This window comes from Hemiscyllium ocellatum, chromosome 12 (genome assembly GCF_020745735.1).
Source record: "Hemiscyllium ocellatum isolate sHemOce1 chromosome 12, sHemOce1.pat.X.cur, whole genome shotgun sequence".
In the NCBI taxonomy this organism is placed as follows: domain Eukaryota; kingdom Metazoa; phylum Chordata; class Chondrichthyes; order Orectolobiformes; family Hemiscylliidae; genus Hemiscyllium; species Hemiscyllium ocellatum.
This window is the reverse complement of record NC_083412.1, coordinates 70,020,537-70,164,715: the sequence shown is the minus strand read 5'-3', so window position 1 is coordinate 70,164,715 and position 144,179 is coordinate 70,020,537. Positions and strand designations below refer to the sequence as shown.

The 144,179-nt window shown below is 43.0% G+C and overlaps 1 protein-coding gene across 1 annotated transcript; it reads left to right on the top strand.

Moving 5' to 3' along the window:
• The first annotated feature begins 57,100 nt into the window (after positions 1-57,100).
• Positions 57,101-116,080, top strand: LOC132820611 (NXPE family member 3-like). Its single transcript, XM_060832815.1, has 5 exons — positions 57,101-57,813; positions 82,031-82,104; positions 92,833-93,042; positions 115,212-115,377; positions 115,693-116,080. Exons 1-5 carry the CDS (start codon positions 57,101-57,103, stop codon positions 116,078-116,080), a joined length of 1,551 nt encoding a protein of 516 aa, XP_060688798.1.
• Positions 116,081-144,179: the final 28,099 nt, after the last annotated feature.

The following is a 144,179-nucleotide window of genomic DNA, read 5'->3' as shown; positions in this document are numbered from 1 at the left end:
GGAGGGATTCAAATACCTGGATAATTAGGGCTCATTCTGGGGTTAGTGGGACCTCTACAAACAGGAATTGAATTGAATTGAATTTATTGTCACGTGTACCGAGGCATGGTCTGCATCTGAACTAGAGGGGTACCAAAATCCTGGGGGGGGGGACATTTGCTAATGCTCTTTGGGTGGGTTTAAACTTATTCAGCAGGGCGGTGGGAACCTGAATTGTAGCTCCAGTACACAGAAGGTTGAGACTAGTGAGGTCAGGAATATGGTTTCAAGTTTGCAAGAGTGCACTGGCAGCAGGAAGGTGGTTTGAAATGTGTCTACTTCAATGCCAGGAGCATTCAGAATAAGGTGGGTGAACTTGCAGCATGGGTCGGTACTTGAGATTTCAATGTTGTGGCCACTTCAGAGACTTGGGGAGAGCAGGCACAGGAATGGCTATTGCATGTTCCAGGATTTAGATGTTTCAGTAAGAACAGAGAAAATGGTTAAAGAGGGAGAGGTGTGGCATTGTTAGTCAGGGACAGTATTACAGTGACAGAAAGGTTGTTTGAGGACTCGTCTACTGAGGTAGCATGGGCTGAGGTTAGAAACAGGAAAGGAGAGATCACCCTGTTGGGAGTTTTCTATGGGCCTCCAAAAAGTTCCAGAGATGTCAAGGAAAGGTTAGCAAAGATGAATCTGGATAGGAGTGAGAGTAACAGCATAGTTGTTATAAGGGACTTTAACTTTCCAAACATTGCCTGGAAATACTATTTAGTAGTATTTTAGGTGGGTCAGTTTTTGGCCAATGTGTGTGGGAGGGTTTCCTGATACAATGTGTAGACAGGCCAACAAAGGATGAGGCCACATTAGATTTGGTACTGAACCCGACCTCGTGTTAGATTTGGAGGTAGGTGAGCACTTTGGTGATTATCACAGTTTGGTTATGATTACTTTAACGATGGAATGAGATAGGTATATACCACAGAGCAAGAGTTATAACTGGGGAAAAGCAATTTATGAAGCAATTAGGCAACATTTAGGATGCACAGGATAGGGAAGGAAACTGCAGGAGATGGGCACAATTGAAACATGGAGCTTATTCAAGCACCAGCTACTGTGTGTGCTTGATAAATATGTACCTATCAGGAGGGTGGAAATGGTTGAAGGAGCCGTGGTTTACTAAGAAAGTTGAATCTCTTGTCAAGAGGATGAAGAAGTCTTATGCTAGGATGAGATGTGATGGCTCAGTTAGGGAGCTTGAGAGTTACAAGTTAGCCAGGAAAGACCTAAAGAGAGAGCTAAGAAGAGCCAGGAGGGGACATGAGAAGTCATCGGCACATAGGATCAAGGAAATCCCTAAGGTTTTCTATAGGTATATCAGGAATAAAAGAATGACTAGATTAAGATTAGGGCCAGTCAATGATAGTTGTGGGAATTTGTGCACGGAGTCTGAGGAGATAGGAGAAGTGCTAATGAGAAAAGTGAGAAAATAGATAAGGAGCAGATGCGGCAGAGACGAAGGAATTGGGAATATGGGATGGAGTTTTTACAGGGGGCAGGGTGGGAGGAGGTGTAGTCTAGGTAGCTGTGGGAGTCGGTCGGTTTATAGTAAATGTCCGTGTTGATTTGGTTGCCTGAGATAGAAATGGAGAGGTCTAGGAAGGGGAGGGAGGAGTCTGAGATGGTCCAGGTAAATTTGAGGTCGGGGTGGAAGGTGTTGGTGAAGTGGATGAACTGTTCAACCGCCTCTTGGGAGCATGAGGCAGCACCGATACAGTCATCGATGTAGCAGAGGAAATGGTGGGAGGTGGCAACCCCCCACTACACTACCCTACACTGGCACCACCCCCCACCTTTTCCTCCGCTACATCGATGACTGTATCGGCGCTGTCTCGTGCTCCCATGAGGAGGTTGAACAGTTCATCCACTTTACCAACACCTTCCACCCTGACCTCAAATTTACCTGGACTGTCTCAGATTCCTCCCTCCCCTTCCTAGATCTCTCCATTTCTATCTCGGGCGACCAAATCAACACGGACATTTACTATAAACCGACCGACTCCCACAGCTACCTAACCTACACCTCCTCCCACCCTGCCCCCTGTAAAAACGCCATCCCATATTCCCAATTCCTTTGTCTCTGCCACATCTGCTCCTAGGAGGACCAGCTCCAAACAACCCAGATGGCCTCTTTCTTCAAAGACTGCAATTTCCCCCCAGACGTGATCGATGATGCTCTCCACCGCATCTCCTCCACTTCCCGCTCTGTCGCCCTTGAGCTCCGCCCCTCCAATTGCCACCAGGACAGAACCCCACTGGTGCTCACCTACCATCCCACCAACCTCCATATACATCGTATCATCCAACGTCATTTCCGCCACCTCCATGTCGGGTTAGTCCATGTCCCGCTCTGCTACTCGTGTTAGCCCATGTCCCAGAGTGGGACTCGTGTTAGCCCATGTCCCGGTGTGGGACTTGTGTTAGCCCATGTCCCGGAGTGGGACTCGGGTTAGCCCTTGTCCCGGTGTGGGTCTTGGGTTAGCCCATGTCCCGCTGGGGGACTCGGGTTAGCCCATATCCTGGTGTTGGACTCGGGTTAGCCCTTGTCCTGGTGTTGGTCTCGGGTTAGCCCATGTCCCGGTGTGGGACTCGGGTTAGCCCACGTCCCGGTGTGGGACTCGGGTTAGCCCATGTCCCGGTGTGGGACTCGGGTTAGCCCATGTCCCGGTGTGGGACTCGGGTTAGCCCATGTCCCACTGTGGGACTCGGGTTAGCCCATGTCCCACTGTGGGACTCGGGTTAGCCCATGTCCCGGTGTTGGTCTCGGGTTAGCCCATGTCCCGGTGTGGGACCCGGGTTAGCCCATATCCTGGTGTTGGTCTCGGGCTAGCCCATGTCCCGGTGTGGGACTCGGGTTAGCCCATGTCCCGGTGTGGGACTCGGGTTAGCCCATGTCCCGCTGTTGGTCTCGGGTTAGTCCATGTCCCACTGTGGGACCCGGGTTAGTCCATTTCCCGGTGTTGGACTCGGGTTAGCCCACGTCCCGGTGTAGGACTCGGGTTAGCCCATGTCCCGGTGTGGGACTTCGGTTAGCCCATGTCCCGGTGTGGGACTCGGGTTAGCCCATGTCCCGGTGTTGGTCTCAGGTTAGTCCATGTCCTGGTGTGGGACTCGGATGAGCCCATGTCCCGGTGTTGGTCTAGGGTTAGTCCATGTCCCGTTGTGGGACTCGGGTTAGTCCATGTCCCGGTGTTGGACTCGGGTTAGTCCATGTCCCGGTGTGGGACTCGGGTTAGCCCATGTCCCGGTGTTGGACTCGGGTTAGCCCACGTCCCGGTGTTGGACTCGGGTTAGTCCATGTCCCGGTGTGGGACTCGGGTTAGTCCATGTCCCGCTCTGTGACTCGGATGAGCCCATGTCCTGCTCTGGGACTCGGATGAGCCCATATCCCGGTGTGGGACTCGGGTTAGCCCATGTCCCGGTGTGGGACTCGGGTTAGCCCATGTCCCGCTCTGGGACTCGCTTTAGCCCATGTCCTGGTGTTGGACTTGGGTTAGCCCATTTCCCGGTGTGGGACTCGGGTTAGTCCATGTCCCGCTCTGGGACTCGGGTTAGCCCATGTCCCAGTGTTGGACTCGGGTTAGCCCATGTCCTGGTGTTGGACTCGGGTTAGCCCATGTCCTGGTGTTGGACTTGGATTAGCCCATTTCTCGGTGTGGGACTCGGGTTAGTCCATGTCCCGTTAGGGGACTTGGGTTACCCCACGTCCCACTCTGAGACTCGGGTTAGCCCATGTGCCGCTCTGGGACTCGGGTTAGTCCATGTCCCGCTCTGGGACTCGGGTTAGCCCATGTCCCGGTGTTGGACTCGGGTTAGCCCATGTCCCGGTGTTGGACTCGGGTTAGCCCATGTCCCGGTGTGGGACTCGGGTTAGTCCATGTCCCGCTCTGGGACTCGGGTTAGCCCATGTCCCGGTGTTGGACTCGGGTTAGCCCATTTCTCGGTGTGGGACTCGGGTTAGTCCATGTCCCGTTAGGGGACTTGGGTTACCCCACGTCCCACTCTGAGACTCGGGTTAGCCCATGTGCCGCTCTGGGACTCGGGATTCCCAATGTACCATTCCAGAACATTTGAGAGAGTGAATGAAATGTAGAAAAGTAACTAAATGAACAGTCGGAGCAGAGGGACTCTGGTTGGAGCGCCATACTTTACCGTTATCTTGACATCGGAGGAAGGACATTTTGTTTAACTCAGGCAGGATCTGGCCTAAGTACATTGGGAACAGCTACTTCTGGATAAATCTACAAAAGAACAGCAGAGGGAGGGGTATGGTGGATTTGGTGATTATTTGAAATGGAAGCAGAGAGTGCAGGCCCAACATGTTCCCATTTGGGTGAAATGTAGCAGCTACATGCCCAGAGGATGTTTGGGAATATTCAGGTCTGGATAAGAAGACAAAAGAGAATTTTTATAAAGGGAAAGAGAGTGCCTCATGAAAAATAGAAAATGCAGGGGGCGCTTAAATAAGGAACAAGGAAAACAGAAACAGGGGCGAAACGGATGTTGTCATTGATTTTTTTCAAAAAATGTGATATTTCCAATGCTCTTGATTGCAAAGATGATAATTAATGATATCGCCAAAGTTGATATAGACTTACAGAGTCATACATACGTATAGAATGGAAACAGACAGTTTAATCCAACCAGTTTGTGCTGAACATATCCCAAATTAAACTAGTCCCCCTTTCCTGCTCCTGGCCCATATCCCTCCAAGCCGTTTCTATTCATGTACTTAACTCAGTGTCTTTCAAAAGTTTTAACTGTGGTTTAACCCATCACTTCCTCAGGAAGTTCATTCCACACTCAAACCACCCTCTGTGCAAAAAACAATTGTGCCTCATGTCTTTATAATCCAATAGCAAACTAGACCAACTTTCTAATGGACATCAATATTACAATTGGCTTGTACTTTTGATGAAAATGTGTTGCTGGAAATGCGCAGCAGGTCAGGCAGCATCCAAGGAGCAGGAGTATCGATGTTTTCTGAAGAAGGGCTCGTGCCCGAAACGTCGATTCTCCTGTTCCTTGGATGCTGCCTGACCTGCTGCGCTTTTCCAGGAAAACATTTTCAGCTCTGATCTCCAGCATCTGTAGTTCTCACTTTCTCCTTGTACTTTTGATGGACATGTGATAAATGGTATATACGGAAGTGTTTAAATGTAATAGAACTTTCTCATTTGAGCTGTTTTCCTGTCTGCATATTGCACAATAAATGCCTATACATGTGCGGACCAACACCATCCTGTCTCTTGAAACACGATGACATTTGGTAATATGAGCAGGTCACCTACTGGTAACCTTGAAGCTGGATTATCAGATGACCCACAGGGGTGGGTCATAGAATGCCTACAGTTCAGACAGAGGCTATTTAGCCTATTGAGTCTGCACCAACCCTCTGAAATGTATCCACCCGCAAACCTGTTCCCATAATCCCACATTTGCCGTGGCTAATGGTCTGGGACTTGGGATTCATCTCATACTGCTCTGGGACACCACTTTGGGACTCAGGATCCCCCACGCGCTGCTCCAGGACTTGGAATTACTATTGCATCACTCCGGGATTCAGGATTCCCCATGACCCGCTCCGAGATTGCTGACAGACAAAACAAACAGTAGAAGAGTAACTAAAACAACAGGCTGAGCAGAGGGGCTCTGGTTGGAACGTCGTATTTTGCCGTCATCTTGAGATTGGAGAAAGACAGATTTTGTTTAAATAAGGCAGGATCTGGCCTAAGTACACTAGGAACAGCTACTTCTGGATAAGTCTACAAAAGAACAGCAGCAGGGATAGGGGTGGGGATTAATCAAAATGGAAGCAAAGAGTTCAGGCATAACATGCACCCATTGAGGTGAAATGTAGCTGTGACAAGCCCAGAGGATGTTTAGGAACATTGCAGGACTGGATAAGAAGGCCAGGAGAAATTTTAACAAAGGGAGAAGTTCAACAGAGGCCCTCATGAAATATAGTAAATGCAGGGGGGCACTTAATAAAGGAATTAGGAGAACAGAAACGGGTGAAATGGATGTTGTCATTGAATTTTTCGAGAAATGTGTGATATCCAATACACTTGATTGCAAAGATGATAATTATTTGTGCTATATAGCCAAAGTTAACATAAAAGTTATAGAGTCAGACACACGTACAGCACAGAAATAGACAGTTTGATCCAACCAGTAGATGCTGAATATATCCCAAACTAAACTAATCTCCCCTGCCTGCTCCTGGCCCATGTTCCTCCAAACCTTTCCTGTTCATGTACTTAACTCAGTGTCTTTGAAATGTTGTAACTGTGGTTTCGCCCACCACTTCCTCAGGAAGTTCATTCCAGATGCAAACCACCCTCTGTGCCTCATGTCTTTATAATCTGCCCCTTCTCACTTTAAAAAACTCCCCCTGGTCTTGAAATCCCTGATTGCTGATGACGATGATGTTGGTCATTGACATGATGGTGCTGTAAGCTTAATTCAGAAATGTTCAGGCAACAATATGAGCAACACAGGGCTTTATGAGCCTTCCAATGGAACGCATTTTTTCCAATAGCAAACTAAATTAGCTTTCTAATGGACATCAATATTACAATTGGCTTGTACTTTTGATGGTCATGTGATAAATAGTATACACTGAAGTACATAAATGTAACAGAACTTTCTCATTTGAGCCGTATTCCTGTCTGCATATTGCTCAATAAAGACCTTTACATGTGTGGATCAACAACCATCCCATCTCTTAACACACAATGACATTTGGTAATGTGAGCAGTTTACCCACTAATGACCTTGAAGCTGGATTATCAGATGCCCAACAGGGGTGTGTCATAGAATGCCGACAATGCAGATAGAGGCTATTTGGCCCATTGAGTCTGCACTAACCCTCTGAAATGCATCCACTCCGCAAACCTGCTCCCATAATCCCACATTTGCCATGGCTAATGATCTGGGACCCAGGAGTCCCCTCATACTGCTCTGGGACTCAGGTTACCCCATGTCCTGCTCTGGCACTCAGGATGCCGTACACGCTGTTCTGAGATTTGGGATTCCCCACATGCCGTTCCGGGATAGCTGAGAGAGAGAATGTAACGTAGAAAAGCACCAAAAAGAACAGGCTGAGCAGATGGGCTCTGGTTGGAGCGTCATACTTTACCGTTATCTTGACATTGGAGGAAGGAAGTTTTTTTAACTCAGGCAGAATCTGGCCTAAGTACACTGGGAACAGCTCCTTCTGGATAAGTCTATAAAGAACAGCAGCAGGGAGGGGAATGGTGGGCTTGGTGGTTATTTGAAATGGAAGCAGAGAGTGCAGCCCAACATGTTCCCGTTTGGGTGAAATGTAGCAGCTCCAAGCCAAGAGGATGTTTGGAAATATTCAGGTCTGGATAAGAAGACAAAGAGACATTCTTACAAAGGGACAAGTTCAACAGAGGCCCTCATGAAATGTAGAAAATGCGGGGGGGGGGGGGGGGGGGGGAGCAATTAAAAAAGGAGTTAGGTGAACAGAAACAGGGGCGAAATGGAGGTTGTCATCAATTTTTTCAAGAAATGTGTGATAACCAATGCACTTGATTGCAAAGATGATAATTATTTGTGCAATGATATAGCCAAAGTTGACATAAGAGTTATAGAGTTATACAAATGTACAGCACAGAAATAGATAGTTTGATCCAACCTGTCCGTGCTGAACATATCCCAAACTAAACTAGCCCCCTCCGATTGGATTAGATTCCCTACAGTGTGGAGACAGGCTCTTCGGCCCAACCAGTCCAGACCGACCCTCTGAAGAATAATCCACACAGACGCATTTCCCTCTGCCTAATGCACCTAACGCTATGGGCAATTTAGCATGGCCAATTCACCCGACATGCACATCTTCAGACTGTGGGAGGAAACCAGTGCACCCAGAGGAAACCCACGCAGACACGGGGAGAATGTGCAAACTCCACACAGTTGCCTAAGGCTGGAATCGAACATGAGACCCTGGTGCAATGAGACAGCAGTGCTAACCACTGAGCCACTGTGCCTCCTGGTCTATATCTCTCTCTAAACCTTTCTTCTTTACGTACTTAATTTAGTGTCTTTTAAATGTTGTAACTGTGCTTGCAACCACCACTTCCTCAGGAAGTTCATTCCACATGTAAACCACTCGCTGTGTAAAACAATTGTGCCTCATGTCTTTTTAAAATCTCTCCCTTCTCACCTTAAAAGTATATTCCCTTGTTCTGACATTCCTGACTGCTGATGATGACAGTGATTCGCAAGATGATGATATAAGGTAATTCAGAAATGTACAGGCAACAACATGAGCAATGCAAGGCTTCATGAACTTCCAATAGAGTGCATTTTTTCCAATGGCAAACTAGACTAGGCTTCTAATGAAACATCAATACTACAATTAACTTGTATTTTTGATGGTCATGTGATACATGGTATATACTGAAGTGTATAAAAATGTAACAAAACTTTCTCATTTGAGCCGTATTCCTGTATGCATATTGCACAATAAAGGCCGTTACCTGTGTGGACCACCAACCATCTCATCTCTTAACACATGATGACAATTGATAATGTGAGCAGGTTGCCTGCTAATGACCTTGAAGCTGGACAATCAGATGTCCCACAGGGGTGGGTCTTAAAATGCCTATAGTGCAGATAGCGGCTATTTGGTACATTGAGTCCGTACCAACTCTCGAAAAAGTATCACCCTCCAACCCTGTCCCCATAATCCCACATTTGCCATGGCTAGCTTAACTAATCTGCACACCTCTAGACTCTTTGGAAAATTTAGCATGGTCAATCCACCTAGCTTGCATATCTTTAGACTGTGGAAGGAGCCCCACCTAGACAAGTGAGGAATGTGCAAACTCAGTATAGACAGTCACCCAAGGCTGGGATTTAACCCAGGACCCTGGTGCTGCGAGGTAGCAGTGCTAACCACTGTGAGACAATGTCACCCTTTTATTTGCCTTTCTTTACCACCTTTAGGTAGGATGTTAATTTGTTATCTGGATGAATAGTCGACTGGGATTGAATTTGGAGATGCTAGAGTAGAACTGTTGATGTCTGCTTTGTTCCACAAATCCAGACAACACAAGTTTTCTGTACAACAGCAGTAGCTTTATTATCAGACAGCTGGCGAGAGATGTAAAGCGTCTCTAAAGTAGCCATGTGTCCGCTTGTGGTGACACTTCTCCACGAATCTCTGTCCTGCACACAGAGACAGTATATTTCATAGGAATTAAACAAAGAAGTTTATCAGTCACATGGATGATTGTCATCACATAGTTTAAAGTAGGTAATTATGAATTTACAAAACCCGAAGAATGTCGATGTCCTGTGATAACGTGTGAATGGATTACAGAAACTGATTATCATATTCTTCACGATTATGTGTTGATGGGAAGAGATTAAGGCAGAAGGGTTTTGCCTGCTGTAAGTGGGGGATTCACATACCTATGCTAATATGGAGGGGAAGCAAAACATTGGGAGCGGGAGGCAGTTTAACAGGGTTGTGGCCAAGGCTATAAGTCTTGTCTGGAAAGGGCAAATCCCTCTATCTGGGGCTACAGGGGAAATCCACATGCATGGCTCCACTAGACTCTATTTCTGAGATACAGTCAGCATCTCCCCTACTGAGATGGTCTGTGTGTACTGTAAGAGTCCAGGCTTTTAGTTAATAATGCAGTAAGTCCTTTGGCAGTGGATTGTTTAACCCTTGCATCCCCAATGTGTCCTGAAAGAGAAACACAGCATGGAACTGACCCCTCTGTGGCATTTTAACTTAATCATTCCCTCCTTTTAATCATTTGATGATCAACCAGGTCCCCTCAGAGCCTATTGTGAAAACATTTGGACAATAGTGGCCATAAGCACCGGAGCACCAGAATGCAGGAGATCACAATTAGTATTGTAATCCCGATATGTGCTAGCACGCCTTCCAATTCTCCAAGAATGCACCCCCTCCTCCCCCCCAAAGTGACCACCCTCCCATGCCCTCGCTGAACCCCTTGTCGATAGTTAGGAGAGTCTGGATTTCCTGTGTGATGTGTTTAGTATGTATGCACGTCAGTGATGCTCATGAACCCATCAAGGAAGTAGGTGCAGCACTCTGCCCCAACAATGGCACAGGTACCACCCTCCTTAGCTAGTAGGAAGTCCCGTGCCAAATGATTCTGGAGGAACACAGTCCTAACTGCAAGTAGTTCTGTGTTAATTTCAGTTCGGCACTAGCCGTATCATTGGTGATCCTTTCCCATACAGTCCTGAGCTGGCTAATTTCTTGGGAATGTAAGTAGATTCCTGTTGGGGGGGAGAACATTCCCACCCAGATAAGGAACTTGGGAGGGACCTTCTGGATCTTGGCAATGAGGATAGGTTGCCCAGAACTCGAATGCGAGGTACAACATACCCCATGCAGCACAACCCTTCCCAAACTGAGGGAACCCTAGAGTAAACATTCAAACCACAAATGAGGTGTGTGCTGTCTAAACTGTCAGGGTGGAAACAGTGCCCCCCCCCCTCACAGCCTGGAAGCAGGATTATTCCAGAGGTGGCTTGAAGTTCTGTTGGAGACAGTGGTCCAATCAAATATAAAGTAGCCATATTCTGTTAAGTTCTGAATAGGTTTGACTCAGGGCTGGTGGAGGAGCATTCACTCATTCCCACATAAATGCCTTTGGTGGGCTTCCCTTCCCACCTGAAACAAATGGTGCACTCGATGGTGATGTTGAGAACTACAAGGGAGGGGGGCATATGTGACTCATTATAATTAGGGTGAAGATTAGAGTGGTGCTGGAAATGCACAGCAGGTCAGGCAGCATCCGAGGAGCAGGAAAATCGACGTTTCGGGCAGGAACCCTTCATCAGTAATTAGGGTGATACCAACCCCTGAAGGAGGTCAGGTTATACCCTGCTGACTGCCACTCTTGTACATCATCGGTGTTAGCAAGGTCACCAGAAAGGCTTCGGCGCAGTAGCCATTCGGCCAGTTCACGCCAGCGAAAAGGTACGGGCCCCAAAGCGATTCCTCCCACCGAGGCATGTGGGCACATACCCAGCAGTGGGTATCTCTCCCCATTACACGGGTTGTCTGATAGGCTCGGTGCAAAAAGGTATCATGCTGAAGGCTGTCAATTTGGGATTTATCCTTTCTCAAGGCCCCCTCTCACTATGGTCACAAGTATGGAAAACATCTTTGTCCATAGTTGGTGTCTGTTCCACGCTAATTCTTTTACAGTCAGTTCTGTGAATCCACCGGGGATGACTTTGTACATTCACAGCTATGGGAGAGGGTAGTACCACCTGGAATGGTCCTTTCCATCTTGGTCCCAGCTTTTTTTGTTCCCAGCCCTTTATCAGGATGAAGTCCCCTGGCTCGGCAGTGGGGTAGTCCCCTTCAGGCAGATTGTCACAGCCTGGCATACCTGTGAATGCAAACTTTGGAGAGATTTGGTCAGCCCCTGTAGGTACACCCCCACCTCCTCTCCCAGGGTCTTTATATCCAGTCTCTCAGGGAGGGAGAGAGTGTGTCGGATTATCCCAGGTCCTCATGGACTTCCTGTAAACCACCTCAACAGGAGACAGACTGGTTTTAGGACTTGAAGGGGTAATCCTCATGTGGAATAGGGCCAAGGGGAGGACCTTCAACCAACTTAGGCCTGTTTCCTGTTGTAGCTTTGTCAGCATTTTTTAGGGTACTACTTGCTCATTCCACCACTCCAGCTGCTTTTGTGTGGTGAGTGCAGTGGAATTGTTGTTTTATTGCTAGTTCCCTACAGATCCCCGATTAATTATAGCCACAAACTGTGACTCATTGATTGAGCTTATTGTCTCTGGGAGTCCTTGACAGGGAATTATTTCACTCAACAATATTTCTACCACTGTTGTAGCCTTATTGCCCCTTGTCAGGATTGCCTCAATCCAAGGGCTGAAGACAAACTATTACCAAAGAATACTTATAACATTGTATCCTGGGTAATTCTACGAAATCTAGTTGTAGACAATTGAAAGGCCCACCAGGCGAGGGATTGTCCCTGAACTGCAGGGCATCCCTTTTCCAGCATTTGTCTTTTTGTGGAGCATGCTTTGGCTCATTTCTCAGCCATTGTTTTGGGAACCGGGTGCCACCAGATTTGTAGCAAAGTGCTGACTATTCTTTCCTTGCCTAGGTGTGTGCAGTTATGTACATAATCCACCAAGATTGGTAAAAACAAAGAAGGAACACAGACCTGTCCCACAGTTTGGTATGAACGTCAAGGGTGACGGTGACCCACAGTCTGTGATCCACTGCAGGGGCATCCCTCCCGTAAGTGATGTATCTCACCCAGGTCTGGTATACCCATCCTCATACATTTTGTAACGAGATGTTGCTGTGAGCCCAATGGAACCAGGAAAGCCGGGTGTAAGGTTGCCTGGTTGGTGGTGGCATCTACTTGCGCATTACCCTTGGAGATTCTATCAGCGGCAACAGTGTGAGCTGAACATTTGATCACCACTAGGCTGGATGGTAACTGTGAGGCCTGCAAAAGATTATGTACAAAAACAGTGTTACTAAAGGGTTGCCCATAGAGGTTAAAAATCCCCTGTGCTCCCATAAGGCGCCATAGTCATGAGCAACGCTGAAATCATAGTGAGAGTCATATAAATATTGTCCTCTTTGAATCTGTCCCTTAAATCATCATAAGTGTGGACTGGTCCCTTTCTGTCACTCTCGCTCATTTGTTCCTGCTACTTCGTGACATTTTATGGTGACAAGATCATGCAACAAAGGTCAAACAGATCCCGGGATGTTGCTCTGCCCATTTGAATTATGCGCCGGACGTATTGGGCAGGTTTATCTTTAGCGATCTGGAGTCTGATTCAACGACTTGCACTTTAAATAAACCAATTACCTTGAAATTGTAATATCCCACATAATGATTTCAAAAGCCAGTTTAAGCTAAAACCACAGAATCTATAGCACCAGTTTAACCGCTAAAAAGGTTGGGGGAGGGGAGCAAGAGAATCAACGTACACATTCATATTAGGATTGTGTTTGGAATGTTACCTCAATATGAAAGGGTACTTTAAAATCTCCAAGGGACAGAAAAAAGTTGCAGTAGTCAAAGTGAAGATTCAATGATCATTAAAGTTTCAACTGTATAAGGGGTCCTACTTGCAAAACCTGGCTTAGCATTCAGCGAGGGCATAGAACTTACAGATTTATGATAACCAGTAACACTCCCATGTATGGGTGGAAAGCAAAGACCAGTGGAAACACTGTACACAGATCAAGGAGTGTAAAGAAAAATAAGAACTCAGAGGCTGAGGGGTGACCTTATAAAGGTTTATAAAATCATGAGGGGCATGGATAGGGTAAATAGACAAGGTCTTTTCCCTGGGGTGGGGGAGTCCAGAACTTAGATTTAGGGTGAGTGGGGAAAAGTTTAAAAGGGTCTTCAGGGGCAACTTTTTCATGCAGAGGGTGGTGCGTGTATGGAATGAACTGCCAGAGGAAGTGGTGGAGGTTGGTACGATTACAACATTTAAAAAGCATCTGGGGTTGTGTATAGTGTAGGAAGAAGGGCTTAGAGGGATATGGGCCAAGTGCTAGCAAAAGGGACTAGACTAGGTTAGGATATCTGGTCAGCATGATGACTTGGACCAAAGGGTCTGTTTCTGTGCTGTACATCTTTATGAATCTATGACTCTATGACTGGTGTCTGCTATGTTCTCTCTTCACAGAATCAGGAAATAGCAGTATTAGTAATACATTTGGAATTTGTGATTGCACAGGAACCAAGTGGCTTGCCAGGGGACCCAACTAGGCCTGTTCTATAGGAACTTAAACAAAGCTTGCAATCATGACTGTGGAGAATAACTGTCACGGTTAACAAACTCAAATGGCTAAGGAGTAGCTCAGAGCAGTTGGGAATCGGGAATTGCAGTGTCTGAGTGTTTCAAAGTGCAGCAATGAAGGTTTCTTTTATACTTAAGCTGATATGTTTAAATCTAACGACAGTATCCTCCCCTGCACATTCGATTTTATAATCTTAATTACAGCTACACTTGTGTCAGATTAAATATTACTCAAGCTGCCAACCTGTCTAACCACTGAGTGTTGTCATGTTTTGGACAATCTGTTTAATATTTGTAACCTGACTGAGAGAATTCACTAAACTCCACTGAGTGCACATGTACACATGGCCCAATTGTGCACCGCTAGAGTCACTGATTCAATTGTAACCATTAATTTTAAAACATATATTTGTCGAAGGGCTAATCTGTATTTACTAATGAATTGAAATCGTCAATAAAGCAAGCTTGTTGACCTCTAAATGAGATTGAGCAAAGCATTGTTCAAAAGGAATTTACATTTGATGTGAATTTAAATGTTACAGCAAAACACTTAAAATTACAAGGATCATAGAGGATAGCAATAAAGGACTGACCCAAACATATGGCTTGCTGCTTGGGAATAGAGAATGTCTGCCCACATCCCTTAGGGATAGGGATGAAAATGATATATGGTTTTATTACCATCTTAAATTATATCCTTGAGATTTCCAGTGCTGCCACAAAGTGATGATATAATGTGTTGGAGAGGAATACTGCTTGAATTCCAGCGAACCTCAGTATCAGTACGATATCATCCATTGCTCAGTGAGCAATTCAAGTCTCTGCTTTCAACCCAGATCCCAGAGATGCTTGGACATTTGGTGATGACTAACATCTTCCCTCACTGTTCCTCCCTCCCTTCCCTGCAACCCTCTCCCCCTTTCCCCTCTCCCCCAATACAACCATAGGAAGTGGATGAACATAACTGATGATCTGAGGACTTGCTAAGATACTTACTTCCCAAGGAGAAACAAATCCTGAAACTGCTGGGAATGTCTATGGAAACTGAAGGGACAGGCCTGAAGCAATATCAGTGAATCCAATTAGGAATTGAACAACCTGTAGAGAATGTGAGGCTGAACTAGATATTTTAAGGCAGTGGCTGATGATTTGGTACTAGGGTATGAAGCTGGATGCTCATCTCTGGATTAGAATTTCTTCCCACGTACTGGTGGCGGTGCCACTGGAAAACACTATTGACTGTGAAGTTGCTGCTGGCATTGATGGTAGGACTTTTTGGGAGGTATGAGCTATAGCTATGCAAATTAACTGGACCTCACAAATGTAATCTACTGACTCACCAACAGAATCCAGGATGCGGAACAAGAACCACCAATGATTATGACTTCCTTGGGCACAACCAGTGGCTGAAAGTGGAGGGGGTGGGGATGAGGGTGTGGGGGTGCGCAAGTTGTGAATGCCCATGGGTATAGAAATTAATTCGACAGCTAGAAATGTATATGTATGTACATCGCAGTTTGAGAGGTTGGCGTAGGACAATGGTTCCCAATCTTTTCAGTATCGAGGCACACTTCAACAAGTCAAGCAATGCATCCCATGGCACACAGACAGGAATTCCTTTCTCCTGCCCATGCCCAGTGATGAGTGTTAGCAGATACTTTCTTCAATAAGACACTGAGGCTCCAGAAGAGATCATGCAAGAGGCCTTGGTGCTCAGATAAAGCAGCATTGCTTCCTGAAAGTTTCACAGCACACTTCTCACTTTGTTGCTGCACACCTATTGAAAACCCACTGGTGTTGGATGACAACTGATTCAGGCTTTAAGGTTTAAAACAAAATTATTGAATGTAAGCTTACTTCAGATTGGCTCAGACATAGAGGAGACATGAACCATTTAGTTCTACAAGGAGACAATTATCACAGTGTTTGTGAAAATTCCAACTTAAAAATTATAGAGAATGATAATTACTGTAAATAGGAGCCTGTTTGCAGTTTCAAAGGGCATGGTCACTGGACATGGGCAAAACAGGAAGTTGATTAGCCTACAATGGAAAGCATTTATCCCAATCTGGGACAGAGTTAGTTCTTTTAATCAAACATTGATGCTGTACCTGCCTTGTACAGCCTATGGTCATGTGACAAAGTGAATTAAAATATTAAAGAACTGTTGCTTGATGAACAGCCTCTTTCTTGAGCTGTGTCCCCCATAAAGTAAACTAAAGTCTTTACCTTGTCTGAATTCCCAAAATGTGTCAAATGATTGTTGAAGCATTACAGCAAAGCCACTTAAGGAGCAGATTGGTATGTGTGATTTGGTTATGAAAATGAGGAGGATGGTGATTTTTACAGATATTAAAACATGTTCAGTCCATACTCTGATGCCAATTAGTATTCACTGCTGTGAAAAGAAGTGAAATTGAATAAATATGCAAACATGGCTTTGTTTTTAGTCAACTGATCCAACTCTCTCTCTCTGTATCCCTGACTCTCTCCCTCTCTGATCCTCACCCTTCTCTCAGGGGAACAGCCCCTAGCATATCCCAACGATCTAACATTTTTACATGTATGGAATGAGGAAGTGATGGAGGCTGGTACAATTACAACATTTAAAGGGCATCTGGTGGGGAAATGAACAACCAGGGTTTAGAGGGATATGGGCTGAAAATGTGTTGCTGGTTAAAGCACAGCAGGTTAGGCAGCATCCAAGGAACAGGAAATTCGACGTTTCGGGCCAGAGCCCTTCATCAGGAATGAGGAGAGGGTGCCAGGCAGGCTAAGATAAAAGGTAGGGAGGAGGGACTTGGGGGAGGGGCGATGGAGATGTGATAGTGGAAGGAGGTCAAGGTGAGGGTGATAGGCCAGAGTGGGGTGGGGGCGGAGAGGTCAGGAAGAGGATTGCAGGTTAGGAGGGCGGTGCTGAGTTCAAGGGAATCGACTGAGACAAGGTGGGGGGAGGGGAAATGAGGAAACTGGAGAAATCCGAGTTCATCCCTTGTGGCTGGAGGGTTCCCAGACGGAAGATGAGGCGCTCTTCCTCCAACCGTCGTGTTGTTATGTTCTGGCGATGGAGGAGTCCAAGGACCTGCATGTCTTCAGTGGAGTGGGAGGGAGAGTTAAAGTGTTGAGCCATGGGGTGGTTGGGTTGGTTGGTTCGGGCGTTCCAGAGGTGTTCCCTGAAGCGTTCTGCAAGCAGGCGGCCTGTCTCCCCAATATAGAGGAGGCCACATCGGGTGCAGCGGATGCAATAGATGATGTGAGTGGAGGTGCAGGTGAATTTGTGGCGGATATGGAAGGATCCCTTGGGGCCTTGGAGAGAAGTAAGGGAGGAGGTGTGGGCGCAAGTTTTGCATTTCCTGCGGTTGCAGGGGAAGGTGCCGGGAGTGGAGGTTGGGTTGGTGAGGGGTGTGGACCTGACGAGGGGTCACGAAGGGAGTGGTCTTTGCGGAACACTGATAGGGGAGGGGAGGGAAATATATCCCTGGTGGTGGGGTCCGTTTGGAGTTGGCGGAAATGACGGCGGATGATGCGCTGTATACGGAGGTTGGTGGGGTGGTAGGTGAGAACCAGTGGGGTTCTGTCTTGGTGACGGTTGGAGGGGCGGGGTTCAAGGGCGGAGGAGCGGGAAGTAGAGGAGATGCGGTGGAGGGCATCGTCGATCATGTCTGGGGGGAATCTGCGGTCCTTGAAGAAGGAGGCCATCTGGGCTGTACGGTATTGGAACTGGTCCTCCTGGGAGCAGATGCGGCGGAGGCGAAGGAATTGGGAATATGGGATGGAGTTTTTACAGGGGGCAGGGTGGGAGGAGGTGTAGTCCAGGTAGCTGTGGGAGTCAGTCGGTTTATAATAGATGTCTGTGTTGAGTCGGTCGCCCGAGATAGAAATGGAAAGGTCTAGGAAGGGGAGGGAGGAGTCTGAGACAGTCCAGGTGAATTTGAGGTTGGGATGGAAGGTGTTGGTAAAGTTGATGAACTGTTCAACCTCCTCGTGGGAGCACGAGGCAGCGCCGATACAGTCATCGACGTAGCGGAGGAAAAGGTGGGGGGTGGTGCCTGTGTAGTTACGGAAGATGGACTGTTCCACATATCCTACAAAAAGACAGGCATAGCTGGGGCCCATGCGGGTGCCCATGGCTCATCTATTGCATCCGCTGCACCCGATGTGGCCTTCTCTATATTGGGGAGACAGGCCGCCTGCTTGCAGAACACTTCAGGGAATACCTCTGGGACGCCCGAACCAACCAACCCAACCACCCCGTGGCTCAACACTTTAACTCTCCCTCCCACTCCACTGAAGACATGCAGGTCCTTGGACTCCTCCATCGCCAGTACATAACAACACGATGGTTGGAGGAAGAGCGCCTCATCTTCCGCCTGGGAACCCTCCAGCCACAAGGGATGAACTCGGATTTCTCCAGTTTCCCCATTTCCCCTCCCCCCACCTTGTCTCAGTCGATTCCCTTGAACTCAGCACCGCCCTCCTAACCTGCAATCCTCTTCCTGACCTCTCCGCCCCCACCTCACTCCGGCCTATGACCCTCACCTTGACCTCCTTCCACCTATCACATCTCCATCGCCCCTCCCCCAAGTCCCTCCTCCCTACCTTTTATCTTAGCCTGCCTGGCACCCTCTCCTCATTCCTGATGAAGGGCTCTGGCCCGAAACGTCGAATTTCCTGTTCCTTGGATGCTGCCTGACCTGCTGCGCTTTAACCAGCAACACATTTTCAGCTCTGATCTCCAGCATCTGCAGACCTCACTTTTTACTTTAGAGGGATATGGGCCAAACATTGGCAAATGGGACTAGACTAGGTTCGGGTATCTGGTCAGTATGGATGAGTTGGACTGAAGGGTCTGTTTCTGTCCTGTACATCTCTGTGACTCTGTAACTTGATAAATTTTGTGTGCAAGCTTAATGTCTGTTTCCGTGGATGTTAGTACTTATTATTAAATAACAATTTAATAATAAAAATACATTTTTTGCTACTTTTGTGGGTAGAATCAGCTGAAACAGTCTTCAATGGGCTAACTTGGCGATGGTAAGTGGATGACGGTGGATTTCAACTTTCTGATTAAGAATTTAGTCTTTGAAACTCAACATTTTTTATTTCAAAAAGATGCTTTATTCATAAAGTCATCTGTAAGTATATTTAAATGTTCTAAATCAGGTCTGTACAGTCTTTGCAGAGACCAAAAAAAGCAAACAAGACATTGGAATTTCTCAGATCTCCCCACAGTTGGAAGAAACAAAGACATTTTTATTTATGCTGGAAACTGCTTCTGTTCATGTGGAGGCACCACGAGGATCTGACAACTAAACTGACCCTTGTTATACCTTGGTGAAAAAACCCTAAACGATGGATTTTCCTCAATGCATCTTGGTAACACTTGCCCCAGGCTTTAGTTTGTCCCTCAGCAGTATGTTGTTTATTTTTTAATTTCAAAAATATACTTTGTTCATAAAAATGTCTTTGTACACATACATAGTCACTAAAGCAGTTCGCTTCTGTACAGTAGCATGTGAAGAAACAAACAAGCATAGGAGTTTGACTCTATCCAACAAACAAACCAAACGCATTTCTTCCATGTATAAGACAATGTTTACATACATTTGAGGCATTGGGAGGGTCTAATAACTGAACAGACCACCATTTAACTTCGGTAGAATATAGCCACTTTTACATAAGTATTCTGTAACTCATTCTGAATTCTTAAAACATGGACACTGGACCCAATGTTACTACGATTCAGATGAGGTGAGTATTCAAAATTTGCATATCTTTAATGTACTGATCAACATTTATCCCTCAATCAACATCCCTTCAGCAGATTATCTAGTTATCATTATCTCATAAAATCAGACAAGGAACTATGGATGCTGGAAATCTGAAACAAAAACAAAAGGGTAGAATAGGGCAAAGTCAGCGGGGTTTCATCATGGAGAGGTCATGTCTGACAACTCTGCTGGAATTCTTTAAGGAAGTAACAGGAAGGTTAGAGCAATGGATGCTATCTACCTGGACTTCAAGAAGGCCTTCGAAAAGGTGCCGCACAGGAGGCTACTGTGTAAGATAAGGGTCCACGGTGTTAACGGCAAGATGCTTGCATAGATAGAAGCTTGGCTGTCTGGCAGCAAGCAGAGAGTGGGGATAAAATGGTCCTTCTCAGGATGGCAGCTGGTAACAAATGGTGTTCTGCAAGGGTCATTGTTGGGACCACAACTTTTCACTTTATACATGAAGGAACTGAGGGCATTCTGGGTATGTTTGCAGATGATACAAAGATAGATACAGGAACAGGTAGCATGAGGATGTTAGGTGGGGAGCTGCAGAAGGATTTGGACAGGTTAGGAGAGTGGATACAGAAGTAGCAGATGGAGTACAATGTGAGAAAGTGTGAGGTCATACACTTTGGTAGTAAGAATAGAGGCATGGATTTTTTTCTAAATGGAGAGAAAATTCAGAAGTCTGAAATGTAAAGCGACTTAAGAGTTCTAGTGCAGGATTCTGTCAAGGTCAACTTGCTGGTTGAGTCAATTGTTAAGAAGGCAAATGCAATGATGGCATTTATTTCAAGAGAACTTGAATATAAAAGCAGAGATGTACTTCTGAGGCTCTATAAGGTTCTGGTCAGCTCCATTTGGAGTATCATGTGCAGTTTTGGGCCCCATATCTCAGGAAGGATGAACTGGCCCTGGAATGTGTTCAGAGGAGGTTCACAAGAAGGGTTCCAGGAATGAAAAGCTAACCTATTAGGAAGATTTGAGAACTCTGGATCTATACTTCATGGAGTTTGGAAGGACGAGGGGGGGGGATCTAGTTGAAATTTACAGAATACTGAATGGCTTGGTCAGAGTGGATGTTAGGAAGATGTTTCCATTGGTAGGAGAGACTAGGACCCGAGGGCACAGCCTTAGAGTAAAGGGAAGACCTTTTAGAATGGAGATAAGGAGAAACTTCTTCAGTCAGAGAGTGGTGAATCTATGGAATTCACTGCCACAGAAGGCTGTGGAGGCCAGGTCATTGTGTGTATTTAAGACTGGGATATATAGGTTCTTGCTTGTCAAGGAGATCAAGAGTTACGGGAAGAAGGCAGGAGAATGTGGTTGAGAAACTTGTCAACCATGATTGAATGGCAGAGCAAACTCAATGGGCTGATTGGCCTAACTTCTGCTCCTGTGTCTTATGACCTTATGGATAACTGGACTCAAAATGTTGACTCTGTTTTCTCATCACAGATACTGCCAGACTTGCTGAGTTTCTCCAGTAATTTTTGTTTTTGTATCATCATCACATATCTGTTTGTGAAGCTTGCTGTGTGTGGAACAGTTGCCATATTTCCTACATTACAGCAGTGACTACACTGGTTGTAGAATGGGTGAGATATTGCGAGATAGAGAAAGACATTATATAAATGCAGGTCTTTATTTTATTGCAGCTAGGAAAACTACAACATTTTGGGCGAACATATTGAATGCAAGAAAATGGAAGCAAAAAGCTAGAAGTAGTGAAATGAGGAAAACCCAAGTGTGTTATACAATTAGTGTACAGAGGTTCCACCATTACTAGTTGGCAACATTTATATTGACAGCATATTCTAAGATACGTTTCCATCTGTACAGTAAGTAATAGGGTGTAGGTTTGCTCGGAGAGCTGTGGGTTTGATATCCAGACATTTCGTTACCTGACTAGGTAACATCATCAATGGTGACCTTCAAGTGAAGCGAAGCTGTTGTCTCCTGCTTTCTATTTATATCTTCCTCCTGGATGGGGTTCCTGGGGTTTGTGGCAATGTCATTTCCAGTTCATTTTCTGAGGGGTTGACAGATGGCATCTAGATCTGTGTGTTTGTTTATGGTGTTGTGGTTGTAGTGCCAGGCCTCTAGGAATTCTCTGGCATATCTTTGCTTAGCCTGTCCCAGGATAGATGTGTTGTCCCAGTCGAAGTGGTGGTTTTTTTTCTCATTCGTGTGTAGGGCTACGAGGGAGAGAGGGTTGTGTCTTTTTGTGGCTAGCTGGTGTTCAGTAAGTAATGCAAATGTATGGAATGATAATTTTCTCCATCTGTCCCTGCTCAGATATTTATGTGCAAGTAAGAAAGCCCCCCTCCTTTTTTGACTATTACTATTTATATGCCGAAATAAGATGAATGTTGTTTTGGCCATGATTGTGTCCTTTTCTGGACGGTGCTCAATTGATGTTCCTACAGAGTTCAAACAACTTGAAATTAAAGGAGTTTTATCCTATTATTCTATTAATCCTGTTGCAATAAAAAAGAAAATGTAACATTGTGTTGAATGAGTAACTTATTTTTAACAGAAGCAGAACTTGCTGGAAAAACTCAGCAGGTCTGGCAGCATCTGTGAAAAAAAACTTTAACATTTCAGCTCCAGTGACCCTTCCTCAGAACTGATGACATCTGGGAGAATGTCGTTATATGCAGAAGATAGGATATGGAAAGGGGTCAGGAGTAAATAATAAGTAGCGATAGAGGCCAAAGAGAGAGAAGAAGAGTTGGACAGACAAAGGATTTGATAATAATCTGGTTAGGAGAGTAGATAACTGTTAATGGAGACTGATAGTGACTAACAATATTCTGGATCAGTGGTGCTGGAAGAGCACAGCAGTTCAGGCAGCATCCAACGAGCAGCGAAATCGACGTTTCAGGCAAAAGCCCTTCATCAGGAATAAAGACAGTGAGCTGGAAGCATGGAGAGATAAGCTAGAGCAGGGTGGGGTGGGGAGAGAGTAGTATAGAGTACAATGAGTGAGAGGGGGAGGAGATGAAGGTGATAGGTCAGGGAGGAGAGGATGGAGTGGATAGGTGGAAAAGAAGATAAGCCGGTTGGACAAGTCCGGACAAATCATGGGGACAGTGCTGAACTGGAAGTTTGAAACTAGGATGAGGTGGGGGAAGGGGAAATGAGGAAGCTGTTGAAGTCCACATTGATGCCCTGGGGTTGAAGTGTTCCGAGGCGGAAGATGAGGCATTCTTCCTCCAGGCATCTGGTGGTGAGGGAGCGGCGGTGAAGGAGGCCCAGGACCTCCATGTCCTCGGCAGAGTGGGAGGTGGAGTTGAAATGTTGGGCCACGGGGCGGAGTGGTTGATTGGTGCGGGTATCTCGGAGATGTTCCCTAAAGCGCTCTGCTTGGAGGCGCCCAGTCTCCCCAATGTAGATGAGACCGCATCGGGAGCAACGGATGCAATAAATGATATTAGTGGATGTGTAGGTAAAACTTTGATAGATGTTGAAGGCTCCTTTAGGGCCTTGGATAGAGGTGAGGGAGGAGGTATGGGCACAGGTTTTACAGTTCCTGAGGGGCAGGGGAAAGTGCCAGGATGGGAGGGTGGGTCGTCCATCCACCCTGACCTATCACCTTCATCTCCTCCCCCACTCACCCATTGTACTCTATGCTACTCTCTTCCCACCCCACCCTGCTCTAGCTTATCTCTCCAAGTTTCCAGCTCACTGCTTTTATTCCTGATGAAGGGCTTTTGCCCGAAACGTCGATTTCGCTGCTCATTGGATGCTGCCTGAACTGCTGTGCTCTTCCAGCACCACTGATCCAGAATCTGGTTTCCAGCATTTGCAGTCATTGTTTTTACCTAGTGGCTAACAATAGGTGGCATGTAATGACAGAAAAGGCAAGGTGTGCGGAGTAAGGACATGAGAAAGTTCAAACCTTAATCTGCAATCCCTTTATACATCCATCTCCCATCAGGATGGTCTCAGGACTCTCCTTTTCTTCCTGGGGCAAAGACCTGAACTATCCCCACCCATCATCGAGCTCGCCCCACCCTGAACAGCTTCTCTTTTAACTCCTCTCATATTCTTCAGGCCAGAGGGGTGGCCATGGGTATGCACATGGGCCCAAGTTGTACCTGTTTCTTCTTGGGGTAAGTGGAACATTCCTTGTTCCAGTCCTATTTCAGACCCCACCCACAACTTTTTCTCTGATATATTGATGATATCAGCAGTGCTGCTTCCCTCTCTCACCCAGAATTGGAAAAGTTAATTAATTTTGCTTCCAAGTTCCACCCTGGCCTCACCTTCACCTTGTCTATTTCTGACTCCCCCCCTCCCTTCCTTGAAATCTCTGCTTCCATTTCTGGGTATAGACTGGCCGCTATTATCCACTGTAAACCCACTGACTCCCACAGCTACATCCTCACAGTCGAGAGTGTAATATTAGAAAAGCACAGCCAGTCAGGTAGCATCTGAGAAGCAGGAAAATCAATGTTTCGGGCATAAGCCCTTCATCGATTCTCCTGCTCCTTGGATACTGCCTGACCTGCTGCGTGTTTCCACCTCCACACTCTTGACTCTGATCTCCAGAATCTGCAGTCCTCACTTTCTTCTATACATCCCCACACCCTGCTTCCAAAAAAAGACTCCATTCCATTCTCCCAGTTCCTCTGTCTCTGTTGCATATGCTCCAATGAGGCAAACTTTGTCAAGGGAGCCTCCAAAATGTCCACTTTCTTCCTCAACCGAGGATTCTCCAGCACTGTTGCTGACAAGGCCCTCTACTGAGTCTGACCAATCTGCACTTCCACCCTCACCCTCTCTTTCCTTCTGCAACAACGGTTGGGTTGCCCTTGTCCCTACCTACCAGCCCACCAGCATCCAGAAGATCATCAGCTGCCAGTTCTACCATCTTCAGCGAGATGCCACCATCAGACACATATTCCCCTCCTCTCTCTTGTCTGCCTTCTGTGGGACCATTCCTTCTTGGACACTCTGGTCCACTTTTCCTTCAATCCCGACACACCCCACAGTCCCACGGCACCTTTTCATGCAACCGCCGAAGGTGTAACATGATGGCAGTCAGGTACAGGTTGGTTTATTAATATAGTTATTGTTACTAAGATTATGAGGGAGACCTGGATGCTAGGTCAGCCTCCTTCAATATCCACAGCTGCTCCCTCTCCCTGGTTCAAGCAATATCATCATAATGGGTAGTGCTTAATGCATGTATTAGTATTAACCCTTTCAGAGTCTTATACCTCACACAGCAATAAGATTAGAGGCCTCACAAATTCAAGGTATAAAGCTGCTTATTCTGCCTTCTCAGCTATTCTGCAGCACAACATTCCTTACATAAACCAGGCTTTCTTCTCTTTGTTCAGAAGGGATTACAAAATGCCAGGAAGAAGCAAGGAACCAGATATGGTCCTTTGGTCATCTCCATCTTGACAGCCTCAGAGGAGGAGGCGAGGAACAGAATTTGGTCATTGGTGACAGACAGATGGGAATTTTGCAGGTACCTGCTGACAGAATGTAATATTACATGTTCACACGGCATACATTCGCCCCCTTCCTCAGACAGAACACCGCATGCCGTCTTTTGTGTGATAGCTGAGTTTACTGCTTTACACCACTGCATGGTCTAAAACCCGAGACATTGGAGCACACAGAGCGAGGAAGCCAGCAGCCTGCCTCAAATCTCTTGGATACCTCAAGGTTAGCATCAATTAACTTGTTGGAAAAAGGAATTGTCAGCTTGTGCACATAATGTTAAAGTTAAAGTTGGAATCCTGGGTTGAAAACAGTAGTCAATGAACATTTACTGCATTGAAATTGCAGAAATGGCAAAGATTCCTGCACGCTGAAGAATGTTCTCAGTTTAAAGGTTAAAATTGGTGGCATCCTGTCTGACTTCTGGTCACTGCACTTTCTGCTGTTTTAACATGGCATCTGTAATGAAAACCATACACACTGGCGGTTAACTTTTGTTCTGGGAAGAATACAGCACAGAAGGACATGCAGCCCATCCCATTGGGTTCTCTCTCCTTTATAGTAGGGTTACTCTGTGTGGAAGAAGTCAGTTAGATAACAAACAGTTAAAAGGAAACAGGACAACAGATTAGCTTTGAGTGCTGCCAGCCCACACTATAAAAAGGAACAGGACAGAAAGATTTCATCTTACTGCAAAGCCAGGAATCCCCAAATCTACGGTTTAACTCTTCACAAATCACTCCCGAGACACTGAACGAGATACTCAGTTCAGAAGAAGATTTATACCACACTCGAAACAATGGCTCTGACCGCAGCAGTGAATCCCTGAAAAGGCACTCCTGAGATTGCAGATGGGGTGAAACAATCTGAGGATTATTGGGATTTTGTACGCAAAGTAGGAGTGGCCACATTTCCCCAGGGTCAGATGAGCAAACCTGTAGTGATACTGAGACATAGTGGGGCTGGGCAAACAGTACTGCTGAGAAGGGGCATGGGCTTCCCAACGGAGAGTGTATGTTGTTGGTCAGAGCATCCACGGCAATCATTTGAGTGACTCACTGACATACTCATTGCATTGGAGCTCCTTACACATTATGGCTCTGAGTCTTCTAACAAATGGAATGTAGCATGTACAAGTCTGGGAGCTGTCTTATTCAATGTGATGGGATCAGATCGTCTGGCTATTATGCTCTTAGAGCTCTTAGAGCAATGAGATGCTGTCATTCAGAAAGAAATTCTCACAGTGATGTGTATTTTGCGAAATCCTCTGATCACATCTTACCTTGGCCACTTAAAGTTGAAATTGTCTGCAAGCTTTTAGTGACTTAATTGAACGCAAAGGAACTTGCAAAGTTATCAACCATATTTCAGGGATATTAAATAAAAAAGAACCCCAGAAAGACAAGCAGAAAAGCTCAGCAGATCTGGTAGCATCTGTGGAGAGAAATCAGAGTTAACATTTCGCGTTGCGAGACCCTTCCTCACAACTGTTCTGAGAAAGTGTCACTCGACCCAAATGTTAACTCTGATTTCTCTCCACAGATGATGCCAGACCTGCTGAGCTTTTCCAGCAATTTCTGTTTTTGTTCCAGCAATATTAATTTGTGTTGATGCAATATGACACTGTACAGAATATGTGAACGGTTAATGGCAGTCTATAGATGACATTCTGTCAAGGATTCCATTCAACTGTCCACAGAAGGAAGACAGAAAAGCTGCTTTTGTTCCTTTAACCATGTGATATTTACCAACAATAGTGAAGAATTTACCAGAATTTCTTGAGACTCAATTAATTTGATTTTTGATCCTTATTTGATTTATTATTGTTGCATGTACTGAGATACGGTGAAAAGTACTGTTTTGTGTGCTAACCAGACAGATCATACCTTTCATATGTACATCAGGGAAATAGAACATAATGCAGAATATAGTGTTAGAGCTACAGAGAAGGTGCAGAGAAAGATCAACTCTAATGTATGAGAAGTCTGTCCATAAATCTGATAACAGTGGGAAATAAACTGTTCATGAATCTGTTGGTGTGTGTTTTCAAACTTTTGTTTCCTCTGTCCGATGGAAAAGGAAGGGCGAGATATACTCAAGGACTCTGATTATGTTGGCTGCTTTCCCGAGGCAGTGGGAAGTGTAGGCAGAGGCAATAGAAGAAAGCTTGATTTTATGATGGACTGGGCTGCATTCCCAACTCTCTGTAATTTCTTGTGATGAAGAACCTATTTGCTGTTCTGTTTTTGTGGCTGGAATATGTCCCCAGTAAAATCGATCTGTGACAATTCATTCAACAACATTAATAAGTTGGTAATAGGACCAACAGGAAACTGTGGATGAATCAGGACATACAGAACCTGCTAAAAACCTGAAAAAAGGGTGAGGCCTTCAGATCAGGAGATCCATTCAAAGAAAAGGAATCCAAGTATGACCTTCGCAGAGCCATGATGACAGCCAAGGATCAATACAGATCCAAACAAGAAACAGACACCCAGTGACTATGACAAGGACTGAATGACATCACAGGTTCTAAAAAGTAACAGTGCAAGATAGCAGACGATGACATATCCCTCCCAGATCGTCTCAACACTTTCTATGCTTGCTTTGAGCAGTATTCCAACAAGTCCTGACTAACCTATCCCAACAATCACTGCGTCAGAGGTCAGATCAGTTTTCCTTCGTGTGAATCCAAGTGAAGCGATGGGACCAGATGGAGTACCAGGCCGTGCACTCAAGTGCATGCGCAGATCAACTGGCAGAGGTCTTTTTGGACATCTTCAACCTTTCCCTGCAGCAGGCCACTGTCCCTGCATGTTTCAAGAGGGCCAGCATCATCCCTGTACCTAAGAAGACTCATGCAGCATGTCCCAATAACTAACGCCCAGTGGTCTTAACCTCGGTGGTCATGAAGTGCTTTGATAGGCCGATCATGGCATTAATCAATTCCACTTCCCCACCACTCTTGACCCATTCCAATTTGCCTATCGGACCAACAGATCCATGTCAGATGCCATATCACTTGCTCTTCACGCCTCCCTACAACATTTTGACACCAAGAACAGCTACGTATGAATCCTACTCATTGACTACAGTTCAACCTTCAAAACTACTATCCCCTCGTGACAGATTACTAAACTTAGTGATCTCAGACTAAACCCCACTCTCTGCAACTGGATCCTCGTTCTCCTGACCCACAGGCCACGATCAGTGAAGATTGGGGACAATATTTCATCATCACTAATACTCAACACTGGAGCCCTGCAGGGGTGCGTACTCAGCCCTCTATTGTACTCACTGTATACCCATGACTGCATCACAAAATACCAGACTATTGCCATTTACAGGTTCGTTGGTCCAAATTCAGATGGTGACGAAACAGCCTACAGACAGGAGGTGGAAGACCTGGAAAAATAGTGTACTGAGAACAACCTAGCTCTCAATGCCAACAAAACCAAGGAACTCATTATTGACTTTTGGGAGATGTTACTCATTCCCCCCTACATATTAACAGCATAGAGGTGAAACGAATGGAGAGTGTCAAGTTCCTGGGAATGGTCATTCACAACAAGCTTTCTTGAAATCTTCATGTGGACGCACTGGTTACAGAGGCCCAACAACGTCTCTTTTTCCTCAGGCAGTTGAGGAAATTTGGCATGATGGCAAATACCCTTGCCAATTTTTATAGGTGTATCATCGAGAGCATTGTGTCTGGATGTATCACTACCTGGTATAGCAACTGCACTATTCAAGATCGGAGACGGTTACAGAGAGTGGTGAACTTGGCCTGAACAATCACAAAGGCCAACCTCCCATGTATAAAATCCACCAACCAGGCCCGCTGCCAAGGAAAGGCCACCAGCATTCTGAAAGATCTATCCCACACTGGCAATGTTTCTCTACCATTGGGGAGAAGTACAGAAGCCTGAGCACATGCACCAGCCGGTTTCATAACAGTTTCTACTCTACTGTTGTTAAAATATTAAATGCACTCACAAACTTTTGACATTTGCCTGTACCTGTGTTTTTGTTTTTGCCACTGTTTACTTATTATTTACTATCTATGCTACTTAACTCTGTGATCTACCTGCATTGCTCACAAGACAAAGCTTTTCACTGTGCCTCGGTACACGTGATAATAAATTAATTTCAAATCCATAATATTTATGACCTTTTGGTTTTTGAGTGGTTCATTGTCCCTTGAGTTCTCTGCCTAGACATCCTCCAGAAGATTCTTTATGGTTAGCAGGAACTATCTAAGCGTCGGTTCAGAAAACAGCAAGCTGTATTGATGAGCAGGTATCTCATGTTCCCTTAATGACACAGTGTCTAAATGCATCACTGGTGTCACTGACAGACAGGACCTGAGGAAACCACCTGTGCACTTCCAGCTAGCCCATAGGAATGCCTTGGCATTGACCAATTTAAGGGGACATCTTGACTTATCCTGCTTGGCTAATATTCCTGATGAATTGAGATATATTGCAGCACCCCAAAGGCTATAAGACCTATTTGAAGAGAATATTTTCCATGGATAGAATTCTGGGATTAGTATTTGCTGGTAACGAACCACAATTTACCAACAAGTGTTTCTAACCGTTTGCAACCTCATATGGATTTGTCCATATTACAAATAAGTGAGGCATCCTCAAGCTGAGAAAAGCCAGGGCAGGGCAACATAACATAAAAGATCACCTGAGAAGGAATGAAGATTTTTATTTGGCCTTAACTAACTTTTGCTCTATCCCATTACAGAATGCCTTTTATCCATGACAGGTTTTGAAGGGTCACAATCATAACCAACTACCTTCACTTGCACATACACAACCACCAAATGTCATAGTTCAGGATATGATGCAGCGTGACAAAGAGAAAAGTGTTGTAGGATAGACTAAGTCCACTCCTTCAGCTGGAGACACAGAGCTCATGACCTGCTCACATTGAAAAGGGGGGACCCGGGTCTGGTTCAGGGACCAGCAGTGAGAGGCCACCAATAGACTTCAACAAGAGAGAAATTACAAACTGCTATTTCCGGAGAAACCGAAATGCCTTGATGTTACTAAAGGAAAAGGAGCTGACAGGTGGATGGATTGGATAGTCTGATTCTCAAGGGATAACAGTGATAATGCAGCCACTAATACAGAACCAAGGGATGAGAACACATGGAAAAGAAATTTTTAAGTATATAGACTCTCTACAATCTCCAAGGAACTCAATACATGTTTGAAGAAACAAAAACAGAAGTTCCTGGAAAAGCTGCGAAGCGAAATCAAAGTTAACATTTCGAGTCCGGTGACCCTTTCTCAGAACAGGTAGAAGTGAGCTGTGTGGGACTGGGGACCTTTCAACTTGGAGGCAGTGGAAGGTGATCACCAGATGAAATGAGATCAGTGACTAGAATAGATGTAATGGTCTGAGGTGCCAAGGTGGGGCCACAGTCCAGGGAAAGACAGAAGGAGTTATCAGAGAACTGGCACTCAGCCTCTGTAATGAAGAGGTCAGTATGCCAGACTACAACAGCATCCTTGTCAGCAGGCTTAATAAGAAAATCAGGGTTGGACCTGAGCATTTAGAGTACAACCTGTTGTAAGGAGATAGATTGGATTGGATGGAGGGGTGGTGGGGTTGGGCACAGAGAAATTGAAGTGACCAGTCTCACATTGACAGTTCTCAATGAGCAAATTGAGTGCAGACAAAAGGCCAGAGGGAAGGGTCCAGGTGGAGGAAGGTGTTGGAGCTGGGTGATGGGGTCTGTGGGATGAGGAGGAGACCAAAGTAATGGGCACAGAGGCAAAAGTGACAAAAGAAGAGTTCAATGTCATGTCGTGCCCGAAATTCATTAAGGTGGGGATGCGGAGGGATAAAACTGAGACCTTTTGTGGGTACAGAACATTTAGCATTGGAGAGCAGAAGTTAGGAGGAATGGTAAATTCACAACAGGAGGTGGGGTTGGGGAAGAGGATGGAGTCAGTGGGAAGTGGAGGAGAGGAAGGTTCCAGAGGGCCACGGGTATCTGTGAGTTATTGCATCTTGTGGGCCTTGATGCCTGAAAGGAAAAGAAAATGTTTCTTGTTAGCATGGCGAATAAGCTGAAGGTTGAAGTGGAACTGCGGAGTTTTCATAATACAGTGATTTGGTATTCAAACTAATCTTGAACAGCTGAAATGGGATGGTGCTCTACGTAAATTAAGAACCTTTTCCTGGGGAATATCATGCTGTATATCATGTCACCTTATTATATGTGGTTGGTCTTTTCTTGTAATTAAAGCTGTACTATCTCTTAAAAAACATATAAATATTCTGTAATTTTTTAATGTAATTATGCAATTTCACCACGAAACACAGAAGCTTTATCCAATGGTGATATTGGAGAGAGAGATTGAGATTGTGAATATGACACTGCACGGCTCTGACTATGGATCTCAGAATACGGCAAGAGCAGGTGTCTGTGCAACGTTAAACATATCAGAGATACATACCTGACGTGTGAAGTAAGTGGAATATTAATATAAATTCCAATATCATTTCTTTTAAACTTAGATTTTTGAAACAGTGAAGTGTATTTTCCTGTGTGTCTGGAGGGATTAATAATTAACTTGTAAGCTTTTCTGTATTCGACTTGGCACAGAAGTAGCTTCCAGGATTAAAAAGGGCTTTTGTTCACAATAGGAGAGTTTTATGACAGGTCAAGGCAAATCATTGTGCAGTAAGTTCTTCGTTTGAAACTTAGAGACATTGTTCTTTTTGTGTTTAAGGAACTGAAAAGTTGGTTAAAAGAAACATTTAAAAAAAAACTTCTGTTCCGCAGATGACTTGGGTCAAGTTGGATGTGTAAAGCAGTGCCCCTGAGAAAGGGAGAAGTCATAAATTAGATCACCTTCAAGCAACGAGCTTCCAGAACTGTTTGGATAAAACCCTGAAGAGGTTTTTTGAAACTGAGAATGTTTAAAGCAAGATTTATAAAAGTTCCAGGAAGAGGTTCTCAGATTTTCCAGACTGAGAGCTGAAACCACAGTTAAACTAAGTTTATCAAGGCTTTACAGAAAGCAATTCTTCCTCTGATGTTAGTACAGTATAAGAGGTCCTTCTGGATACTGTGCGAGGGAGGGCTTGGTTATATTTTATCATTTGTTTCAAAACATTAAGTTTCTGCTATATATATAGATTGATTTATTCTTTTTAGGCTGTGTTATTCTGTATTATTGCAGCATTGTGTCCTTATATTTGAGTGAAGGACCATCTCGTTAAAACCAAACAAAACAAAGTATGACTTATAAAGCCAAATTTCCGTCTGGGATCTGAGTCTTTCAGTAATAACATCAAGTGGGATGGTAACAATTTGGGGCAATTCCTGGGATTTTTAAGAAGACTGGATTTAAGAAGGATCTGTGCCTTCCTTTTGAATGTCATGGTTACAGAGTGATGCTGTGATTAAAGTGAAAATTTACGAGCCTTCAAGAGGGGCCTCTTGGTTTGAGATCGGTCAAAAAAGTCAACAGTCTGTACAAAAGCTAGAGTCATTAGTTTATTGAATTAAGGCACCTTGGAGCAATTCCGTCCAACAACACAGAGGTTCAAGCTTCTGTGTTTCGTGGTGAAACTGCATAATTACATTAAAAAATTACGCAATATTTATATGTTTTTTTAAGAGATAGTACAGCTTTAATTACAAGAAAAGAACCAATCACATATAATAAGGTGACATGATATACAGCAGGTTAATCCAATGATATTCCCCAGGAAAAGGTTCTTAATCTACATGGAGCACCATCCCATTTGAGCAATTCAAGGTTAGTTCGAATACCAAATCACTGTCTAATGATTCATATTATGAAAACGCCATTGCTTTCTCTTATCTCTAAATACAATCAACTTAGCAAAGCATCAGTTCAAGTTCACAGAGTCAAATCATCACTTGCAGCCATTTTGTTGTGTTATTTTAAATTGAAAAGCCATTTTGTGGTTAATAAAAATCTACATATACTTGTTGCTTCTGACAACAGCCTAATTTCAAATTTTAAATCCTCATTCCCACTTTGGTCATTCTATGACCACACCATAAAGGCATGGATCATATTAATCCAATTTGATGGCAGTAAAAGACTGCAATACTTTCTCTTCCTCCAAAGGGGAACCAGGTGCAGACAATTCTCATTATGATTTAAATGGAGAGGAAGCATTTTCTGGGTGGAACCAATGTTGTCAATAGAAACTAATATTTTAGCAATAATACACTTAACAATAGCAATACCAACAAAAAGACCAACTAAAACAATATTAGCATGCATAGCCATATTGATTAGCCAGTTGTACCAGAGCCAAAACCCCAATCTCCCCTTCCTGCATCTTCATTCATTTGGTTGACCAAAGTGTGGATGTTATCTATATGTCTAGTAATGTTTTTGAAAAGATTAGTGACCCCCATGATGGACTTTCCTTTGACTATGGTGTAAACTCCACATTCCTTCGCAAGTATGTAATCGAGAGCATTGCGGTTTTGTTGGGTAAATAGGTGGAAGTCTGAAAGCATGTTCCCTTCTATTAGGACAGCATTTGGCTCATTTCACAAATCATGAGTCCACAATGAGATAATTATGGTTTTGATAACTAATAACTCCTGAAGACCCTCCTACAGAAAGAACACTAAAAGCTGCATATGCCAATGAGTGAGTTTTACTGTTTGATAGAGCCTTTGGATTCTTCCATTCTGCACAAAAGTCAGGAGAAACTGAACGTTTAACAGGGAATTCGAGCCTTGTTGCCAGGTAACTGGACAGGGAACAGTAGTCGGAAATAGTGTTCCTACAGCTACAGCACGAGGAGGACTTGCTCTATTCAGAACAAGGTAGTTAGATGCCTTATTATAATTGTAAAAATAAATCCAGGTTTGGTATGGATAATGGAGGTACCTTCCCAATAAGAAGCAGGCCTTTCTTTTTGACTTCCTGGAGTACTTGGGTAATCCATCATTACATGGTTTGGTCCCAAATGTAAAGGCTGAAAATCATTTAGTTGAATGAGGTGGGTCTCTTGATAAGAGATGTAGTCAACATCCCAGAATGGTTCTACCCATCCAATAATTGGGAAAATATTAGTACCATTAGGGGTTTCATAATGAAGGTGAGTGTTTTTACCCACTTCACAAAGGGTTTGAGTACCAGTGGTAATAGAGACACATTCCTCCTTAAGGCATACGCATGAGATGCGAAGTCCTTCAGGGAAGCGATAATGGTTTATACATTTTATCATAGTATAAGATATAATTTTAGATACTTTTACATAAGTGCACGCCCATCAGTGCACCCCCATCCCTTACCATTGTAGCAATTTGGATAGGATAGTGCAGATGTACTGGAGGAAGTCCATAATCCTGTAAATACTTTAGAACTATTCTATACCCCCATGTTAGGACTTGGAAGGATAAAAGGGGTCAGGGAGTCTCTTACTGAAGTAAGGGCGTAACAAACTACTTCATCCTCTCTCAATATTTTATTATGGGTTTCTAGAAACAATTTGCTAGTGAAGGATAGCATCCCTGCTTTGTCTCTTCTACTACGTGATCTATCTGAAAGGTGGCAAGGCTTTGCAGGGATGCCCATAGTACAACTGAAATCAAACTGGCACACAACATCTTTACAGGGTTCTGTAAATGAACTGTTCAATCTTTTTCATTCAGTTGACCACTGCATAGTCATTCTTGGTAACATTCGGCACTCAAGGACATCTTCCTGGCATAGTTGGTACAGTCTTTGTTTGCTCAGGATCGCACAGGTTAACTGTCCCTTCTTGTGCACCAATGCTGGCAATGGCAAGTCCACACAGCAGGTCAAGTTCGATCTTTATCATCTCCACCCTTGCAAGATTGGAGGCTGGGGACTGTCCATTGTAATAAAGAATAATTCATTTCCTCCTTGTATATAAGTATATACAATATACAAATAATTAATTAAAATAGGCAGCAGCAAAGAAGTAACACAAACTAATCTAGGAAGGGTCACCCATATTCTGGTTTATCGCGGGAGTACCCTATTGAGGCCATAATTTGTGCTCTTCAGCGGCGGCTTCCCCTGTGATTTCTGCATCTTACCCAGGTCTGGCATACCCGTCCTTATACAGTGTCCAACCGGGTTTTGCTGGGGACCCAATGGGACCAGATGTTTGGGGTGTAAGGCTGCCTGCTTGGCAGCTACATCCATTTGCTCACTATTTTAGAAATAGTATCAGTTTCCTCAGCATGAGCAATGAACAACATCTTGATAATTGCCAGATTGATTAGACAAAACAGCATTACTATAACGCTGCCCACTTGGGGGATAAAAATCTTCGTGTTCCCACAAAGCTCCAAAATCATGGGTCATATTAAAAGCACAATGAAGAGTTAGTGTATATTAATAGATTTTCCTTTTGATAGGATGAAAGAATGTCATTCCCAACGTCAGTTCCAAGATAAGATTAAAGACACATTACTCCCCATAAACCACATTTCAACAGTTAATGCAAGGGCTGGGCATTTGTCCCTGGGGGTTTTGATGTCTTGCTGTCAGTCTCAAGGGTGAAATGCTGGGTCCTGCATGTCCCCATTTTCAGGATCCCCTCGGGAAAAGGTTGTCCAGCAGTGGTCGACGGATGGGCACATGAGGCAGGTTCTGCCCCCAGTGGCTATCCTGGTTCCAATCAACCCTATCAGCACTGGCATATGGCATTTAGGATCACGAGGGCGACGGATATAAGTTGTTTTACCTGTAACTTGCATCATGGGTTCAGTCCAGTCCTGTCCATCCCAATAGAAAACCACTGCTCACCTCATTTGCGACTGGAAATAACTGGACTGGATCCTGTCAGTGACTCCAGGAGGAAAACATTGCAACAACATAGGGTTAAACAAAGATAATCGAGCTTCTTGATATTGTTTAATTGTATGCGACTTCTGCCAGACATATAGGCACATATTTCAGTCTTGTCACAAAAGCCATTCATATTCAGGTTACTCCCAGAATTTCACTGTATTTACATTTGCATCACCCTTGGACATATTGAGCAACTTGGACCGGTTTGGTCTTGCAGTTAGGGGCATGCTTCATTAATATAACTCTAATTCCCAGGATGGGACCCGATTTAGGATAGTGAATTTTTGACTAAATCCCCAACTCTCATGATGCTGTCTATTTATCCTATCCATGTCCCTCATGATTTTATAAACCTCTATAAGGTCATCCTTCAGCCTCCAACATTTCAGGAAAAACAACCCCAGCCTATTCAACCACTCCCTGTTGCTCAAATCCTCCAACCCTGGCAACATCCTTGTAAATCTTTTCTGAACCCTTTCATGTTTCACAACATCCTTCCGATAAGAAGGAGGCCAGAAATTTTGTCAGTAATAGGGAAATTATTGGAGAAGATTCTTAAGGACAGGATTTATTCATATTTGAACATTGTACCCTGAAGGTTGCTGCACAGGCGGATAGAGTGGTCAAGAAGGCATATAGTATGCTTGCCTTCATCGGGCATGGATGGAGTATAAGAGCTGACAGGTCATGTTAACATTGTACAAGACATTGGTTAGGCCATATTTAGAATACTGTGTACAGTTCTGGTCGCCATATTACCAAAAGGATGTGGACACTTTGGAGAGGGTGCAGGGAAAGGTTACGAGGATGTTGCCTGGTATGGAAAGTGCTAGCTATGAAGAAAGGTTTAAGTAGGTTAGGTTTATTTTCATTAGAACAAAGAAGATTGAGGGGGGACCTGATTGCGGTTTACAAAATCACGAAGGGTATAGACAGGGTGGATAGAGACAAGCATTTTCCCAGGGTGAAGGATTCAATATCGAGAGGTCACACTTTCAAGATGAGAGGTGGAAAGTTTAAGGGGGATACACGAGGCAAGTACTTCACACAGACGGTGGTAGGTGTCTGGAAAGTGTTGCCAGAAGAGTTGGGAGGGGCATGTATGGTAGATTCATTTAAGATGCGTCTGGATAAATGCATGAGTAGGTGGGGAGCAGAGGGATCCAGATGCTTAGGAATTGACTGACAGTTTTAGACAGTACATTTGGATCGGCTCAGGCTTGGAGGGCCGATGGGCCTGTTCCTGGGCTGTAAATTTTCTTAGTTCTTTGTTCTTTGTTTATGGACTCATTAGCAATAGACAGTGTGGCTTTGTGAGGGAGAGGCTGTGTCTCACAAACTTAATTGAGTAATTTGAGGAAGTGACAAATATAATTATAACTCAAGGGAGCAGTCACCTCATTGGGGGTTTTCTACAGACCCCCTAATAGCAGGAGGGAGATCGAAGAACTCATAGGCCAGCAGATTTTGGAAAAATGCAGGTGCAGCAATGTTGTTGTTATGGGTGACTTCAACTTTTCCAATATTGACTGGAACCTCCTTAGTATAGATGGCTTGGATGGAGAAGTTTTTGTCATGTGTGTTCCAGAGGGTTTCCTTACCCAGTATGTAGACAGGCCAACGAGGGGAGAGGCCATTTTGGATTGGTGTTTGGCAATGAGCCAACACAGGTGTCAAATCTCACGGTGGGAGAACACTTTGGTGACAATGACTATAACTGTCTCACATTTACCATATCCTTGGAAAGGGAAAGGGGCAGTTACCTAGGGAAGATATTTAATTGGGGAAAAGGAAACTATGATGCTATCAGACAGGAATTGGGAAGTGCAGATTGGGAGCAATTGTTCCACAGAAAGGGCACAGCAGACATGTGGAGACTGTTTAAGGAGCAGTTGTTGCGAGTGATGCACAAATTTATTCCTCTGAGACGGGTAAGAAGGGGTAAGATTAAGGAGCCTTGGATGACGAGAACAGAGGAGCTTCATGTCAAAAAGAGGAAGGCAGCTCACATAAGGTGGAGGAAGCAAGGATCTAGCACAGCTTTACAGGATTAGCAGGCTTACTAGAAAGGAGTTCAGAAATGGACTGAGGAGAGCCAGGAGGGGGCACGAAAAAGGCATGGCAAATAGGATTAGGGGGAACCCAAAGGCATTTTACTCCTATGTAATGAATAAGAGAATGATCAGAGAGAAGGTGGGGCTGATCAGGAATAGTGTAGGGAATTTGTGCGTGAAGACTGAGCAGATAGAGGAAGGCCTAAATGAATTTTTTGCTTTGGTTTTCACTAAGGAAAGGGACCGTGTTGTGAATGAGAATGTTGAGGAGCTGGGATACAGGCTTGACCAGATTAAGATTGATGAAGTAGATGTGCTGGAAATTTTGGCAAACATTAAGATTGATAAGTCCCCAGGGCCAGACCAGATTTATCCTAGGCTGCTCCAGGAAGCGAGGAAGGAAGTTGCTAAGCTGCTGGCAAAGCTCTTTGCCTCCTCACTCTCCACAGGAGTTGTACCGGAGGAATGGAGGACGATGAATGTTGTTTCTCTTTTCAAGAAGGGTAATAAGGAAATCTGTGGCAATTACTGACCAGTCAGTCTTACATTTGTGGTCAGCAAGGTTTTGGAAAGAATTCTAAGGGATAAGATTTATGACTATTTGGAAAAGCATAAAGTGATTAACATAGACATAGGCATAGAAATGTACAGCACAGAACAGGCACTTAGCCCCACAATGTTGTGCCGAGACTTAATCCTAATGTAAAGTATAGTAACTTAACCTGTGCACCCCTCAGCTCACTGCTATCCATGTGCATGTCCAGCAGTCACTTAAATGTCCCCAATGACTCTGCTTCCACCACCTCAACTGACAATGCATTCCATACATTCACAACTCTCTGCGTAAAGAACCTACCTCTGATGTCTCCTTTATTATTTCCTCCTAATATCTTCAAACTATGACTTCTCGTACCAATTAATCCTGCCCTGGGGAAAAGTCTCTGGCTGTTGACTCTAGCTATTCCTCTCATTATTTTGTAAATCTCGATCAGGTCTCCTCTCTTCCTCCTTCTCTCCAGAGAGAAAAGTCCGAGCTTATTCAACCTTTCTTTATACAGCAAGCCCTTCAATCCAGGCAGCATCCTGGTAAACCTTCTTTGCACCCTCTCCAAAGCCTCTGTATCTTTCCTATAGTAGGGTGACCAGAAATGGGTGGCACAGTGGTTAGCACTGCTGCCTCACAGTGCCTGAGACCCGCGTTCAATTCCCACCTCAGGCAACTGACTGTGTGGAGTTTGCATATTCTTCCCGTGTCTGCGTGGGTTTCCTCTGCGTGCTCCGGTTTCCTCCCACAGTCCAAAAATGTGCAGGTTAGATGAATTGGCCATGCTAAATTGCCCCTAGTGTTAGGGGTAAGATGGAAGGTATTCTGCCTGGAGGTGAGTCGTGTCCTGCAGGGCTCTGTTCTTTGGCCTCTGCTCTTTTTATTTTTATAAATGACTTGAATGAGGAGGTTGAGGGGTGGGTTAGTAAATTTGCAAATTACCCAAAGGTTGGAGGTGCCGTTGATAGTATCGAGGGCTATTGCAGGCGGCAGTGAGACATAGACAAGATGCAGAGCTGGGCTGAGAAATGGCAGATGGAGTTCAACCTGGGTAAATGCAAAATGATGCATTTTGGAAGTTCAAACTGGAATGCTGAATGTAGGATTAAGGACAGGATTCTTGGCAGTATGGAGGATCGGGGGATCTTGCTGTTCAAGTGCATAGATCCCTCAAAGTTGCCACCCAAGTGGATAGGGTTTTTACGAAAGCATATGGTGTTTTAGCTTTCATTAACAGGAGGATCGAGTTTAGGAGCCACGAGGGTTTTCTGTAGCTCTACAAGTCCCTGATGAGACCACACTTGGAATATTGTGTCCAGTTCTGGTCACCACACTATAAGAAGCATGTGAAGGCTTTGGAGAGGGTACAGAAGCAGTTTAGCAGAATGTTGCTTGGTTTGGAGGGTATTAACTATGAGGAGAGATTGGAGAAATTTAGCTTGTTTTCATTTGAAGTTGGAAGCTGAGATTGACCTGATAGAAGTTTACAAAATTATAAGAGACACAGATAGAATGGATAGTTGGAGTTTTTTTCCCAGGGTAGAAATATCAATTAATAGGCAACGTAGGTTTAAGGTAAAAGGGGATAAGTTTAATGGAGATGTGAGAGGCAAATCTTTTACACAGAATATGGTAAGCAACTGGAATGCACGGCCAGAGGAGAGGTGAAGGCAGATGCAATAACAATGTTTAAGAGACACTTGATAGTAACATGAATAGGCAGGGATTAGAGGGATACACAATGCATAGAGGCAGGGGATTTTTAGTTTAGAAAGAGTCATGTGTTGGTGCAGGCTTGGTGGGCCAAAGGGCCAGTTCCTGTGCTGTACTATTCATTTTTTTGTTTAAGTGGGAGACTGATTGCAGGAATAGCAGATGGTGGGAATGCTTAAGGAATCTTTAGAAAAGGAAGCATCAGGAAAAGAAGCAGATACTAAAACTGTAGCAGTAGTACGAAAGAAAAATCTCAGAATATATTAAGATGGGAGAGAAAGTTCAGGACAGACATGTTCTGATGTGATAATAAGAAAATGTAAGATTGGGGGATGTCTGAATAATTTATCTCAGAATGGGGGTAAGTGGGATGTGGGGTGGGGATGGTGGGTTGAAGAGGGCTTATAGAGAATTTCCTTATGTTTCGAATTAAAGAGGTAAACTAATAAAGATATTGTGAGATACTGGAGCAAGTTCGTCATTGATGCTGGCTGAAGACAATCTTTGTCTTCTATATTTATCACATGGAATTTGAAGTCGACCATTTGAGGTTCCAGAGATGCCTCTCTTAATCTCTCCTTTGCGTTGTGTACATACATTCTGAGGTTTGCTAATGTTCACAGATCAAGAGTGTGCACTATGTTATATTAACAGCCCAGGTATAATCTTATTACAATATTTTCCAAAATGATTCGTACCTTCTTACTTTGCATCATCCTCTACATCAATGTGATGGCCTAGTTAGTGTGGGATTCTGAGGACATGGGACTAGCAAGAGGCAGATCGAACTATAGAAGGTACACAAGCCACAGCAAAGACTTTTTTTATTAAAATGTTTTCCAAAACTACACAGTATAGGTTTGAGGTGTGGGGGAAAAGATTTAAAAAAGGACCTGAGAGGTAGCTTTTTCATGCAGAGGGTGATGCGTGTATGGAATGAGCTGTTAGAGGAAGTGGTGGAGGCTGGTACAATTAAAACTCTTAAAAGGCACCTGCGTGGGTACATGAATAGGAAGAGTTTGGAGGGATATGGGCCAAATGCTGGCAAAGGACCTAGGCTGTATTGAAATGTCTGGTCGGCATGAGTTAGACCGGGAAGGTCTGTTTCTGTGCTTTATGACTCTATGACTCTATTTCCTCTGTGCATTTCCTTGTTCATTTTAGCCACTCCATCTACCGGTGTTGCTCTACATGACAACCACGAGTGTACTATAAATAAAACTCCAATTTCAGACCAATACCAAGTTAAAGTTTTCAGGAAGGTGTGGCATGATTTGAAGTACAAAGTTTTTTGGCTCATAAAATCCACCTTATTATTTCCTTGTTTCTCAAAAAGGTATTGTGAGCAGTTAACCTGATAAAATTTGTGCGTTAATTTCAACTTTTTTAAGCAGACATGGCGGAAGGAAATAACTATTAGAAGCAGTTACAGAAACTACAATAACTCGTCAAAAATTGAAAGTCCCACACAAATGATCTGGCGGCACGGTGGCACAGTGGTTAGCACTGCTGCCTCACAGCGCCAGAGACCCGGGTTCAATTCCCGACTCAGGCGACTGACTGTGTGGAGTTTGCACGTTCTCCCCGTGTCTGCGTAGGTTTCCTCCGGGTGCTCCGGTTTCCTCCCACTGTCACAAAGATGTGTGGGTCAGGTGAATTGGCCATGCTAAATTGCCCCTAGTGTTAGGTAAGGGGTAAATGTAGGTGTACGGGTGGGTTGCGCTTCGGTGGATCGGTGTGGACTTGTTGGGCCGAAGGGCCTGTTTCCACACTGTAAGTAATCTAATCTAATCTACTTACATTGACAGGTTGACGGATCTAGCCCTAGAGGACTAAAAGGTAGGACAGTTGATGAGCAGTGGTAAATGTTTAAGGCAAATGTTGGATGCTAATGTCAGGGAATGTGGGGATGGTGCCCGGTTTCCAACATGAAGGTCATTCAGAACAAATGAGGAGCTGAATCCATCAGCCTTCCATGTCAAGTTTTCCTGAAACACAGCTTTTTGGCGAGATTGCTAAGGTAGGAGTCTGAATACTGATAATGTGAGTTATGGTGTTAACAAGACATTTCGTTCACTGTCACCTCGTCAAAATTCACCTTCTCTCATTCCCTCAGTACGAGCACTTTGGGTGGACTTACAACACATGCTCTGAAGTAATTCAGGAGAGCAACTCACCATCACCTTCTCAGGGGCAATTAAGAATGGGCAATAAATTCTGCTCTTGACGGGATGCTCAGAGTCAAAGAATGAATATAAACAATATACCCATTTTGATTATCTAAGCCTTTAACAAACTTATCTGAAATAATACAAGTGTTTTTAACATTTACTGCTGAGATCGACAAGGCTTTGAGGGAGTCAGTTCCAGATTTCCATTCCTCTCTGTGTGTATTACTGTCCATTGATATCAACACAGAATGGTCTAGCTCTAATATTAAGGTTATGTCCCCAGTTGGACACCACATCAGAGCAAACAGTTTCCCTCTAACTACTTACCAACTCCTTTAATCATCCAAGACACTGTAGTTACTTTATCCTTTCATTTTCTGTTATCAACAGCAGTCCTCAAACTTTTGTATCTTATGTATCACCATTTTGTCTAAAGTCCTTGTTTCCACCACAATAAAAGCAAAACCCCAATTTTACCAAGAAGTGTATTTTTACGTGTTTATGCATTTTATTATTACATTAACCACTAACAGAAATTTTTAAGAACATTGGAAATTAAAATGATTTTGCTGAGAATATGTTTTGTTGATGATTTGTTAATAAAATTCAATGAGATAATAATTAATAGGACCCATTGTGTTACTGCTCAACATCCAGACCATAACTGTACAACTTTTATACTGTAACAACTTTACATAATCATGTGACACACACACTGTGAATGTTGCTGTTCTGTATGAAGCATTGATGTCAAATCTTATCTGAACAAGAAGGAAAGATGCATTATGGGTATCTAATGATCAGGGCCCAAAGAAAAAAATCTAGAACATCACTGAGCGTATGTGTGTGTTTGAGAAAGAGAGGAGAGTGAGACAGAATGTGTGTTTGTGAGAGGTAGAGTGAGAGAGAATGTGAGTGTGGAAGAGGGCGAGTGAGAAAGAGTGTACGTGTGTGTTTGAGAGAGTATGTGAGAGGGAGAGTGAGAGAGTGTGTGTGTATGAGAGAGAGAAAGAGAGCATGTTTGTGAGAGAGTGTGTGAGATAGATAGTGAGAGTGTGAGAGAGAGATTGTGAGAGCACGTGTATGAGAAAGAGAGTGTGTGAGAGGGAGAATGAGGGTGTGTGTGAGTGAGAGAGAGAAAGTGTATGTGTGGGAGAGAGTATGTGTGAGAGAGACACGGTGAGAGAGCATGTGTGTATGTGAGAGAGAGAGGGAGAGTGTGTGTCTGAGAAGGAGAGTGAGAGAGAATGTGTGTGAGAGAGGGTGAGTTTGTGTGAATGAGAGGAAGTGGTGGAGGCTGGTACAATTACAGCATTTAAAAGGCATCTGGATGGATATATGAATAGGAATCGTTTAGAGGCATATGGATCAAATGCTGGCAAATGGCACAAGATCAGTTCAGGATATCTGGTTGGCATGGATGGGTTGGATCGAAGAGTCTGTTTCTGTGCTATATGACTGTATAAAGAATTGGAACCTGACCTCTTCAAACCTGCCTTGCCCTCGACTAGAAACACCTCCATCACCCCCTCATTGATCAGGCGACAGTGCTCCAACTTCCCTGCTCCTGTGCCTCAGAATCTCTCCTCTTTAACCCTGACTATCACATCCATTTAATTGCTCCATTTGCTACCCTCCAATCAGTGTTTATTAGCCCTGTGAGTTTGTGTTTCTCAGTGAGTATAGGTTAATAATTTGCAGAGAGCTGAAGAAAGATTGGCTGCTCTCCAATTATTTGGCTTAAACCTGCCTCCTTTCTGATGTCTTATTTCAAACCTCCAGTTTTATTTTCCAGGGCATTAAATGAAATCATATTCACTCAAGATTCTCAGTGAAAACTACTATGTCCCATTCATTTTGTGATATTCAATTTATTTAATTCTTTTGTTGCAGATTTCCCTATGCAGAACAGGCTGATTGTATATTAATGCACTGTGACCTTCCAGTATGGATGAACAAGTCATGAAAAAAAACGTTTGCTGCGGTTCCATTTGTCGTTGCTGTTTTTAGATTGCTGCTGGTGGTGATGATGGCTGTGATGACTGGGATGGTTGTGACACTGATTCTGATTTCATCTCATATAAAGGTATGTGGAATGGTGTCACGAGCTACTTTTGAGTAAACTAATCATTTTTGCCAAGGTTCAAAACAGGATTGTTTAAAAATGGGATGGTTTGTCTCCCATGGATCACATGCTTCAGTTGCCAATATGATTGTTTATTTGTTTTCTCTTTAATATAGAGTCGAGGAAATTTCCCATGTTGGGTCACATATTCTTGCTGCATTGTGAGAATGTACCAGATCTTTGGCCACACTCTCTTTGGCCACTTGCTTGTCGGTGCTCCAAATTCATTTGTTATTATATCCCTCCTCTGCTTCTCAGTACTTGCTACAGGGAGATATAACAGCTTCAGTGGCTCATGGTCAATTGGACTCTGAACAGAATTGGCGTCCCCCTACTGAGTGAGAAATTATCAATAATGTCCCTGGTGATCTTTCATGCTACAATTAATAAGCAAGTGATCAAATCCTTTTCATTCATTCATGGGACACGCTTGTTGATGAGAAAGCCAATGTTATTTTTTAAAAGTTATTCATTTGTGGGATTGAGTGTCACTGGCTGGCCAGCATTTATTGCCTGTCCCTACTTGCCCTTGAGAAGGTGGTGGTGAGTTGCCTTCTTAAATTGCTGCAGTCCACCTGCTGTGGGTTGACCCACAATACCGTAAAGGAGGGAATTCCAGGATTTTGACCCAGTGAGATTAAAGGAACGGTGATATATTTCCAAGCCAGGCTGGTTGGAGGGGAACTTGAAGCTAGTAGAATTCCCATATCTCTGCTGCCCTTAACCTTTTAGTTGGAAGTGATCGTGGGTTTGGAAGGTGTAGTCTGAGGATCTATGGTGAATTCTACCATTGCAACTTGTAAATAGTACACACTGCTGCTACTGAGCATCGGTGGTGGAGGGAGTTGATGCTTGTGGATGCAGTATCAATCGAGCGGGCTGCTTTGTCCTGGATGGTATCAAGCTTCTTGAGTGTTATTGGATCTGCACTCATCCAGGCAAGTGGGTAGTATTCCATCACAATCTTATTCCATCACACTTCTATCCAACACACTATTTTCCATCCATAATTACCCTCGAAAAAGCAGTGATAATCTACTTGCTTCAGTTAGCTGCTGCAGTCCATTTGGTGTAGATGTACCTTAGGTAGCATGTCTGTTGGAACATCTCAGTGCATTCAGGATAGTGTGTGACATTCTGGAGAACCTGGAGAGAGTAGTGTTCCTATGCAACCGGTTTAATTCAAGGTGGTTGCGGTTGGGTGTTTGGAGGGAAGAGCTGAATAGGTCTTGGTGAATTGGTGCAGTACACCGTGCAGATGTACACATAGCAGTCAGATGTGCCAGAGTTGGAGGGAGTGATTATTGAAGATGCTGGATGGGTTACTGGTTGAATGGGCTGCTTTGTTCTGGAGAACTGCTCTGAGATTTGCCTTTCCTCAGACACCATCTACCTGTAACAAAGCTTTCTGGTGATATCTTCACTTGCTCTGGTGTGCCCTGTACATGGCCCATTTTCACACGGTCACACACTTCAACATCACTGTATGGTGGGATCCATGCAATCGGATCTTCCTGTTGTGGGGTCTCTGATCGTTTTACCATTTGGTATCCTGCTATACTCATAAGCAAATGGCGTAGGCAGGTACACAGGCAGGGCCCTATACACAACCACTGAGTATGACCAGTCCTACAACTAGTAGAACGTGTAGGATCCAATATCCCCATCCTCCCCAAAGGAAGGTGAGCCACTGAAACCAGGAGTCATCTGCTGGGGGAGGCGGTCGTGTTGCAGCCTTCATATGATTGATTACACTAGTGATATTCTGGGACTCATCAGGAATATTAAAACAGCATGAGGTACCTAACATTTTGCAGATGCCCCTCTCTCAGCTGTCAGTATGTCTAGTACTAATCGATTTTGTGTCACTGCTTCCCTGACTGCCGTTAACTCAGTATTAATGAGTGGTAGACCTTCCTCCATCTCATTTGCTAACAGTAATACATTATATGCGAGGCCATTAATCTTGTTTATTGCCACTGTTGTCCCTGCTCCCAAGAGAATAGACCACCCAACGTTCGCTCCTGGTATAGTCCAGGGGTCTGCGAGTATGTACCGCCGTGGGATGTCCCTTTGGGTTCGCACTTTACTGGCTTTTTAGACGAACACTGTCGTGCCAGTGGACAGTACCAAGGGGCAGTAGCACCCCTTCCATCCCTGAGGGAGATGGTGGTACCCTCTCTCTCCATAGGCCCATATTATATCTGCCATTATGGTCTGATTATTGATAAAGGAACAGGTAATGTTGATGATCGTACCATTTGCATTGGTTGCTGAGCAGGAGTCATTGTTCAAGTACAGCGTTGTAGTTCACTGGGAGATCCCGAAATGGAGTCTCCCCTGATTTGTGCGAATACATGTTTCTCCCCTGCCTTCCACTATATGGAAGGCTGTGGTCAGCAGCATGTCAGCCTTGGGACTGCATTTAGCCTTGAGTTCGGGTAGTAGCGCAAGATTTGACCTAATTGCTCCCCCTATCAGGGTCAGGGTAGTTGCCGCCTGCGGAAGCAGGCAGTTAATATTTCTTGCCAGGCTCTCTGTGATTTGTTCAGCAGTCCACTGCTGGACTGTGTGCAAACACATTCAACAAGGGTAGCCAACGTCTAATCTCCGGTGTTGTATTAGGGCCAAAGCACATGCTGTGTTCCCTTCACATCTAGCGATGGCCCTTCGCACCTCCCAACCTACTGGTGTCGCATTATGCCATTTATCTCACAAAGGGCCAATTCCACTACCGAGTTAGACTCGCTCCCAAGCCCTGGCTGAGTCCTTCCGGGTTCAGATGTGACATTAATGCCCTCTGCCCTGCTTGGGGTTAGGTCTATGATCTAGTTTGGTTGGTTGCCATTCCCTGGTGCTACCAGCTCCTGTAGGACCTTCTGCACAGCATCTCGGGCAGGTGGGGGTGGGGGACGGTGGGGGGGGGGGTGGGGGGGGGTCGGGGGGGGGGGGGGGCGGATGGTGGGGTGGGAGGGCAGCAGTGGGGCGACTGTACCACTATATTCATGTGCCTATAGATGTCAGAGAAGGGTCTATCTATTCCACACCACCAGGTTCCCTCATCACTCTTCTGAGTTTTGGATATTATTACCTGTGCCCTGGCACCTCCTTCCTTTATAATAGAATACCTATTTCCTGTGTCAGGTGTTCCTGTAGCAGTAGTGGCTACTACTAAGTGCCGGTCACTGGGACTATAGGAATCCCTGCATAAATATTTATCGTCCCATTTATAGTTGTCCTGGTTACTAAATGACCATGGGTCGCATGTAAAGGTCCCCTTAGCACCCTCAGTTAAGATTACCATCTGCGGCTGTATCCCAGATGCTAACCTGCCCTTACGAATAGTCCTGCCAGGGTTCTTACTAACAGTGTGAGCTGGTGCAGCCCCATATTTATATGAGGCATCTAGCAACCTTACAATCCCTATGTATGTAAGTCCAATCTGGTTTTTGGAGTTTCAATACTTGCACTTATTTGGTTCCAGTGTCGTCCGATGTCTCCTCAGGTCCAGCTACATGTTTGCAATGGCTGGCGTGTATCCACGTGGCTCTTTCGGCGATCTTAACAGCTTTCTGTGTTAGTAAAAAATGAGGTCTGCAGATGCTGGAGATCACAGCTGCAAATGTGTTGCTGGTCAAAGCACAGCAGGTTAGGCAGCATCTCAGGAATAGAGAATTCGACGTTTCGAGCATAAGCCCTTAGGAGCACTTGAAATGGCCCCAGCCACCTTTTCGCCTTCCAGTTTTTCCTCCTGAAGTCTTTCACCACTATCCAGTCTCCAGGTTCTAGATCGTGTAGCTTCCCTTCTGCTGATTGGGGTAGTGCTGCCTTCACTTGATTCTATATTTGAGATAAAAGTGTAGAGAGTTTTATACAGTAGCACAACATCTCATCCTCACACTAACCTGTTATCTGTCTTAGGTAAAAACAATGACTGCAGATGCTGGAAACCAGATTCTGGATCAGTGGTGCTGGAAGAGCACAGCAGTTCAGGCAGCATCCAATGAGCAGCGAAATCGACGTTTCGGGCAAAAGTCCTTCATCAGGAATAAAGGCAGAGACACTGTTATCTGTCTTACCTTAGGTCTTGGGCCAATTCCTGTGTTGGGCGGCCTATCAAACAAAATCTCAAATGGGCTAAGATTGGTCCTTCCTCTCCTCCTAGATCTCATATACATCAGCACAATCGGGAGTGCCTTTGTCCATGCCAACCCCTAGTTCCTCACAATATTTTGTCAATTTATTTTTTAGGGTAGCATTCTTTCTTTCCACTGTCCCACTGCTCACTGGGTGATCGGTGTTATCTCATGTTTTTTCCCAAATAATCATTGATCTGATGTAGGGCATTATTGACAAATGGTGTCCCATTGTCGCTACTGAGCCTTTCAGGGATGCCCCATCTCAGAATTATTTCATTTAACAGAGCCTTGGCTACTGCACTAACATCCTGTTTAGACTTGGGGAACACTTCCACCCATATGGGAAACATATCAACTATTGCTAGACAATACCTTTTCCCATCGCTAGGTGTTAGTTCAATAAAAATCCAACTGTAAATGTTCAAAAGATCTTTGAGGTTGGAGGTGTGCTGCCTGACTCATCTGTATTCCCCTCCCCACATTATTAGTGGCACAGATAACATATCGTTCACAATATCTCTGGGCGTAATGAGTGAATCCCTTAGTGTACCAGTGTGCCGAAATACTGTCATACATTCCCCCTTTTGACACATGGTCCTTACCGTGTGTCAGTTTGGCATAGAATGGGAATAACAATCGTGGTAGACAGGGTTTACCATTGGGGCCACACCACACCCCTTCCCTCCCACTGCACCCTGCCCTTGTCCACTCATACTTCTCTGACGCGGCCTGTGACTGTAACTCCCATACATCTGCTGTTGGGGTACAAATTTTTGTCATACACAAATTTTGTCAAACTGATCACTCGGCAGCTGCTGGGCTGCCTTCCTTGCTGCTGAGTCTGCCTTCACATTGCCTTGAGAAACGGAATCGTTATTTTTTTGTGTGGGCTTCACATTTACACACAGCAATTGATTTAGGCAATTGGACCGTTTCCAGGAGATCGAAATCAGGCCACGATATATGATGGGCTTTCCGGTGGAGGTTGAGAAGCCCCTGTGTTTCCACAGGGTTCCAAAATCATGTACAACCCTGAATGCATATCTGCTGTTGATGTAAATATTCACTGTCTTTCCCTCAGCCAATGTACAGGCCTCAGTCAAGGCAATCAGCTCCACTGCTTGCGCTGACAGACGAGAAGGGAGCGATTCCGCTTTGACTACCTTATGGGTAGTTACTACAGCATACCCAGCACAATTCTGGCCTGTCTCTTTGCACCTGAATGCTGACCCATCCACAAAAAACTCCATATCTGGATTTTGAAGAGGTGAATCCTGCAAGTCTAGTCTAGGGCTGCAAATTTCATTAGTTACAGCGACACAATCATGTGGGTCTCCGTCTCCTTCTGTGGGGAGAAGGCTAGCAGGGTTAAGGATGTTACATCGCTTTATTGTAATGTTAAGCATTTCCAATAACACAGTATTGTATCTGAGCCAATGTGCTGCTGACATGTGTGCTGTCTTTTGGTCGGAAAGAGGTAAGGATACTGCATGTGGGACCAGTCGGGTTAATTCACCATAGCCGACTATATCCCTGGATGCTACAACAGCTTTGTCAGCTGCGGCCCTGGCTCGCAGGCATTTAGGCAAGCCTGCTGCTACGGGGTCTAGTTTAGCCAAAAAATAAGCTGCCGGTCTCAGTTTTCCCCTATGATCCTGCAACAGCACAGATGTCATGCATCCATGCTTCCCATCTACCGTTTGTACAAAAGGCTTGTTTGCGTTCGGAATCCACAGTGTAGGTCTAGTTTGGAGCACCTCTTTCAATTCAACAATGGCTCTCTCAGTCTCTGAGGTCCATTGCAATGGACTCTGGTTCTGCAATCCCTTTGCCATGGGTTATGTCACTTAGGGGGCGCTTCAAAGGTTGCGTAATGTGGGATAAACATTCCACAGTAGGAGCACATGCCCAAAAAGGATAGTAATTGTTCCTTCATGTGAGGCTTTGGAATTTGCTGGATTGCTTGAACTCTGTCTTGACCAAGGCCTTCCCTTGTTCAGATATCAAGTGACCTAAGAACTTCGGATAAAAGCAAATTACTGTGGATGCTGGAATCTGAAACCAAAAGAGAAAATGCTGGAAAATCTCAGCAGATCTGGCAGCATCTGTAAGGAGAGAAAAGAGCTGACGTTTCGAGTCTAACTGACCCTTTGTCAAAGCTAAAAGCTTTTAGCTTTGACAAAGGGACAGTTAGACTCAAAACATCAGCTCTTTTCTCTCCTTACAGATGCTGCTAGACCTGCTGAGATTTTCCTGCATTTTTTCTTTTGGTGACCTAAAAACTTCACCTGTTGTTGCACAAATTGTAGCTTTGTGAGACTAGCTTTGTGCCTTATCCTTGCTAGATGGCAGAGTAGCGCAAGGGTATCTCTCTCACATTGTTCCTCTGTCAGAGCTGCTATTTAGCAATCATCTACATACTGCAGAAGCGCTGACCCCAGGGTTAAAACAAGAGTCTCTAGACTTCTGCGTAGAGCCTCATTATATATGGTGGGGGACTCACAGTAACCTTGACAAAGTCGCGTGAAGGTATATGATTTCCCTTGGAATGAAAAAGCGAACCAGAATTGACTATCTGGGTGTACTGTTACACTAAAGAAGGCATTTGCTAAATCCACAACAGAGAACCATTTCCTGTCTGGTCGAATTTGAGTTAATATAGTATAGGGGTTAGGAACATTTGGGTCGTGCGGGACAACAGCATCACTGACTGCCTGCAGTTCTTGAACAAACTTCCATTCCTCCGGTTCACCGGGAATGTTTGCTTTATTGACCAGAAAAATGGGGGTTATCACCCCAGCCTTTAGGACGGATTCAAAGACTGCAGTAATTCCTTCTATAGCCTTGGGTTTTAATGGTTATTGTGCTCTGCAAGGACGATACTCAGACTTCGGGGTTATTCTTATGGGTTCACAGCCCCGTATGAGCCCCACATCATGTTTGCCTTTTACCCATAACTCAGTAGGGACGGTTTTTAATTTTGGGTCTGAGACTTCTGCCTTAGGGAAACACCAGACTACCCTCCTAGGCTCTTCAGGGCTAGCGGGGGATTACTTGGAATGCCCTATCAGCCTGAGTTAGCCAATTTAGCTTCTTCCTATATGTCCGCATAGCTGCATTGAACCAGATACCCACATCGTCCCTGAAGACCCAATCTTTCATTTCCTTTAGTACCCATGGTCCCAAATCCTGCCACCTGTCGCTGGACGCCTTCGCCAGTGACACGTGAGGAAAAGAGCCTTCCACATCAAAAAGTTAGGGTCTACTTGCCATTACAGATACTTTCGATAAGTTCACATTGACTGCACACCTGTGATCATTCCAATAAAATTTGCACAATAACAACTGAACTAGTTTAACCAATCTCCTGAAACAATCCTTTTTATATGATTTGTTAGGACCATCACAATGTATGTGTGCTGTGCAGTGCAGCATATCCCCAGCAAGAAATTGGTGTTAATAGGGTTAACATGGTTACTTGTTTCCAGGGCGAGTGAATCGCTCACTGAACTTAGGGCTCTCTGGCTTAATCGCCACTCATAGACATACATCAGGGGTCGTGAGTCGTATTTCATAGCCTGCACTGGGAAATCTTCTTTTTGTGTTACTTGCAAGCCCATCGGGGTACTGAGCAAATCCAACCCCAGTCTCCCTGTGAGATCCCGAGCCATCAAATTTAGAGGATCGAATTCCGATAACAGAAATGAGAATTGGAATGTTTCCCCATTACTGGTTTTGCACAATAGGGGTGCAGTAAATCTCTCTCGTATCACGACTCCTGATGCACCCTTGAGTTCAGGAACCTTCCACTCATCTTTATTTGTGTCGACTCTCTGAACTGGCTTGATTTAAGGACTGAATATGTTGCCCCTGTATCTACCAAAAAGGTAACTGGCGTACATTTCACATGTAACATAGAGGTAGGCATTGTCTTTTACACATTGTCTTTGTACTGAACATACAGTCCATGCTTCACAATCTCAGCACTCAATATGGAGGTGAGACGTGTTTCAGTGCCGTAAGGTTAGCAGAAGAGATTAGCATAAGCAAGTCTTCGTTGCCAAGCATAAAGGAAAGAGGCTTACCTGTACCTTGTGGGCTGCCCACTTTCACCTCAACCTTCCCCTGGCAGTCACCCTGCTGTCAGTCACCCTGCTGTCCAGCCTCCAGGGCTGACTGAGGCTGTCTGTGCGGGCACTGCGGGCACCTCCATCCAACGGCTGGATGACCATTTGCATCATGGTAAGCTGAGCTTTATGAGCTTGTTGTTCCATCTTTAGTTTCCCCTTATCCTTCTCTTGGGCCAGCAATTTTTCAGCATGTATCGCATGTTGTTCTATCAAATTCAGCTTTCCAGTGTCTCAGGTAATACATGTGTCCTTTACCTTCTTCGCTATTTCGTCTTTCATTCCATTGATGAAGCTGTTCGTCAGGTGTGCTTCATACGCCGTGATCTCTGCCCCCGTTATGTCGTCAGGTGGTGTCAGTCCACTATGGGCGTTAGGGACTTCAATGAGGCATGTAAGGTACAGGGACACTGTCTCACCTTCTCCTTGTTTACACATTGCAATTTTGGTCATGTCCATTCACACTGGGAATGCCTCCCTACAGGCGGGTGCTAGCTCTGCAACAAAATCATAAAAGTTGCCGTTCTGCTTCGCTTGCGGGTTGGCTGCTCTGGTATGGACATTTGCAGCTGGCCAGTTATACATGATTCTGGTGACGTTGGCACCCAGTTTTCGTCCCAGGAGATGTCTCGGCTCATGTGATGGAACTTGGTACAGAACTTTCTCACTTCTTCAGTGAACTTATTACCTTCAACCTCGTGTGGATCAGGCAACTGCCCATAGGCACTTTCCAAATCCTACATAGTCCCATGGCCGGTGGACTAACACTGGGTACCCTTCTGGACCTGCAACTTCAACCATTGGTGCTTGCAGAACCACCTGGTTAGGTGATTGTATATCAGTACTCTTGCCGTCTCACACATCGTCCGTCATGGGGTGATCGCGGACAGGCCCTGGTCGCCTCTCCATCTTGGAGTGACCATCTTCCTTTTGGGCTTCTTGCTTCAGTTGGTTGTGGGTACGACTTGCTATCGGTGATCCAGCAGACCCTGAGGCTGTGGCCTCTGACTTGGAACCTTTGCCAGGCGGATCTCTTAGGGGGGGCTGTAGGTCTTGGGGGGCAGTCATCAAGGTCAGGATCTGAAACAGACTTAAGACACTGTACAGCTTCATGAGATTGTTTTCCACGTGCGTCTGCATGTGCGCTGGTGTTTGTATGTGTATTTGATCTATCCTTTACTTGAGATTTCTTTTCTCTGATATCAGCCTCAGCCTTCCACACATTACAAGCACTCCAATTCACAGGTTCTACTTTTCCCTTCTGTTTCTCCTTCTCTCTCTCTCCTCCAACTGTGACCTCAGTATTTACAACTGCTTTTTACTAAAACTTCCTCCCTCCAGAAAACCATAGTCCTTGATCCACAATTCTAGCTGCTTTACAGACTCTGGGCTGTAATTATTTAGCATGTATTATATTTGTGGTTGACCAATCCAAGTCCTCTGTGGACCCTCTTTATGTTTGCTCTTGCTGGAGCCCATTTTCAGCATTACTGGAAAAGTGTTCAGCTCTCTCTCTCTCTCGTGGTACTGTTATCTTTGTTGTCAATATGACTTGCTTTCACCTCCAGAGGTCCCCTTTCATTGGGTGCGTCCGCCTCAATGCCTTGGTTTTCGTAAACCAAGAAATTACATACCCGGTATGTCTTTGGAGAGTCCAACACAGCCAGTGGTGGCTCCAAGTCTAAAATCACCCTCAAACTTGCTGTCTTTTAAGCACTCCAGAGACGGCAATCTCTGTCCTTGAATTTTACTCGAATACCGCATGAGAGTTCACTGGACTCTCTTTCTGGTTTATTTATTCTATTAAAATGTGTCTCTATATAGGATTACATAAGTCATGACTCTTACCCCGACCCTATTCGATTCGGACCCTTGCACCGGGGCGATCCACAGATTCATAGCACTCTCACGCAAAGGGGCCAATTTAGGGTTCGAGATGAAGTGAAAGTCCTTCAAGGCACTGGCACCTATGCCTCCTGGGAATCTTCAGAATCTTACCCAGGCGTGGGATCCTGGACGAGCCCCTAAGTTTACTGTCATGGAAATTAAATCAACTCGACTCAAATGCTAGCAAGAGCAAAGAAGAAGTTTACTTTGGATTCTGCAGAGTTGACTCAATACATTGGCAAGGTGCCTCAAGTAAGGGGCACCCGACGGGTTTTCACATATTCCCTTTATACTATGCTTTGCCTTTCCTTATCACATCTCAAGACCAGGAGCCTGGAACATTCAAATTATTTTTCACATAAGGAGTTGTTTTTCTCATTCCTTGTATTTCCCTACTGTCGGTATAGTTTTCTGTCTGTCTGCAAATGCTTTGCAAAGTCAGGCCGTTACTTCTTTATTTAAACCATGCTTTTACAGATTTCACAATAAATGTTAATTTTCTATTGCACTGATACATTCAGCAGAAACGCATGCAGACAGAGAACAGATATGCAAACATTACATAGACTACAGCCTAAGCTAGGATTGAACCAAGATCCCTGGTATCGTGATGCAGCAGTGCTAAACACTGAGCCACCATGCCATTATCTGAACATGAAACTGCTGAAGTTGTGAAGATTATGGACAGAGTTATAAAAACTGATTATGCTGGGATACATAGTTTGATAAGTAGTTGTGATATTGAGTACTTAGATCATGCTTACTTACATGTTTCCTGACCTGAAGAGAGTATTGTAATGAAGCCCTGTTTGTTCCTCATCTCAAGCCTCATGTGCTCTTCAAATATGAGCCATTGGACAGTGTTCAGGATTGGGAATTGAAACCGTTTCCATATTTTCCTCTCTCAATCTCAGTAATGCTCAGTCTAACTCTACACAGACGAGGAATTAAACTGGAAACTTCCCACAGAACACACCAGATGGTGTGCTTCTTTAAAGACCACAATTTCCCCTCCCAAGTGGTCAATGATACCCTCCAGTACATCACATCCACTTCCTACACCTCCACCCTCGAGTCCCACCCCTCCAACCGCAACAAGGACAGAGGTCCCCCAGTCCTCCCCTTCCAATCAACTAACATCCGTATACATAGCATCACCTCTGCCATTTTCGCCACCTACAAACCGATCCCACCACCAGAGATATAATTCCCTCCCCACCTCTATCCGCTTTCCGTAAAGACCACTCCCTCCGCGACTCCCTTGTCAGGTCCATGCCCACTCCACCCCCCCCCCCCCCCCCCCCTTCACCACCCAGCCTCCCCTCCCAGCACCTTTTCCTGCCACTATAGGAATTGCAAAATTTGCGCTCACATCCCTCCCCCCCCACCTCACCTCTGTCCAAGGCACAAAAGGAGCTTTCCACATACATCAGAGTTTTACCTGCACTTCCACACATGTCATTTACTGGATCCGTTGCTCCCGATGCAGTCACCTCTACATTGCAGAGGCAGGATGCCTACTTGCAGTGTGCTTCAGAGAAGATCTCCGGGACACCTGCATCAACAACACCACTGCCCTGGGGCCGTATACTTCAACACCCCCTTCCACTCATGGGCCTGGGCCTCCTTCATTGCCATACCCAAACCACTCGATGCCAGGAGGAAGAACGCCTCATCTTCCGCCTCGGGACTCTTCAACCCATTTCCTCTTTTCCCTTCCCCCACCTTTATCCCAGTTCCAACCTTCCAACTCGGCACCACCATCATTACTTGTCCATCTTGCCTCCTACCTCTCTGCTCCACCCTCCTCTCTGACCAATCACCATTACCCCACCTCCATCTACATATCACACTCTCAGCCACCTTCCCCCCAGACCCCAACCCTCGTTTTATCCCTCTACCCCCTTGGCTCACAAGCCTCATTCCTGATAAAGGGCTTTTGCCTGAAATGTTGATTCTCCTGCTCCGCGGATGCTGCCTGACCTGCTGTGTTTCTCTAGCACCACACTCTCGATTGGGAACTTTCCTGGTCTGGTCTCCTTCAAGAGATGTTCACTGAGCTGTCTGGGAGTAGGTTTCTCAAGGCTTGTTTCCTCTGCTAATCTGAGCTGCAGTCTGGAAATATAACCTATTTAATGCTTGCTGTTTCATTGAAATACATAACTCATTAATTTTGATGATGCAATTCCAAAGAATCCTGTGATCTGAACTGAATTTCTGAAATTCTTATTTGACTGAAGGAGGGTGTTTACGGGGAACCAGTATGTGTGACATGGCAATGGAAAAGATATGCAATAAAATATTTTTTTCTTTCACAGCATGAAGTATTTGGATTTATTGGATCTCCATACAAATGGAGAAGCTATCTAGTTCTAAATTTTAATCATGCCATGATGCAGAAAGTGGAGACAAGGAATCGCCATTGGATAGACAGGCTGATACAGCGCAGCTACCAGATTCACAGCTTCACCCCTGAAGAAAGGTCAGAGGGAACGCTCCTTATGAAAATAATCAAATGGCCTAAACCCCCCAACTCTGCCGTGCCCTTTCAGAAAAGCAGTGACCCATCACACAGTCACTTTGTAATTTTAAACTCTGCAAAGACTTTCTATGTGGGAGATCAGTTACAAGTGATGCTGCAGATGAGTGATTTTGATGATCACCCAAAGCGATATGGGGGTGACTATCTCCAAGCTCGGATCCACACCCCAGCTTTAAAAGCTGGTTCAGCAGGAACTGTTATAGACAACCAAGATGGAACTTACGAGATTAATTTTGACTTATCTTGGCCGGGGAGAGTCGAAATTTCTGTTTTATTAGCTCATCCCAGTGAAGGGATCCATGCACTTAAAAGACTACGTAAGGAACAGCCAGAGAGAGTGAATTTAAAAAGTACCTTCAAATATCAGGGTATTTCAGAGACCACTGTGTGTAATCTATATTTGCCTCAAACTGAGCCACTCTGTAACTTTACTGATCCCAGGACTGGGGAGCCCTGGTTCTGTTACAAACCAAAGAAACTTCCCTGCTCTGCTCGTATCAACCATGTTAAAGGAGATTATGAGAAAAACCTCTTAACTGGAGAAGAGAATCATTATTTCCAAAGGTACGTCAATTAATGTTCTTTTATTTATAATTGTTTTCCCAACTTTCTTCCTGACTCAAATTATAATTACAACACCAAGTATAGAATGAAACTTCCCAACAGTGGAATATTATTTAAAAAGTTGAACTTGATGTACTTTGTGGAACATAACTGTATTTTTCAACCTCTGTTGGTACATCAATTTGGAGTTTTCATTAATTTAAGAATGTTCAGATGCATGTTCACTGTAAAAAGTTGAAAATTGAATAACAAGTTATCATAGAGTATCCTCTGAGAAAGTTGAGACATTCCTAATTATGGTGTTAGCAGTGGCCAGAAAATTGATTAACATCTCAATCTTAGAGTGCGAATTGTCTATGATACATCCATGGGATGTTGGCATTTTTGTTATGTCTACCATTTATTAGCCATCTCTAATTGTACTTGTGTTTTTAGGGATGAAGTTTTAAGATTTTGACCCAGTGGCAATGAGGTAACAGGGATATACAGAATTGTACATGACTTTGAATCTGGTGACGTTTAAATGAACCATTGTTTTTCTGGCTGTGATGTGGTGACCAGGGTGGACAAAGTCAGAACTCATAAGACATCAGGTCCAACTGATTTATTTGAAATCACAAGCTTTCAGAGTGCTGCTCCATGAAATGGAGAAAACCAAGCAGCACAAAACTTATATGTGGAGAGATAATTGAAACATAATTCCATGTAGTTAAGAATGTCAAGAGATAGTACCAGTGGTGTGAGTGGAGTGATGACAGACTGAATAATAAGTCCCTGCAGGTGATCAAAAGTGTCAGATGGTGTGAGTAAAGTGTCACCAGCTAAATAGCAAGAAAAAGGATGACCCATGATCTGATTAATTAAGGCAGAGAAATAATTTCAAAAAAATCAAAAATGAGATGGTGCTAGAGGCAAACCAAATGGCTGAACAAACATGATAAGTATAAAAGTCACATGACGAAAGGCTAACCAAAGTAACAAGTAATCCAAAACTGTGCAAACTAATTAATGTAGAAAGATCATAACAAGTTACCAAGGTGATGGTGTCAAAACAGACCCGTTAGGAACATTTTACAAGTTCAGAACAGTTCGGTGGGATTACATGTAACACGACATGAATGAAGATCACGGCTGAGGCTGCCCTCATGGGTATGGAACTTGGCTATCAGTTTCTCCTCAGCTAGACTGGGACTGCCATAGTGTTAAGGGTTTAGATGGAGAGGAATTTAAGCCTGTACAAGATATTTTTCTGATCCAGTATGTAGATGTACCTACAAGAGAAGGTGCAAACCTTGACCTACTCTTGGGAAATAAGGCAGGGCAGGTAACTGAGGTGTCAGTGGGGGAGCACTTTGGGGCCAGTGACCATAATTCTATTAGATTTGAAATAATGATGGAAAAGGATAGACCTGATCTAAAAGTTGAAGTTCTAAATTGGAGAAAAGCCAATTTTGACGCTATTAGGCAAGAACTTTCAAAAGCTGATTGGGGACAGATGTTTGCAGGTAAAGGGACGGCTGGAAAATGGGAAGCCTTCAGAAATGAGATAACGAGAATCAAGAGAAAATATATTCCTGTTAGGGTGAAAGGAAAGACTGGTAGGTATAGGGAATGCTGGATGACTAAAGAAATTGAGGGTTTGGTTAAGAAAAAGAAGGAAACATGTAAGGTTTCCTTATATTTATCCTTACAAGGATACATCGAGTGAATCCTGAGAAGAGTATAAAGGAAGGAGGAGTATACTTAAGAGGGAAATCAGGAGGTCAAAAAGGGGACCTGAGATATGTTTGGCAAATAGAATTAAGGAGAATCCAAAGAGTTTTTACAAATACATTAAGGACAAAAGGGTAACTAGGGAGAGAATAGGGACCCTCAAAGATCAGCAAGGCGGCCTTTGCGTGGAGCCGCAGAAAATGGGAGAGATACTAAATGAGTGTTTTGCATCAGTATTTACCATGGAAAAGGATATGGAAGATATAGACTTTAGGGAAATAGATGGTGACATTTTGCAAAATGTCCAGATTACAGAGAAGGAAGTGCTGGATGTCTTGAAATTGAATAACTCCCCAGGACCTGATCAGGTGTACCCTAGAACTCTATGGGAAGCTAGAGAAGTGATTGCTGGGCCTCTTGCTGAGATAGTCACAGGTATGATGCCAGAAGACTGGAGGTTGGCTAACATGGTGCCACTGTTTGAGAAGGGCTTTTGCCTGAAACGTTGAATTTCCTGTTCCTTGGATGCTGCCTGACTTGCTGCGCTTTAACCAGCAACACATTTTCAGCTCTGATCTCCAGCATCTGCAGACCTCACTTTTTACTGGTAAGAACAAACCAGGGAACTATAGACCAATGAGCCTGATGTTGGTGGTGGGCAAGTTGTTGGAGAGAATCCTGAGGGACAGGATGTACATGTATTTGGAAAGACAAGGACTGATTAGGAATAGTCAACATGGCTTTATGCGTGGGAAATCATGTCTCACAAACTTGATTGAGTTTTTTGAAGAAGTAACAAAGAGGATTGATGAGGGCAGAGCAGTAGATGTGATCTATGTGGACTTCAGTCAGGTGTTCGACAAGGTTCCCCAAGACAGACTGATTAGCAAGGTTAGATCTTATGGAATACTGGGAGAACTATCCATTTGGAGACAGAACTGGCTCAAAGGTAAAAGACAGAGGGTGGTGGTGGAGGGTTGTTTTTCAGATTGGAGGCCTGTGACCAGTGGAGTACCACAAGGATCGGTGGTGAGCCCTCTACTTTTTGTCATTTACACAAATGATTTTGATGTGAGCATAAGAGGTAGAGTTAGTAAGTTTGCAGATGACACCAAAATTGGAGGTATAGTGGAGAGCGAAGAAGGTTACCTCAGGGTTACAACAGGATCTTGACCAGATGGATCAATGGGCTGAGAAGCATCAGATGGAGTTTAATTCAGACAAATGTGAGGTGCTGCATTTTGGGAAAGCAAATCTTAGCAGGACTTATACACTTAATGGTAAGGTCCTCGGGAGTGTTGCTGAACAATCAGACCTTGGAGTGCAGGTTCATCGCTCCTTGAAAGTAGAGTCACAGGTAGATAGGATAGTGAAGAAGGCGTTTAGTATGCTTTCCTTTATTGGTCAAAGTATTGAATGCAGGAGTTGGGAGGTCATATTGCGGCTGTACAGGATATTGGTTGGGCCACTGTTGGAATATTGTGTGCAATTCTGGTCTACTTCCTATCGGAAAGACGTTGTAAAACCTGAACGGGTTCAGAAAAGATTTACAAGGATGTTGCCAGGATTGGAGGAATTGAGCTATAGGAAAAGGCTGAACAGGATGGGGCTGTTTTCCCTGGAGCGTCGGAGGCTGAGGGGTGACATTATGGAGGTTTACAAAATTATGAGGGGCATGGATAGGATAAATAGGCAAAGTCTTTTCCCTGGGGTCGGGGAGTCCAGAACTAGAGGGCATAGGTTTAGGGTGAGATGGGAAAGATATAAAATAGACCTAAAGGGCAACATTTTCACAGAGTGTGTTACGTGTATCGAATGAGCTGCCAGAGGAAGTGGTGGAGGCTGGTACAATTGCAACATTTAAAAGGCATTTGGATGGGTATATGAATAGCAAGGATTTGGAGGGATATCGGCCGGGTGCTGGCAGGTGGGACTAGATTGGGTTGGGATATCTGGTCAGCGTGGACGGGTTGGACCAAAGGGTCTGTTTCCATGCTGTACATCTCTATGACTCTTTGACTCCATAATTCTGCTTTGTAGTGTATCTCAAAGGTTGCTTTGGAGGACGTTTACCTGAAGATCGGAGGCTGAATGTCCTTGACCAATGAAGCGTTCCCCAAATGGGAGGGAGCATACCTGTCTGACAATTCTTGCGTTGTGTCCATTCATCCACTGCCTTTGAATATGCTTGACCTCGCCAATATACCATGCATTGGGGCATCCTTTCCTGCATGGCTCACATTGGCTGAGTCATATGAGTATCTGCCTTGTACGCAGTCGGTGGTGTTCCCATGTGTTATGGCAGTATCCATGCTGATGATCTGGCATGTCTTGCAGAGGTTGCCATGGCAGAGTTGTGTGATATTCTCCTGAAGGCTGGGCATTTGGCAGCGAACGATGATTTGTTTGAGGTTCAGTGGTTGTTTGAAGACAAGAAATGAAGGCCTAGGGTTGGCTTTGGTGAGATATTGTCATCATCAATGACATGTTTAAGGCTGTGAAGATCATGGTGTTGTTTCTCTGCTCCAGTGAAATATTGGACTGTGAAGAGTAGTCTATCAGTTGTGTCCCCTGATACATTTACCATGCTAAATTGGTAAATGTAGGGGTATGGGTAGGTTGCGCTTTGGCAGGTCGGTGTGGACTTGTTGGGCCGAAGGGCCTGTTTCCACACTGTAAGTAATCTAATCTAATCTAATCTAATCTAATCTAATCTAACCTAATCTAATCGTTGTCTTACTGTAATAGTACAGCACTGACTCTGACATCACTCGCATCAATTGTCACTTTGAATGGCTTTGTGTAATTAGGTGTGGCTAATACTGGGGCAGTTGTTAACACAGCTCTCACGCTGTCAAATGCCTTTTGACAGTCTGCACTGTCAATCCACTGAAATTTTGTGCAATTTTTCAATAAGTCAGTAAGTGGAGCAGCCACACTGTTAAAATTCAGTACAAAGCTCTGATAAAATGCATTCAATCGCAGGAATCATAGTACTGCTCTCTTCATTAATGGTCTGGGAAATTTCCCAATAATCTTTGTTTTCACATTCCATGGGATCATCTGTCCATGTCCAATAACATGGCCCAGGAATGTGACTTGGGCTTTTGCGAATTCACTTTAAGTGAGGTTGATTACCAAGTCTGCCTCCTGAAGTCAATTGAACAACTCCAATAAATGTTGCAAGTGTTTCTTCAATGTGTAACTAAAAATCACCACCTTGTCAATGTACACCATACATTGTACAGATTGTTTAATCCAGAAATGACTTTATTCATTAATCTTTGAAATGTGGCTGCCGCACGTTTCAGACCAAATGGCATGACTTTAAATTGATACGGTCCATTCAAAATTGTCATAGCTCTTCCAGATAAAGCATCCTGTCAGTGTCCTCTGAGTGTGTCCAACTTAGAAATATAATTTGCTTTAGAAATATAATAACCTTCTCAAAACGTTCTTCCAAATTATGAATAGGATAGGAATCGAACTTTATAACTGTATGATCTTTGCGATAGTCCACACATAATCATTGGGTACCATTTGGTTTTGCCACCACTACAATGGGTGAGTTCCAGTCACTGCAACTCACTTTGATAATGTTGCCTTTGAACATGTGTTCAATCTCTTGTTGAATGTGTACCAACTTTAGAGTGTTAAGTCTAAAGGATGCTGCTTAATTGGAATAACATTTCCTATATCTGCATCATGTGTCATTAGCTTAGTACTTACCAGCTTACTCCTACTTATCTCCCCTTGCGAAGTAATAACTCTTCCAGGTCATTTCCTATGGAAGATAACTCAATACTTTATCCCAATTTTTGAGAACTTCCACATTGTCCAATTTAATTTGAGGAATGTCCAATTCAGAATCCTCTGAACTTGGTTCTTCACTCTGTGTTGTAACCAGTAACACGTTCTCTTTTAACTTTCCCTCCTTATCAAACTACCTTTTGAGCAAATTCACATGACACACTCTGTGAGATTTCTTTCTATCTAGCATTCTTATCATATAAATCACCTCACTCAATCTCCTTTTGATTTGTTAAAGTCGACTAAATCTTGCTTTTAAAGATTCACCTGTCACTGAAAGTAACACTAACACTTTATCTCCATTAGCAAGTTTGGGAATTTTTGAATTCTTGTCTGTTTCTTGTTCCTTCATATACTGTGCTACTTATAAATGCTGTCTAGCTAACTCTCCTGCTCCATCTAGTCTTGGCCTAGAATTTGACTTGGTCCAAAAATGTGGTCCCTGAACTGTGACTCACCAATTTCTCCATAATTAATTTCAGTGGTCTTCTCATCACATGCCCAAAAATGAATTCATTCAGGATTGAATTTGGTTGATTCATTTGGTGTATCCTTAATTGCAAAAAGTACAAATGGAATTCCTTTATCCTAATTGTCTGGATAGGCTTCACTATAAGCCCTCAACATGGTATTGGGATTTTGATGCCAGTGTACTAATACCCCCTGTGATTCTGGATGATGTGCAATGGATTTGAATTGTTTTATTCCTAAGCTGTTTCTAACTTGCCTGAATAATTTCAGTATAAATTTTGGCCCTTGATCTAATTGTATATCTGTGGGTAGTCCATAAGTAATGGAAAATTAGAGTAATCCTTCTATAATCATTTTGGTTGTGATATTGCTTAATAGAATAGCCTCTCGAAATCCCGTGGACACATCCATTATTGTCAGCAAACACTCATTCACACTTTTGGTTTAAGGTAGGGGTCCTATACAATCAATTAAAACCCTTGTAAAAGCTTTCTCAAATGCAGGAATAAGTATGAAAGATGTTGGTTTTATCACTGCATGAGGTTTTCCAATTACTTGACACATATGAAATGCCTGGCAAAATTCAACTACATCCTTATGCAGTCCGGGTCAGTGAAATCGTTTTTGTATTTTGGCTTGAATTTTCTTTACTCCTAAATGACCTTCTACTGGTAATTCATGTACTATCCACAAAAACCTCTTCTGCCCATTTCTCATCCAACTGAATATGTGATGGTCTCCATTTCCTCATTAAGACATCATTTTTAAGATAGCAACATCCTAGGTTGCACACTGATTCCTCTTCTGTGTGTGCTTTTTGACACAATTGCTTTAGTTTTCCATCTTTCTGTTGTAACTCAACTAATTTCTTTGAACTAAAAATATCCACTTTGTCCTCCAACTGCCCTTGTTTTGTCTCAATTATTTGATCAAACATGGTCTCTGATAATTCTATTTCAATTTCCTTGACTTCTTAATCCAAACTTCCTTAACCCACTGTTCCACTTCCCCATCCAAGATATTTATAAAAATCACAAAGAGCAGAAGTCCCAGAACCGATCGCTGCGGAACACCACTGGTCACCAAGATCCAACCGGAATACTTTCCCTCTACTACCACTCCCTGTCCTCTGTGGGCCAGCCAATTCTGTATCCAGACAGCCAGATTTCCTTACATCCCAAATCTTCTTGCTTTCTGAATGAGCCTACCATTGGGAACCTTATTAAACACCTTGCTAAAATCCATGTACACCACAACCACTGCTCTACCTTCATCAATGTGTTTTGTTACATCCTCAAAGAATTCAATAAGGCTTGTGAAGCCAGACCTGCCCCTCATAAAGCAATGCTGACTATCTCTAATTAAACTATGGCTTCCAAATAATCATAAATCCTGTCTCTCAGAATCCTCTCCAATAAGTTGCCCACAACTGACTTCAGACTGACTCTTCTGTAATTCCCAGGATTTACCCTATTCCTTTTCTTGAACAAGGGAACAACATTTGCCACTCTCCGATCATCTGGTACTATTCCAGTGGACAGGGAAGATCAAAATAATCACCAAAGGCACAGCAATCTCTCCCCTTGCTTGCTGTAGTAACTTAGGGTATATCCCATCTGGCCCAGGAGATTTATCTATCCTCATGTTTTTCAAAGTTTCCAGCACATCCTCCTTCTTAACATTAAAATTTTCAAGTATATTAGCCTTTTTCATGCTGTCCTCACAAATGACAAGGTCCCTCTCACTAGTGAATGCTAAAACAAAGTCAGGACATCCCCTACCTCCTCTGACTCCAGGCGCAAGTTTCCTCCACCATCCCTGATTGGCCCTATCCTCACTCTGGCCATCCTCTTGTTCCTCATATAAATGTAGAATGCCTTGGAGTTTTCCTTAATCTTACCCACCAAGGCTTTCTCCTGCCCCTTCAAGCTCTCTGAAGTCCATTCTTCAGTTCCTTTCTGGCTACCTTGTAACCCTCTAGAGCCCTGTCTGATCCTTGCTTCCTCAAACTTAAGTAAGCGTCTTTCTTCTACTTGACTAGATGTTCCACGTCTCTTTTCATCCAAGGTTCCTTCATCCTACCATCCACCTCAGTGGGGACAAACCTATCCAGCACTCGCAGCAAGTGCTCCCGAAATAACCTCCACATTTCAGTTGTGCATTTCCCAGAGAACTTCTGTTCCCAATTTATGCTCCACAGTTCCTGCCTAATAGGATTGTAATTCCCCCTCCCCCAATTAAATACTTTCCCATACTGTTTGCTCTTATCTCTCTCCATGACTATAGTAAAGGTCGTGGAGTTGTGATCATTATCCACATTTCACCAGACACTCCAACCTCACTTTACATAATGGATCACTTCTCATTTCACCATGAATTCCACATACAACCACATTTTTTGGCAATAGTCCTTCTGAATGACATTATCTCCTCCTCTCTCAACATCAGATGCATGCTTTTGTATCTCCTAAAATTGTAATTTCTTTGCCTGTGCCACCTGGCATATGGAAGTAAACCTTATCCTCACGTGTAAATGGTTTAAGAAGAACAAAGAATAAAGAAAATTTCCAGCCCAGGAACAGGCCCTTCGGTCCTCTAAGCCTGAGCCAATCCAAATGTACTGTCTAAACCTGTCGGTCAATTCCTAAGCATTTGTATCCCTCTGCTCCCCACCTGCTCGTGCATTTGTCCAGTCGCATCTTAAGTGAACCTACCACCTCTGCCTCTTCCACCTCTGCTGGCAACGCGTTCCAGACCCCACCATTCTCTGTGTGAAGTATTTGCCAAGTGTATCCCCCTTAAACTTTCCACCTCTCATCTTGAAGGCATGACCTCTCATTTCACCCTGGGAAAATGTTTGGCTCTATCCACCCTGTCCATACCCTTCATGATTTAGTAAACCTCAATCAGGTCCCCCCCTCAATCTCATTTTTTCTAGTGAAAATAAACCTAACCTACTCAACCTGTCTTCATAGCTAGCACCTTCCATACCAGGCAACATCCTCGCAAACCTTCTCTGCACCCTCTCCAAAGCGTCCACATCTTTTTGGTAATGTGGCGCACAGAACTGTACACAGTATTCTAAATGTGGCTGAACCAGTGCCTTGTACAAGATCTGGCACTTTTTTCTCAAGCAAACACCGACTGGGTTGTACATTCTGGTGCAGGTTTTAGCTTCCACTGTGCTTTGCTTTACCACTTCAACAAAAATCACAGCTTATTCTGTTTTCCCACATCCAATTTCCCAGTCCTTTTTCTGAACACCAACCCTCAAACTTCATGTGGTCTACTTTATTGCAGTGAAAACATCTGAGCCCTTTTACTTAACTTTCCTCTCCATGGCATTCCTTTTCACCCTGTGGTAAATTATCTTTATTATCATCAATGAGCTCTCCTTTTCCCTTGCCACATGAAGACTTCTCTTTTCCCCAATTTTTATCCCTCACAGATTGAAATTGATGCCAGAAGCCAAACTTTAATTGATGAACCAACTCAGAATCACTTGCCATTTCAGCTGTGAATCTTGCTGTTTTAACTCTCTGCTCTTCCACATGAGTTCTCACTAGAGTCATAGAGTCATAGAGATGTACAACATGGAAACAGACCCTTCAGTCCAACCCGTCCATGCCAACCAGATATCCCAACCCAATCTAGTCCCACCTGCCAGCACCCAGCCCATAGCCCTCCAAACCCTTCCTATTCATATACCCATCCAAATGCCTCTTAAATGTTGCAATTGTGCCAGCCTCCACCACTTCCTCTGGCAGCTCATTCCATACACGTACCACCCTCTGTGTGAAAAATTTGCCCCTTAGATCTCTTTTATATCTTTCCCCTCTCACTCTAAACCTTTGCCCTCTAGTTCTGCACTCTTGGACCTCAGGAAAAAGACTTTGCGTATTTGCCCTATCCGTGCCCCTCATAATTTTGTAAACCTCAGCCTCTAACGCTCTAGGGAAAACCTCCAACCCTGGCAATATCCTTGTAAGTCTTTTCTGAACCCTTTCCAGTTTCATAACATCTTTCCAATTGGAAGGAGACCAGAATTGCATGCAATATTCCAACAATGGCCTAACCAATGTCCTGTACAGCCGCAACATGACCTCCTAAATCCTGTACTCAATACTCTGACCAATAAAAGAAAGCATACCAAACGCCTCCTTCACTATCCTATCTACCTGCGACTCCACTTTCAAGGAGCTCTGAACCTGCACTCCAAGGTCTCTTTGTTCAGCATCACTCCCTAGGACCTTACCATTAAATGTATAAATCCTGCTAAGATTTGATTTCCCAAAATGCAGCACCTCGCATTTATCTGAATTAAACTCCATCTGCCCATTGGCCCATATGATCCAGATCCTGTTGTAATCTGAGGTAATCTTCTTCGCTGTCCACTACACCTCCAATTTTGGTGTCATCTGCAAACTTACTAACTGTATCTCTAATGCTTGCATCCAAATAATTTATGTAAATGACAAAAAGTAGAGGACCCGGCATCAATCCTTGTGGCACTCCACTGGTCACAGGCATCCAGTCTGAAAAACAACCCTCCACCACCACCCTCTGTCTTCTACCTTTGAGCCAGATCTGTATCCAAATGGCTAGTTCTCCCTGTATTCCATAAGATCTAACTTTGCTAATCAGTCTCCCATGGGGAACCTTGTCGAACGCCTGACTGAAGTCCATATAGATCACATATACTGCTCTGCCCTCATCAATCCTCTTTGTTACTTCTTCAAAAAACTCAATCAAGTTTGTGAGACATGATTTCCCACGCACAAAGCCATGTTGACTATCCCTAATCAGTCCTTGTCTTTCCAAATACATGTTAATCCTGTCCCTCAGCATTCCCTTCAACAACTTCCCCACCACCGATATTAGGCTCACTGGTCTATAGTTCCCTGGCTTGTTTTTATCACCCTACTTAAACAGTGCACCACATTTGCCAACCTCCAGTCTTCCAGCACGTCACATGTGACTATCGATGATACAAATATCTCAGCAAGAGGCCCAGCAATCACTTCTCTAGTTTCCCACAGAGTTCTTGGGTACACCTGATCAGGTCCTGGGGATTTATCCACCTTTACTTGTTTCAAGACATCCAGCGCTTCCTCCTCCATAATCTGGACATTTTGCAAGATGTCACCATCTATTCAGGAACTCCTGCAAAATAATCTTGTCTCTCAAAGTATCCTATGTTTGATCTATTTTCAATGCTCTTATCCACCTCTCAAATTACTTTGTTTGATCCATTCAAACTCTATGTTTGACTCGTGTCCTTTCTTAGATTCCTGAAATGTTATCTGTAGGCATCTGGTACGAGCTCATGGACATTTAAGATGGTATTTTCCACCTCATTATACGCTTCAGATACCTCCCCTGATAGTGATGCAAATACCTCAGTAGCTATACCTACCAATTTTGTTCGATTTAATAATACCACATGATCACCAGCCATTTAATTTGTTTCGCCACTTTCTCCAATGAAATGAAAAAGGCTTCTACATCTTACTGCTCGTATTCAGAAAATGCTTGGACATATTTTAAAATATTCCCACCAGCCTTTGGCTATGATGGGTTTGCTCATCATCACTATCCTCCTCACTCTGCTAACCTTCTACCTTCACCTCCCCCTTTTCAAGTGGACATTCCCATCTAATTGCCAACATCTGAAGTTAAAATTCTCTCTCTTTTTCTACTTTTCTTCTCTCTCTTTCTTTCTTTCTTCTACTAGGGCTTTCATCTCCTTTCCTTTTCCCTCTGCTTTTAATTGTAATTCAAACTGTTTCATTTCCTTTCCATGTTCAAGTTGCTTCATCTACAAATGAATTCTAGCCATTTCCAAAGATTCCAATGGCATTTCCAGCAAAGTTAAACGTTGCTGCAATTACCTCCCCTTCTCTCACAGACAAAGGTGATCCCTAACCCAGCCTGTCTTCCCATTCCAGCTACTTTATCTTGCTCACTTTTTGTAAAATTCCTGAAGTCACTTTTTCCGCCCCTGGAAAACTTTTAGTGACTGAAAGAGCCATTTCCACACAAGGTACACCCTGTTAAACCAATCCAATTCAACACCTGAAACAAAAGACACTCGCCACCTTTATGTCCACCAATCCTGAACCCGACTTGAAAGATTTTGATTCTGACTAGAGTCGCCAATTTGTTATGAACCAGACCAGCTCCCTCAAAATATCTTAAGCAGGCAACCTAGAGCCTAACTTTTTTTATTTTAAAGGAAGATGTGCAATGCAAGTTCCAGATGTGATGCGAATACTTGACATTAAGCAAAACACAATTTATTTAAACATTACAGTTAAAATATGAACAAAAGAAAGGGGAATTTTTATTATCTTAACTATTGGAAACCTTAATGGAATAACAGATACTATTACTAATTAACTGTTCCAATATAGTAACATCCCATAAACATGCGCCTGGGAAAAAGGTCAGTTCAGTCACAGAGCTTATATGCAGTTCTCCAATCCAGGAGGAAACAACACCAAGAGAGATTTCAGATTTAGAAGCAGTTAGGAATCATTTACTGAGGCTTCCAACTCTTCTGGGACCCGAACAGCTTCTGATGCTACAGCTAAAATAAAACAAGAAAGGCTGGTCTATGAGAGCTGACCATTCCCTTTCCATTGTTACAATTGTTTTAAAAACAAACTAAAGGCCTCCTTTAGACCAAAAAAATTCAACCCAAACTCTGGGTCAGATATGTCGATGACACGTTTGTAATCATCAAAAACACGGAAATAGAAAAAACACACCGGATCATCAACGCCACACTCACAGGAATCCGATTCATGAAAGAAGAAGAAAAGGACAGCCAACTCCCATTCCTAGACGTGATAGTACAGAGAACACCGAACGGAGAATTCACCACAAAAGTATACAGGAAAGCAACACACACAGACCAAGTCCTAAACTATGAAAGTAACCACCCCAACACACACAAACGAAGCTGCATCAGGACACTATTCAAAAAGGGCCACAACACACTGCAGTACACCAGAACTGCAAAAAGAAGAAGAGGAACACCTATACAAGGTATTCGCCAAAAATGGATACCCGCGCAACTTTATCAACAGATGCCTAAGAGAAAGACCACGGAACGAGGACATGCCACAACCAAAAGGACTAGCCACACTACCATACATCAGGAGCGTTTCAGAACTGACAGCCAGACTACTGCAACCCTTAGGACTCATAACGGCACACAAACCAACAGCCACGCTCAGACATCAACTTACTAGAACGAAGGACCCGATACCCAACATGAGCAAAACTAACGTAGTATACAAAATACCATGCAAGGACTGCACAAAACACGATATAGGACAAACAGGAAGACAGCTAACAATCCGCATACATGAACATCAACTAGCCACGAAACGACACGACCAGCTATCCCTAGTAGCCACACACACAGACAACAAGCAACATGAATTCGACTGGGACAACACTACTATCATAGGGCAAGCCTGACAGAAAACAGCCAGGGAATTCCTAGAGGCATGGCATTCATCCACAAACTCCATCAACAAACACATCGACCTGGACCCCATATACCAACCACTACAGCGGACAGCTGAAACTGACAACTGGAAGCGGCAAGGACAGACCACTATAAATACCGGAAGAAACATCAAAGAAGCGCTTCGCAGGAGGCTCCAAACCACTGATGATGTCACCTAGCCAGGGGACGAAACGTTTGCAACAAAAACTTCCAGCTCGGCAAACAGAACCACAACAACGAGCACCCGAGCTACAAATCTTCGCACAAACTTTGAACCAAAAAAAAGTTAGTTACTTAAGCTGTTTCCTATAGCCAGTTCGGAACCTGTGCCTTTATAACATCTCTTTAAAAAAAAACCAGGATGTAATAACATTTTTAACACAACAACATTGTCACATATTATTCAAAGTGTAATCATCTTTAACTGCTTCATCAATGGCCCTCTCTCATAAGATCAGTACTGGGGATGTTTGCTGATGAATGCACAAATCCATGACATCACATACACTGTCAATGTCCATCTGTAGCAAGACCTGGCAAACATCTGTCTTGGGCTGATAAAGTGGCAGATGATATTTTTGTCATAGAAGTGCCAGACAAACACTATATCCAACAATCCAATGTCTCTTGATGTTCAATGGCATAACTGTTATTGATTCTCCACTATTAAAATCCAAGGTTGGGGATGTGGAGTTGCTATTCATCAGAAATTGAATTAGAGCAGCCATATATATACTTTGGCTATAAGATCATGCGAGAGGCTAGAAATTCGGTGGTGTGTAACATTCTGTCTTCCCAATGCCTGACCATCATCTACAAGAAGGGTGACTTGCTTGGACGGGTGTAACTCCAACACTGCTCAAGAAACTTGACACCACTTAGAACAAAGTAGCTTGTTTGATTGGCACCACATCCACCACCTTCAATGCCACAGAGTGGCAGCAGTGTATGCCATCTACAAGATATATTGGAGATACTTAGCACAACATTTTCAATAGTGCCTTTCTAACCCAGGAACTCTGCCATCTAGAAGGTCAGCTGATGCATGGTGCATGGGAACAACACGACCTGCAAGTTCAGCTCAAAGCCACATATTATCCTGACTTGGAATTATATACCTTCACTGTCTTTCACTAGGAGCTCCCTTCCTAACAGCACTGTGTATGTCTCTATACCTCAAGGACAGTAGTCTTTCAAGAAGGCAGTTCACCACTATCTGCTTCTGGTGTAATTTCAATGGAACAATGAATGCTGCTCTCACCAAGTGATGTACAACCACCCATGTAACGGGTTAAAACAATCCTTCCTAAAGTGTGTTGAGAGTCAGATGCAAAATTTTAATCACATCTAACCAGAGTTTTGTACAGCTTCAGCATAGCTTGCCTTCTTTTGTGCTCAACACTTCTATCTGCGAAGTCCAAGTCCCATTCATGCTGCTAATCAAAATCTCAATATTCTTTTTCATCTCAAAAGATCTGTGCAAATGCACTCCCATATTTCTCTGTCCATTGATGTTCTTTAGAACCGTGCCATTTAGTCCATGTTGTCTTTTCCCATTCCTTCTGCTTCCTTCTGCATTTAAACATGTCTCTTTTAAATTTCATCTGACACTTGACTGCTCATTTTGTTTCAAGATTAGGGTGGTGCTGAAAAAACACAGTAGGTCAGGCAGCATCCAAGGAGCAGGAAAATCAATGTTTTGGGCAAAAGCCCTTCATCAGGAATGATGAAGGGCTTTTGCCCGAAACATAGATTTTCCTGCTCCTTGGATGCTGCCTGACCTGCTGTGCTTTTCCAGCACCACTCTATCCTGACTTTAATCTCCAGCATCTGCAGTACCCACCTCTGTCTTGCTCATTTTGCTTGTCGATTTCTGTCCTGTCATATTTGTTGTTATCCTCATTGTCAAAGAGTCATAGATAATGTACACATAGAAACAGATCCTTCAGTCCCACTCATCCTTGCCGATTAGATATCCTAAATAAATCTATTCCCACTTGCCAGAATTTGGCCTATATCCCTCTAAACCCTTCCTTCTCATACATCCATCTAGATGCCTTTTAAATGTTGACATTTTATCAACCTCCATCATTTCCTCTGGCAGTTCATTCCAAACATGCACCACCCACTGTGTGAAAAAGTTGCCCCTTAGATCCCTTTTAACAACTTCCCCTCTCACCCAAAACATATGCCATCTAAGTTTTGAACTCCCCTACCCTGAGGAAAGGACCTTAGCTATTTGCCCTAACTGTGCCCCTTATGATTTTATAAACCTCTGTAAGGTCACCCCTCAGCTTCTGACACTGCGGGGTAAACAGCCCCAGCCTATTCAGCCTCTGTCTATAGCTCAAGCCCTCCAATCCTGGCAACATCCTTGTCGATCTTTTCTGAAACCTTTCACATTTCACAACATCTTCCCTATTTCAAGGAGATCAGAAATGTGTGCAGTATTCCATACAAAGTGGCCTAACCAATTCTCTGTACAGCCGCTACATGACCTCCCAACTCCTATACTCAATGTACTGACTAATAACAGCAAAGGTATCAAGTGCCTTCTTCACTACCCAAATTTGTTGGCAAATGTTGAAATCTTGCCTTCTATTCCAGTATCCAAGTCTTTCATGCTTGTGTATCAAGAAAAGCTGTTGTCCCAGCACTTGCTGTTCAAGGACACAAATATTTCCTAATATTCATTCTAAAAAAAACCAAACATTTGCTTTGACTCATGATTTATTATCCTGAAACAATTTTGAATCCAAACTGACCTTAACCCTCCTGCCCTGTTCTGTCGGCCTTAATTTTGAGACCCAATTTTAATGTGGCACTTTGTCAAGGGATTATTCACACTCCATAGTGACAACGTGCATTGTTTTGCCTTTATTAACTTTTACTGTTGCTCCATTTAAAAATAAACAAATTAGTGAACAAACCTGTGCTGTCTCTCCTTTTTACCTCAAAATATTGCTCTTAAAAACCTACCAATGTTGATGTTAAACTGATTGATCTGCAGTTACTGGGAGTTTTCCTGATGAAGGGCTTATGCCTGAAACATCGAATTTTCTGTTCCTTGGATGCTGCCTGACCTGCTGCGCTTTTCCAGCAACACATTTTCAGTTCGTCTATATCCACCCCAATGTCCTTTAGTAACCTGGTACACAGGGTTCCTGGATCAGGCAACTGATTGACTTGAAGTACACTCGGTGTTTACAGTTCATCCTTTGTGTCAATATTTCACTCCATCCATTAGCTCTGCAACCTCTACTTCTACTAAAATGCTGTCAGCTTGCTCTTCCTTGGAAAATGTTGGAAAATATTCTTGGGAATATTCTTGTGTTATCTAAATGTAACATAAATGAGATATATCAATTCCATTTACTTGAAGATGTCTAAATAAACTAAACTGATATATGTAGTTCTCATTAGTCTCCCGATGTAATCTGTGCTTCAAGTGTTACATTGCAGAGTACCTCTTGCCTATGGTCATACAATAGCATCCAGACACTTGGTTGATTTGCCTGCAAAGCTCTTAAAGGGTCATGCAGTCATAGAGTCATTGTGCCACAGTGTCAAACAGCACAAAAATAGACCTTTCGGTCCAACCAGTCCGTGCCGACCATAATCCCAAACTAGACCAGCCCCACTGCCTGCGTTTGGCCCATACTCCTCCAATCCTTTCCTATTCGTGTACTTCTCTAAATATCTTTTAAACATTGTAACTGTAGCCGTATCCACCACTACCTCTGGAAGTTCATTCCATACATGAACCACATCATACTCTTTATTTCCAAAGACAGCTCTTATATACTGCAAGTGAAAACACGTAAACTTCAAATGTTTGCAAAATGAGTCAAATGGAGAAAAGAATTATAAACTTTACAAGTACAGAAGGCTAAAGATTCTGAGGTGGAATCTTTCCAGGGCCTTAGTAACATGGGCTATAGTGAGAAATTTGGGAAATTAAGGTAAGATGTCAAATGAGGCCTTTCTTAATGTTGAGACAAAAAAAGTCACATTTTCCAAGCAAGTGCGGAATTAAAAATGAGTTTCTCCCTAATCTGTGGCCAATTCATGGGGATTATCACCTATAATCCACACATTAATGTGCAGACTCCCATTCTCTCACTCACCGGCTTGAAACCAGACACTGAGGATTCCGACTTGAAAGTCCGAGTGGGCCCAGCTTGCTGCTTGCTCCTCCAGACCTTCAACTTGGACACCAGGAAACTGACATTCTGATGTGGGAGGGCAAAAAGCTAATGGTCCTGGTACACATTGGTACCAACAATGTAAGGAAGAAACGTGATGACATCCTAAAAGCAGAATATAGGGAGTTAGGAAGCAGGCTTAATAAATAGGACCTCAAACATAGTGGTCTCAGGATTGCTGTCACTGCTGTGTGCTAATCAGAACATAAATTACAGGGTAAATCAGATGAATACACATCTGGAAAGCTAGTGCAAGTGGGCTTTTTTCTGATTCCTGGGATTTGTTCTGAAGAATGTAGCACCAGTATAAGTCGGATGGGATATATCTGAGTGGGACCAGAACTGATACCTGAGGGAACGTATTTGCAAATGTGGTTGGGGAGAGTTAAAACTAAAAGGGCAGGTGGATTGAAACCCTTACAGGGAGACACATAGCATTGAAATAAGGACCAGAACAAAAGACAAAGTGAGAAATAGGAAATGTGATAGGCAGAGAATTCAAGGACGAGGTTGAGCAGGACCATTGTAATTAAGATGAAGAACACGAAAAAGATCAGCCTTCAAGTTTTGTGCCTTGATGCGATAATCATTCACAATAAAATGAATAAATTAGTAATGCAGATAAATGTAAATGGCAATGGTATAGCAGGGATTTCAGAGACATGGCTGAAACGTGACCATGAATGAGAACTGAATATGCAGAGGTTTCCAGTTTTTAGAGATGTGATTGTGAGGAAAGGTATTCACTCTGGTGATGTAGAATCTATCTGAGTTGAGCTTAGAAACATCAAGAAGAAGTGGTCCTAGAAATAACAGATGCACTGGGAGTCATTTTGCAAAATTCTACAGATTCTGGAATAGTTTCTATGAATCCAAGGGGAGTTAATGTAACCACAGTAGTTAAAAAGGGAGGCAGAGAGAAAACAATGCATTGTAAAAACTGAAAGAATTGTGGATGCTGTAAATTAGAAACAAAAACAAAATTTGCTGGAAAAGCTGGCAGCATCTGTGGAGTGAAATCAGAGTTAATGTTTCAGGTTGAGTGATTTGCTGTGGGGAAAAACACCAGTCTGGGAGTCAAAATCGGGGTTCAATCACAGAGTTTATTGCACAAGGAAATACCGGAGCTCCAGGGAGAGAAAGACACCAACAGCACAGCGGTCAGCTGCAAGTCTTCTCTTGACCCGGAGCACATGTCAAGAAACTTTTATTCATCTTGTGATACAATAGGTCAGTGATGAGATCATTGTCTTTGTAACATATTTTGTTTATAGCAATCATTGCAGAATTGTTGATAGTTTCGATAGTTTTTGTCAGTTCCAGTGCAGCCTTTATTAATTTCCGTGTGGTCATTGTCAGTTTCAGTGTAGACATTGTCAGTTTCAATGTCTGCATGGAAATCCATTGCTGTAGTAATGGGCGCTAATTGCTCTTCCTGAGAAGGATGATTACTGCAGCCCTGGTTATTAGCATTTTGTATTCAGTGTGTATCAAGCTGTTAGTGTTTCTATAAGAGTTGTTGGCTGGACCCAGACACTTCGGCGGGTAGTGTTCATTTCTCTTGTGTATTCTCTCACCCACCCACATTAAATTAATTAACTGGGTTGTGAGTGCATTGTGCTGGCATTCTGGTGGCCACAGGCATTGTCTGTATCTGCTCTGCTGTTTCTCTCCATATTGTGATCTGGCAGCCATCTTATGTGTCAAGTTGGCCAACTGATGGCTCAGCGGCCATCTTGTGTGTCCGTGTGCCTCATGTTACCCTGCCCCATGCCATCTCCCTCTTCAGACTCTTCCTCAGAACAATGAATTATAGACTGGTTAGCTTGACATTGGTCATGGGAAAAATGCTAGTGTCCATTATGAAAGATGTAATACAAGAGAACTTTGAAGATACTGACAATATTGGATATAGTGAGCATGGATTTATGAGGATGAAGTTGTGCTTGATGACGCTGCTGGAATTTGTTGAGGACGCAACTCGTGGGCTGGATAAGGTGGATTTTCAGAAGACTTTCGATAGGGTCCCACATAAGATCTTAATATATAAAATTAAAGAGCATGGGATTGGCGGTCATGTACTGAAATGGATTGAATGGTGAAAGAAATATTGAAGGGAATGGATTGAGAACTGGTTGACAGTCAGGAAATAACAAAATAGGAATAAAAGTGTCTACTTCTGTATGATAGGAAGTGACTAGTGGAGCACCACAGGGATAAATGCTTAAACCCCAGCAATTTACAATATTTACTGATGACTCAGTTGAAGAAACTACATGCCAAATCTCCTTGTTTGTAGATGACTTGAAGTAGGGTGTGTTGGTTTGCTGGGAGGAGGTTGTAGAGAAGCTTCAGTGTGATTTGAACAAGTCAGCGGACAAGTGCATGGTAGATGCAGGATAATGTGGATAAATGTGATGTTGTTTACTTCAGTTGCAAAAACAGGCAGGTGAATTATTATCTCAATAGCAATAGATTGAGGAAGGGGATGGTGCAATAAAACCTATTGTATACCAGTTGCTGAAAGGAAACAGGCAGGCACAGCAGGCAGTGTAGAAAGCAAATGGTATGTAGGCCTTCATAGTGAAAGAATTTGATTACAGGAGAAGGGACGTCTGAACCTGTATACAGCATTGGTAAGACTACACCTGGAATATTGTTGGTCACTTTGGGCTCCTTAAGTGAGGAAAGCTGTTTACCCGACCAATTCTTGGGATGGCAGGACTAACATGTAGTGAAAAATTGGATTAGTAATGATTATTATTGCTAGAGTTTAAAAGAATGAAGAGGGATCTCAGAGAAAACGATAGAATTCTAAAAGGATTAGCTGCAAATGTGTTGCTGGTCAAAGCACAGCAGGTTAGGCAGCATCTCAGGAATAGAGAATTCGACGTTTCGAGCATAAGCCCTTCATCAGGAATAAGAGAGAGAGCCAAGCAGGCTGAGATAAAAGGTAGGGAGGAGGGACTAGGGGGAGGGGCGATGGAGGTGGGATAGGTGGAAGGAGGTCAAGGTGAGGGTGATAGGCCGGAGTGGGGTGGGGGCGGAGAGGTCAGGAAGAGGATTGCAGGTTAGGAGGGTGGTGTTGAGTTGAGGGAACCGACTGAGACAAGGTGGGGGGAGGGGAAATGAGGAAGCTGGAGAAATCTGAATTCATACCTTGTGGTTGGAGGGTTCCCAGGCGGAAGATGAGGCGCTCCTCCTCCAGCCGTCGTGTAGTTGTGTTCTGCTGTGCTTTGACCAGCAACACATTTGCAGCTGTGATCTCCAGCATCTGCAGACCTCATTTTTTATTCTAAAAGGATTAGACAAGGTAGATGTAGAAAGGACATTCTCTATGACTGGAGAATCCAGAACCAAGGGTCATGGTCTAAGGATATGGGATAGGTCTTTTAGGACTGAGCTGAAGTGAAATATATTCACGCAGAGAGGGGTGAGCCAATGGAATTTTCTGCCACAGGGATTTGTTGGGGAAAATCGTTGAAGACTTTCAAGAAATATGCAGATATAGTTTTTAGGACTAAATGAATCAAAGGATTAGGTGTACCCCTAGAAGCTGGGGCGGGTGATTGCTGGGCCCCTTGCTGAGATACTTGTATCATTGATAGTCACAGGTGAGGTGCCAGAAGACTGGAGGTTGGCTAACGTGGTGCCACTATTAAATAAAAGTGATAAGGACAAGCCAGGGAACTATAGACCGGTGAGCCTGACTTTAGTATTGGGCAAGTTAATGGAGGGAATCCTGAGGGACAGGATGTACATGTATTTGGAAAGGCAAGGACTGATTAGGAAAAGTCAGTATGGCTTTGTGTGTGGGAAATCATTTCTCACAAACTTGATTGAGTTTTTTTGAAGAAGTAACAAAGAGGATTGATGAGGGCAGACCAATAAATGTGATCCATATGGACTTCAATAAGGCATTCGACCAGGTTCCCCATGGGAGACTGGTTAGCAAGGTTAGCTGTCATGAAATTTAGGGAGAACTAACCATTTGGATAGAGAACTGGCTTGAAGGTAGAAGACAGAGGGTGGTGGTGGAGGGTTTTTTTTGATTAGATTAGATTAGACTTACAGTGTGGAAACAGGCCCTTCGGCCCAACAAGTCCACACCGACCCGCCGAAGCGCAACCTACCCATTCCCCTACATTTACCCCTTGCCTAACACTACGGGCAATTTACATGGCCAATTCACCTGACCCGCACATCTTTGTGACTGTGGGAGGAAACCGGAGCACCCGGAGGAAACCCACGCAGACACGGGGAGAACATGCAAACTCCACACAGTCAGTCGCCTGAGTCGGGAATTGAACCCGGGTCTACAGGCGCTGTGAGGCAGCAGTGCTAACCACTGTGCCACCGTGCCGCCCGGTTGTTTTTCAGACTGGAGGCCTGTGACCAGTGGAGTGCCACAAGGATTGGTGCTGGGTCTGCTGCTTTTTGACATTTATATAAATGATTTGGATGTGAACTTAAGAGGTATTGTTAGTAAGTTTGCATATGACACCAAAATTGGAGATGTAGTGGACAGCAAAGAATGTTACCTCAGGTTACAACGGGATCTTGATCAGATGTGCCAATGGGCTGAGGAGAGACAGGTGGAGTTTAGATAAATGCGAGGTGCTGCATTTTGGAAAACCAAATCAGAGCAGGACTTATACACTTAATGGTAAGGTCCTAGGGAGTGTTACTGAACAAAAAGACCTTGGAATGCAGGTTCATAATTCCTTGAAAGTAGAGTCGCAATTACATAGGACAGTGAAGAAGGCATTTGATATGCTTTCCTTTGTTGATCAGAGTGCTGAGTATCGGAGTTGTGTGTAATTCTGGCTTCCTCCCATTGGAAGGATGCTGTGAAACTTGAAAGGGTTCAGAAAAGATTTACAAGGATATTGCCAGGGTGGAGGATTTGTGCTATAGGGAGAGGCTGAATAGACTGGGGCTATTTTACCTAGAGCGTTGGAGGCTGAGGGGTGACCTTATAGAACACAGAATATAGAACATAGAACAATACAATGCAAAACAGGGCCTTCGGCCCTCGATGTTGCGCTGACCTGTGAACTATTAGCTTGTCCCCCTACACTATCCCAAAATCATCCATGTGCTTATCTACGGATGTTTAAATCTCTCTAATGTGGCTGAGTTGACTACCTTAGCAGGTAGGGCATTCCACGCCCTTACCACTCTCTGAGTAAACAACCTGCCTCTGCCATTTGTCTTAATCTATCAACCCTCAATTTGCAGTTGTGCCCTCTCGTACATGCTGATGTCATCATCCTAGGAAAAAGACTTTCACTGTCTACCCTATCTAATCCTCTGATCATCTTGTATGTCTCGATCAATTCCCCCCTTAGCCTTCTTCTTTCCAATGAGAACAGAGGTTTATAAAATTGTGAGGGGCATGGATAGGATAAATAGACAAAGTCTTTCCCCTGGGGTCGGGGAGTCCAGAACTAGAGGGCATAGGCTTAGTGTGAGAGGGGAAAGACATAAAAGGGATCTTTTTCATACAGAGGGTGGTGCATGTATGGAATGAGCTACCAGAGGAAGTGGTGGAGGCTGGTACAATTACAGCATTTAAAAGGCATCCGGATGGTTATATGAATAGGAAGAGTTTAGAAGGATGTGGGACAAGTACTGGCAAATGGGACTAGATTAGGATAGGATATCTGGTTGACATGGATGAGTTGGACTGTTTCTCTGCTGTATATCTTTATGACTTATTGACACTATGTGTGGAGAAAGCAGATACAGGGCATGAATTAGATGATGAGCCATGATCATGTGAATGATATACTCACTCGAAGGGCTGAATGACCTGTTCCTGTTCCAATATTTTATTTTACTGACATCTCATTGCCTGGTGAATGGACAACACTCACAGTCAGTTCGTGTCCATGGACATTGATATCTGATTTGTCCCGGGATCATCACTTCAATATAGCACTTTTCTCATCTACTTACAGTACATTTCTACTCCTTAATGCTGCACTTTGTACTTTAATGGCAATGCTGTGACAAGGAGACTTTGTGTGCAGGGACAAGTATCAGTTTATTGACTGGACCAAAGAGCATCTCAGGGCTGTTCACCCACTCTCTAAGCATGTACTCACATTGCATCTACCTGGATGCTCACTGAAAATGTTTGCAATTTAATTCAAGTTGTTTCTGTAGGTTTGAAGAATGGGGTAGCTGAAAGTACTGGAGACTTTAAGGACTGCAGATGCTGGAAGCTAGAGCCAAGAGATGTGAAGCTGGAAGAGCACAGCAGGTCAGACAGTATCTGAGGAGCAAGAAAGTCAAAGATTCAGGTGGAAACCCTTTGCCAATCCTGATGAAGGATTTCGGCCCGAAACGTTGACTTTCCTGCTCCTCGGATGTTGCCTGATCTGCTGTGCTTTTCCAACTTCACATCTATTGAATCTTGATGAAAGTACTTTGGGGTGATCTCCTGTTGTGTCATTATTACAATGACTAACCTATGATGTATTTATTTTTACAGTGGTGTCAATATCAAGCAGTCCATACTACCCATAGCACCAGGGTACATAACAGTGGAGCCCTCACCTCAATCAGGTAAGATAATTAGATTTAAGACCATGAAACATAGGAACAGAAATGAGGCCATTCAGCCCATTGAGTCTGCTCCACCATTCAATCATGGCTGATAAGTTTCTCAAACTTATTTTCCTTCTTTCTTCCTGTAAACTTTGATCTCCTTGACAATAAAGTAACTATCTATCTCAGTCTTAAATATACTCAATGGCCTGGCCTCCACAGCCTTCTGTGGCAGGAAATTCCAGAGATTCACCACTCTCTGGCTGAAGACGTTTGAAGAAGTTTCTCCTTACCTCCATTCTCAAAGGTATTCCCTTTGCTCTGAGGCTCTGCCCTCGGGTCCTAGTCTCTCCTACCAATGGAAACATCTTCCCAACATCTACTCTGTCCAGGCCTTTCAGTATTCTGTATGTTTCACTTCGATCCTCCCCCCCTCCCATCCTTCTAAACTCCACTGAGTATAAACGCAGAGCTCTCAAGCATTCCTCATATATTGAACTTTTCATTACTGGGATCATTCTTGTGAACCTCCTCTGAACATGCTCCAGGCCTAGTCCATCCTTCCTCAGATAATGGAGCCCAAAACTGCACATGATACTCCAAATGTCGCCTGACCAGAGCCTTATAGAGCCTCAGAAGTACATCTCTGCTTTTATATTCAAGTCCTCTCAAAATAAATGCTATCATTGCATTTACCTTCCTAACAAATGATTCAACCTGTAAGTCTATCTTGAGAGAATCCTGGGCAAGAACTTCCAAGTCTCTTTACACTTCAGACTTCTGAATTATCTCGCCATTCAGAAAATAGTCCTTGCCTCTATTCTTCCTCATGTCCTTCCACTTTCCCACGTTGTACTCCATCTGCCATTTCTTTATCCTTTTCCCAACCTGTTCAAATCCTTCTGCAGCACCCAAATCATCCCCTTGCAGCAACCTCTCTGTGATGCCCACCACATCATATCTGACATTTTTGATCTACGCCACAAGCTCATTTACCTTATTTCTTATGCTGCGTGCATTCAAGTATAACACCTTCAGTCCTGTTTTAACCATCCCTCTTATCATTGTCATTCATTTGTCCACTCTCCTTGAAGTTTGATTATTAACACTTTCCATACATTCTGTCCTATTAGTGTCTGTGCTGGAGATTTTAATAACCTCTCCCACGTTCTGCACTCTGACCTCCTCCTTTATTTTGGGGTTTCTAATTACCCCTATAACTGGCTATTATGTTGGAGGCTTGGTATATGAGAGTAAACATGAATTAGGAGAATGCTAGCATTACCCCTTACTGTAAATAGGCAAGAATTTGTAACTTTTTGAAATAAAGTGTAATTTAGTTTCCCATGTATATTCTTAAGTCTTTGCTTATTTACAGTAAGTCTTTGTTTATTTACAGTAAGTAGGATTTAAACAGCATAAATATATGATCTCAGTACAGACAGGTCTGACTAGTCCCCATCCAAAATGTTTAACATGATGCATGTATTAATGTCCATGCCATTTTATTATGTAGGATGGTGAAGACTTGATTATTTTGGTTTTATATGTTTCAATTTCTGGTATGAAAATGAGATTTAAAGAAGAATCCCATTACTACTCAGACAGTCTGAACTACAGCATTTCATATGTTTCCCTGTTCAAAGATTTTGCTACACATCTCTGCAACAAGTGCCTGGCTCAGAGGCAGGGACACTACCTTTGCACCACATGAACATCCCAATGATAACATTTTAATTTATTTTAATATCCAGAAGTACTCTTTCACACAAGTGAACTATTTTTCCATCACCACATTACTCATGGTATTTGTTTTTCCATTATTTAACCACCACCAATAAATCACCCACGTTTTCTGATTGATTACTTTATGTGCAAGGTTCATTAAGGGCCATGAACTACGACATTTCATTCTATGTCATCAGATTTGGAACAGCTAAACTTTCATTCCAACTTCGGGAGATTGTAATATAAGAACTGGAGCTGACTAGCCATTCATTAGCTTTCTTTTAACTGAAGCCAGGGACTCTCGTACTAAGAAAATTACAAACTAATTATAATGGTTTCTGTGTTTTCTGGATCCAGATCTTAAACTGGTTAAAATTTAATGTTATGCTGACATTACAGCCTGGATGAGATTACACGTCACAGACAGCCTATTGGCCGTTATTGCATTGGGAACATACACTCCATATACTGATATAGCCATTTTCATAACCACTAAATGCCAAAAATTAGGTTAGGTGAATTGGTGATGCTAAATTGCCCATAGTGTTCAAGGATGTGTAGGTTAGGTGCATTAGTCAGGGGATAAATGTAGAGTAATGGGGAAAGGGTTTGGGTGGGATACTCTTCGGAGGATCAGTGTGGACTTGTTGGGCTGAAGGTCCTGTTTCTACACTGTTGGGATTCCATGATTCAAAGTGCTGTACAGCTAATGAAGTACAAACATCATCACTTGTATCCAAGTGCTGTCTTCAATTGGAAGTAAAATGAGATGAAGAGTAAGTGGGCTGTCTATGCACGACCTTCAGTTTAACACTCTCACTGAAGATGAACATTTAGATAATCCAGGCAGGGATGATGTAATCCAACTGCATTAAGATCTACACCCTCTTTGTTCATGCTGACAAGTTTCACCACTATATCACAATGTTTCTCATGTTGTGGAGCATTTTCACAGCATTTGATACTGGAATTGTACTGCTAGGCATAGAGGGTTGGTTTTGCTGATTAATAAACATGACACCAATCTTTGAATAAAATAAAACATTTAAATTCAGGATTTGTTATAGTTTATACTTTCTACATACATCTGCTCCTAGTGTGTATGCTCTTTGAAACCAAATGGAGAATCCTGCCATTTGATTGAGAAAAATATAATAGTATTGGGCTCAGACTTTGTTCCATTTCCCTGCTTGAAATAGGCATAGACAGTGAATGGACAAAGGATAGAGAATAGGCAGCTTACCTGCAACAAATGATAGTATTCCCAAAGTATCTGTGCCTCAGGAGCAGGAATCAGCAGGCCAATAGCATAGCTCCTGCCAATAATCCCTCTGTAGTTCAGGAAGGGGCCTGCACTATAAAACAAATGGAGGACTGAATCGTGCCTTGCTTTTAGCTGTCAGTTTTGTTGAGTTTCTCAGAGTGTTTTCTCCTCAAGGCTGAGTGAGGTATTTCTGTGCATCTGACCAAACTTGCCTCATTTATTACCTGCCCTGTATCTATGACATCTCTCTCATCTGATTCCCATTCAACTAATCGCTGTACCCAGAACAACATGTTACTGCCGGGATACCCCACAATGGACGGGAATCCCTAGGGATAGCACTATCTTTAAAAGACATTTAAGCACCAGACAAGTGTTTTCAGTCTGGTGTCTTCCTGCAGTTTCAGATGTTGGCCACAGACATGGCAGAAAAGGGAAAACTGGCACTCCACTTTATGGACGTGGAATTGGAGGTACTGGTTGTTGTTGTGGTGAGGAGGTGGGCTATCCTCTTGCCCAAGGACTAGCAGAAGAGGTCACAACATCAGACATTGAAGTCTGCTCCAAATCGCCACCTAGCTCATTGTAGGCTCAACCACCTGGAGGAATGTGCAGCAATATAGGAAAAAAGTCAGTAACCTTCTCCACTGCTCCATCTTCTCTCCATGCATCCACTCTATATCTGCTATTGTACTCAACCCCCATCAAAACACTAATACCCTCTCTAATACCCATTACATCCTCTTCCAGTCATTCTCACCCACCTCAACCCTGGCACCACCAACTCTGCTTGTTCTCTACACTCCTTACTCACTCACTTGAGATGCCTCAATCAGACCATAAGAAATAGGAACAACAGTGAAATTCACAACTGATCTTGGAGGAACCTGTTTGGGAAAGGTAACAGCACAGAAGCAGATAAGTGGGTTTTAAATGCGGCCTTCAAATAAGTCTGCAGTAGTGAGTAGAGTGGGTTCTTTCTTGTCTATATGTTTTATTGAGCTATGTCTCTTGATTAATCTTAAAATATAATTATTTAAACTTAAAATATAATTATTTATATTAATTTAACCTGGAGCAGTGTTTTGTAGCGCAATAAGACAGTGCTATTTTCTGGGTCTGTAGATTGAAAGAAGCAAAAATGGCCTTTAGTAGAGTGATGTGCTCTTCTTGTTGGATGTGGGAGTTCAGGGAGAGTTTATGGGTTACTGAGGGCTATTTCTGCAATAAATGCTGTTGATTGCGAATCCTATCAGATTGAATGGATTGGTTGGAGAGACAGGTAGAGGCAATGAGGAATTTACAAGAGCAAGAGCATGTGATGGATGGCAGTTATAGGAAGGAGGGGGAAGTCTCAGATACAGTCACATAGGAACTCTAGGAAAGGTAAGAGAGGTAGGCAGGTAGTGCAAGGGTCTTCTGTGGCTATCACCATTTTAAACAAGTAGGCTGTTTTGGAAAATGTAGGGTGTGATGGACACTCAGGGCTATGAAGCAGAAACAACCAAGTTTCTGGTATTGAGATTGGCTCTAATGTAATGGGAGGTACGTTGAGTTCCAAGCAATCAATTGTGTTAGGCGACTCTCTAGTCCAAAGTACAGACAGAGATTCCTGTGGCCAGCAGCGAAAAATCAGAATGGTGCCAGGATCAAGGATGTCTCAGCGAGGGTGCAGAATGCTCTCAAGGGAGAGCAGGACCAGCAGGAGGTAATTGTACACGTTGAAACCAATGATATAGGAAGGGAAAAGATTGAGATTCTGAAGGGAGATTACAGAGAGTAAGGCAAAAATTTAAAAAGGAGGTCCTCGAGGGTAGTAATATCTGGATTACTCCCGGTGCTACGAGCTAGTGAGGGCAGGAATAGGAGGATAGAACAGATGAATGCATGGTTGAGGAGTTTTGTATGGGAGAAGGATTCACATTTTTGAGTCAATGGAAACTGTTTTGGGGTAGAAGTGACCTGTACAAGAAGGACAGATTGCTCCTAATTTGGAAGAGGACTAATATACTGGCAGGGAGTTTTGCTAGAGCTGTTCAGGAGGATTTAAACTAGTAAGGTCGGGGGGTGGGACCCAGAGAGATAGTGAGGAAAGATTTCAATCTGAGACTGGTACAGTTGAGAACAAAGGCAAGTCAAACAGTCAGGGCAGGCAGGGACAAAGCAGAGAACAAGGTAGGACTGATAAATTAAACTGCATTTATTTCAATGCAAGAGGCCTAACAGGGAAGGCAGATGAACTCAGGGCACATGGGACTGGGATATCATAGCAATTACAGAAACGTGGCTCAGAGATGGATAGGACTGGCAGCTTAATGTTCCAGGATAAAAATGCTACAAGAAGGACAGAAAGGGAGGCAAGAGAGGAGGGGGAGTGGCGTTTTTGATAAGGGATAGCATTACTGCTGTACTTAGGGATTATCTTCCCGGATACACATCCAGGGAAGTTATTTGGGTGGAACTGAGAAATAATAAAGGGATGATCACCTTATTGGGATTGTATTATAGATCCCCTATTAGTCAGAGGGAAAGTGAGAAGCAAATTTGTAAGGAGATCTCAGTTATCTGTAAGAATAATGAGGTGATTATGGTAGGCAATTTTAACTTTCCAAACATTGACTGGGACTGCCATAGTGTTAAGGATTTAGATGGAGAGGAATTTGTTAAGTGTCCACAATAAACTTTTCTGATTCAGTATGTGGATGTACCTACTAGAGAAGGTGCAAACTTGACCTACTCTTGGGAAATAAGGCAGGGCAGGTGACTGAGGTGTCAGTGGGGGAGCATTTTTGGGGCCAGCGACCATAATTCTATTAGATTTTAAATAGTGATGGAAAAGGACAGACCAGAATTAAAAGTTGAACTTCTAAATTGGAGGAAGGCCAATTTTGATGGTATTAGGCAAGAACTTTCGAAAGCTGATTGGGCATAGATGTTTGCAGGTAAAGGGCCGGCTGGAAAATGGGAAGCCTTCAGAAATGAGATAACGAGAATCCAGAGAAAGTATATTCCTGGTGGGGTGATAGGAAAGACTGGTAAATTTGGGGAATGCTGGGTGACTAAAGAAATTGAGGGTTTGGTTAAGAAAAAGACAGAAGCATATGTCAGGTATAGACAAGATAGATCAACTGAATCCTTGGAAGAGTATAAAGGCAGTAGAAGTATACTTAGGAGGGAAATCAGGAGGGCAAAAAGGGGACATGAGATAGCTTTGGCAAATAGAGTTAAGGGGAATCCAAAGGGTTTTTACGAATACGTTAAGGACAAAAGGATAATGAGGGAGAGAATAGGGCCCCTGAAAGATCAGCAAGGCGGCCTTTGTATGGAGCCGCAGAAAATGGGGGAGATAATAAATGAGTATTTTGCATCAATATTTATTGTGGAAAAACAGATTGAAGATATAGACTGTGGGAAATAGATGGTGACATCTTGAAAAATGTCCATATACAGAGGAGGAAATGCTGGATGTTTTGAAATGCATAAAAGTGGATAAATCCCCAGGACCTGATCAGGTGTACCCTAGAACTCTGCAAAGCTAGGTAAGTAATTCAGGGGCCTCTTACTGAGATATTTGTATCATCAATAGTCACAACTGAGGTGCCGGAAGACTGGAGGTTGGCTAACGTGGTGCCACTGTTGAGGAAAAGTGGTAAGGACATGCCAGGGAACTATAGACCAGTGAGCCTGATGTCGGTGGTGAGGAAGTTGTTGGAGGGAATCCTGAGGGACAGGATGTGCATGTATTTGGAAAGTCAGGGACTGATTAGGAATAGCCAACATGGCTTTATGCATGGGAAATCATGTCTCACAAACCTGATTGAGTTTTTTGAAGAAGTAATGAAGAGGATTGATGAGGGCAGAGTGGTAGATGTGATCTATATGGATTTCAGTAAGGCATTTGACAAGGTTTCTCATGGGAGACTGGTGAGCAAGGTTACATCTCATGGAATACATGGAGAATTAGCCATTTGGATGTAAAACTGGCTCAAGGGTAGAAGACAGAGGGTGGTGGTGGAGGGTTGTTTTTCAGACTGGTGGCCTGTGACCAGTGGAGTGCCACAAGGATTGGTGCCGGGTCCTCTACTTTTTGTCATTTACATAAATGATTTGGATGCGGGCATAAGAGGTACAGTTCGTAAGTTTGCATATGACACCAAAATTGGAGGTGTAGTGGGACAGTGAAGAAGGTTACCTCAGATTACAACGGGTTGTTGATCATATGGCCAATGGGCTGAGAAGTGGCAGATGGAGTTTAATTTAGATAAATGCGAGGTGCTACATTTTGAGAAAGCAAACCTCAGCAGGATTTATACATTTAATGGTAAGGTCCTAGAGAGTGTTGCTGAACAAAGAGACCTTGGAGTGCAGGTTCGTAGCTCTTTGAAAGTGGAGTCGCAGGTAGATAGGATAGTGAAGAAGGCATTTGGTATGCTTTCTTTTATTGGTCAGAGTATTGAGTACACGAGTTGGGAGGTCATGTTGCGGCTATACAGGGCATTGGTTAGGCCACTGTTTAATATTGCATGCAATTCTGGTCTCCTTCCTATCGGAAAGATGTTGGGAAATTTGAAAGGGTTCAGAAAAGATCTACAAGGATGTTGCCAGGGTTGGAGGATTTGAGCTATAGGGAGAGGCTGAACAGGCTGGGGCTGTTTTCCCTGAAGCGTCGGAGGCTGAGGGTTGACCTTATAGAGGTTTACAAAATTGAGGGGCATGGATAGGGTAAATAGGCAAAGTCTTTTCCCTGGAGTCAGGGAATCCAGAAATAGAGAGCGTAGGTTTAGGGTGAGAGGGGAAAGATATAAAAGAGACCTAAGGGGCAACTTTTTCATGCAGAAGGTGGTACGTGTATGGAATGATCTGCCAGAGAAAGTGGTGGAGGCTGGTATAATTGCAACATTTAAAAGGTATCTGGATGGGTATATGAATAGGGAGGATTTGGAGGGATATCGGCCGGGTGCTGGCAGGTGGGGCGAGATTAGGTTAGGATATCTGGCCGGCATGGACGAGTTCTTTCTGTGCTGTACATCTCTATGACTCCTGAGTAGGCCATTTGGGCCCTCAGGCCTATTCTGCCATTCATTTGGATCATGGCTGATCCAACATTCCTCCCAACCACTCTCCTGTCCTCTCCCGAGAAACCTTGATTCCCTTAATGATCAAGAATCTATCTAACTCAGCTCCCACTACACCCTGTGGCAAAGGGTTCCAAAGATTCACAACTCTTCCAGAGAAAGAATTCAGCCCCACCTCAGCCTTAAATTAGCGCCCCTTTATTCTGAAACTATGTCCTCTGTTCCTAGACTCTCCCATGAAAGGAAACATCCTGTCTGCGTTTAGATTTGTCTTTTAGATTCCCTACAGTGTGGAAACAGGCCTTTTGGTCCAACAAGTCCACACCAACCCTCCAAAGAGTAACCCACCCAGACTCATTTCCGTCTGACTAATGTGCCGAACACTATGGGAAATTTAACATGGCTAATTTACCTGACCTACACATCTTTGGACTGTGGGAGGAAACCGGAGCACCCGGAGGAAACACATGCATACACGGGGAGAATGTGCAAACTCCACACAGACAGTCGCCCGAGGCTGGAAGTGAACCTTGGACCCTGGTGCTGTGAGGCAGCTGTGCTAACCACTGAACCACCGTGTCACACTTTACATTGTCAAGCCACTTAAAAATCCTTTGTGCTTCAATGAGATCACTTTTCATTCTTCTAAACTCCAGTGAGTAGAGTTCTGACCTATTTAGCTTTTGCTCATAAAACAATCTCTCCACACCAGGGATCATCCTAGGGAACTTCCTCTGAATTACCTCCAATGAAATAATATCTTTGCTTAAACAAGGGGATTAAAACTGCCCACAGTGCAGCTGATGTGGTCTCCCAAACACCTTGTACAGTTGTGGTAAGACTTCCCTACTCTTCTACTCCAATCCCCTTGAAATAAGAACCAACATTTCATTAGCCTTCCTGATTATTTGCTGCACCTGTGTGTTAGCTTTCTGTGTTTCATGCACAAGTACCCCAAGTCCCATGGATCTGGGACAGCATGGAGACTAATCCCAATGGACTCCCCCACGGAAAATAAAACACGGCAAGTCAATGCAATTCAGAGATGATGTGTACGTCCAGGTAGGTTGAATGATCACTAAGAGAGCAAGCAAGAGCAGGAGAGTCGATGTTTTGGGCATGAGCCCGAAACGTCAACTCTCCTGTTCCTTGGATGCTGCCTGACCTGCTGCGCTTTTCCAGCAACACATTTTCAGCTCAGATCTCCAGCATCTGCAGTCCTCACTTTCTCCTAAGAGAGCAAGCAAACAAATCAGAGATGGAGCATGGTTTGCTCCATGAGCTCGGTGCTTATTTCTGAGCAAACAGCTTCCTGTTTTGCAACACTTCAGTCATAGTCACTGTATTCCTCTGAGGTGCAGCACTGGATCGAAGAAACATAGTGTAAATGGATCAAAGATGTGCCTTGAGGGTTCTTGGAGGCTGGTGCATGTTGGATGCCAATGTCTGTGCCATGGGGCACAGGTGCTGTTGCCCATGGAGTATTGCCTTGAGTTGGTAGTGCCTGGTGTCCAATATGGAGCAAACATCGAGCTGAAGTTGCCAGCTGCCTGCTCCGAACTTCATGCTGAAGACTTGCCTCATCAATTTTGCTTGTGTCATGTGATAAGATATAAACCTGCACATTAACAGGGTGTAATCTGCAGTTAATATGGTCATTAAAAAGCAATATTTCCCTTTAATAGACAACCTCTCATTACTGAGCGAGGAACCTGTTTTGACACCTAACAGATGCTTGAAAGAATGCAGCAGCTGCTGCTGATGTTGAGGTCGACCTCACTGGACTTTTCATGATTCTGCCACAGTTTACATCAGATTCTGTTCACCGAGCTGGGAATTTGTGTTGCAGACGTTTCGCCCCCTGTCTAGGTGACATCCTCAGTGCTTGGGAGCCTCCTGTGAAGCGTTTCTGTGATGTTTCCTCTGGCATTTATAGTGATTTGTATCTGCCGCTTCCGGTTGTCAGTTCCAGCTGTCCGCTGCAGTGGCCGGTATATTGGGTCCAGGTCGATGTGCTTATTGATTGAATCTGTGGATGAGTGCCATGCCTCTAGGAATTCCCTGGCTGTTCTCTGGCATTTATCCACAGATTCAATCAATAAGCACATCGACCTGGACCCAATATACCGGCCACTGCAGCGGACAGCTGGAACTGACAACCGGAAGCGGCAGAGACAAATCACTATAAATGCCGGAGGAAACATCACAGAAACGCTTCACAGGAGGCTCCCAAGCACTGAGGATGTCACCTAGACAGGGGACGAAACGTCTGCAACACAAATTCATCTATACTTTGCTTTATTCATCATCATTTCTGGTCAAAGATAAATGGTCTAGTTGACAGCCACATATACTGGATGTGATATTTAATGGAACATGATTATGTTCTTTAAATGAATCCTATTTAACGCTTCCATGATCATGATAACAGAGGTTTAGCGATGGGAATCTCCTGATCATGATAGCTCAGTGACACACCAGCTGGTGCATTTAACCATTGACACAGACTTGTTCAGAATATTATTTAGATTATTTTTCTTATTGTACTTGTGTACTTCCTGTAGCAACAGCTGATGGCCCTGCTGGGATTGTCATTACCTTGATAACAAGTGAGAAATGTGTTGACAATTGAAGATATAGCACACCATCTAGCTGTTCCTTGTTTCGTTTTATTTGCAGCTCCAGCTCTTGGAGAATGTATCCGGGGACAGCCCCTGGTGTCACCGTCTGGTTTTTATTACAAGGACCAGTGGATGTCAACGACCTGCAATATTCACCACTTTGACACTCCTGCAAAAATTAAAGAATGCCTCCAGAGAAACACTGTCTACCTGCTTGGAGATTCCACCATGCGACAGTGGTTTGAATATTTGACTAAGTTTGTGCCAGGTGAGACCATGTCTCTTGTCTGTTTGCAGTGTACAGACAGTGTCCAAAATCTAGCATTATTGGGATTGAAACTGTGCTGTTTTTCACATTCTCCCAGATTTTGATCAGATAATCAGTAAAATCAGGCCAGTAATTAGGAGTCTGTTATTACTGTCATGTTTTATTCCTTTTTTCTTCATTTTTCCTGAAGAAAGCTCAACCACTTAGTTGACAGCCATGTTTAGTAACCTGTGTTATGATTTGCAAGGTATTTGATGTAGTCTCTTCTCATTATCTCAATTTTTCTGTTCTTTCTGAATGTTCCTACTGGAGTCTGAATAATGTATTTTCATGGTGATTTTGCTTTTCTGAGCACAGTACCTTCTGATTTCCCATCTCTGATCCAGGATTTATAGCAAAGTAGATCAATTCTATGCTGTATGCATGGAATTATACCAACTCTTTTGATTCCTCTTATTTCGTGGCCTTGAGATGTGATGTTTGGTCTAAGGTCTTGCAGTAGTATTGGGATTGTTGCTTTCAACTTTCCACTGATAAGAAACTCTGCTGATAAATATACATTAGTTAAAAATGTTGACTTACAATTCAATACAGCTAAATTCCAATCGCTGTCTTTGATCAATAACAACATTCACTGCTCTCCCTAATTCTCCATTGGCATGGGTATGAAGAGGGGAACTAATGACATGATTGGTTCATAATTTTGCTGGGAATCTCTTAAATTCTTTCTTCACAAAGTGCAGACTGTTATCTGATACAATTTCATGTGGAAAAATTGTCTTTAGTGCTTTGATCACAGTCTCCACTGTGGTGGATTTAAGTATAAAACTTTTTATCCACCTGAAAAAGTACCCTGACCTGATCAAACATACATTTCTTGAAAGTCAAATATATCTAGTCCCAATCTTTGCCATGACCTGAATGGGACACTAGAAGTTAACAAAGTGCTGTTGGTGTCTGACTATTGATTTCACATGAACAGTAGCATGATATCAAATTCTTAATATTTAAACAAGCCAGGTCACCACGCAGCCTGTTGTGGATAAGCCTGACACTTGGATATTCCTAAGAGCCCTTTGTGAAATCTGCAAAGTTCCCTCATGCGCTCTTGTATGACCAGCATGTGATTGAAAATGAGAAGACCATTTACTGTGGCCGAATGCTTCTTCTGTTCTTGATATTGGTGTAAGAGCTAGTTTATTGAACTGTGTTTTAACCAACCATCCAGACAGACCCTCCCGTTTTGAATGAATTCCACATCTGCCTCCTGAGATTTTTGAAACTTCTATAACGTCTTTCCCAAAGTGGGCAGAGAATTTGTACAGACCGATGGAAATGTTTCTACCTTCTCAGTAAAGATTAAATCTTGCGCATCAGCTTGACTCACTTTAACGCTGCAGCTGTGATCTGTGGTTCTCTTGGTTTTTTGAATATCATACATCGTATTTCATCAAACAGAGTCTGACACTTTAGATCCCTGATAGTATTTTGATTGTCTTGATGGAATCTAATTCTGTAACTAAAGTTGTGTGTTCTGTCTCAATTTGGAACTTCAAACCCAGTGGATAATCTGAGAAATATTCATATTCCATATGACTGCTGAAGCCTCTTCTTTAGTAATTGCATAATACCATTCTATTTCAGTTAGCTCTCTGATGTGAAATGGACTTCTCTTTTCCAACTGTCAGCCCCAAACTAGATGAGTACTGGATACTTATTCCTATTAAAGGTGCAACCACAACCATTATTATTGGTAACCTGAGGTTGTAATGAGCTAGCACATCTGAAAGACGTATTTTCTCTTTTATCTTGCAAAGTGCTGTGGTGCATGTGACTGCAGATGTCAGAGTTACATCATCTAATGCATCATTATACCATTAGTGCATTCTCATTATACTACAGGATTTTAGACTGGATAAATTTGTCTGTCAGTTTGCTTGCTTGTCTACTTACCTATCCCTGTATTTATTCACCTGTCTGTCTGTATCTATCATTTTGCATCAAGCATGGTTAACACTGTAAATGAGGATACGTCAGCAGAAATTTTCCAACTGTGTTTTTATAACTGGCTCATGTAAGAATTTGAATGAGGAACACAATCCTTAATATTAACCAGACTCCATGAAGTTTCTTGACATTAGGCTAAACATGGGCAAAGAAATGCCCTGTGATTACCATGTCCTGCCTTCCATTACCTGATGAATCAGTTCTCCTCCAACACTGAAAAGAAGGAATGACATTGAATGTATGCTGAGTGTAGGACTTCAATGATCAACACCAAGAATAGTCACCAGCACCACTACTGACTGAGTAGTGAGATATATATTTTGTCAGACTGGCCCTATGGTGGATTGCGAGGGAAAATCCCATTTGACTTTGTCTTCACCAATCAATCATTCTTAGATGCGTTTCTCCATTGAATAGATAAGATGGCTGAAATCCAGTGATGATGTAACTAAGCCTACAAATCAGAGCAACATTTTACCAAGTGTAATACCAAGAAGACCAAGAAAGAAGTGAAGTCAGTAGGAACCAGAGCAAACCATTCCCTAAAACACTGAAAGAGTCGTTGCCACCACACGGCAAGGCTGGACAACATCTAGGCTTGGGCTGATGAGTGACAACTAATATGGAACTCCACATATACCAGGCAATGACCATCTCCAACAAGACTGAATCTAATCATCTCCTATTAACATTTGATGAAGGTACCCTTACTGAGTTCCCCAAGACTAATATTCTGAGGAAAATATTGAAAATAAAACTTAACTGGACTCGGCATATAAATTCTGAAGCAGCAAGAGTAGATCAGAGGCAATGAATTCTGTCTTAAGTGACTCATCCCTCAACTTCCTAAGCTTGTCCCCATCTACATGGCACATGTCAGGAGTGTGATAGAATAGACTCCACTTCCCTGAAAGAGTGTGGATCCAACAATACTGAATAAATTTGGCACTATCTAGGAAAAAATAGTCTGCTTGATCGATACTTGATCCATCACATTCTACGTTCATTCTATTTACCACCCTCACACAGTGGCAGGTGTGTTTACTTTCAACAATTTGCATTGCAATAATTCATCACGTCTTATCTAACAACATCTTCCAAACTCTCCATATCCCTCAATGAGCCTGGTTCCAACAATAACTGAAGAGATTTTAAACCATCCAAGCCAAACAGCTTGCTTGATTGACATCCCATCACCAAGGTAAAGATTTCCTCCCTCCATCTCTGGCACACCATGGCAGTTATTGTGTCCATATATGAGATGAATTGCAACAACTTAACAAAATGACTTGAATAACACCTTCCAAACTCTCCACAGCTAGCACCTAGAAGTTCAAAGGAAGCATTAGGGACAGGGAACAAATCTTGACCTTTTCAGCAGTGATCCCTCTGTGGGACAGCTCTTACAACTTTAGCAGAAAATGGTACTGAAGAGGATTTTGTGAAGTACTCAGGGTGTGCCCTTGGTGTTTCTGGGGTCAAAGTTGATGTCAGGTGGGCCATTTGATTTTCTTTTTTTCTCTTTTTCCCTTTTTCTCTTTTTTTTAATATCCAGAAGAGCTCTTGCACACAACTGTATGTATTGTTTCCCATCACCAAATTACCTGTGATGTTAACCACCACCAGTATACACTCGGTTTTATTCTCAATCAATATCTCTTTAGCAATTTGGCATAGTGAATGTTTTGTTAAGTCATTTTAACAGGCATTTAAGAGTCAATATTACTGTAGGTCTGGTGTCGCGTATAATCCAGAACAGGCAATAAAGGTAGATGTCCTTCCCTGAGCTATCCCTCCTCTTCCCTCTTGACTTGCCTGTGACCTTTGACACGATTGGCAACACCATCTTTCTCCAATGCTCTCTGCTGTCATTTACTGGGGCATTGCTGTCACTTGGTTCCATTCTTATCTCTCTAATTGTAGCCAGAGAATCATGTTTACCCTTTTCCTATTCTGATCTCAAATTTTATGAGAGGTAAAGGATTGATAGTCAAATACTGAAAAAAATCCTCTTTATTGTTAACTGTTTAGTTCTTAGAAAGCACACAATCAGTGCATTTTCAAAATGTTTCACGAGAATCTAGATACCATCACATGTGCTGAACTGGCCAGGTTCACTCTGACAACTTATTGTCTTCTCTGACACTTGAACTCAGGGTCTGCTTTTTTGCAAAAGTTGGTCTCAAATTGCCTTCTTTTATTTGTTTTTACCCAGTCTTCCAGACTGTTTGATGGCATGTTCCTTGTACAAGACCCTCATGGTTCAGAGCTCATTTGTCCAAGAGTTTTTTAAAATAGGTGACATTTGTGTCCATGATTCTTCTTATCAGTCTTATTTTATCCCTTTTTGTAGCCACAGTTTCTTTTCTGTATATCAATCATTTGATATACAGAAAAGAGAAGATGATATCATAACATGGCAAGTTTGTGCAGCACATTGATATTCCTTTTAATCAGACACAACATTCCCTTTTTTCTTTATAGGCCATCTTTGTGATGTCAGTGTTAATGTTCCTGGCTTCTATCATGCAATTTAAATTTTCATAAAACCACACAGAGCTTGTTCCTTGGGCTATATAGGGTAAGGGCATATCATTATTTTGTCTGTTTGTTGACACCTAGCTAATGTGGGACCTACAACTTTCCCTTCCTTTTCAATGATGTATTGTAGAGTGTTCTTGTGCCCCAACTATATTTATTCCATAACAAAATCTGTACTTTCCAACTCAGAAACATTTAATCCAAATTCTTCACTAGGGATCATTGTGAGTCTCAGCACCATTCCCAGGACTTTCCCTCAGGTTCCTCCACAATTATTTTTTAAACAAACTCTGGGCAGCTGCCGAAGTTGACAGCTCAGCATGTTTGGATGTGTTCCTCTGTTGCTCAGGACTCTTAGCTGCTCATTGCTAACCCAGGATGGACCTTTCCCTGACTAGCTTGTACAAGATTTTCCCTCAATTGTTCCACCATCAGTTACCACAGATGGTGCACAGGGTTCAACTCTGCTGTCTGACATCATAATCTAGTTTATTCATAATAATTTGATTAGTAGTATTAGCATGGCTCTCCAATACTTTAACTATTTGATTTCCAACCTGGTCTTCCTCTAACCCTCTCTTATCATTCTTTAGCCATTGTTATTTATTTTGTCTAAGATTTGTTTCACTTTTTTGGTTAGGGTTCTGAGTTTGTTGTCTTAATTCTGTAAATCAAGCATATTTACAGTGTACTTCACTGCTCCAGAAGCTGTTGCCACATCATTGATTAAACTGTTTTCCTGTCGGCCTTTTGCCTCTGGTTTGTTAATTTTTCATTACTCTCAGTCTCTTGTTCAAGCAGCACTTGGGTAAGATGGGGCATACAAATTTCTCATTTGGGAGAGGCACCACTCAGGCATCTGGATTCCAGTTATTTTTAGTTAAATGGGCACTAATTCACGATGGAATTGTCATACAGGACCTTACCGGTTTCTTTCATGACTAGCCTGCTCTGTGGCCCCATTGTGTCAGGATAAGTTTCCAGGGCCAGAAGTGGAGTGGTCACTAGCGGGATCTGAAGGGTGGTGAATAATTCTGGATTCTTCTATCCTTTCATTGCTTACCATCCCTGTTGAGCATTTTAAAGGGACAAAAATCAATCATATCATTATCTCTTCTGATCTTGTGGGTTTAAAGGTGTCCCAAACTTAAGGGTTACAATTCCTTCACTACCTGTGCATTCTACCTCACTTCCTATATCATTCTTCACTCCAATTTGAGCATTACTTTCTCAAGTTAACAAAACCTTTGGGTGGAAATTGCCTCTATTTCAAATTCTGAACTCTTTGTTGCTGGTCACACTCATCTCAGATCCATATCCCTCCATTTCCACCTCCTTTTGCAATGTGATGTCCAAGTGTCCATCTCCCCAGTTTCCATCTTTCAATAGGTTGTACCACAATCCTCCATTTGGTTCTGATGGATCTTAGTGGGCGATGTTCCTCTAGATGGCAGTAGCTATAGTTAGTGACACACAGTTGATGATCATCATAAGCTTCCATTTCATCTCACTAGTATCTGGCTCCCTGTAGGACATATCTGCTCTTATTTACAATTTTTGTACTTGTAAGGTTAGTTGGCTAAAGAGCCAACTAAATTTATTATCTGTATCTGGTCAGCAGATGCTGGACCTGATTTTGAAACCAAGCTATTGGTTCGACATTTGTGTTTGGGGCCTTTTTTCCGAATTCCAATTTTGAGGCAAGTGCAATGGTAACCATCCTCCTTGAGGTGGTGCTGGAGGTGGTGACAGGTAAAGCGTAATGTGGAGTTGGCATTGTTTCACATGTATCCAAAAATAAATGATGCTGATGGATACTTTGAGAGCCAGGGAAACGTAAGGACTGCAGATGCTGGAGATCAGAGTCAAGATTAGAGTGGTGCTGGAAAAGCGCAGCAGGTCAGGCAGCATCCAAGGAGCAGGAAAATCGATGTTTCAGGCAGCAATGTGCCATCCAGTCTTGTCTGAGTCCAATAGAACCTTGCAAACTAATAGGCTTGCTTTAACCATTATATATGAGGGCTCAGAATATTTTGGGAAAATCAATGTACCTAGTTGATAGATCTGGAACTTGACTTATTGTCTATATCATATCTGACAGGCTTTACTTAACCATAAAAATATGCTTTACTACATTTCTTCTCCTGTCTTAATTTAATGGCCATCTCTACTTGGACAGCTTGAACATTGTGCAGAGTTTTCTCAAGACCAAGGACCACTACTACTTCAGGCTCTGAAAGATCAAGTCCCAGGAGAGCTTCATAAGAAGCCTTATCCTTCAAATGTGAGGAGTAAACCCTATGGATCTTGATCCAGTATTATTTACCAGCATTAGGATGAAGGGCAAAACTACATTTCACGTCAAATTGTTTTATTGTACAGTCCAGTTCATTCTTTCCATTATCCCACTTGACTGAAGATGGTAATCTGTGTGAAATTTCTGACTTATTTCTGTGTGAAATTTCTGACAATTTTGTATGACTTGGACAATACAGTGGTTGTCTTGATCAGATTCAATACTGCATGAGACTTCCTATCTAGTGAATACATGCTGTACCAGTATATTGGCTGTCATTCTGGCTCTGTTAGTTTCAGTGAGCTATACTTCAACCCATTTATTAAAGGGAATCAATGACAGCCAGGATTTACACATGCTTTTGTATCTTTGACCACAGGTGAGGTCCCAGAGGATTGGAGAATAGCCAATGTTAAACCCATTCTTTAAGAAGGGCATCAGGGATAGTCCTGGAAATTAAAGGCCTGTGTGTCTCATGTTGACAGTAGGGAAAAATATTGGTGAGGCCTCGCAGGGACACGATCCATACAGATTTAGAAGCAAATGAACTTATTAGTGATGGACAGCATGATTCTACGTGGGGAGGTTGTGCCACACGAACTTGATTAAGATTTTTGAGGTGGTGACGAAGATGATTGATGAGGGAAAAGTTGATGTTGTCTACATGGACTTCAGTAAAGTCTTTGACAAGGTCCCTGATAGCAGACTGGAACAAAAGGTGAAGTCACATGGTATCAGGGTGAGTTGGCTTTATCATAGGAGACAGAGGGTAACAGTGGAAGGATGCATTTCAGAATGGGGGATTATGTTTAATTGTGTTCCACAGCAATCAGTGCTAGGACCTCTACTGTTCATGATCTACATAAATGATTTGGATGAAAATGTAGCTGGCCTAATCAGTAAGTTTGCAGGTGAGTTGCAGATAGTGAAGAGGATTGTCAGAGGATACAGCAGGATATAGACCAGCTGGAGGCCTGGCAGAAAAATGGCAGATGAAGTTTAATCCAGGCAAATGTAGGGTGATGAATTTGGGAAAGTCAGGTACAGGTGAAAATTATACAGTGAATGGCAGAGTATTGACTTGCAGAGTGATATAGGCATGCAGATCCACAGGTCACTGAAGATGGCTTGTCTTCATTGGAAGGCACACTGAGGATAAGGATAGAGAAGTCATGCTGCAGCTTTATAGAACTTTAGTTAGGCCACACTTGGAATATTGTGTACAGTTCTGGTCACCACACTACCAGAAAGATTGAATGCTTTGGAGAGGGTACAGAAAAGGTTTACCAGGAAGTTGCCTTATATGGGGAATTTTAGCTGTGAAGAAAGGTTGGATTGACTGAGTTTTTTTTTCATTGGAACACAGGAGTTTGAGGGGCGACCTGATAGAAGATTGTAAGATTGTGAATGGCATGGATAGAATGGAAATTATGAGGCATTTTCACAGGATGGAGAGGTCAATTACGGGGGGGCACAGTTTCAAGGTGCAAGGGGGAAGTTCAAAAGAGATGGATGAGGCAAGTTTTTCACACAAAGGGTGCTGAGCGCCTGCAATGCATTGCAGAGGAGGTGGTGGGAGCAGACACAACAGCAGCATTCAAGAAGCACCTGGACGAATACATGAATAGGAAGGGAATAGAGGGATATGGATACTGTAAGTGAGGACAGTTTTAGTATGTAAGGCAAAATGTGTCGGTGTAGACTTTGACGGCTGAAAGACCTGTTCCTGTGTTGTATTGTTCTTTGTTCTTTGTTATGCCTTGCGTGGTTGCAAAGATCCAATTTCGTCTATTCACAAGTAGGTCCAAGGTCCATTTGCTGGTTTCGTGTGTGTTAATTCCCTGTTGTTATCATAATGATCCAGGTTATTCTGGTGACATATCAAACAATTGTCAACTCAATGTTTCACTTCCTTTCCCACATTAAGTCACCAGCAATTGAATTTGCTCAGTGATTGTTTTTACTCCTGGGTGACCTGGGCATCATGGAATTGATATATTATTTGGTTACAGTTTGGGTCCATGTGGGTTCATATGGATTTAGAAGCAAATGGACTTATTAACAATGGACAGCATGGTTCCATACATACCATGCATCCTCAGTTTGTATCTTCCACTTGGAAGATGAAAGTTATATTCCCTTTCAGATCTGTTTTAAATCATTGTTACTGCCTCGAGCTTGTGTAAAATCTACAATCTGAGACGGTTGGACAGTGACTGTATTTACTTGTTTGCCTGTTCAGGGGGCTTGACATAGATCTCCCTCTCAGGCACTTTGTTTTGCCAATTCAACCACTCTTATGTTCCCAGCAGGGAAGGATTTGTCGTGTGTTTTTACTTTGGTAAATCCCATATGCTTATTCCTGGGTTGTTTGAGTAATATGTTTGAAGAGGGTTGTGGATGGCAGGGGTGTCCTGTCTACTGACGCAAATCCTTTGCCTTCCTCAGTGACAGGAAGTCAGTCAGACTCCTGTATACGTATACCTTGTTCTGAATAGATACCTATCAATGGGGGATCTTGTCGGGATGACTAAGCACAGATGCTACCATTGCTTGCTCGGCAGCTTGAACACTCCTTGCAGCTGTTATTTCTGCCATAGGGTAACCTTGAAACTCAGTTACATACATACCACATCCAGTTTTCCTACTTCTGTCCTTCACTGCAGAGGATTCCCCCAATAAAACACTTCCAGCGTTTTGTCATTTGACCCATTTCACCCTTTGGTCCAGGCTGTTCCCCAGGCTTTCTTTCTTTTTGGGCACAAATGGTCCCTTCTGATCATCTGCTGCTACTACCTGACATTAATGTGGCTCACCACAATGGCTGCGATTATCAGCAAGAAAACTGAGTACTCCAGTGTGTTTAAATTCACCTGATTCCTTTGTTGCTGTTCTGACCTTTTTGGACGTACTTTCCTATTTTGTCTTTTTAATTGCTCCTTTAGAGTCATCGAGTCATAGAGCTGAACAGTGAGGAAACAGACCCTGCGGTACAAATCGTCCATGCCAACCAGATATCCGGAATTAATCTAGTTTCGTTTACCAGCATTTGGCTCATGGCCCTCTAAGCCTTACCTACTTATACACTCATCCAGATCCCTTTTAAATGTTTAAATGTTAAAACATTTCCTGGAGGTTGCTCATTACACAAAAGCACCACCCTCTGTGTGAAAACGTTGCTCCTTTTAAATCTTTCCCCTCACACCCCAAACCTATGCCCTCTAGTTTTGGACTTTCCCACTGCAGGGAAAAGATCCTGGCTATTCACACTATCTATTCCCCTCATGATTTTATAAATCTCTATAAGGTCACCTGTCAGCCTCCAATCCTCCAGGAAAAGTAGCCCCAGTCTATTCAGCCTCTCCCTGTAGCTCAAAACCTCCAACCCTGGCAACGTCCTTGTAAATCTTTTCTGAACCATTTCAAGTTTCACAACATCCTCCCTATATCAGGGAGACCAGAATTGCACACGGTTTCTATAATTGGCCTAACTAATGTCCTGCATAGCTACAACATGAACTCCCAATGCCTATACGCAAGATACTGACCAATAAAGGTAAGTGTGTCAAATGCCGTCTTCACTATTCTATCTATCTGCAACTGTACTTTCAAGGAACTGTTAACCTGCATACCAAGGGCTCTTTGTTCAGCAACATTTCCGAGGACCTTACCATTTAGTGTACAAGTCCTGTTCTGATTTGCTTTTCCAAAATGCAGCACCTCACATTTATCTAAATTATACTCCATCTGCCACTCCTCAGCCCATTCGTCCCATCTCAACAATATCCTGTTGTACTTTGAGTTAACCTTCACTGTCCACTACACCTCCAGTTGTGGAGTCATCTGCAATCTCACTAACCATACCTCCTATGTTCACATCCAAATCATTTATATAAATGCCAAAAACCAGTGGTCCTAGCACCATAATCCTTCTAACACAACATTGGTCACAGGCCTCCAGTCTGAAAAGCAACCTTCCACCACCACCCTCTGTTTTCTACCATTGAGCCAGTTCTGTATCCAAAAGGCTGGTTCTCCCAGTATTCTGTGCGATCTAACTTGGCTAACCAGTCTACCATGAGGAAACTTGTCAAAAGCCTTACTGATGTCCATATAAATCATGTCCACTGCTCTGCCTTCATCAATTCTCTTGATTACTTCTTCAAAACAATCAAGTTTGTGAGATACAATTTCCAATGCACAAAGCCATGCTGATTATCCCTAACCAGTCCTTGTCTTTCCAAATACATGTAAATCCTGCCTCTTAGGATCCCTCCAATAACTTGTCCACCACCGATATCAAGCTCACCGGTCTATAGTTCCCTGGCTTTTCCTTACTACATTTCTTAAATTGTATCACTACATTTGCCAACCTCCGGTCTTCTGGTACCTCACCTGTAACTATTGATGATACAATATCTCAGCAAGGGACCCAGCAATCACTTCCCTAGCTTCCCACACAGTTCTAAAAGTAAAAACTGAGGTCTGCAGATGCTGGAGATCAGAGCTGAAAATGTGTTGCTGGTTAAAGCGCAGCAGGTCAGGCAGCATCCAAGGAACAGGAAATTCGACGTTTCGGGCACAAGCCCTTCATCGTCCCACACAGTTCTAGGCTACACCTGATCAACTCTAGAGGATTTATCCACCTTTATGCATTTTAAGACATCCAGCACCACCTCCTCTGCAATGTGAACATTTTTCAAGATCAAACTTTGTGTAAAGATTTCTAGCTCAGGTACCAGTTGTCATAATTCTTGGTATGTTCGCCGAGCTGGGAAGTTGATTTGCAAATATTTCATCCCTGTCTAGGTGACCCCTTCAGTGCTTTGGAGTCTCATGTGAAGGGCTGCTGTACTGTGCCTTCTGGAAGCAGCAGAAACGGAACTAAATAAATTCTAGAAGACACAGTTCTGCAACACTTCACAGAAGGCTCCAAAGCACTGAAGGTGTCACCTAGACAGGGAGTGAAACATTTGCAGATCAACTTCCCAGTTCAGGCAGCATCAAAGGAACAGGAGAATCGATGTTTCGGGCATAAGCCCTTCTTCAGGAATTTTCTCCAGTTCCTTTGATGCTGTGCTTTTCCAGCAACACATTTTTAAGCTCTGATCTCCAGCATCTGCTGACCTCACTTTCTCCTAACTTCCCAGTTCAGCGAACAAACCCATTACCACGAGTTTTAAAGATGTCGCTATTTTTTCCCAAGTTTTCTATCTTCCATAACCTTATTCTCAGTAAATATTGATCCATAAATACTCATTTATTAACTCCCCCATTTCCCATGGTTCCAAACATAGGTGGCCTTGTGATCTTTAAGGGCCCTGTTCTCTCTCTAGTTACCCCTTTGTCCTTAATGTATTTGGAGAATCCCTTTGGATTCTCCTTAACCCTATTTACCAAAGCTGTGTCTTTTCCCCTTTTTGCCCTCTTCATTTCTCTCTTATGTATACTCCTACTGCATTATACTCTTTTAGAGATTCACTCGAGCCCCGCTGTCTATACCTGACATATGCTTCCTTATTCTTGACTAAAGTGTCAATTTCTTGAGTCATACAGCATTCCCTATTCCTACCAACCTTTCATTTCACCCTAACAGGTACATACTGTCTCTGGACTATAGATATCCCATATTTGAAGGCTTCCCATTTTCCAGGCATCCATTTACCTTTGCGTGTTTTGAGAAGATTCGTAGCTCAGGTTGAGGTTTTGGATGTAGGTTTGCTCGCTGAGCTGAAAGGTTCATTTCCAGACGTTTCATTACCTTACAAGGTAACATCTTCAGTGGACCTCATGCGAAGCAATGCTGTAACTTCCTGCTTTCTATTTATATGTTTGGGTTTCTTTGAGTTGGTGATGTCATTTCCTGTGGTGACGTTATTTCCTGTGGTGAAGTTACTTCCTGTTCCTTTTCTCAGGGGGTGGTAGATGGGGTCTAACTCGATGTGTTTGTTGATAGAGTTCTGGTTGGAGTGCCATGCTTCTAGGAATTCTCATGCATGTCTTTGTTTGGCTTGTCCAAGGAAGCATATCCCTTTATATAATTTCTTCAAGGAACTGGCTATTGCCATGATTTTACTGAGTTGGGGACTGTGCTTCCCTGCTCTCCTTGAGCTTCCTCTGTGTATTAGATTAGATTCCCTACTGTGTGGAATCAGGCCCTTTGGCCCAACAGGTCCACACCGAGTCGCCGAAGAGTAACCCACCTACACCCATTTCTCTCTGACTAATGCACCTAACACTATGGGCAATTGAGCATGGCCAATTCACCGGACCTGCCCATCTTTGGAGGGAGGAAAGAGCACCCGGAGGAAACCCACGCATACACAGGGAAAATGTGCAAACTCCACAGACAGTTGCCCAAGGCTGGAATTGAACCCAGGTCCCTGGCACTGTGAGGTAGCAACGCTAACCACTGAGCCACCATGCTGCGTATTCTTCTCCTATGAGTCCTGATCCATTAGTGGTCTCCCATGACATCTGACCCAGTTGTGCCATTTACGATTCAGGATAAATGTTTGCCATTTTCTAAATACTTAATAATCTAATATTTGTCAAAGAGGCATGGGAGATGACGAAGGTTGGGGTCCGTCAACTCCGCTCTGTATCAAGGGAACTTGTCCCCCAAAGGCAGTTTTCCTTTGCCAAATTCCCACCTGACCTCTCCAGGTCAATGCACAGGAGGTACACACCTCAAGGCTGATTTCTAGAGTTTACCCTCACCTATCAACTAACTTAGTTCCTCAACTGCTGCAGTTTATCTATCACACCAGGAAAATAACTGGTGTAATCATCCAAGCACACATCAATCACTCTGCTCCCATCTTCCACTTTAACTCCTGGCTAGCATGAAGGATATTTTCCCTTTTATTCAGGCTCAGACTGGGTGACTGAGATATATGAGGTTTCGGTGGTTTGAATCCCAGAGCAACTTCAGTCGCTTCTGGTCCAGCTCACCCAAGGATACCAGCGATATTGACCCATTTTCCAATCAGGTCCCAAATTTTGTAACATGAAAAACAGACAACTAAATTAGAATCTAATGCAACTTCCTCTTTATTAGGAACTCCTTAGTTCTCAGAAAGCATACAATCAATACATTATTCCATCCGTTTAATTAGAATCTCGATGCTACTCTACGAGATTAACTGACCAGTTTCCCTCTGATCAGATGTACTCTTCTCGGAGTTCTGAGCTCAGAGTTTCCTCTTTGCAGTGGTGGTGTTGAGTTCATGCTGTATTGTCACTGCCAATTTCTTTGATGTGTCTTCTTTTATAGCATTTTACTTCAAGACTGTTTGATGTCCCGTTCCCTTGCTCAAGATTCTCATAGCTTTGAGCTCATTGTCCAAGAGTTATGCAAGACAGGAGACATCTGTGTCCATGGTTCCTCTTATCAGTCTTATTTTAAACCATTTTGCAACCAAATAACCTTTAGCAACTGTGATTTTTCCTGTCAGCAGTCTGGTTTTACTTCTTCATTTCACAGCAAGCTGATCTAGTCTTTATGTAAAGCTAGCATAATTTCTGATCATGCTTGCTGAGCTTCAACTGTTAGCCATGGGGCCACAGTTACCCATAACATCACGGTCATTTGCACTGGCTTCTGTTTCTGCTCCCACTCTGTTACTATGGAGGATCTATCCTTAGCTCCCTCCTACATTTCATTAACCTGCTGTCCCTCAGTGAAAACATGCATATGCACATCATTAGTTTACACATATACATTGACTAAAACCATGTTCAGCTCACCAGCACCATTCTCAAATCATTCACAGTTTCTAAATTGCTGATTTAACATCCAGTGCTTGAGAAGCAGAAACTTCCTTTAATGAAATATTTGGAAAATTGAAGACATTTATTTTGGTCAACTATCTGAAACTAAATCTATCATTCATAACCTTGGTGTCTTACTAAACCCTGAGATAAGTTTCCTACTATAGTTCCATATTGTCATTAACACTGTCTATTTTCACTTCCACAGTAGCTCCTAACTTTGCCCCTGCCTGATTTCATCTGGTGAAGTAACCTTCAGTTATGATGTTGTTATCTCTAGACCTGACTATTTCAGTGTGTTCCTAACTGGACTCTCATATATTTGTTTCTTACACTTGAGGCTGCCAACTACTGCTGATGACCTTACGCACATCAAGACTATTAACCTATCACCCTTTGTGACCACTGACATACATTGATTGGTATTTTTGCACTGAATTGATCTTTAACAAAAAGTTCATCCTTTTTCTCAGTTCCCTTATGGCAAAAGTGCTCTCTATTTCAGTAATTTTCTCATCAACCAGTGGTCTATTGGGGAAATCCCTGATTTTAAGTGCTCATTTATTAGCAGCTGTGCCTTTACCTGCATGGGCACAAAGCCCAGGACTACTTTCTTATAATCCTCAGTCTCTATATGTCACTTTCTCCCTTTAAGATGTGATTAAGACCTTCATCTTTACCAATGTCTTGACCATACGTACTGATATTGTCTTATGAACATGAATCTTACTTTATAAGCTTTCTCAGAATTGTTGAAAGGTGCTACATAAGTATAATTTGTTTCTTAATACTTTAATGTAAACATTTTTGTCTGAGATTGGGTTTAATATAGTGGATTATTTTTCCCCCTTAATCCTAAGTAATAGAGAACTACAGGTGCAAGGGCAGCACCCTTGCCTCTGAGCGAGAAGCTATGGATTTAAGTTCCATTCCAGGATTTCGGGAAAGTTGTATTCACAGTACAGCTAAATACATGGGGCTGAATGTTACACGTTTTTGTCTTTATACCTGTTTCACCAATCTTCCTGGAGGCCTGGCAAAACTACCACAAGGGCCCTTCCATGAAAATCACTGACCATGATGTCAAGGTGAACTGGCCGAAAGTTAACTATTTTTTGCCTCCTTGTTCTTTGAAATAGATGCGTCACATTGGCAATTTTCCAAACCTCTGGCACTTTTCCTGAATCTGGGGATTGTTGGAAGATTAGAGCAAAGTGCATCCACTATCTCTGTGATTACTTCTGTTATCCCAAGACACAAGTCAGGAGTGTGATGGAATACCCCTCACTTGCCTGCATGGATACAGCTCCAACAACATTCAAGAAGCTTGACACCATCCAGAATAAAGCAACCCACTTAATTGGCATCACATCCTCAAGCCTCCACTCCCTCCAACATCAACAGCCAGTAATAGCAGTGTGTACTATCTACAAGACACATTGCAGAAATTCTTCACAAATCCTTAGGCTGCACCTTCCAAAACCACAGGCACTTCCAACTAGAAAGAAAAGGACAGCAGATACATGGGAGCACCACCACCCTCCAAACCACTCATCATTCTGACTTGGAAATATATCATTGTTCCTTCAGTGTTGTTTTGTCAAATTCCGGGAATTCCTTCCGTAAGGGAATTGTAGGTCAACTTACAGCACACAGACTGCAGCTGCTTAAGTTTAGCACAGGTGTTCCTGACCCAAGTTTCTCAATGTCAAACTTAATGCTGAATTCTACCATGTTATGATAAGTGTTCTCTCGGGAGTCTTTTTTTCTGAAATCATTTATTAAATCTGCCTCATTACACATTGTTAGATCTGAAATAGCTTGATCCCTGGTTGGATCCATGACATTATATTATAGGAAACTATCCTGAATTCACTGTATGATTTTGTCCTTGTGACTACCTTTGCCAACTCAATTTTCCAAATCTACATGCAGACTGTCCTTCTTTTACAAGCACTCATTATCTCTTGAGTTCTTTTCTGTTCTACAGAACAGCTGTTGCTACTGCTGCTGCTAGGGAACCAATGGAGTGCTATCACCAGTGTCTTCTTCTCCTCGTTATTTCTTACCTTCCCCTGAATGACTTCTACAGCTTCCAACCCAACAGCATTTCCTGCCATTGTACTTATTTTGTCTCATACTAACAAAGTTACCTCACCACCCTTCCCTTTCTGCCTGTCTGTTTCAAAAGTCACATACCCTTGACTATTTAGTTCCTGAATTTATTCTCCCCTGCTGATCCCTCTTCAGAACTATTTATTTTAAAGTCCTGTCTACATTCCTCGTTATTCAATTCACCAGCACTCAATTTCAATATTATTACCGTCACTGAATCCCCCGCCATCAACAGCTTGGTGGCTATCATTGACCACAAACTGAATCAGACCAGCCATATAAATACCATAGCTTCAAAGCATGTCAGAGACTTACCTCCTGACTCTCTAATACTTGTCCATCACCTACAAGTCAGGAATATTCCACACTTACTAAGTTGAGGGCATTTAAATAGTCATTGGATAGGCATTTGGTCGAGAATGGAATAACATAAGATGGATGGGCTTCAGATTGGTTCTACAGGTCAGTGCAACATCGAAGGCCAAAAGGCCTATACTGTGCTGTAATGTTCTATGTTCTATGCTCCCAACAACTCATAGGAAAGTTGACTCCCACCACCATCAACATTCATTCCGTCAGCCAATGACACTTGATGAAAGCAATATGTATCATTTGTACTCACTAAGGCTTCTCTGACATCATCCTCCACACTCTCAAACTCAACTGCCTAGAAGGGCAAAAGCAGAAATTAAATGGAAACACCACAACCTGTAAGTTTCCTTCAATTCTCACTATTCTGACTGAAATATGTCACCATTTCTTCGAAGTCACAGGATCAAAATACTGGAGCTTCCTTCCTCAAAGCATTGATAGTGTACCCAATAAGAATCGAAAGAGCCGTGGACACTTGAAAAACAGAAATAAAAACAGCTCAATGTCACTGCCACCTTCTTCAGGGAAAGGAGGGATGGGCAGGAAATGCTGACTTAGTAACACCCAAATCCCTGGAACACATAAAAATGAACAAAAACTTCCTGATCTGAAAGACTCATAGAACATGGAACATTACACCACAGTATGGCCCTTTGGCCCTTGATGTTGCACTGACCTGTGGAACCAATCTGAAATCCATTCCATTCTCGTCCATATGCCTCTCCAATGACCATTTAAATGCCCTTAAAGTTGGTGAGTCTACTGCTGTTGCAGGCAAAGCATTCCATACCCTTACTACTTTCTGAGTAAAGAAACTACCTCTAACATCTGTCTTATATCTTTCACCCCTCAATTTAAAGCTATGTCCCCTCGTGCTAGCCATCACCATCTGAGGAAAAAGACTCTCACTGTCCAACCTATCTAACCCTCTTATGATCTTATATGTCTCAATTAAGTTGCCTCTCAACCTTTTTCTCTCTAACAAAAATAGCTCAAGTCTCTCAGCCTTTCCTCATAAGGCCTTCCTTCCATACCAGGCAGCATCCTAATAACTCTCCTCTGAATTTTTCCCAAAGCTTCCACATCCTTCCTAGAATGCGGTGACCAGAACTGTATGCAATACTCCAAGTGTGGCCGCACCAGAATTTTGTACAGCTACACCATGATCTCATGCTAACTCACCGTATGCCTTCTTAACAACCCAATCAACCTGAGTGGCAACTTTCAGGGATCTATGTACATGGACATCGAGATCTCTCTGCTCATCCACACTACCAAGAATCTTACCTTTAGCTTAGTCTCTGTTTTCCTGTTACTCTTTCCAAAGTGAATCACCTCGCACTTTTTCGCATTATATTGCATTTGCCATCTTTCAGCCCAGCTCTGCAGCTTATCGATGTTTCTCTGTAACCTACAACATCCTTTGTCACTATCCACAGTTCTACCAACCTTAATGTCATCCATAAATTTACTAACCCATCCTTCTATGCCTTCATCCAGGTCATTTATATGAATTACATACAATACTAGACCCAAAACAGATCCTTGCAGTACCCCACTAGTAACTGAACTCCAGGATGAATATTTCCCATCAACCAACACTCTCTGTCTTCTTTCAGCTAGCCAATTTCTGTCCAACCTGCTAAATCACCCTCAATCCCATGCCTCCATATTTTGTGCAATAGTCTACCATGGGGAACCTTAGCCTTACTGAAATCCACTGAAATATACACCACACCAACCACTTTACCCTCATCCACCTGTTTGGTTACCTTCTCAAAGAACTCAAAAAGTTTGTGAGGCATGACCTACCCTTCACCAAACCATGTTGACTATCCCTAATCAACTTATTCATCTTGAGATGATTATAAGTCCTATCTCTCATACCACTTTCCAACACTTTGCCCACAATCAAAGTAAGGCTCATTGGTCTATAATTACCAGGGTTGTCTCTACTCCCCTTCTTGAACAAGGGAACAACATTTGCTATCCTCCAGTCTTCTGGCACTATTCCTGTAGACAATGATGACATAAAGATCAAAGCCACAAGCTTGGCAATCTTCTCCCTGGCTTCCCAGAGAATCCTAGAATAAATTCCATCCGGCCCAGGTAACTTACCTATTTTTACACTTTGCAGAATTGCTAACACCTTCTCCATATGCACCTCAATCCCATCTAGTTTAGTAGTCTGTATCTCAGTATTCTCGACCCCATTATCTTTTTTCTAATGTGAATACTGATGAAAAGTATTCACTTAGTGCTTCCCCTATCTTCTCTGACTCCATGTGCAACTTCACACTACTATTTTTGTTTGACCCTAATCTTAGTCCAATCATTCTTTTATTCCTGATAAAGCTATAGGAACCTTAGGGTTTTTCTTGATCTTATCAGCCAATGACTTCTCATGTCCCCTCCTGGCTCTTCTGAGCTCTCTCTTTAGGTTTTTCCTGGACAACTTGTAACTCTCAAGCTCCCTAACTGAGGCATCACATCTCATCCCAACCTTGTAGCCGCCTTCTTCCTCTCAACAAATGATTCAACTTCCTTAGTAAACCACAGCTCGCACGCTCAACAACCTTTTCCCTGCCTGACCAGTTCCTAGTTATCAAGGACACACAGTAGCTGGTCTTTGAATAAGCTCCACATTTCCTTCCCTATCCTATGCATCCTAAATTTTGCTGAATTGCATCAGAATTGCCTTTCCCCAGCTATAACTCTTGCCCTGTGATATATACCTGTCCCTTTCCATCACTAAAGTAAACATAACCAATTTGTGATCACAACCACCAAAGTGCTCACCTGCTCACCCCATCCAAAGCTAACACCTGGCCAAGTTCATTACCCAGTACCAAATCTAATGTTGCCTCGCCCCTTGTTGGCCTGTCTACGCACTGTGTCAGGAAACCCTCCTGCACACATTGGACAAAATCTGACCCATCTAAAGTATTTGAACTACAGTATTCCAGTCAATATTTGGAAACTTAAAGGCTCCCATAACCTCGACCCTGTCACTCTCGCTCCTATCAAGGATTATCTTTGCTATCCTATCCTCTACATCACTGCAACTATTCGGGAGCCTGTAGAAAACTCCCAACAGGGTAATCTCTCCTTTCTTGTTTCTGACCGTAGCCCATACTATCTCGGGAGAAAGTGAGGAATGCAGATGCTGGAGATTGGAGCTGAAACATGTGTTGCTGGAAAAGCACAGCAGGTCAGGAATCCTGAAGAAGGGCTTATGCCCGAAACGTCGATTCTCCTGCTCCTTGGATGTTGCCTGACCTGTTGTGCTTTTCCAGCAACACATTTTTCAGCCCATTCTACCTCAGTAGAGGAGTCCTCAAACATCCTTTCTATAACTGTCATATATTCCTTGACCAACAATGCCACACCACCCTCCCTTTTACCATTTTCTCTGTTCTTACTGAAACATCTATATCCTGGCACCTGCAGTAACCATTCCTGTCCTCACTCCACCCTGTCTCCGGTCTCTGAAATGCCCACAACATCGAAATCCCAAGTATGAACCCGTGCTGCAAGTTCACCCACCTTACTCCGGATGCTCCTGGCATTGAAGTAGACACACTTCAAACCAAATTCTTGCCTAACCATGCCTTCTTGCAATCTTGAAATCTTAGTTCTGACTTCACTAAAACTGCAGGGGATGGGCGCAATTGAAATGTGGAGCTTGCTCAAGGACCAGGTGATGCTGTTTCACGCTGAAACATTCGGACAATAGCAAATCATTTTGGTGTTGAGACAATTGGATAGTTGAGTGTTATAAAATTCCATCCATGTATTCTGAGAACATTTTTGGTTCTTTAGTAAACATCCAATTTGTTAGCAGCAATACTGTCAGTGTATTCTCAAAATTTCTCTGAGTTGGCCTCCTCACTGCTTCTCATTCAATTTCTCCCAGGTTCCATCCCTTGGCTCCAGCTAATGTTCCAATGGCAGGCCATGAGTTAGTTCTCTTTAGCCTATGTGTTTTGACCAGCAATGATTTTTCTTCTATCCCACTGTGTATTACCTCCCCTCCCAGTTCAGGTTTCAAGTTACTCTTATTTATGTGAAGCTCTTGGGCCGCTATCTCCTTTCCCCATCCAACACTGTCCTCTTCCTGACTGGGAACAGAGAAAGCTTTCAGAGAAACATTGAAAACATGTCAGAAGTCACACGACACGAGGATATAGTCCAACAGGTTTATTTGACTTCACCTGATGAAGGAGCAGCATTCTGAAAGCCTGTGATTTCAAATAAAATTGACTATAAGCTGGAGTCATATGACTTCTGACTTTGTCCACCCCAGTCCAACATCGGCACATCCACATCATTGAAAAAAAAGCACAAGTAGGCCACAGCCCTTTGATCCTTCTCCACCGTTCATTATGATCATGGCTGATTATTCAACTCAAGAACCAGCCTCTGCTTTTCACTCCATTCCCTTTGATCCCTTTACCATCAAGTGTTATATCTAACACCTTGTTGAAATCATATGATGTTTTGGACTTAATTGCTTTCTGTGGCAGCAAATTCTCCAGGTGAAGAAATTTCTCCTCATTTCAGTCCTAAATGATTTACCCTGTGTCCTTAGACTGCGATCCTTGGTTCTGGAATCCTCCGTTATCAGGAACATGCTTCCTGTATCTACCCTATCTGGTCCTCCTAGAATACTGGAGGTTTCATTGAGATCCCCACTCATTCTTCTGAACTCCAGTGAACACAATCCAAACTGTTTCAATGTCTCTTCATATATCAGTCTGGCCATCTCAGGAATCTTTGCAGCATTCCCTCTGTACACGATCAGCCTTCCTAAGATAAGGAGACCAGAACTGCAGAAAAGCACAGATTATTAATGGAAAACGAAAGTTTAAATATAAAAGGAATCCACAGAGAGAAATAAATGTGTTATCTGTGTTTACTGCAAGGTGCCTGTGTATGATTTATGTCCCACTCAATAATCACAAAAATCTGTGGCCTTGTTTGGAGTTTTGCTGTTGAAAATAATGTTTTCTCCCAGTAGAAATATTGTAGATTAGCATCTTAAATCTATTGTTTTCTATTTTAGATCTCAAGATATTGGACCTTGGCAATCCTATCAATGTGGATCCTCATCTTGCTGTGAACTTGGAGAACAACATCATGTTAGAATATCACCCTCATGGTCCTCCAATCCAATTCAGCACCATTACAAGCCAGCACTTACAACTCATTTCAAATAAACTGGACGAGATTTTAGATTAGACTTAGATTAGACTTACAGTGTGGAAACAGGCCCTTCGGCCCAACAAGTCCACACCGACCCGCCGAAGCGAAACCCACCCATACCCTTACATTACCCCTTACCTAACACTACGGGCAATTTAGCATGGCCAATTCACCTGACCCGCACATCTTTTGGACTGTGGGAGGAAACCGGAGCACCCGGAGGAAACCCACGCTGACACGGGGAGAACGTGCAAACTCCACACAGTCAGTCGCCTGAGTCGGGAATTGAACCCGGGTCTTCAGGCGCTGTGAGGCAGCAGTGCTAACCACTGTGCCACCCACAAAGGAGGGAAAATCACAGTTATAGCCATTACCCTAATGGCCCATTTCACCCCTTTTCCTGTCGAAGTTTACATTAGAAGAATACAGAATATTAGGAGATCAATTCTCCAGTTACTCGACAGGAGTCCTGATACACTGGTTGTAATAAAGACGGCCAATGACCGGGAAAACCCCCCACAGCTCGTTCCCTATTACAGTGACTGGTACGCTTATCAGATTGATTCAGTGATGAGGAAGATGTTCACAGGCATCAATGTGGTATTTGTAGATGCCTGGGAGATGACAATAGCACATTACCTTTCTCACAATATACATCCTGAGAGAATTATTATAAAGAATGAAATAGATGTGTTTCTTTCCTATGTGTGCCCTTCTATTCAAAGATAAACACTGTTTCACAATGTTTACCCCTCTCTAGAGATGGATTAATGTCACCTGAGATAATGCGCTAAGAAAGTAGATTTTTTTTTTAGATTAGACTTACAGTGTGGAAACAGGCCCTTCGGCCCAACAAGTCCACACCGACCCGCTGAAGCGCAACCCACCCATACCCCTACATTTACCCCTTAACTAACACTACGGGCAATTTAGCTTGGCCAATTCACCTGACCCGCACATCTTTGGACTGTGGGAGGAAACCGGAGCACCCGGAGGAAACCCACGCAGACACGGGGAGAACGTGCAAACTCCACACAGTCAGTCGCCTGAGTCGGGAATTGAACCCGGGTCTACAGGCGCTGTGAGGCAGCAGTGCTAACCACTGTGCCACCGTGCCGCCCACAAAAGAAACTTCCATTACAGCTGGGAATGTGAATTCTGTCAAGAAATTGGCCTCCACATTCCTGGTGGAATGGAGAGACTTTAAGGTCTGCACGATGTCCTCTGTATTCTCCAGAAGCCTTGACAGTGCCAGGAAGCCAGTACGCCAAGTCTCTCAGTGAGTACGCTCACCAATGCTCTCTGAATGCTGCCCTCTCAATGTTCCTGTAAGAGTTCTCTCCAACAGAACCCATCTGTGACCTACCCCAACAGTGAGCTGATTCACTTGAAGCACCCTCCCCTTGGTCTGTTTGGAGTCCACTCCTGCTCAGCAACTCATCATGTACTGATCCTGATTTTGTTGAATCTCTTGAGTTATGGTCAGTCCCACAGATCAAGCCATAGTGCCTCAACATCCCTTGTGTGGTTTATTGTCTCTCTCTTTTTATTTACCTATTGGACATGGCCTTCATTTTGTAGCCCAGCATTTATTGCCATCTTGAGTTGCCCTTGAGATGGTGGTGGTGAGCTGCCTTCTCAAACTGCTGCAATCCATGTACTGGAAGTAGACCCACAATGACGCTAGGGAGTGATTTCCATGAATTTTACAAACCAGCACTGAAGGGATGGTGATATATCTCCAAGTCTGGATAGGAAGGATTTGGAGGGAAACTTGTAGGTGTTGGTGTTCCCATGTATCTGCTGCCTTTTTCTTCCAAATGATTGTGTTTGGGGGTTTGGAAGGTGCTGTTCTAAAGATCTTTAAATTAATTTTATCATTAAGTGAATTTCCACAGTGCACTTTATAATGCACACATCCAGAACTGAGTGTTCGTGGTGGAGGGAATGAATATTTGTGAATGTGGTTTCAAGCAGGTGGGATGCTTTGTGATGAGTGGTGTTACTTCTTGAGTGTTGTTGGAACTGCAGGCAGATGGAAAGTATTCCATCCTATTCCTGACTTGTACCTTGTAGATGACAGGCAGGGCTTTGGGGATTCAGGAGGTGAGTTACTGCTGTAGAATTCCTTGGTTCTGAACTGCTCTTGTATTCTTAGGGTTAGGAGTTTATAGTAGGGTATTGTAATGATGGTGCTATTTGAACGTCAAAGTTTGGTTAGATTATCACTTGTTGGAGATCACCTGGCATTTTTGTGGTACGAATGTTATTTGCCACTTGTCAGTTCAAGTGTGGCTTGTTGTACTTGAACATGGACTGCTTCAGCAAATGAGGAGGCATGAATAGTACTGAACATTGTTCAATTATCAGTGAACATCATTCCTCTGACCTTATGATGGAGGGAAGGTCATGTATGAAGCAGCTGGAGGTAGCTGGGCCTTGGACACTACCTTGAGGGACTCCTGTAGAGATATCCTGGAGCTTAGATGGCTGACCTCCAATAACCACAACCATTTGTGTGCCAGGTATGACTGCAATCAACAGTGCGTTTGCCCCCGATACCCTTTGCTTCCAGTTTTGCTTGGGTTCCTTGATGCCTCACTTTGTTGAATGTGGCCTTCATGTTAAGGGCTGTCACTCCCACCTCACCTCTAGAATTCAGCTCTTTTATCCATGCTCGACCCAAGGCTGTATTGAGGTCAGGAGCTGAATGGTCATGGTGGAGTCCAAACTAAGCTTCAGTGAGCAGGTTATTGCTGAGGAAAGTAGTCCTGCTGGTGACACATTCTATCACTTTGCTGATGATTGAGAGTAGATTGATTTCTCCTTCATTCTGTGTACAGAACACACTGGGGCAATTTTCCACACTGTAGGCCAGTACGTACTGTATTGGAATGGCATAGCTGCTCAGAACTATTCCTCTTCCTCCTGGATGTGCTGGGACTGGGCTGATGATGTTATTTTTGTATCTGAAAGTGTAAGTGAGAAGGGAGGTTGAAGCGAGGAAGGTGGATGGTTGGGTGGAAAGTAGGAGGTGCAGGGTCACATATTCAACAGCTTGGACACCATGCCAAAAACAGAATGAGGGTAAGGCAGCAGTGAGAAGGGCCATAAGGCAGTAACATTTCATCATCATGAATTGACCCACTGACACTGGATGCTACTGTCTCTGGGACAGCGTTCCTATGATGCTCAACCCCATCTCCTTCATTGAACTGAGACAATAAAGTTGTACCTAATTCCACTGCTTCTCTGCTGCTCCCTACTGTTTGTGAATGGTCCTGCAGGAAAGGGAAGAATGTGAATGGCTGTATTGCACTGTGTTTAAGTGTTTTACTTGCCACTGCTGTATTGCTGGAGGTATGTGGAGATGATCCTCGATACCTGCATCCACTCATTTCAAAGGTATTCCATGAGGATGCCTGACCTCCCGGGCAACATGGTCTCTATCCACTGCCCATCTCCATGAGCATGGATGCTAGCACAGAACCATTTGTGCCCTGCTTCTTGATTTCCTCATTTGCAGTGATCATACTGGTATTCAGCAGCATCCTCCTGTATGTAATTCCAGCTTCCTTTGAGAGAGAGGGATTGCCTTTCAGAGCTGGAGGTAACTGTAACAGTTGCTGGTCTTGCTGTGAAGCTCCATGGTGTGTGTGTGTGTGTGTGTGTGTGGCCAGCCAGAAGCTGGGCTGTGTCCAGAAATCATTCAAATGTAGAGGCAGTCCATTGCTTCCCTGTACTGGAAAAACAGGCTCCTATAAATCTTTATCCAATTGACTTTTGGAACTATCTAGAATAAATATGAATTTAAACACAGATATAATTGGCAATATTCAACCAGGGAGGTTAATAGCATATTGATTTGAATGTTCCTCTACAGGGGTGACGGCACTTTCTCATTTGGTAATTTCAGCATTTTCCAAGGGACAGTTCCTCAACCTTGAGGAGTCCACAAACTGTTCATTTGGGTGTGTGAGGCTTCAGCTCCTCGTTCAGGGTCACAGGCAGTTTCTGCTCAAATTGAACCTGCACTTCAGCCCCATGCTCCAAGTCTGTGGTCACCTGACATGGAGAGGGAAGAGCAATTTGGAGAACTTCCTGTTGGGTCTGGTCTGAGCTCTGCCCAAGGTAGTCATTAACAGATTCAGGCAGCAGGCCATGGTGCAGGGCATTCCATGAGGCTGCCAACCTCTATTCCATGGTTATGTCCATGTCCAGCTGGTTTTGAAGATGGAGCACACAATGCCCACTGTTACATTTAAGGCCTTCCACAACTGCTGAGTATCACAGAGGCTGGAGTAAAGAATCAGTCCGAAAGACCAAGCTTTCATTTAAATTAGTAAGTACTTTGGGGGTTTAAGTCTTTCATTATAGATCTCCTTTAACAACTGTCCATTGTCCATCTGATTTAATCTGCTTTAATTTGGCTGAATTTGTTTCATGGATTTTTGTTATACAGGATTTTGTTGTAGTATTAATCCACTACATATGATGCTGCAATCTAAATAAATGATTATCAAGAAACATTTTATATTTTGTTTTATAATTCACTGTCTGGTTTAGGATCCATTTATCAGGGGAGTATTTTTTGCAATTAAATGCATTTTACTTTGTTCAAATAATTCATTCTTTGTCATAACATACTGTTGTTGTTATCTGTAATAAAACTACTGTTTTGTTTATATTGGCTTTAATAGACTTTACTTTCACTCAGAAGATTACAATCTGGTATCTACCTTTGTAACAACAGCTAAAGTTCAGCCTGTATAGATTGAAAGTGGCTTAGTCTTCTGTGCAATGTCAATATGGATAGATAGAATATCAGAAGACATTCTGATAGTTTTCGAGCAATATGTTATTTTGGATCTTATATTCTGCAACAAGATTTAGTTTACTAGTAAACTTATCGTAGAGATGTTGGAGTATTTTGTGTCTTTCTTCACAGTAGATAACACAAAGAATTTATTGGAATTGGGAAGTTTTAATGTATCTGTGAAACTTGAAAGATTAATATGAGAAAATATGAAATACTGGAGAAATCAACTGGATGAAAAGCTGACAAATCCTTTGGAACTGATGAGCCTATATCTGAATATTTCAAAAGTAATAGCACAAAGACTGGATACACAATGTTTTCTGTCAATGATATCTGACTGCTCCCTTTCCCACAGCAAAGCTTACAGCAGCAAATTAATAGTTTTAAATTACAGACAATGGTATAACCAATCACCTGTTCTTCAATCATACATAATTGAGATACACGAGTTATTGATTCCTGTTTCTGTCTGCTTACTAATTATACCATATTGGTTAGTATATATGTTTTGTGTTTAGGTTATGTAATTACGCAGTTTCAAAAATGGCTTCTTCAGCATAATACGAGTACAAAATTGCGTCTTGACTTTATGTGTTCAGTACAGTCACCTAAAAAAGGTTAAGTCAAATCGAAATCTACTGTCCACCTGACTTACAGTGTAAAAGTGGCTAGGGGTTAGATGGGTAGGCGAATGATTTGATAGGTCTAGAGGTGGGTGGGCAGGTGATAAGATGAATGAATGGACACTTGATTGGTTCTAGAGTTCATAGCTGATAGTTTTTCACATTATCAGGGAGATGAGGTGGAATATCTGAAAAGTGTGACGTGATGCATTTAAAATACAACAGAAAAAAGTATAGTAATAGGTCCTTTGGCCCATCAAGCCTGCACCAATTCCTGTTCCTTATCTGCTACTTATTGCCCATGTGTGATATCTATCCCTCTGTTTACTTCCCATTCATGTGTCTATCAAGGAATGCTTTAAACATTGCCAACATGCCTGCTTCCAACAACTCTGCTGGTAGTGTGTTCGAGGTAACTACCACACCCTGTGAAAAATTTTCCCCACACTTCTCCCCTAAACTTTTCTCCTCTCACCTTTAACCTGTGCCCTCTTGTAGTTGGCCTTTCCAACCTTGAAAAAAATCCTCTTATATTCACTCTATGATGCTCATAATTTTTGACACCTCTATCAAGTCGCCCCTCAGCCTCTGTCTTTCCAGTGAAAACGATCCTAGTTTATCCAACCTTTCCTCATAACTAAAACCCTCCAGACTAGGTAACATTCAGGTAAACCTTCTCTGCATCCTCTCAAAAATTTCCACATCCTCCTGGTGGTGTGGTGACTAGAATTGTACACAATATTCCAAATGTGCCCTACCCACAGTTTTGTACAGCTGGAACATAATTTTTTTTATAATATATTTTTATTAGAAAAAATAGATTTTTAAATATTACAACAAATACAAAACAATGCAATTCAAAACAGTACAAATATAGTACAAAACTAAAACCAAATAATAAAAAAATTCCCCAACCCACCCTCCTATACGAATGTGTAACCTTATAGAGAGAAGTATAAAATTTAAATAAAAACTAAACTAACTATTTAACTAACTAAATAAATACCTAACAACAAACAAATAAATAGGAATAACTCAGCCCAGCCAAACAAAACACTCATACATTCACAATTCCTCCCCCCTGGATATTGGACTCGTGAAACACAATCATTACAGTTATATAAAAGCCCTTGTTAGTGTGGCAGACAAATCTGTGTCCAGGTGTTTCAAAAAGGGTTGCCATGGCTTGAAAAATTCTCAGTTTTGTGGTGTACCATATTTGTGAGAAAATCCAGGGGAATATACTTCATAACAATCTTCCGCCAATCCGACAGGTCTGGGGTTTTTTCGGATATCCAACCTAGTAAGATATTCTTCCTTGCACAGAGTATAAGAATATTGAAAAGTTTTGCCTTATGCGAGTCTGCAGGCAATACAATGGGTAGGCCCAAAAGGAGCGAAATAGGGTCCTTCTCCACCCCTACACCTAAAATCCTCTCCATTGCATCCATCACAGCGCTTCAATATGTTTGAAGCTTGTCACAAGACCAAAGACAATGGGTAAGAGTACCTGTACAGACCTTGCACTTGGGACGTGCTGAAGATACCCCTGGTTTAAATTTTGACAAATGTTCTGGGGCTAAGTGAACCCTTTGGAGAATCTTCAACTGTAAAGCATGGGTCCTATTGCAAATTGATATCTCTCTTGCATTCTCTCAAACATCCTCCCATGCCTCTGAAGAAACTTTAACATCCAGCTCTCTTTCCCAATCTTGCAGAGTCGATCAGACTCATCTGAGGTGGCACCCTCCAATTGGTGATATAGAGTACTGACAGAGAGTGTACTCTTAGCCCTTATTACACCTCTTTCTATGTCAGATTTGTAGGAATCAGTCAAAAGTGTGGTTTTTTTTGAATAAAATCCCTAACTTGAAAAAAACGAAAGAGGTCTCTATTAGATAACTCATACTTCTGTACTAACTGATCGAAGGACATCATTACATCTCCCTCAAAAAAATCACCCATGCAAGATATACCCCTAGCTGCCCAACTTTTAAATCCTGAATCTATCATACCTGGTTGAAAACTTGGCATACCGACTAAAGGTGTAAACAAAGATGTTTTGTCAATATTACCTTCCCTCTGCCAAATTGCCCTCCATGCTTTAACAGTATCGATGACTATTGGGTTATGGCAATATTCCCTAACTGTCCTCACCTTGTCCAAAAACAGCAAACTGTTAAGGGGGCACCTTGCCTGGGAGACTTTGATATCTAGCCATATTGAAAGAGGGTCCCCACAAACCCAATCACTTACGTAGGTCAAAAGTGAGCTTAATTGGTAATTTTTAATGTCCAGAAGGCCTACTCCCCCCAATCTGTGAGGCAACTGCAGTTTTGCTAATTTAATGAGGGGCCGTTTACAGTGCCAGATAAAGGAGATGAACCAGCTGTTCAGCCTCCTGAGTGTTTGTTTATTGAAAATCAGGAGAGCATCCGTATAGGGTATAGCAAATGAGGGAGAATATTTATCTTAATAAGTGCTATCCGACCCAACCATGAGACTGGAAATGCCTCCCATCTTTGGAGATCTTGTTTAATTTTTTCAAATAATTGAGTCAAATTGGCTTTGAACAGCCAATCCAGAACTGGATAATGAATATGCCCAAATACACAAAACCCCCTGTGACCACCTAAATGGGAATCTATAGACACTCTCAAGAGCCAACTCTTTCATAAGACCACCCATAGGCATAGCCTCTGATTTAGCAAAATTAATCTTATAGCCTGAAAAACGCGTGAATGCATTGTATCAGGCAAGGCACTGAAACTGCTGGATTGGTCAAGAAAATTAGAACATCATCTGCATACAGCAAGATCTTATGTAATTTTGACCCCACGTCTGGAGCTGATATATTGGGATACCCACGAATGGCCTCTGCCAAAAGTTCAAGTAATGGTGCAAGGGGACAGCCCTGCCGGCTGCCCCTAGAAATATTTAATTTGCTTGATCGTACCCCATTGGTAATGACCGCTGCAAGAGGTACACTGTAAAGAACCTTTACCCATCTTATGAAAACTTTGCCCAAACCAAACTGGTCTAGAGTATAGAAAAGGTACGGCCACTCAACTCGGTCAAATGCCTTCTCTGCATCTAAAGAAATCACCAATGCCTGTATTGACTGCTGTCGGCATGCTTGAATTACGTTAAGCAGCCTCCTAACGTTATTGGAGGATCTGCGACCCTTTATGAAGCCCGTCTGATCCTTGTTAATAATAGAGGGTAACACAATCTCCAGCCTTAACGCAAGAGCCTTAGAGAGGATCTTAAAGTCCACATTTAAGAGTGAGATGGGTCTGTATGAAGCACAGTCTTCTGGATCCTTCCCTTTTTTAAGGATAAGTGAAATATTGGCCTCTCTCAGAGATGGTGGGAGACAATCATGACTGTATGAATCATTAAACATATTGAGCATTGGGCCTGACAGTATACTTATAAATTCCTGATAGAATTCACTAGGAAGTCCATCAGGACCGGGCGCCTTTCCACTCTGAAGCTTCCTCATAGCTTCCTGCACTTCTTGCTCTGATAATGGGGCATTGAGAAAGGACTGTTGTTTGTGAGTCACACCCGGGAGCTTCAGATCTCTAAAAAAGGATTCCATTTTGGCCTACCTCTCCTCACAATTCTCAGACTGATATAACTTAGAGTAGAATCTCTGGAACGCCACATTAATCTTTTTAGAATCATATGTTAGGTTCCCAGGCCCTTCCCTAATCGCTGTAATGGTTTGTTGGGCACTTCTCTTTCTGGCAAGGTGTTGGCATGGCCTTTGCTTTGCAAAAGCCAGGTCCTTCTTTGCTGTCTGCATGAGCACAGAATTTAGTGCAGACCGCAGTGCCATAATCCTCTGTAGTTTGACCAATGAGGGTCTGTCAAAATAGTCCTTCTCGGCTGCCTTCAACCATGCTTCAAGGAGACATTGCTGCTCACCCTTCTGCCGCTTCCTACTTGTGGAATATGAAATAACTAACCCTTTGGCATAACCTTTGGCAGTTTCCCAGAGAACAGATGAGCTATCAACGGAGCCTATGTTGATGTCTAGGAATGCCTGAAATTCCCTCGAGAAATACTGTCCATGAGAATAAAGGGAATTCGCCTGTACCTTGAATCCACTGTAACATCCTTAATTTTAACCATGAGGTACACTGGAGCATGATCAGAGATGGCAATATTACAATTCGTACAGAATGCCACCAGATCCAGGGTTACTGCAGGGGTCAGAAAAAAAAATCAATCCTCGTGTGATATTTGTGCAGATTGGAGAAAAACGTGAAATCCCTACTGCAGGGTGGAGACACCTCCAGCCATCCACTCATCCTAATTCCCCACACAAACCCAATAACTGATTAGTTTGTGCAGAGGGTATCGAAGGACCTTTAGGCAACCTGTCTACTGCGGGGTCCATGAGGCAGTTAAAATCTCCCCCTATAATGATGTGCCAGACTTGAGACTTATCAGTTTAGACAAAACATCTACCAAGAATTTAAGAGGATGAGCTGGGGGACAATAAACATTTAAAATACCATATTCTTCCCCATTTATCAAGGCTTTAAGAATTACAAACCTCCCGTTTGTGTCTTTAACACATTCCAACAATTTAAATGAGAGATTTTTCCTAACCAATATAGCCACTCTCCTACTTCTGGTATTAAATGATAAAAAGTAAACTCGGTCAAAGCCATTCTGCTGTAATTTCAGATGCTCCTTGTCATCCAAATGTGTCTCCTGTAACAAAGCAATATCCACCTTCTCCTTTCTAAGACTCAAGTGTACCTTCTTCCTCTTAATTAGTGAGTGACTTCCCTTGATATTCCAGGTACACCATTTAATCAAATCATTAGTCATAATATTCTGCAATTACATTTAAATTCTAGAGAGGAGGAACCCGAACCACAAATTGATGAGCCTTCGTGTCCCATAATCCACCAAATATAAAAACTACATAAAATAAAGCCACTACATTTAACAAACATACAAAGTTATTAAAAATAAAAAACAAAAACCAGAAACCAAACCAACATATAAAGCGCCAATAGCGCTGAGTCAGGGAACTCACTCCCTGCCCGGAGGGGGAAACTACCCATCCCGGAATGCCCATAAATAGGCATCTAACCATCTCAACCACCTTCACTTCCTCCAACTAGAGCCGCATCGCAAGCACAAGCTAAAAAGAATAAACTCCCCATAGAATATCAGTATGAATAAAAAAACATTCTTTTATATACAAAAAGAAGAATAAATACCCCACCCATCCTTTGGTATGTCCTAACTTAGAAATTTAAAATGTACATTTTAACCACCGCCAGATATAGTTTGTACCAAATTATTATCAATAGAGGTAAAAAAAAGAGGAAAAACAAAGCTCCAATCAGATTTCCTGCATTTCTTTTACAGAATGATAAACGCATACCCAAGCAACGATATTTATACATACTACAATTGTCTAAATTAGGTTAGTTTGTCCACAAAATCTTTTGCTTTCTCTGATGTGTCAAAGAGATGCATGGATCCATCTAAGGTGATCCGAAGCACTGCCGGATATCTCAGGGAGTACTGAATCCCAAGCTCCTTCAATCTTCTCTTGATACCATCATACGATTTTCGTTTCTGGATCATTGCCGCTGAAAAGTCCTGAAAAAACATGATCTTAGACCCCTCATAAATTAGTGCCATTGGATCCTTCCCCTGGAGTCTGGAAGCCTCCATGACTCTCTCCTTATTCCTGCACCAGGAAAGGAGGAGGGCATTGACCCAGACCCGTGCTCTGTGCTGCGACCCAGTGAGCCCTCTCTATCCTCAATCCTCTCATGCCAGTCTCCAAGTCAAGGAATTTCGGAAGCCAATCTTCAACAAATTCCGCAGGCCGCTCGCCTTCCTTACCCTCAGGCAGACCGATGATCGGAATGTTTTTTCTCCTGCCCCTGTTTTCAAGATCATCCACTTGGTCATGCCAATTACGAACCTACGTTTTCAGGGCTTGGATCCCTTCCTTGAATGAACTGGCATCAGCTTCCACCACTGTGACCCTGTGCTCCACCACATCCGTCCTCTTCTCCAGGTCTCCCAGCTGCTGCTCATGCTTCTTCAATCTTCAATCTGTTTCCCCAATACCTCGTGAGAGTTCGAGAGCTGGTTCACCAGGTCCTGGAGAGTAATTGGCTCCGAGGCTGCTGCAGGCGGAGCTGCAGGCCTGGCCTCAGGTGCTCCTCCTCCCTTTTTAGGCATTTCTGGACAGCTGAAAATACAGGTAAGTCAATTTTTAAATGTTTCTTGGGGCTCCACAATCTTTCCAACACCCCAAGAAATCCTGATGACCTGGGTTGGGCGGGTTAAAGGACCATCCTGCTCCTGCTGTGATGTGAAGCTCTGCAGTGTGATCTTCTCAGATCGCCGCCATCTTAGATCCCCTTGGAACATAATTTGCTAACCTTTTTATTTGATACTATTGCTGATGAAGGCAAGAGCGCTTTCTGCCTTCTTGACCACTTTATCCACCTGGGGTCGTCGACCTGTACATTCAGATCTCTTTGTATGTCAATGCTCCTAAGGATTCTGCCATTTCTTGTATAACTCGCACCTGAATTTGATCTTCCATAATACATCACCTCGTATTTTTCCAGATTAACCTCCACCTGCCATCTCTCTCCCAAAATCTACAATCTATTTATATCCTGCTGTATGCTTTGACAATTCTTCTCACTATCTGCAATTCTGCCAATTTTGGTGTTATTTGCGAACTTATGAATCATACCACCTACATTTTCCTCCCAATCATTTATATTTATTACAAACAACAAAAGGTCCCTGATCCCTGCGGAACAGCACTAGTTACTTATCTCCATTCCAAAAAGCATCCTTCCCCGATACTCGCTATCTTCTATGATCAAGACAGTTTTGTCTCCATCTCATCAGTTTACCCTGATTCCATGAGATGTCACTTTTTGTATCAGCTTGACATAAGGTACTTTATCAAATGATTCACTAGAGTCCATGCAGGCAAGATCTACTGCCCTTCCCTCATCGATCATTCTTGTCACTTCCTCAAAAAACTCAATCAACCTTTCCTGCACAACTGTATGTTGCCTATCACTAACAAGTCCATTTGCCACAAAATGTGAAGAGATCCTGTGTCTCAGTATCTTCTCCGACAGCTTCCCCACCACTAATGTCAGGCTCACTGGCCTGTAATTACCTGGCTTACTTCTGTTTCCCTTCTTAAACAAAGGAACACTGACCATTATGCAGACCTCTGGAACCTTGCCTGAGGCCTAAGAAGATGCAAAGATATCTGTCAAGGCCCCAATTATTAACTCCCTTACCTCCCACAGTATCCTGGGATAGATCCCAGCTGGCCGTAGGGACTTGTCTACTTTAATATTCACCAACATTTCCTCCTTCATTATGTTGACCTGCTTGAGAATATTACACACCTTTCATTAGCATCAACATCTCTTACGTCCCTCTCTTTGGTGAATATCGATGTAAAGTACTTAACCCAGCAGGTCAAAGACATGTTATAGCTGAAAATGTGTTGCTGGTTAAAGCACAGCAGGTCAGGCAGCATCCAAGGAACAGGAAATTCGACGTTTCGGGCCAGAGCCCTTCATCAGGAATGAAGACATTTTATAAACTCTTTTAGCCCTCTTAAGACCCTGTTTGAGCTCTCCCTACTTTCTCTACATTCTTCAAGGATTTTGTCTGTTTATAGTTGCCTCGACTTTAGGAATGCTTCCTTTTTTTCACTAACCTGATAATTTCCTGTCATCCAAGATTTCTGAATTTTGCATTCGTCTTTCATTTTCACAGGAACATGCCTGTCCTGCCCTCTAATCAAGTGGTCTTTAAAAGACTCCCACAGTCAGATGTGGATTTACCTGCGAACAGTCACTCTCAATCTAAATTCCCCAATTCTTGCCTAATTTGGCTTTTGTTGACCTTGCCCCAATTTAACATTGATTCACTGTTGTTATTATCCAAAAGTATCCAAAACCATATGGAAGTTTGGTCACTATTCCCAAATTGTTCCCTCACTAATCTCTTGATCACCTGACTGGGCTCATTTGTCAATACCAGGAGCCCCCGTCCAGTAAAAAACCCTCCTGGATGCACCTAACAAATTGCTCCTCATCTGAATCCCTGGCACCATGGGCATTCCAGTTAATACAGGTGAAATTAAACTCACCCACCACAAGAACCCTGATATTGTCATCTTTTCAGAATCTGACACAGATCCCAGATATCTGGAGCCCTCCTCCCTACATCAGCTCTTTAGCCATGTGTTCAGTTCTACTCTGATCCTGTTCCTAGCCTCAGTTGCACATGGCATGGGAGTAATACTGAGATTACTACCCTCGAGGTGCTGCTTTTTAATTTTCTACCTGACACCCTGAATTGCTTATGCAGGAACTTGTCATTCTTCCTCCCATAGCATAGATAAATAAATAATAGGTAAACAGCGGCAAAAACTAAAACACAGGTACAGGCGAATGCTAAGAGTTTGTGAGTCCACTCAGTATTCTAACAACAGTAGGGTAGAAGCTGTTACAAAACCGGCTGGTGCATTTGTACCATCGGGGAGAAGGCTTCTGTACCTTCTCCCCGATGGAACAGGTTGTAGAAAAGCATCGCCAGGATGGGATGGAGCTCTGAGAATGCTGGTGGCCTTTCCTTGATAGTGGGCCTGGTAGATGGATTCTATAGATGGGAAGTTGACCTTTGATTTTACCGGGCTGAGTACACCACTCTCTGTAACTGTCTCCGATCTTCAATGGTACAAGTTGCCATAGCAGGTAGTGATACATCCAGACAGAATGCTCTCATTGGCGCACCTATGAAAGTTGGCAATGGTATTCGCCATCGTGCCAAATTTTCTCAGCTGCCTGAGGAAGAAGATACGTTGTTGGGCCTTTGTAACCAGTGCATCCACATGAAGAGTCCAAGAAAGCTTGTTGTTGATGACCACTCCCAAGAGCTTGACACTCTTCACTCATTCCACTCTGTGCTGTTAATGTGTAGGGGGGCATGAGTAACATCCTGCCAAAAGTCAATAATGAGTTCCTTGGTTTTGTCAGCATTGAGAGTTAGGTTGTTCTCAATGCACCATTTTTCCAGGTCTTCCACCTCCCCTCTGTAGTCTGTTTTGTTGCCATCTGAGATTCGACTGACTATGGTGGTGTCATCAGCAAACTTGCAAATGACAATAGTCTGGGGCATTGGCGACACAGTCATGGGTATACAGTGAGTACAGTAGGGGACTGAGTACGCATCCCTGGGGGCCTCCAGTATTGAGTGTTAGTGAGGTTGAAGATTTGGCCTGTGGGTCAGGAAACTGAGGATCCAGTTACAGAGAATGGGGCTTAGTCCGAGATCACTAAGTTTCCTAATCAGTCTTGAGGGGATAATAGTGTTGAAGGCTGAACTGTAGTCAACGAGTAGGATTCTTACTTAGCTGTTCTTGATGTCAAGATGTTCTAGGGAGGAGTGAGGAGCAAGTGATCTGACATGAATGTTGGTCTGATAGGCAAATTGGAGTGGGTCAAGTGTAGTGGGGAGGCTGGAGTTGATTAATGCCATGATCAGCCTTTCAAAGCACTTCATGACTACTGCCCAGTGGCCCTAACTTTATGACCACCGAAGGTAGGACCACTGGATGGTAGTCATTGAGACATGCTGCATGAGACTTCTTAGGCACAGGGATGATGCTGGCCCTCTTGAAACAGGCAGGGACAATGGCCTGCTGCAGGCAGAGGACGAAGATGTCCAAGAAGACCTCTGCCAGTTGATCTGTGCATGCTCTGAGTACACAGCCTGGTACTCCATCTGGTCCCATCACTTTCCTTGGATTCACATGAGCGAAATCTAATCTGACCTTTGATGCAGTGACTGTTGGGATAGGTTCATCAGGAATTGTTGGAATAGCTGTTGCCTCTCTGCTGAAATTCTGCTCAAAATGAGCATGGAAGGCATTGAGACATTATGGAAGGGATGTGTCATCATCTGCTATCTTGCACTGTCCCTTTTTAGAACTTGTGATGTCATTCAGTTCTTACCATAGTCGTTGGGTGTCTATCTAGGTCTCTAGTTTGAATTGTTATTGATTCTTGGCTGTCTTAATGGCTCTGCGAAGGTCATACTTCGATTCCTTATATTTGAATGAGTCTCCTGATCTGAAGGCCTTATGCCTGGTTTTTAGCAGGTTCTGTGTGTCCTGATTGATCCAGGGTTTCCTGTTGGGGAACACCCGGATTGACTTCCTTTGTATGCAGTCCTCCACACACTTGCTGATAAAGTCCATGACGGTGGTGGCGTACTTGTCCAAGGTACCTGCGGACTGTTTGAACATGGCCCAACCAGCCGATTCCAGACAGCACTGGATTGGATTGGAGCACCATGAGGGTGATATTCTCCCACAATGCTGTTCTCCAAGTTCACAGCAAGATTAGGACTCACCTTGATAGGATTGCCCAGGTCCAATATATTGAGATCTAAAATAGAAAACAATAGATACAAGATGCATACCACAATGTTTCTAATGTGAAGAGATATGAAGCTGGAAGGAAACAGCATTTTCATCAGCAAAATGCAAAACAAAGCCACAGATTTTTATGTCTGTTGAGTAGGATAAAAATCATACAGAGGCACCTTACAGTAAACACAGACAGACTGATAAATCCTATATCACATTAATTTACCTACACTTATTCTGTGAACAACTTGTTCTTTGACCTATCTTCACCTTAAGTTTATGGACCATTCTCCAATAAAAAGGCAGCCAGACTGTTGACTTGTTCTCGGTGCTCTGCCAATGCTGGTCTGTCTGATCTCAAAGTAAAAGGTGAGACTGGGGAGAATGAACTGAGACAGATTTTGCAGTTCTCCCTGTGAGGAATACTTCAGTCTGACTGAGGGAACATAGACTGAAAATCACTCTGTGGGAATATGGAGGAAATGCGTAATGAAATCAATGTTCATGATGTGATATTTAAAATAATTTACTCAGAGGCAACCAAATAAATTAATTAGTTATTGATCTCACGGCAGAATTGTTTTGACCAATTCTACCCAATTGCTTTGGACAGAAAAACCATTCTTCTGCAAACATCACTCTGTTTCTCTTGCATTACATCATTCCTTTGTTCTCTCTCTCTGTTAATCTATTTGGCTTGCTCTCCTCTTTGATGGAGAAATGAAATGGAGAAAAACTGTCAAAATCTGCAAAGTAAAGGGACATGGGGCTACCTGTGGATGCAATACATAATTTTTTTTTCACACAGGAGCAACAGGTAGTCAAGATGGACCTTATTTCAAAGAGGCTGGAGTAAAGAGCTAGCAAGGCTTACCACAAGGTGCTGGTGAGATCATATCTGGAATATTATGAGCAATTTTCTTCTTCTATCAGGAAAAATATTGTTTCATTGGAGGCAGTTCAGAGAATGTTCACTGGGATGATCCCTAGCATGGAGCTACTGTCTTATGAACAAAAGCCAGGCAAGCTGGGGCTCTACTCTCTGAAGTTTAGAAAAATGAGAAGTGATTACATTGAAACAACCCAAATTGTTTCGACTTGGAGGCAGCGTGGGTCGGTGTTAGTGACTTCATTCCGCACGTTGAGTTGGTTGGGTAAACACAGCTTGGGATAGCAATGGTTCTTTCAGTTACCAGGAGATTTCTGCAGGCAGAAGAAGTGACCTTAGGGGTTTTTACAAAAGGTGCGAGAATTAGCAGAGAAGCTGGAGTTGGAGCTAACTCTATCCGCGAGGAAAGATGAGATGATTGCAACAATAGCTCAGCATTGAAACTTGCTGGAACCACCAAACATTCAATTGCAAATGAAGCAGCTTGAGTTAGAGGTGAGAGATAAGGAAAGGGCAGCAGAAATGAAACAGTTTGAGTTACGATTAAAAGCAAATGAGAAAGAAAATGTATGAGAGGCTTTAGCAGCAGAGAAGGAAAAAGAGAGAGTCTGAGCTTCAGAAAATGATACTTAGAAAGGAGAGTCAGCTTAAAGGATGGAGATGAAGACTGAAGACAGTGAGGATGAGCAAGCCCCTGGTAGTCATACATCTATTGAGAAACTGTTTAAGAATGTTCAAGCATTGCCAAAGTTTGATGAGAAGGATGTGGAAGCCTTTTTCATCTCATTTGAAAAAATGGCTAAACAAATGCAATGGCCAGTGACCATGTGAGTTTTGTTGATTCAAACAAAACTTGTAGATAGAGCTTGTGAGGTATTCACATCACTATCAAAGGAGATATCTGGGGCATATGAGAAGGTGAAGAAAGCCATCCTAAGTGTATATGAGCTTGTACCAGAAGTCTACAGACAGTGTTTCAGGAAAGTAAGGAGGGACGCTGGTCAAACTTGTACTGAGCTTGAAAGGATCAAACAAAGTAATTTTGACAGGTGGATAAAAGCGTTAAAAATAGACCTACAATGGTCTTAGAGACATAATTAATTTGGAGGAATTCAAAAATTCATTTCCTGATGAAAACTCATGTGCAAACTCATGTGGAAGAGCAGAGAGTTAAAACAACAAGGTCAGGAGCTGAAGTGCCTGATGATTATGAGTTGATCTATAAAACACCGTTTGGCTTCCAGAATCAATTTCAGTCCATGAGGGATAGAAATTGAGGCAAAGAGAAATCCTCACGAGGAAAGGGAAAGGTAGATCTCAGTGAAGATCATTAGGATAACTTACCACAGGGTAAAAAGGAAATCCTTGAAAGGGACAAAGAAGTTAAAAAGCTCTGATGTTTTCATTGTAATAAAGTAGGGCACACAAAATCACAGTGTTGGTGGGCTAGGAGAAGCACTGGAAAGCCAGATGTAGGAGAACAGGACTAGCCTGGGAGTTATGCTGGAGTGGTAATAGAAAGCCCAGTGCAGATCTGCTTAAAAGGTATACCTACAAAGGTAGTTTATTCACACCGGCCAACAGTAGCAGGGAAAGCGGTTACAATATTAAGGGACATAGGATCCTCTCAGTCTGTGATTCTGAAAGATGAGGAGGTATGTACTTCTGAAGGACTATTGCCAGAAAAGGTATTAGTAACAGGAACTCATGGTGAGACAAAAAGCCTCAATTATGTAAAGTGAGGTTACAGTGTCCAGAAAAGAGTGGAGAATGGGTGGTTGGAGTACGGGACAAACCCTCAGCTCCAGAAATATAATTTGTCCTTCCTAATGATATATTTGGTTCACTGGTAGGAGTGCTTGCTACTGTGGTAGAAAAGCCAGTGGAAACTCAGGCAACTGAAATAATGCAGGACACACATCCAGGAAATTTTCCTGTCTGTGTGGTAATAAGGTCACAAAGTCATCAGTTGAAACAGGAGAGATCAAAGAGTGCAGATAAGGCAGTTGAAGTGTCATTAGCAGAGGCTCTGTTTGATCAGATGGTTGAGATAAGACAGAAGCAAATAGATAACCACACAGATATCTTTAGCTCAGCTAAATTAATTGAGTTACAGCAGAAATTTGAAAATGTATAGAAGTTATATCAAAAGGCATACACAGAGGAGGAATCTGAATGTATCCCTGAATATTATTACCTTAAAAATGGTGTTTTAAGGAAGAAATGGAGACTATTGCATAGTCAGGCAGATGAGAAATGGGCAGAAATTCATCAAATCATATTGACAGTGGGGTATAGAAAGGAGGTGCTGTGAGTGGCACATGAGCAACCACTTGGAGGTCATTTAAGAGTGAGGAAAACACAGGCTAAAATGAAAGGCATTTTTACTGGCCTGGACTGCACATGAATGTTGTTGAATTTTGCCAGACATGTCATATATATCAGGTAACTGGAAAACCACAGGCAATAATAAAACCTGAATCTTTATTATCTATTCCAGCAGTTGAGGAATCTTTTACAAGAGTCTAGACCTCAAACAAAAAATGGAAATCAGTATTTGTTAACAATAATGGATATATTTAATGGAGCAATTTAAGGACAAAAATGCCAGACTGTTTAGGTGGAGCTTGTTGGTACAGCCATTCAGTTTGAACATTGTGCATGTGGCAGGTTGAGAAAACATGATTGCCGATGCATTATTGAGACTGAAATGAGATACAAAGGCATTCGGTGGTGGGAATGCCACGGACTGAATCTGAATGTAATGTGTATGTTAGCAAATGTCAGTGAGTGTATATGTGTATTTTAGGGAACTAACCTCTCTTTTTTGGGGGTTTTGAAAAATGAAGCCATCTTTGGATAATGATGGTTTATTTATTTTAAGGGGGGAGATATGACAAAGCTGGTCCTTTCTCAAGAATTACTCTGCCCTTGAGTTTTTTTCAGAGAGGGGGTAATTAGTCAGACTCTAACTAGACTGGGTTTGGGTGGTTTAATGGGGCCCTTTTTGTTTATACCCAACAGATAATGCCTCTGCAGAAGGCTTGGAAAAAAACGCTATAATCAAATGGAAATGGTGGGCTATCTGTTTAGTTGTTTCGATTAGTCAGGGTAAGTTCAGCTGCAGTCTCTGTGAGAAGCTACCACTCTGTCTTCTTTTCTGACTTTGAACCTGTGAGATGTTGTTTCATTTTTTTTCTTTTGTGCCAAGGGGTGTTTATTGGGATTGGTGCAAATTTATTGGAACACCATCATTAAGTCGGGATAGCTGTCATGTTCGGATAGGATAAGTTATTTCGGTATTCTATGTTTTGGTCTTTGTGCTTCATTCCATAATCTTGTAAATAAATTCTGTTCAGTGCAATCACTAAGTAGGCTGACCAGCTAATTGTCTCTGAGAAAATCCACTATGCACTGACATAAATCAAATAGCAAAGTTAGGGTCTGGGCCACCTGCTGAAAATGCTTTGAGGTGTCAGGCCTGGTCTATAACAAGCCAGAGCAATTTAAGCTTGTTGTTTGCTCCAAAGGTCTGTGTTGGACACCAGACACCAACATCTGAGAGCACACAATATTCTGACCACTGATCACTATGGTGACCAGGGCACTGGCCCCACTTTCATGAACATTGATATCTGAAAGCATTAGATTCTAAGAACCCTCATGACATATTTCCAATTCATTTACAGTATACAATATTCAATACTGCACACCTTAATGCACTGGCAACTATCATTATAATCCTGCAGCAAGGACTCTGTACACTCAGGTACACACACCCAGCTCCTGGACATGACCAGGCCACATCTCTGGGCTGTTTGCTTGCTGGCTCATACTCACTCAGCCTTCCTGGATGTTCACGGTATCCCTGCATTGTATTGCCTAGCCTTGCCTTTCTGTGCTGTACCCACCTCAACCTGAACTAAATGGTTGAGTACTTCTGTATTGCCTGGTCAATTTATTCAGACACAAAGTCAGGAAGCGTGGTCATGGCTGTCAGCAGTTTTCAGTCAAATCAATCAAAGGGAGCCTTCGGTCATGGGGTCCTGGCACAGTAAGTCATGGGCAATCTCCAATAACAATTCAGGGACTTGGAGACAGTCAGTCTGCTCTCAGAGTAGACAAGAGTCAGGGTGCTGTCAACATGATGGGTGAGGAGCTGAATGTCTGGCAACACATGACTAGACTTAACTTTTTAAATCCAATTGTCTACTGTTCACTTCCTGGAATAAGAGAGGCTGGATACTGAGGAGGTGAAAATGGGTGGCACAGCTTTTTGCATATTCATTCACAGGATGAGGGCATCGCTGCTAAGCAAGCATTTATTGCCCATTCCTATTTGAATTAGCTTTACTGTCACATGTAGTCACATGAATACAGTGAAAAGTTTACAAGTCCCCACTTCTGGCTCCATCTTAGGTGCTGAGGCTACTAGTACAGATTCTTCAAAAAAAGGAGTAGAAAAATAAAAAAAATAAAAAGTTCAGATTAACAGTCCTTCCACAATAGTATATATTAAACAAAAAGAGAAATTAATCTATTTCACAGCTCTGGGCTCGTGGTCCCGATGCACACCATACTCACCCCCACATTAAGGCCAGACCAGGGGAGTTTGCCTGTCTTCCAAACTCTGAAGGACATTAGTGAGCCAGAGGTGCTTTCCCAACAATTGACAATGGTTTCATGGTCATCAGTGGATTCTTAATTTCAAGTATTTTTTATGAAATTCAAATTCCACTATCTGCCATGGCAGGATTTGAACATTAGCTGAGTCCCTGGATTAAGAATCTGGCAATAATGCCAGTCCCCTTGGAGTTCCTGTTGGTGCAGGTGCAAGGTGACCTGGGTGGGTGAGTAAGCAGCACTGAGGACATGCAGCATTCGTGGTATAGGGAGAGTTGTTGTGGGGTGGTAATGAGAGAAGGGCAGATGTTTCAGGAAGTAGAACAGTAGAACATGAGCCTTAGTGGGAGCTGGATAAAGTGAGTGTGAAATATCAGAAAGAAGATGATGACACGTTGAGGTGTGAAAAACCGACTTTTTCCCACAGTTCTCTACATCCCTCTTGATCACTGAGACGGCACTGACCCAGGTGGCAACCTCAGCTGAGGCTGGCATAGTCTCGTCTTATAACCTCCTCTGCTTGTTCTGGGGTAACAGGACATTTCAGCCCCACACCACCCCATCCATTGGAATCTACAGTTCACTTCTGCAAAGCCTGGTTCCAAAATTTCCTCTATGTCCAGACAAATATCAGGAACTGTGCAGATCACATCTGGACTAACAGTGCTTGTCTAGGTGCAGAGCCACCTTTTAAAGAGGTGCCACAGATGCCAGTCTGTTCCAGGATATCATAGCAACTGTAAGTTCTCCCAGAACAATAGGTTTTGGAATGGGGATGGTATCAGGTGGAAGGGGTGTCATAGAGGTGGGATAGGTAGGTAATGGGTGTTGGAATGGGGATGGAATCAGGTGGAAGGGGTGTCATAGAGGTAGGATAGATAGGTAATGAGGCAATTTTGAAAATATCTGGGGAGAGACCTTACCAGGCATCATATGTAGAAACCCTCCATGAAACCTAACAAAACTGACAGACAAAAATAAAATTAGCTTGATCCTATTGACTCTAGTATGGATACAGCTTTCCTGAATTCCTGGAGTGTCACTTAAACCCATAGCTTCTGGCTCAGAGGCAGGGATCTTGCCCTTATACTTCAATATATCCATTTCCCAGAGTTAAGTAGCATAAAATAATCCGTTATGTTAAATTCAATCTGAGACATGAGCTTCGAACTACAGTTAGAGACTAAAAAAAGCTGCAGATCATGTTTATTGTTACATTAGTTCGAAGGTAGACAGGCAGGAGGCTGGAAGAACCCAGCAAGCCAGGCAGCATCAGAAGGTGGAGAGGTCGAGGCTTTGGGTCTAACCAAAAGTCCTGAAGAAGAGTTATATCTGAAATGTCAACTTCTCCATCTCTTGATGCCTCCTGGCTTGCTGTGTTCTTCAAGCCTCCTGCCTGTCTACCTTCAAACTAAAGTATCAATAAACATTTTATATAGAACTTTCAAAGTAGTGGAACATTCCAAGTAACAGTTTCAGTAAAATCTGTCAATGTGCTGATAAGACAATTTCAGTACATATGGTCAAGACCTTGGTAAAGATGAAGGTCTTTAGTACATTTTCAAGGCAGAAAGTGACATACAGTGACAGAAAGTGACATATCATAACTAAGAGTGTAGTCTTGGCAGCTAAAGGCATAGCCACTCATAGTGGAGCAATTAAAATCAGGATCCCCAATTGACCACTGTTTGATGAGGTCATATATCACAGAGGATTGTGAAACCAGAGAAAATTACTGAAATAGAGAAGGATAATGCCTTAAAGGAACTTGAAAACAAAGATCAACATTTTTAAAGATCAATGCTTTGCGAAAACACCAATCAGTGTAGGTCAGTGATCACAGGGGTGACAGGTGAACAGGCTTGGTATGAGTAAGGACATCAGCAGCAGTTGATAGCCTGAAGTTTGGGAAGGATATAATTATGAGAGGCCAGCCAGGAGCATGTTGAAATAGTCAAGTCTAGAGGTAACACTATATCTGAGGGTTTCTGCAGCAGATGTCTAAGGCAGGGACAAAGTCAGGAGGTGCTGTGGAGGTGAAAATTGACCGTGTTAATAGCAAACAAAAACAAAATTTGCTGGAAAAGCTCAGCAGGTCTGACAATATCTGTGGAAAGAAATCAGAGTTAACATTTCAGGTCAAGTGACCTTTTCTCAAATTATTTTCTAGTGGGTGATTGCTGTCATTTGGTTCCATTCACATCTCTCTAGTTGTAGCCAGAGGACTTCTGTTTCTGCTCCCAAACTTTTACCTTTTGAGTCTCTTCAGAATCCATCAAACTCCAGCAGTTTTGAGGAAGGGTCACTCGATCCAAAACATTAACCCTGATTTCTCTTCACATATGTTACCAGAGCTGCTGAGCTTTTCCAGCAATTGCTGTTTTTATTTCTGACTTACAGCTTCTGCAGCTCATTTGGTTTTTAACTTAGTGTTAATGACACCATGGATATGTAAAAGGAAGGTGTCCTCAGGTTTAGTAAGACACAAAGGTTATGAATAGGTAGGTTTAGTTGCAGGAAGAAGAGAGGAGTTTGGAACTGGGACCAAAAGGAATGTTTTCAATCTTCCCAACATTTAATTGGAGGAAATTTTTTTGCTTCTTGAGCACTGTATGTTAAACAGGCAGTCTGTCAATTCAAAAATGGTGAAGGATTTGAGAAAGTTGGTGGTGATCTGAACATAGGCATATTCAGTGTATATGTGGACATGCATGACATGCACTTAGATGTAGTCACTGAGGGACAGCAGGTAAATGACAAATAGGAGGGAGCCAAGGATAGATCCCAAGGTACCACAAAAGATAACAGTTTGGGAGCAGAAACAGAAGCCATTGCAAATGATTCTCTGCCTACAATTAGAGAGATAAGAATGGAACCAAGTGAGAGCAATCACCCACTAAATAACGGTGGAGAGGCATTGGAGAAGGATGGTACGGTCAACTATGTCAATGTCAGTAAGGAAATGGAGGCATATTTCAGGGAAGGACATCTGCCTTTATTGCCTACTCTGGTCTATTTGTGATACTTGACCTTGTTATGGACTAGGCCAGACACCCAAAATGTTCTTATTTAGGGAGCACAGACCGTAACTTTGCAATTTTTTTCAGTAAGTGTATAGTGAAAATTACCCAGCATAAGCTAGCTAGGTTGACTAACCAGTTTTAAGCTGAAAATGTGTTGCTGGAAAAGCGCAGCAGGTCAGGCAGCATCCAAGGAACAGGAGATTCGACGTTTCGGGCATAAGCCCTTCATCAGGAATCGGCTTATGCCCGAAACATCGAATCTCCTGTTCCTTGGATGCTGCCTGACCTGCTGCGCTTTTCCAGCAATACATTTTCAGCTCTGATCTCAAGCATCTGCAGTCCTCACTTTCTCCTCCTAACAGGTTTTAAAACAGACAAAAATTGATTCACAAAATTATGGAATTAAAATCAAAGAACAGAATATAGAATACCCACAGAACTCAGACTATCCCGAATTAGACTTAGTTATGCTGTTCCAAATATATATAACAGTCCAAAAAATAAACCCCTTAAACACAGAGCAAGAAATGAAACAAAGGCTTACAGGTTGAAGTTAGAAGGGCAGAAGGAGAGAGAGAGAGAGTCTAGCAGCCTGATTCCACCCAGCCCGCTGCTGAACTGACTCTAACTTAATTACAGTTTTCAGGACTGACCACTCCCCTTTCATTATACAGGTCACTTCTGAAACATAAAAGCTTTAGCCTAAAGTCTCATCTGTTTACATATAAACAAAAGGCCTCCTTTATCTCTGTTTCAAACCAGTCGTTTTGGATCTTGGAGTGTTTTACGATCCCTCTGAAAAAAATCAAGGACACAGTATCCTTGAGAAAAAGAACAGCGTATATAAAAAAGGACCAGCTTTGTGACAACCTACAGTAATGTTGACTCTTAAATGGCCTTTAAAATGGTTTAACAAAACATTCACATACATCAAGTTGCTATAGAAATGCTGAATGAGAGAAAACAAATCAAATCATACTGATGGTGGTTAACAGATGAAAAATACCACAGGTGATTTGGTGATAGGGAAGAATACATTCAATTGTATGTAAGAGCTCTTCTGGATAATAAAAAAATAGAAAAAGAGAAAAAGGGAAAACTTATCCCTAATGGTTCCTTTGATCTTCTAGGTGTGAGAGGTTAAGGGTTTGGAAGGTGTAATTCATGTAGATTTAATAACTAAGGGTTGTTCTGTACTGGTACATCAATCCATGATAACTACTAAAAACATTGAAGTCTACCTAGAGCTACTAATGTCAGGATGACCTACAGACTGAAATCCATGTGGAGAAAAGCAAATGTATACAGGGAGAAAAAAATTAGAAAATATCTGCAAACATGGAAAGAACAGTCAGAAAACTAACATGGGTTAGAATTGTGCTGGAGCTGTGGGGATTATAGCATTGGATGAATCAAACATTCAAATTTTTCTTTAGGATCCAGGCTGGTAAGCCATTTTAGTTGCTGTAGATATGCAGACTTGAGTCAGCAAAAGAGTCCCACTGGACCTAAACTGAACAAGAGAATTCTTCGGCTGGTATCTAAGAGATACCCTCGAAAGTCCACTTACATCTGGCTTGGTGAAACTGCTTAACAACATCCAAATCAGAACAATCAAAATAAATGTCTGGATTAATGTCACCCATTTCTAATGGAGGTTGATACCAGCACAGTTGTATTAGTGAACCAGTCTGCAATAAAATTCATTCTGGACTCCAAGTTTATGTAAGGCCTCAGCTAGAATAACAGCCTATATGAGGATCCATTACAGATTTAGGGTACAGGTTTGGTTCTGGTCTCATAAGAGAAGCAACTGGTTCAGTTACCACTGATTGTAGTAAAAGGCTTAGCCTCAAGTCTGATGAGGCAAAATTAGTTGAGAAAGATTCACTGGGGTTTGTTCAACATTTTTTTGATTAGAAAATGGCTGCCTGAGTAAAGTCCTAATTAAATACTTGTAAGTTTTTTCAGGAAGGTCTATGGACTACCAAAGGAGCCAAGGTCACCTTGCATGTTGACTAGGAAGCAATTCCACGATTCTGCAAGACCCACTCAATACCATTTGCCTTACAGACAAAGGTAGAGGCAGAAATCAGGAGGGTGGAAAGGGAAGGAATCATCAAACCAGTTCACTTTGTGGAATGGGAAGTATCGGTGGTACAATTGTGAAGCCTGATTGGGGGAGGTGGGGGGGGGGGGGGGGGGGGGGGGCGGGGAGGGGGTGTGTGTGCGGAGGGGAGGGTGTTGTTCCCCTTTGTGGGGAATTTAAACAAACAGTAAACTGCTTCTCACAGCTGGATAAATACCAGTCCCCTGCTGGGAGGATTTATATGCTAAGCTGGCAAGGCGGTGGGGGGGGAAGGTATTGTCTTCATGACACTGAACATGATCTATGTAGATCTCCAATTGCCATTGGCTGATGATTCCCAGAATTATGTTACAACTAATACCCCTGAAGGGTTTATACCAATATACAAGACTGCCATTTGGTTAAAATACAGTCTAACAAACCAGCCCTTACATCAATATCAATAACAGAGGAGGCTTTTGGCCATAGTAAATGGTCTTCTCATTTTCAATCACATGCTGGTAATACAAGAATGCATGAGGGAAGGATTGCTTTGTAAATTGCACAAAGGGCTCTGAGGAATATCCAAGTGTCAGGCTTATGCACAACAATCTGCATGGTGACCTGGCTTTTTGCTAAAAGTTGAGAATTTTATATCAGTCTGCTACACATGTGTAATCAATAGTCAGATACCAACCGTGTCCTAGTATCTTCTAGTCTCCCAGCCAGGCCATGGCAAAGATTGGGACTAGACATATTTGACTTTCAAGAAGTACAGTTTTGACCAGGTTAGGTCACTATTCCAGGTGGACAGGAGTTGTTACACTTACCTCCGCCACAGAGGAGAATATGATCAAAGCACTGAAGACAACCCTTTCCAAATTAGATTGTATCAGACAACAGTCTGCAGTTTGCGATTAGAGTTTAAGAGGTTCACAGCAAAATTAGGAACCAATCATGTCATGAAGGGTTCACTGGTCCAGCCAAAGGAGAATTAGAGAGAGCAGTGAATGTTGTTCCTGATTAAAGATAGTGATTCAAATTTAATTTTATTGAATCACAGACAACTTGAATTAAAAGAGTTGACATAATTCCATGCGTAGAGCACAGAATTTATCAGCTTTGAATCCAAGTCTGAAGCTTGGATCAGAGATAGGAAATCAGAAGGTACAGTCCTCATGAAATCAAACCAGTTTATATTATATCACATCATTCAGACTCCAGTGGACACATTCAAAAGGAACAAAAATGCATTAATTCTGCATAAAGCATTGAGAATCAACTAGTCTGACTGTCAAACAGTTGGCTAATGAGAAGAGATAACATCAAATACCTCACAAATGGTTACATGGGTTACTGAACATGGCTGTCAACTAAATGGTTTAACCTTTCCCAGAAAAAAAAGGAAAAAGGAATAAAACATGACAGTAATAGCAAACACCTAACTCCTAATTACTGGCCTGTTTTTACTGATTATCTGATCAAAATCTGGGAGAATGTGAAAAGCAGCACTGTTTCAATCCCAATAAGTTCACAGCACAGAGTCAGATAAGTTAATTGTTGTTTTAAGTGTGGCCTACAGAGAATCTGCAGTAGTGCGTAGAGTAGGTTCTTTCTTGATTATATGTTTTTGGAGATATGGAGATTAAACTTAAAATATAAGCCATAACTATTAATTTAACCTGGGGCAGTGTTCATAGAGGAATAAGACGGTGTTATTTACTGAGTCTGTAGATTGTGAAGGAGCAAAAATGGCCTTTAATAGAGTGATATGTACTTCTTATCATATGTGGGAGTTTAAAGAGAGTTTAAGGGTTATTGCGGATTATATCTGCCATAAATGCTGCTGGCTGTGAATCTTATCAGATCGAATGAATTGGTTGGAGAGACAGTTGGAAGCAATGAGGAATTTGCAACAGCAACAGTCTGTGATGGATGGCAGTTATAGGAAGGGGGGGATGTCTCAGATACAGTCACATAGATGGGTTAACTCCAGGAAAGGTAAGAGAGGTAGGCAGTGAGTGTAGGTGTCTTGTATGGATATATCCCTTTCAAAGAGGTATGCTGTTTTGGAAAATGTGAGGGGTGATGGATTCTCAGGGGAACGTAGCATGAACAGCCAGGTTTCTGGTATGGAGACTGGCTCTAATGCAACGAGGGGTACATTGGGTTCCATGAGATCAATTGTGTTAGGGGTTTCTCTAGTTCAAGGTACAAACAGATGTTTCTGTGGCCAGCAGCGACAAAGCAGAATGGTATGTTGCTTCCCTGGTGCCAGGATCAAGGATGTCTCAGAGTGGGTGCAGAATGTTCTC

Excerpts from the sequence above, each read along its gene's own strand:
- LOC132820611 (XM_060832815.1), top strand. The coding sequence starts at position 57,101 with ATGCAGAAAGTGGAGACAAGGAATCGCCATTGGATAGACAGGCTGATA. Across the intron at positions 57,814-82,030 it reads GAGAATCATTATTTCCAAAG|TGGTGTCAATATCAAGCAGT; the intron begins GTACGTCAATTA and ends TTATTTTTACAG. Across the intron at positions 115,378-115,692 it reads TCAAATAAACTGGACGAGAT|CAAAGGAGGGAAAATCACAG; the intron begins TTTAGATTAGAC and ends CTGTGCCACCCA.